Here is a 144179-nt window from a genome sequence, read left to right as displayed (position 1 = left end):
AGAGCTTGTTGTGGTTCTTTGGCTTGCTTCAAGTGAATTGCTAATCAGTAGGCTAGCTTCGGCCTCACACACCCATTTTATGTCAAAAGCATCACTGTGCCGTATACAAATATTGTGTAACACAAGGCACACTGCCACCAAATTAGGCACATGATGTAGATCCAAGTCACATCTCCTTAACAAGATGCAAAACCTTGCCTTTAGCATGCCGAATCCTCGCTCCACTAGCATTGTTGTGCTAGACTGCATGGAATTCATTGAAACTTCTTGCACGACAAGCTTTCACCCTTTGAAGGACACCAACATAAATGGTCGAGCTAAATAAGAATAATGACCCATCAAACAATTGTTTCCAAGCTCACCTCTAGCACATTTCTGACCCAACTCACTTTGATTGACCCTACCCATCCAACGTCATAGTTCCATGAGAAACAATATGATGCCGATTTTAACTGCAACAAGATTGGATAAAATCCTTTTCGGTTGAGGTAATCCACATGGTTCTCCTTTGGGGATATGATTGGAATATGTGAACAATCACTAGCACCAACAACAGAGGGTATTCCTCAGAGAGCTTCAAATTCACTAGCCAACTTTTCTATGCAAGATGGAGAAGGCCAATGAATGTAGACATCTCTTAGACCTGATCTCATGATAGCGTTGCAAAAATCAAGGACTATTCCACATGTTGTGCTCTTTGCTCACCCATTCAAGTCACCCAAGACTTCCAAGTGTGTGCAAGAAGCTAATCTCAGCCTAGCAAGCTTTACACATGTAGGAAGATCGATGGTTTTGTGCATGTTGGTGATGCACTTTGACATGAAAGGGGCCACCTTTCCACAAATGTAATGGAAGGTGTCCTTGCTGACTCAAAGGTGTTTCTTAAAAATGCTATCCGAGGAAGGCTTTAGAAGAAAGTCGTCAAGGAAATTTTGGGACCGGGCATAATCCCAATCTTTCCTATGCTCATGCCTCTACTTCTGTGAATGTTGATATTGATCGATGGGCCCATACATTGACCTAAATGCAACCATGTTTGCAAGAAGGCCACATCATCTTGGTTGGGGCTATCCTTTAGCAATCCTACAATTCCTAAAGAGCATAGCCAAGCACAATGGCGTGCCATCTCTCTAGACATTTACCTGCAAGTTGACAGAAGCAATATGACTTGTCAACAAAAAGAAAAAACACATGTACACAATCTACTCACTTTAAAAGAAATAAAATATCCATAGTCACGACAAATTTGAAAATAAGAAGACAGAAAAAAGAAATGAAAAAGTCTTTGACGACCATAGGCTTCACTAGCTAGTAGCTCGTCAATTATTGTTGTTATTAGCATGCTTTAAGAAGCCATCTATGCCGATGACTCCTCAACCTTTGGAGTAGACCACTTGCCATTGGTGGTCTTTGTGACTTGGCTTTTGATTTGGGAGGCTTTGGAGTCTTCTTCTCGTGGTAACTCACTCTTGTTAGTTTTTTTTTGGGTGGTAGAGGAGGCATGGCTAACATAATTCACAGATGCTCTATCATGGTAGTATTCATCTACCACATCATACCATTTACACATGTATTTTCTATCATTTCCAGATGTAGCATTGTGTGCTTTATCGAGCCTATATTGGCCAAGTATAAAGCCCCACTTTTTGTGGCATGCCTCGCTATCTTTATCAAAGTCATGGTATGTGGAGGCCAACCTTGCAACCGCTTTATACTGGTAGATTGACCCCCTGCTTTTGAGGATTGTTCTATTCCTTGTGCCTACCCCCCCTCACATGGGTAAGTTGGTCAACCGAGAAGTCCTTCCATTCGCCCTTTTATTTTTGCATGTTGTCCTCATCATCTTCCAGCTCCACAATGCCCTTCTTCTTGGGCATCCTCGCCTTCTTCGATGGAGTCATTGGTGCAATCTCTTGCACATCCTTGCCACCCAAGTGTAAGGTTTTCTTCATGGATGGTTTTGTACACTCTTAGTAGACTAATGAGAGGAGGGGTTTGGGCTTGGGCCACTTTCTACATATGTAGGCTTATGGCACAAAGGTGAAGCACATGGTGGGGGGGTGTTGGGGGGGGGGGGGGGGGGGGGGGGGGGCCTTGAATAAGAAAGGACATGAGGGCGATGGAGAAGTTATCATGGTCGAGAAGGCATGCGCGGGGGATGCATTGTCATCCATGTCCTTTTGGCTTTGCAAATGTTAAGATGGGTCCATGATTCCTACATACACAAACATTTCAAAAGCATAGTTAGTTTGGAGAGAGAGAAAGAGAGAGGGGGGGGGGGGGGGAGGGGGGGAGGAGAGGTAGAGGGATCAAATTTGGGATGGCCAAGAACAAGGAGTTGCTGCCTTCAATGGCCTACAAAAGAGAGAGAGAGAGAGAGAGAGAGAGAGAGAGAGAGAGAAAGAGAACATCACATATTACATCGATGTTTAATGGGAAACAAGTTTAATGGGAGATTGGACACAAAAGTGCAACTCACCTTCTTGCTCTGTCAATGTAGATCAAAAAAGGCAACCCAATGTGAGTCCACCCAATGCACAAAGTGCATCAAGAAAAGCAGGGAGGATTGTGGGGTGGGGGAGGGGGGGGGTTGTTTGTGTTATAGTTTGAGAATGGGAACATTCGATTATATTAATGTTGCCAATTTGGAGTGTTTAGGAGCATTTTTTAACGTTACCAACAAATTGGAAGGTAGGTAGGAGCACTTTTTATTATCGTTGCCGAAATGGAAGATGGGGGGGGTGGGCTCATCCCACATGGACCTGCGCGACTCACAGACTTTGCAAGATGGGCCACAGCTTGGGGGGGGGGGAGAGAAATTTCGCTACTTTATGTTGTGTGTTGGCACATCACGCTGGCAATGCCTCCACACCTTGTGAATGCTGCTCTCCACCTGCACAATTTTTATTGGACTGCTCGAGAAGATTTCCCTTGCCGCGGGTTTAGGGTCTATGCCTTAGAATCCAATCCTTTGTTTAAGCCTTTCAACAAGGGACGGTGCAACTAGTATTGCACGAGAAACCGTTCTCGAGTTAGGCGCGCGTGCGAGAGAGAGAGAGAGAGAGAGAGAGAGAGAGAGAGAGAGAGAGAGAGAGAGAGAGAGAGAAATGGATAACGTAAAGGTTATGAGAATCTTCATTGTGAAGATGTCTAGAGAGATAAGAAGCTCAAGAACCCTAGAACAATAACATTTGTTTTAAGTAAAAGTGTCTATTTAGTCATTTATTTTAAAAGATACATTAGTCAAAATTTGCAAGCCATATCTTGGTTGTTACCGGGTCCTGCTTAGAGAAAAGGAGAAAGTGCCAGCATATCCTTCCATTAGCAAAATCCACAGAGAGAGCACCCTTACCTGCATCCACAGTAAGAAACAAATCACTATATTAGTTTTCAAACAGCATAACAAGTAACTTGGGTGACTCTAGTTGTTATTCATGTCACCCTAACTTAAACTAAGAGAGGAAAATGTTGAAAAAGAAAAAATATATGTCAAGGATGAGCTAGTAAGTACTCCTAAAGATAGGTTGGTCACATATGATTATACCATTCTAGCAAGCCATGCACCCCACATGGTACCTTTGTACAAATGCTAATTTAATCACCATTCCTTAACTTAGTGAAGAAGTTAAACTTAATTTAAATGTTCAGGTACCTCAAATGGTCATGTTGCCATGTTAGACGCCATGTCAGCTTGGATTCGAATCATTAAGCTTAATCCCTCTGACTAAGAGAAGAAGGAGATCCCTAGCTATGCTCTTATAATGAGCGGTTGGTATTCTAAAAAGGAAACCTAAGTGAGCTCAAGGTAGTGGATTCCCCTTTAAATAGTGTACTCTTCTTTGTAGACAAGACATCGTGGCCAGGTTTGTGCATCAAGCCATGAAGGTGGACAGCCTCATACATTTCGAGGAATTAATTGCAGTAAAGGTGTTCTTACATCGCATTCAAGCTCCGCTTTTGACAACAAGATATTTATCCCTACAGAAGGGATCGTATCTTTAAATAGGCCCGTGGTTTATTGCACACCAAGTCCCTGAGACAAAAGAGGTGTTAAGGCCTAGTTTAGTCAAACCTAAGGGTACAGTCGTATCCTAACCTAGTTAGAGTTCTTTTTTTGATCTAGTTAGGCTAGTAAGTCACTCATCTAGTAGAACCTGTCTAAGCTCACAGTTAGTTTTAACTCCAAATATGGAATCATGTATCCAATCCATATTACATTTCTTTAGGCGACACTAGATTGGGCTGTATTGTCAATCTTAGTGAAAGTGTATAGAGACAGGGGGGGACAAAGACAGAGAGAGAGAGAGAGAGAGAGAGAGAGAGACAGAGAGACTACTCTTGTGTAGGCAGTTCTTGATGCTTTGCCATATTTTATCAGACTTTTGCCTTTGCTTTTATGGTTTTGACAAACAATTAAGATGATGTGAAGTTTCTATATTGATGCAAGAGGCCCAATCCATAAAAATAGAGCTGAGTAGTGTATTTTTGAACATGCATTTGTGGCTGCACAATATAAGGAGATTGTACATGTTGCCATTTCCAAGGCTTCTACGCGTAGGAAGCCTATCCTCATAGTTATTGCTTCTTCAAACAAGAATAGATCTGAGAATTCTAGTGAGAAAGGCAAGAGGAAGATGAAATTTCATTTTTTTAGGGCAAATGATTATATCATCAAGCAATGCCCTAAGCTTAAGGCTAAAGAGGCTCGGAAGAAAGAGGAAAATGCAACCATCATAGATGCTTCTTCCAATGCAAATTTAGCAAGTGTTGTGCAAGATCCAAAAAGGGCTTTTAGTGTGCAATGCAAAATGACCCTAGATCAAGAAGAATATTTTGTTTGTGTCCGCATTGGAAAAACCTGGTCTTGTAGATAAACTTATGAATAACAGATGTAATGTGCATGATCTCTATTTTGATGATATTATTAAGGCATCTAGTACCTTTGTTTCATAGATGTATAAGCTCAATGCATAAAAAATAATGTGTTGAAGATTTAGCATGTGCAATTTGTAATTCAAAGTCTATACCATATGCAAAACTTTGGCATACTCAATTTGGTCATTTGAATTTTGCAATTTCTTGTGCTTGCATTTTTGTGCTTGCAAAAATCTAATACGTTTGCTTCGTTGGCCCCTCTTGAGGCAACATTGAAACATGTATGTGAAGGTTGTATTTTGGGTAAAAAGCAACATTCTAAGTTTCCAAAGGATGGTTCTATGTGTGCTTGTACATAGTGATGTTTGTGGTCCAATGCACACCCCTTATGTTGGAAATCATTTGTACTTTGTGACTTTCATTGATGTTATGCATTTAAGGCAAAGTCCAAAGTATTTATGTGCTTCAAGAAATTTTTGCTAATGGCTGGAAGCGTATTTAGTTGCAGTGTGGGCACCCTACGTTCTTATTGAGGGAGGAAGTATATGTTTGAAAAGTTCATTGCGATATACGGCACATCGTGAAATAAAACATCAATGTGCAATGCCATATAACTCCTCAACAAAATGGCATTGCAAAGAGGAAAAATAGGTCACTTATGGAGATAGTACTATGTATGGTAAAAAGCCAAGCTTTGCCACATGCATTTTGGATTGAGGTATTCATGCATATTGTGTATGCACTAAACATGTGACCCATTAAAGCATTACAGTCTATCACTCTTTACAAGGCTTGGCATGGCAAGAAGCCATATTGGTTGCCTGAGTAACGAAACAAAAAATTGAATGATAAGGCTTTTTGTTGGTTATAGTTTAAATAGCCATGGTTACAGGCTGTATCATCCACAAACAAAGCATATTCTCATTAGTCAATATGTTTTTTCTTCTGTAGGATGCAGTCTAGCCCTTTTTAGCATGTACCAAGTAGACATATATGAGTTGTTGCCTCTACTCAATGGTGTCAGTACAAATGTAAGTCCTAATGAGGCACATGTACAACCTATGCAATTAGATGGCATTACGGATTAACCATTTTCTAATGTAGATTTGCAAGATGCAATTGATGAGAATAAAACTTAGAATGATCAAGCTAGAGGTATGCCAAGACGGCTGGAGACTTTACATGATAGTAAATTAGGTGCACCTTTGTCTAGTCATACTCATACAGGTTTTCACCATGCCTTTTATGTATCAAATTGTAATGATTTTCAAGATGCAATTGATGCAAATAAAACTTCAAATGACCAAGTTAGAGCTATGCCATGATGGATGGTGACTTTAAGTGACAATAAATTAGGTGCACCTTTGTCTAGTATGTATGATGACTAAGAGCCTTTGTCAATCAATGAAGTGAAACTTTCAAAAATTTGGCTGACTGGAATGCAATTTGAGTATGACGCTATTGTGAAGAATGGCACATGGCCTTGAAGATTGTAAACCTATTGTTGCTTCTATGGAGATAAATTTGAAGCTTAGGGTTCATGATGTTGGAGATTGCTTCGATGTCACAATTTATCAGCAAGTTGTTGGTTGCCTTATAATGTTTGCATTATGAGGTCAAATGTTCAGTATGCAATCTCACACGTGAGAAAATTGAAGCATAGCATGGAGTCTATGCATTGAAAGGCAGTAAAGAAAATATTTTTCTACTTGAGTGGCACACTATTTATTGGGTTGTTTCCTCCCAAGGGGGGATCATTGTGGCTAGATTTACATGCCTTTTGACACTAGAATTGGGCTGATGGCTATGACACACAATGCCCACTAGTGGTTTATGTTTCATGCTTGACAACGCATGCATGCGTTGGTTGATCAAGAAGCAGCCTACTACAGTGGGCACTTCTAGCTGTGAGGGTGCGTACACAGCAACTTTCACAGTTTGCTATCGAGTGTGTTTCGCTTAGATGCCTTTTGATTGGATTGAGTGCGGTTGCCACCACCATCTTTATTAATAGAGTGCTTTGGTAATTGTGAGAAACCTAGTGTTGTGTGCTTACATAAACCACATAGATGGACATTATCATTATGGTAGGGAGAGACTATCTACAAGAGAGGTCAGCATGGCTTATGCGCAAATGCAGGACAACCCTACTGATCTTTCACAAAGGCTTTGCCTCATGAGAAGTTTGAAGCTTTACACAAGGCTTTGGGCATATTCCCCTTTGTGGGTTGATCACATAAAGGTTGGCTACACATGAGTGCCAGCTCATGCTCACTGCATCACTCCCAGGGGGATTTGTTACCATATTATGGTAGCCACGTGGTGTCTAAAAATGGAATCAAAATGGATAAAGACAAGATCCAAAGCGTCCTGTAGGCTAGAGCACTGACAAATGTGATTGAATTAAGCTCTTTTGGGGGAGATATTAGCCTTTATCAAAGATTTTATCATGTGTTTGTAGAAAAGGCTCTCCCACTATACAAATTGACCTAGAAAGGTGTTAAGTTTATGCGGTTCCTCAAATATGAAACAACCTTTCAATCTCTAAAAGCAACTATTAGCACAAAACCTATACTTCGCCAACCAAAGTGGGATGTAATTTTCCGTGTGCATGTTGATGCCTCTAGGATGGAGATGGGTGATATTTTAGCTCAACCAAATGGGAATATTGATTATCTAGTGTACTTTGCTAGTTTTACATTCAACAAGGTAGAGCAAGCATATCCAAATATAGAGAGGGAAGCACTATGAATGGTCTTCAATGCTACTAATTTTAGAGACATAAAAGAGGAAAGTTATTCCGCTTTTATGTAGATCATATAGCTCTTTTGTATTTGATCAATAAAGTACCAATGAAGGTTGATAAGATGGACGATATTTTTTCTAGAGTTTAAGAATTTACAAAATGACCTAGGTACCTTATATACTAAGGCTACCTTAGGTTTAACCAAAAATGGGGTTGAAAGGGTCAAATGGCTTTGTATTTACAATCTGGAAGTGCCATTGCACCCCAGCTTCTAAAACTAGAATAACTACTCATTACAAATGACGTTTATAGCCATAATCCGCAGCATTTCATAACTCGCAAAAGATAAGACTTTGGTACGAAACTTGAGATATGTTATGTTGTTGACCCAGCGGTCAACATTCCCCCCTTCCGCGTTCATGTCGTCCCCGACATGACCTGATTGTCGATGGCGATGTGGTCTTTGTTGTCGTTTTGTTGTTGTAAAGAAAGTATAGACTATAGCCTTTGCAGTAGCTTGTCTTGTTCGTCCAATCCGATGTACATAGTCTTCACATGATTGTGGAAAATCATAATTGATGACGAACTTTATGTCTTTCACATCCACGCTCCGAGCTTCAACCTCTGTTTCTGTCATTAAAGGTCTACTGCCAGATCTAAATTCAAAAAGAACCCAATGTTGTTTAACTTGACTCTTATCATCATGGATAGAGAAAGCTCCATCCATCACTTGCTCCAGCAAATCTGTCAATTCGGAGTATTTGTGATTCTCAGAAACAACTTCTACAATCTGTAGAATTCAGTGATTGGCTTTCTGATTTTGTGATCGAGCCAATCACAACTTTGTAACGATTTTGTCGAAATTGTATGGCTAAACCCATAACTTCTTTAGGCCAAGTTGCACTCCAATGCAAAGTCTGTCTGTCAGGCCGAATCCAGGACTTAATTATTCTAATTTGAGGTTCAAAACCCTGCCGAGCATTCGATACGCATTATCAAGGACAAGCTTTTGAGATCCTCTAATTACCCTTATGTCTGCTCTTTATCATTGAGGACTTCTTTGTTCTTGAGTTATCATGTTGTTAGTGTTGTCTGCAGCTTTGTCATTGTAGGTCATTCTTCAACTTGCCATTGAGGAGAAGTATGCTATGATCTGAAATTGATGCTCCAATTCATTTGTCAATTGATTTGAGTAGCATTTCCTTTATTGTTGATGTAGAAGGAATATGTACAAGAGGATGGTGATAGGTGTCTTTAGATTAGGGTCTAAAACCTAGATGACCAAAGGGAAAAAACCCGGTGGGAAAAAAAATGCCTTTGGTATACGCTCTTATTGGAGTTGATCAGTTGAACCTGAAGTACAGGTTCATGAAAGGTGAGTGTTTGGGTGAAACACGGAAAGAGTGCCTGATGCAAGTGCCAATTATGGGACACTCTATATGCATATGAGAAATTTGTCAACAAAAGCATGCAATGTGAAAGAAGGATATGATGGGTGTTTCGAGGAATAAATGTAGCACATGTGACATCAAAAGATGTCTCAATAGCTTCCACCTTTCCAAGAAGGGTTTTCGATGTAGAAGTTTCTCCACTCGTATCTCACTGTGCTCAGTACGTGAGTGTCTTTTGGACCTTCTCCTTCACTTCACCAGACTTAAGTAAGTAGACTTCGACTCTTTTGCTCACTTATACCAGCATGAGCGACACAATGTAAATATGCTCAACTCTTCCAGCTTGAGCAGTACCTAGAATAGCTAAAACGCTTAGACCACATAGAATATTACTTGAAGCTTTGGGACTAACACCTCACTCATTTTGTGGCTTAGCTACTCGACTCTGACTTGTATGACTTGTCGGTTGCCTGTTTTGACACTGCTTTGTGACAAGTTCTTCGGCTGTTGTAGTGGCTACTGAGACATACTTCGTGAAGTTTCATCGTTTTCCTGTACCTTCTTCTCTTTGTAGTGCTCATGCCTCTCGTCAGTCTTTTCTTCATGTGGATTATGGATTTTTTTATTTTTTCTTAATAATAAACAAGGAAAATATTTTTTTTAAAAAAAACTTAACAAAAGAAAAATCATTTAAATAGAAATCTAAATGCTATGTACACTATACACATGTCCCTAGGGGCTCATATTTGGATTTTGTCCCTATACTCCTCTGTAACACTACTATGAGGGCATATACTCTAAATTTCGTCAAAAAATTATCACAATAAAACGCAAAAATTCAATGCATCTCACAAAACATTGCCCTCTAATAGTCATAATGTTAGGTCTGCATTCAGAATGCCTCCCCCCTTCCTATTTGGAGTCATCCTTTACGACAGGGTATCGCAAAGGGTATGTGTTGTGCTTGGGCAATTCAAAGTTGTGCCTATGCAGGCCTTGTAATGTAGCCCTATTATGCATACACAGTCAATGCATGGAAAAGATTTATGTTGTGCAAGATGTGGGTATAAGCAATTTGCTTATTGGCATTTGTTGGCGAGGCTTCCTATTCTAAGCAATGTAATGGTCTTTGAAGCTCCTGTATCGTTGCTTGATTGAAGCGACTTGCTCTTTTCTAACTGTACTGTAATCGTAGGAAAAATTGTAAGAATTGAAGCAGCGATGCACTAACAACAGTTTTGTTGTTCTTCTTTGGAACCCATTTCTTTGCAATTATTGGATGTTTTGTTGTTGACGCTCATTTGGGAACCCATACTTGCCCGTGCTTCGTTTGTGTTTGAAGAGACTTCTTTAGGATCCACCTTTTTGTTGTGTGAGTCAACAGTGGTCTTTGCTTCAGCCCTTGTACGCTTGGTTGGGGACAGGATTTAGACTTTGAAAGTTGATTCTGTGGTTGTTTTGGAATCCAAATGAATTCCTGACTTTTTTGTGCTTGAATCAACTTTTTTGGAGCCCAAACATGAGTTGTGAAAGCTTGCGACTTTGTGATATTCTTACCCGTTCCTGCACGCTTTTCTTGTTTTTGTTTTGATGTTGGATCTTGTGATTTGTCATTAGAGATCTTTGTCTTCTTGATCCATATCTGTTTTTTGCCGATGTGGCTTTTTGGTATCTAGATTTGTCGAGCTTTTTGGATTTGACTTGTTGTCCTGTTATTTTGACCTGTCATGGTTGTTGCTGAAGGGGTTGGTGATAGTGATGGCCTGAGTTGATGATAGGGGATGTCGTAACATTCATCACTATCGCTATTATCATCAACAAGGTTGACTTCTTGTACTTTCCCTTGATTTTTTGGCTGGTAGTGGAAAGTTACTTTCTGTTTGCTCGTGGGTGGTAGTTTCTTGGAGGACTTTTCTAGACCATTGATTAGAGCATTGTTAGCTCGTTGCTCTGGTCGTATTCCACCTAGCTGAGTCTTTGCATCCTTATTAGGAGCCATGTATGAGGATGCTTGTGGTGACTGTGTCTTCACGGAGGACTTTGGAATCTACTTTTGATGCACTTTATTCGTGTAGCGATGACATTGATTCTTGGGTCGTTGATCTTCTTGAAGCTCGAAGTGTTCTACAAAGTCATAGAACTCGTCGTCTTCTTCATCTTTTGATTCTCCACATTTCTTTGTTTGCTCCTTATGTCGAGAGCTTGTTGATGTCTAGTTCTCTTCGTTTTCCTCGATTACACTCACTGCAAAATAAGGAACGACATCATAGCCATTTTCATCACAAAACTTTGTTGTGGGAGCATCCTCCACGGCGCACACGTCCAGAGTAGCCAAGATGTATTCCCATCCAAAAGGATCTAACTCTTCTTCAGAAAATGGTTCTGGGATATAGTCCCTATCCTCTATAACCCGCTCTAGGATACATTCCTCACGTTTCAAGCTACCACATTGTGAAGCTCCACACATCCACAATTCTTTAGGCTTACCTAACCAAGCTGGAAGTTCTGTTCCTGCTACTGTGACGGAATCAAACTCCTCAACCGGTGTTCTCGTCACATCCCTATAGCTATGGTCCCTCAAGTTTACCTTTGTTATGGTTTCCATATGTCTGAGGTATATATAGTCATAACCCCAATCTTGGACCATTTTCAATTGTCGCATGAATGGTCTTCCCAAAATGATGTCATAGTTGTTCTTCTTGCCAAAGTCAACAACAACAAAAGTGTGTTCATATTCAATGCCACAAGAAGTAACAAGTACTTTTTCTAGCAGTCCTAGGGGCTTTTCCTTGTGTCCGTCTGCAAGCTGCAGGGTCATTCATGTGGATATCAAGGCAGGTTTTTTCCATTTTTTCCAAACCTCTTTGGTTGCAATGGCCACACCAGCTCCACTGTCAAGGATTGCCATGGTTTTTACATTATTGAATTCCACAGGAAGGGTGGTGTTTCCCTCTTCTCCCTCGTAATACTCGCCTACCTTGTTTAATGGCACTGGCCTAGTATTTAGTTGAGGCATTTCAAGCTCTTTGATGCCTTCCTCGATTTGAGTCATTGGGGTTTTTACACCAAATTTCTCTAGACATTTACCCACATTAGCCCACATGTTTGGTCTTATTCTGAGCAACTCGGCTAACATTATTGTACAGGTGACTGGAGTAGATAGAATATCTACTAGCCCCTTTGAATCGATGGCCTTGTTGAGAGACAGTCTCTGTGATGGGACTGCAACCACATCTGACTAGGCCTCGTACTCTCCCATGTAGCACGGTAGTGTTCTTAGCGAATGGGGTTGACTATCCATAGATTGTAGAGATCCTTTGACTCCCCAATAGGATCGCACCTCTAGATTCATTTGAGATTTAGTCTCAAATTCCTCTATTGGTGGTAGAAACACTCCTCGGTCATCACCAGTCTTGTCTACTCGTCTTCTTAGGTCATCGGCTTCATTGGCCTCTCTGACTTGTTTCCACAATTCGTCAAAACCATCTATCTCTTTACAATCCTCAGGTATCGCTTGGTGAAATCCCTCGGAAGAGTTATCCGTGGTATTCAGTATTATCCTTGGTTCTAATGCTGGGTCTTTGAGGTTTGGTCTGTGCTCATGACTAGAGTCTGGCTCTTTTAGTTCCTGGTTTGGTGCGATTACTTGTGTAGGCATGACACGGATCACATCCTCAGGTTTTGCAACTATTGGTTCTAGTAAAGCTTGGGCTGTTTGAATCATTTTTTGGCACATTCCAAATTTTTGCTTTTCTAGTTCCGCATAGGGATATGTCATCCACCTGTGTTCTTGGGTTTGGTTGTTTTTGAGCCTCACATCATAGACCTTCAAGAGGGCATCAAATGTGTCATTAACCTTCTCTGCCAACACAGATCCTCCTGAACTAGCACTTCTCGGTTTCTCATCCGTGGATGGTTCTTCGAGAGGTTTAACCATCTGTGTAAGAGAAGGTTCCTCCTTTTCCTCATGTTGTTTTATCTTCTCCTAAGCTTCGGTAAGCTTCTCAACTAGGGATTTTTGTTCTCGTTCCCTGCGTGCTTTCATCCTAGTCTTTCTAGCTTTCCAACTATTTCGTTTGCTCTTGTTTTTCGGACTAGGTGCGTCTATCTTTGGTCCATCATTTGTCTTTGGACTCGTGTCACTTTCCGTGTTCTTTGTCTCTGGATTCTCATCAGCTTTCTTTTGAGCTTGTGCTCTCGTAACCACTTGAACTGGTACGACATTTTCATTTTCTGACCTACTAGGGAGCTGAACAATCCCTAATACATTTGTCGTGATTTTCTTGATTTGGTTTGGGTTTTTCGGGCAATCGGGGATCAAGTGAGTGATGCCACACTCAAGACAATAGGCATTTACTTCAGTGATCTCCATATGAGGACATTGTTTGACCAAGTGGTTGTCACGACTTTTGTGACAATCTGTCTCTGGTTGAGGAGATTCTTTTAGCATTTCCTCTTGGCTATAAGCAAGCTTTGACCTAGATAAGCCGCTATTTGCAATGAATCGCAATGTCCTTTCGTCCATTTCATACCTTCTTTCTTTTGACTGAAACCCAGGAGGTGGAGGTTGTACCGGCCTCACCACTCCATGTGTTTCTCTCACATTTTTTTGCTCCGAAGGGTAGTACCCACTTTGGTTGCTATACCACATTGTAGTTGGTAATGGCGTTGGTTTATTTGATGCTTCCATCATTGGCATGTATCTCATGTCTACCTACATTCTAGCGCCTGGCAGCGGAGGTTGTTTGCCCAACATGATGGCATTGGTTCAGGGATGTCTACAGGAAGCAAAATCCATGCAGATACAAAAGCAGACTGATGATGCTATAGAGCTAGCACTTGATGCTGTTCAAGAGCAAGATTATAATTTTCAGGGATATGATCCAAAAGGTTTTATTGCATGTTACGAAGCTACGATGAAGAGCCGAAATGTTCGAGAAGATCGGATGATTGCAGCTTTTGAGGAGGTTGTAAACTCAGATTTTAAAAAGCAGGTTCAAGAACTGGCAGAAGAATATCCCACACGGTGGGAGTATTTTGCAGAGGAATTTATTTATGAAAGCTCAAAGATTCTAGATCAGGAAATAAAGGAGATTACTGAGCGAAATAAGGTTGTCTTCAGTAAAGGTGAAGGGGATCAGATGCAGATCCTCAACTATGATGAATTCCGGGAGCATATTTCTGCAAGAAGTAAAGCCAAAGAAAATGTTGAGCTGGAAGTAGCAGATTCAGTTCGAGAGGAGCTTAATTTGAGCAAAGAAGAAAAGGTAAACAATGAATTTAAAGCTGGAACAGATTTATATGATTTTTTTTCAAAGACTGCTTGCATGGACGCTACCTCTAATAATGGTTCCAGTGAAGACATAGACTGTACAGCAAGTGGTTCACAAGCTGTTGACCTTGACATGGGTTATTCTGAAGGAGCTCGTCAAGCAGATGAGCCTCTACAGGATATTTCAAAAACTATCAGCACTATAAGCAAGCAGGGCAACATGTTTGCTACAGATGATTGCATAAACAAAGCTATTATATACAAAGTAGTAGCTGATGAAGTGACCAAGATTGTGGACCCAGCACAGGATGAGCCTGAGGATGTCAATGAACCTATGATTGCTACTAACAATATGTTTGCAGATGATGCTATCACAGAAGAGGATGCTATAATCGGTGAATTTCTGTCTAGATCTGAAGGAGTTGTTTATGGCAGTATAGAGGAGCTTTCTGATGCGTATACCTCTTCAGAGGGGGTGCCAGATGAGCTTTTACAACTCTATAATGTATTGCTAAGTAACATGGATGCAGATCAGGAAGCAGAGGATGATATCGAGGAGTATGAAGATTGCTTGGATCATTTTGATTGTGAACAGGTTATCGATAGGGATTTTACATCTATGCTTGTAGATGGTCTACATGAGGAGATAACTCCTACAGTCTTGATTAATGTTGAGACTTCCAAGGGTGATTTTCCCGAGGATGTTATGGATGAAGATCTACAGGATAAAGCTGTTTTTCATGATCAAGATGAAATCCCAACAAGTGAAAATTCGTCTAATGATACAGGTCGAGAGACTCCCAAGGTTTTTCGTGATGACTATGAAGCTAGAGGGGGTGATGATGCTAAATCATCCTTGATACTGCATAAAGTACACAAGGTTTTTCATTTTCTTGGACAATGTGCCAGATGTGGCTGGATTTGGCTGCTATGCCTATTGATGCTTATGTCAGTGATGTATTGGCTGCCAGTAAAAGGGAGTCAGATATCTTTAATGCTTTCTGGTAACGAGCTTGTATATTGCGGAGCCCATCAATGCTATGTGATCTCAATGGTGATTGATCCAGGAGATTCTAAGGATGTTCATAAGCAGATTCAATATGGATGGATACTGATCAGTATGCATAATAATTGCGTGCTATTAGCACCAAGGGTAGCATATTTGAACCAGAAATGCTTGATGTTGATTGATACAGGAAATGTAGGCTCATGTGGAAATTATGATGCTCCAGTGTGTGGACAATTCCTTATTATCCCATTTGATCCAGGGGGCTACTAAAGTGCAAGTTGCAGATGCAGAGAATAACAGATGCAAGTTGCAGATGCAGAGAATACCAGATGCCTGATGTAGCAGGCTGCATGATGCAAGATCTTGTTTTCTAGATTATGCTAAGTCAGAAGAGTGTTTGGTTATGCATTCAATAAGATTATATGATTGGCTTCCAACTGACTTCTTTGGACAATTAATGAAGTATCTTCACATCTTTTGAGTTGGTTCTGCTAACAGAACTTGAGGTAAAGGACTTGACGGCCATTCCATGTGCAGACAGAGTAAGGCATACTTGAGCTTGACATGGTTCCTTAAGAGAGAGCTTAATGGTCAAGCCGTGTGCATCATTAACTGGAGCACTTGAGTCTGGCGGGGTTCACTAAACAAGCTATCCATGATTGAATGCTTTGAAGATACGGCAGATACAGTTCAAATCTGTACCGGATTGGGCAACTGCAGATAAGGTGACAGAAATGAAATGAATGCACGGGCCTGAAGTGCTCACTTTGTGAAGCACGTCAGTCTTTCCATATCAGCAATCGGAGTTACGGTTGCCAAGATATGGGCAGTTAAAGATTCACCGGGGGCCGGTTCCGTTCTAGTCCGGTCCGCTCGGTCGGAGTTCCATCTGAGAATTTTGGCTACCTCAGTAGGGTTTGTATGCATTTTATGCAATTTGAGAAGTCTAATGGGATTTACGGCTTGGCATGCAGAGTCCGGCTTGATCAGATAATACGGCTTGAGGCCGGTGACAGTTGCCGACACTCTGAGCTGGGTAATTTTGGCATTATTCGAGATGCTGATATGGGTAGTAAAATTCACGATGATATTGTTAGTCAAGGCTTACTGAAGAAAAATGTCGTGCTTGACATTGCTTGGCCGACATGTTACCATATATGATGCCTTCTATTGCTTAACATTGCCTGGCCGAATTGCATGTTAAATGAAGTGCTCTTTGAGAATTGCCCGTAGACGTTGTGCTTGGCGATGCTTTAGTCGAATATGTATGCCAAATGGGATGCTCTTTAAGGGCCGTCCACAACAACCGCCCAAAGGCTAAGGGCCCACAAATATTATCAAGGGCCGCCCAAAAGCATACGCCAGTGGCCGTCCGCCTGCATAATAAGGCCGCCCAAAGGGGTTAATTAAAGTGAGAAGGTGGGAAAACAAAAGGGGAATGGAGGAGATGGCGTGCAGGCAGAAACGCGCGCAGGGGAGAAGGAGAAATCCGCTCGCGCAGGCTTGTTGACTGCTCGGATGAGCTCGGCGAAGAGACGAATTCTCTTCAGCAGGCCTAGGCGCCCCCTTTTGGTCTATCTTCCGGCTGCCACGTCAGCAGGGGAAGGTTTTTACGCCTCCCTAGCAACGACGGCGCCGTCGTTGCTAAGGGAGGGGTAACCTATTAATAGAGAGCACGTCTTTTGCATGGGGAAAGGCATAACGAAACCAAGAAAAGCAAAGAGTAGGTCATTGCAAACCAACGAAAGAGGAGGGCACAAAGCCAAGGAGGAAAGAAGCCATCGAGAGCCAAGGCGAGGATTTTCTATCTCTCTCTCTCTCGAGCTAGTTCTTGGCAAGCAAGAAGCATTGAAGGAGAAGGATAATGAACAAAAAGGCAAGCTTGGCAAAGGGATTCGAAAGCAAAGCTCTTTCTCTCTCCGTCTCAAGCTTGAATAAGAGAGTATCCTCTCTTTCTCTCACATCCTTGGTAAGCAAGAAAGCAGCAGGAAGTGTTTCTCTCTCGACGAGCATAAATCAAGAGAAACTCTCTCACTTGAGAGGTAGGGCAGATCTCGGCAAGATGCTTGGTAAGAGCAGATAAGCAGATCTCGGCAAGGGAAAGAATGAAGCTTGGCAAGAGCAGATAGGCAGATCTCGGCAAGGGAAAGAATGAAGCTTGGCAAGAGCAGATAGGAAGATTTTGGCAAGGGAAAGATAAGGCGAGTGAAGTTTACCGGATATGTACGTCCTAATCAGCTTCAAATGGCTCTAATGACAGACATAAGTGAGAAATTTATAGTCATGATCTAATTGGAGAGCATTAAACTCTCCTATCACCATCAGTGCCGTTAACGGCAAACATTTGTAATCAAATTTCACTTCGGCTAATCATTAGCAGCTTAAGACACTCCGGTTGTCAAATTTTTAGCAGTTAATGTGTTTTCAGAGTCTTTTGCTTTGTGTTTGGCATCTAGTCTCTCACACCTCCCACAGCTAGAGGCCCGGCGCCTGCCCGGCTCACGTAGCGAACACATATCCCCCGACAATGGTTCGTCCATTTTCTCTAAATTTCACACACTTCGGCTCTCCCGAATCATACCTTACAAGAGGAATCAACCTCTTCACCAAGTCGTCGATAAGCTTTTCTTGATCAATAGGTGCCGTTGGCTTGACAATGGACTCACTTATCTGTGAAACACTGTGCTGAGAGGATGTGTCATCTCCTTGACTCTTTAAGTCCTTTTCTTTGTATGCCTCATAGTTATCCACTAGATAAAGAGCTTCTTTGATCAACTCGTTGGACGGGAGTTATGTTGGACGGGAGCGACTCACACACCCATGAAGTGCATGCAAACACTACCTAGATCAACATAATGTCAATCGAGGACACAGATGACACGATAGGCACACGGAGGAAATCTCACATATGGAAGGTAACTCACCTAATCATGCTAGATTCATGCGAAACTTAAGGAACACCATCCCCTCACTAGGATACACCTGTCCCTAAGCTTCTACACTCAAAACTCTCACTCTAAACCCATCTGTAGAAAATGCGTAGGATGACAGAGCAGAATTTTGAAAGTGCCCGAAACTGAAATTTATGAGTACCTATGCGTAGCTTATGTCGCCACGATTCTATAGACTACTAGCACGCAGAAAACAGACATCGTTTGATACACTTACGGCCACAAATAGCTCGTAGATGCGTTAACGTGTGCGCTTCGTCTCGCGTGGAATGCTTGGCGTTGTCACGTAGCTCTCCTCGTACCTACAGCAATGGTGCAGTCGGATCTCCAATGTGTTGAGCGAGCCGGTCGTAGCGAGAGGATAAAGCTCGCGCTCACTCTCTTTCTCTATCACACACAGTAGACGGCAGCGCTAAGTTTTGATTATGAAAAAGTCTCTTTACAAAATGACCTAGGTACCTTATATACTAAGGATACCTTAGGTTTAACCAAAAATGGGGTTGAAAGGGTCAAATGGCTTTGTATTTACAATCTGGAAGTGCCATTGCACCCCGGCTTCTAAAACTAGAATAACTACTCATTACAAATGATGTTTATAGCCATAATCCGCAGCATTTCATAACTCGCAAAAGATAAGACTTTGGTACGAAACTTGAGTTATGTTGTGTTGTTGACCCAGCGGTCAACATTCCCCCCTTCCGCGTTCATGTCGTCCCCGACATGACGTGATTGTCGATGGCGATGTGGTCTTTGCTGTCGTTTTGGCTTCATCTGTTGCACTGCTTGTAACTTTGTCGAACCAGAACAAGAACTATGATCCATCAGAGCAGACATCTATCATCATAACCATTCATCTTTTGAGATCTTTGCATTACTTTTATGTCTGCTCTTCTTCATTGGGGACTTCTTTGTTTCTTTGCAATCATGTTGTTAGTGTTGTCTGCAGCTTTGTCATTGTAGGCCATTCTTCGACTCGCCATTGAGGAGAAGTATGCTATGATTTGAAATTGGTACTCCAATTCATTTGGTAATTGATTTGAGTAGCATTTTCTTATTGTTGATGTAGAAGGAATATGTACAAGAGGATGGTGATAGGTGTCTCTAGGTTAGGGTCTAAAACCAGGATGACCAAAGGGAAAAAACCCGGTGGGAAAAAAAATGCCTTTGGTATACGCTCTTATTGGAGTTGAGCAATTGAACGTGAAGTACATGTTCATGAAAGGTGAGTGCTTGGGTGAAACACCGAAAGAGTGCGTGATGCAAGTGCCAATTATGGGACACTCTATATGCATATGAGAAATTTGTCAACAAAAGCATGCAATGTGAAAGAAGGATATGATGGGTGTTTCGAGGAATAAATGTAGCACATGTGACATCAAAAGATGTCTCAATAGCTTCCACCTTTCCAAGAAGGGTTTTCGATATAGAAGTTTCTCCACTCGTATCTCACTGTGCTCAGTACGTGAGTGTCTTTTGGACCTTCTCCTTCACTTCACCAGACTTAAATAAGTAGACTTCGACTCTTTTGCTCACCTATACCAGCATGAGCGACACAACGTAAATATGCTCAACTCTTCCAACTTGAGCAGTACCTAGAATAGCTAAGACGCTTAGACCACAGAGAATATTACTTGAAGCTTTGGGACTAACACCTCACTCATTTTGTGGCTTAGCTACTCGACTCTGACTTGTATGACTTGTCGGTTGCATGTTGACACTGCTTTGTGACAAGCTCTTCGGTTGCTGTAGTGGTTGTTGAGACATACTTCGTGAAGTTTCATCGTTTCCTTGTATCTTCTTCTCTTTGTAGTGCTCAGGCCTCTCGTCAGTCTTTTCTTCATGTGGATTATGGATTTTTATTTTTTTTTCTTAATAATAAACAAAGAAAATCTTTTTAAAAACTTAATAAAAGAAAAATCATTCAAATAGAAATCTAAATGCTATGTACACTATACACATGTCCCTAGGGGCTCATATTTGGATTTTGTCCTCATACTCCTCTGTAACACTACTATGAGGGCATATACTCTAAATTTTGTCAAAAAATTATCACAATAAAATGCAAAAAATCAATGCATCTCACAAAACATTGCCCTCTAATAGTCATAATGTTAGGTCCGCATTCAAAATGCCTCCCCCCTTCCTATTTGAAGTCATCCTTTACGACAGGGTATCGCAAAGAGTATGTGTTGTGCTTGGGCAATTAAAAGTTGTGCATATGCAGGCCTTGTAATGTAGCCCTATTATGCATACACAGTCAATGCATGGAAAAGATTTATGTTGTGCAAGATGTGGGTATAAGAAATTTGCTTATTGGCATTTGTTGGCGAGGCTTCCTATTCTAAGCAATCTAATGGTCTTTGAAGCTCCTGTATCGTTGCTTGATTGAAGTGACTTTCTCTCTTCTAACTGTACTGTAATCGTAGGAAGAATTGTAATAATTCAAGCGACGATGCACTGACAGCAGTTTTGTTGTTCTTCTTAGGGACCCATTTCTTTGCAATTATTGGTTGTTTTGTTGTTGGCTCTCGTTTGGGAACCCATACTTGCCCGTGCTTCGTTTGTGTTTGAAGAGACTTCTTTGGGATCCACCTTTTTGTTGTGTGAGTCAACAGTGGTCTTTGCTTGAGCCCTTCTATGCTTGGTTGGGGACGGGATTTAGGCTTTGAAAGTTGATACTATGGTTGTTTTGGAATCCAAATGAATTCCTGATTTTTTTGTGCTTGAATCAACTTCTTTGGAACCAAACCTGAGTTGTGAAAGCTTGCAATTTTGTGATATTCTTACCCGTTCGTGCACGCTTTCCTTGTTTTTGTTTTGGTGTTGGATCTTGTGATTTGTCATTAGAGATCTTTGTCTTCTTGATCCATATCTGTTTTTGGCCGATCTGGCTTTTTGGTATCCAGATTTGTCGAGCTTTTTGGCTTTGACTTGTTGTCCTGTTGTTTTGACCTGTCATGGTTGTTGGTGAAGGGATTGGTGATAGTGATGGCCTGAGTTGATGATAGGGGATGTCGTAAGATTCATCACTATCGCTACTATCCTCAACAAGGTTGACTTCTTGTACTTTCCCTTTATTTTTTGGCTGGTAGTGGAAAGTTGTTGTCCGTTTGCTCATGGGTGGTAGTTTCTAGGAGGACTTTTCTAGTCCATTGATTAGAGCATTGTTAGCTCATTGCTCTGGTCGTATTCCTCCTAGCTGAGTCTTTGCATCCTTAATAGGATCCATGTATGAGGATGCTTGTGGTGGCTGTGTCTTCAAAGAGGACTTCGGAATCCACTTTTGATGCACTTTATTCGTGTAGCGATGACATTGATTCTTGGGTCGTTGATCTTCTTGAAGCTCGAAGTGTTCTACAGAGTCATAGAACTCGTCGTCTTCTTCATCTTTTGATTCTCCACATTTCTTTGTTTGCTCCTTATGTCGAGATCTTGTTGATGTCTGGTTCTCTTCATTTTCCTGGATTACACTCACTGCAAAATAAGGAACGACATCATAGCCATTTTCATCACAAAACTTTGTTGTGGGAGCATCCTCCACGGCGCACACGTACAAAGTAGCCAAGATGTGTTTGTTAGAAAATAAGACGTAGCTTAATAGATAATTGAGTAGATTACTTAATGGAGAGAGACAAATTTATATACACGAGATTATAGAGTAGAGAGAGAGAGAGAGAGAGAGTACACACGATATACGTGGTTCACCCAATGTGGGCTACGTCCACGGGAAAGCAGCCACTCAATGGCTTTAGTACTTCAAAACAAGAAGTAGTTTACAAAGGGATTATACCCTTAATGGAGCTCTCGCCTTGCTTCACTCTCACCACCTCACACTCACCTTGTTGCATCAACTTCACACTATGAAATGTGTGTAGAAATGGCCTCCTTTTATAGGCCAAAAGGGCTGCCCTCTCTTATGAGAGACAGCCATGTGTAGCCGCCCTTGTGCGAATAAGTCCAAATCGGACCCTCCAATCCGCCCATGTGTGGCCGCCCTTGAGAAGACAAGTCCGCTTTTGAATTCGGCCACCGGCCACCGGCCATTGACTTCCGACCACCGGCCACCGGCCATTGACTTCCGATCACCGGCCATCAGCCATTGACTACCGGCCACCGGCCAACCGACCGGTTGTTTTCCGACCACTTTCCGGCCGCCGTCCGGGCATAATATTCCGACGAAAAAAAGTCTCGGGGACCTCCGTCCCTGAGGCCTTTAAAGTTGCCCCTGATTCTTGTCCGTGAAAATTTTCGTTTCCGGTGAGTGATTTTCCTTCACGCACGATGGCTTCTCCTCATAATGGGGGCCTTACAAATGTGCACTTTTACCACAGAAAATTACAAGGGTAAATCAGGCTCCATACTTAACAATTTCCCACTTGGAGACTAATCTCCAAACCAAACCTATGACTACTTTCCATTCTGGCTTCTTATCCTTGAATGCCGATTGAAGATGAGCAAAAGCTCAACTTCTCCTTGTTGACCACCTTTGTAAACATGTCTGCAGGATTTTCACTTTTATGCACCTTTCCAAGCTTTAGCTGTCCCTCTTCCAAAAGAGTGCGTATGAAGTGATATCTCACTTCAATGTGCTTTGTCCTTGAATGAAAGGTTGAGTTCTTCGCAAGATGGATAGCGCTTTGGCTATCACTATACAAGACACAATTGTCTTGTTTGAATCCAAGCTCTTCTAAGAATCTGTGAAGCCACAGAATTTCTTTGCTTGCCTCCGTCATTGCTACATACTCTGCTTCCGTGGTAGAAAGTGAAACCACTTTCTGCAGCTTTGAAGCCCAGCTTACTGCTGTGCCTCCAACCATGAACACATAGCCAGTAGTGCTCCTTCGAGTATCTTTGTCACCTGCCATATCTGCATCAGTATACCCTTCTAGAAAAATATCAATTCCTCCAAAATACAAAGCATTTGTTGTTGTCCCTTTTAGATACCTAAGTATCCACTTCACAGCTTGCCAATGCTCTTTACCTGGGTTGTCCATGAACCTACTCACAACTCCCACTGCATGTGCAATGTCTGGCCTTGTCCAGACCATAGCATACATTAGAGAACCTACCGCTGCAGCATATGGAACTTTAGACATATAGGCTATCTCCTCTTGTGTCTTTGGACACATATCCTTCGTTAGTTTAAAATGACCAGCCAAAGGTGTAGAAACTGGTTTTGCATTTTGCATAGCAAACCTTTCTAGTACCTTCTTGATGTAATCTTCTTGAGATAGCTTTATTGTCTTCTTCGTCCTGTCCCTTGATATTTTCATACCAAGTATCCTCTTTGCAGCACCTAAATCTTTCATTGAAAAAGATTTGGACAGCTCCTCTTTTAGGTCTTTGATGTCCTGCATGTTAGCACTTGCTGTCAACAGGTCATCAACATACAACATTAGGATGATGAATTTCCCATCTCCCAAATTCTTCGTGTAGACGCAGTGATCCGAGTTGCATCTTGTGAATCCATGATCCAACATCCATCGATCAAACTTCAAGTACCATTGTCTTGATGCTTGCTTTAAACCATACAAGCTCTTCTTTAATCTGCAAACCATTTTCTCCTTACCTTTTACTTCATACCCCTTTGGTTGAAGCATGTAGATTTCCTCCTCTAAGTCACCGTGAGGGAATGCCGTATTTACATCCATTTGCTCGAGATTTAAATCATGAGCAGCCACAAGGCTTAAGACAAGCCTAATTGAGTTCATTTTCACAACAGGAGAAAATATTTCATTGAAGTCAATACCTTTCTTTTGAAAAAACCCTTTTACCACAAGCCTAAACTTGTACCTTTTCTTCCCACCTTCTTCTTCCTTCAGCTTGTACACCCATTTGTTTTGAAGTGCCCGCTTACCTTTAGGCAACTCAACCAACTCCCATGTTTGGTTGCGATGTAGTGAGTCCATCTCCACTTGCATGCTCTTCGTCCATTGTTCTTTGGATTCATGTTGCATAGCTTCTTCGTATGATTCCGGCTCTCCAGAATCTGAGATCAAGAGATGGTTGAAGGAAGGAACAAACCTTTCTGGAGGTCTACTTGCTCTTGTAGATCTTCGGGGAATAGGTTGAGGCTCCTCATTTGGTTGACGTTGTTGCACATTGTCACCGTTTGCAGTCCTTGAGTCTTCACCGTCCTCAAGCTCCATGTACTCATCACCTGTTTCTTTTGTTTGTTTTCTTTCCAAGTAATCTTTGTACATATTTTGTTCGTTAAAAATTACATCCCTACTCCTTAAGATTTTACCATCTTCAGGATTCCATAGGCGATACCAACAGTCTCCTTCTGCATAGCCAATGAAGAAACACTTTTTGGACTTTGCATCTAGCTTTGATCTTAGGCTTCTATCTATGTGCATGAAAGCCTCACACCCAAACACTTTGAGAAATGCATAATTCACCGGTTTACCTGTCCATGCCTCTTATGGAACTCCCCCATCCAATGCCGTTGAGGGTGACCGATTGATTAAGTACACAGACGTACTTACAGCTTTCGCCCAAAGCTCAAGCGGTAGGCCTGCATGTAGCCGCATGCTTCGTGCTCGTTCCATGATTGTCCTGTTCATCCTTTCCGAAATCCCATTTTGTTGAGGTGTCCTTGGGGTTGTCCTTTGCCTCCAAATGCCATTGCTAGCACAAAAGCTTTCAAAAACTTGGCTGCAATATTCGCCTCCATTGTCGGATCTGAGGCATTTAACCTTGGTACCTGTTTCATTTTCCACAAAGGCTTTCCACCTTTGAAATATGAAAAATACATCGGATTTATTCTTCATGACATAAACCCATGTTTTTCTACTCGCATCGTCTATGAATGTTACATAGTACAATGAGCCACCAAGTGATGGTGTACTTGCAGGACCCCAAACATCAGAATGAACCAACTCAAGTTTTTTATTTTCTTTCATTTCCTGATTTTTGAAATTTTACCCTCTTTTGTTTACCATAAACACAATCTTCACAGAACTCTAAATCCACTTCTTTCAAACCTGGTAGAAGCTTCTTTGTTTGAAGGATTTGCATTCCTTTGGCACTCATATGCCCAAGTCGGTAGTGCCACACCGCACTGTCAACTTCTGTAGTTGCTGCATAAGCTGAAGGTTGCGTGCTAACAGTACACAAGTAAAGTGTACCGACTTTTTCTCCCTTGGCAACCACCAAAGATCCCTTTGAGATCTTCCACCGTTTGTTTCCGAATGAAATGTTATGACCTTCATCGTCCAATTGTCCTGTAGAGATCAAATTTTTGCGAAGAGAAGGAACATGCCTAACATCTTTAAGCTTCCATTCATTTCCGTTAGCAGTTTTGACAGAAATTGTACCTTTGCCGACAATCTCACAAGCTTCATCATCTCCCAAGTATACATACCCAAAATTACCTTTGGTGTAGTCTTGGAAATGTTGCTTGTGTGGTGTCGCATGGAATGAAGCCCTGGAATCTACTATCCAAGAATTAGACACATTGTCTAATGAGAGAATTAGAGCATCTTGCTCTACTTTACCTGCCACATTGGCCTCCGATGTTGGCTTGTTGTTTTGAGACTCTGTCTCCTTCTTCTTCTTGGACCAGCAATCCTTCTTGATGTGGCCCTTCTTGCCGCAGTTCCAACATTCAAGAACTGACTTTGTGCGTGACTTGCTCCGCCTTGAGCGATCACGACCCTTTTGGTTTTTGAACCTCTCCTTAGGCCTTCCTCTTGTTTCCACTGATAGTGCAGCACTTGATGATTCTCCTGTGCTTCTCCTTCACATTTCCTCGCTTAGGAGAACACCCACAACATCATCAAACTTAAGAGTATTTGTGCCAGAGATAGAATTACTTACAGCCATCACAAGGCTGTCCCAACTATCCGGTAGAGATGATAGTATAAGGAGAGCTCGCACTTCGTCATCGAAATTGATTTTCACTGATCGAAGTTGACTTATGTTTGTGTTAAAGTCATTTAGGTGTTCTGCAACTGAACCATTCTCTGCCATCTTTAGATTGAACAAGCGCTTCATAAGAAATACCTTATTGGATGCCGATGGTTTCTCATAGAAGTCGTCAAGTGACTTCATCAAGTCCTCCGTGGTCTTCATCTCCGAAACATTGAAGGCCACTATTGACGCCAAGCTTAACCGGATTGTTCCCAGTGCCTTTCGATCAAGGACAATCCATGCTTCATCTGCCATTGTTGCGGGCTTCTTCGCAAGACCGCCTAGTGGCAAATAGAGGTCCTTCTGGTAGAGATAGTCTTCAATCTGCATCTTCCAATGTTGGTAGTTTTTTCCGTTGAACTTCTCAATCTTGAGCTTCCCTTCCCCCGCCATAACTCCCACTCAATTCAAGGATTCCTTTCCTTGAGATAATTTAGCTACGAGAAAACCTTGCTCTGATACCAGTTGTTAGGAAATAAGACGTAGCTAAATAGATAATTGAGTAGATTACTTAATGGAGAGAGACAGATTTATATACACGAGATTATAGAGTAGAGAGAGAGAGAGAGAGAGTACACACAATATACGTGGTTCACCCAATGTGGGCTACGTCCACGGGAAAGCAGCCACTCAATGGCTTTAGTACTTCAAAACAAGAAGTAGTTTACAAAGGGATTATACCCTTAATGGAGCTCCCGCCTTGCTTCACTCTCACCACCTCACACTCACCTTGTTGCATCAACTTCACACTATGAAATGTGTGTAGAAATGGCCTCCTTTTATAGGCCAAAAGGGCTGCCCTCTCTTATGAGAGACAGCCATGTGTAGCCGCCCTTGTGCGAAAAAGTCCAAATCGGACCCTCCAATCCGCCCATGTGTGACCGCCCTTGAGAAGACAAGTCCGCTTTTGAATTCGGCCACCGGCCACAGGCCATTGACTTCCGACCACCGGCCACTGGCCATCGACTTCCGACCACTGGCCATCGGCCATTGACTACCGGCCACCGGCCAACCGACCGGTTGTTTTCCGACCACTTTCCGGCCGCCGTCCGGCCATAATATTCCGGCGAAAAAGAATATTCCGGCGAGTTGCCCCTGATTCTTGTCCGTGAAAATTTTGGTTTCCGGTGAGTGATTTTCCTTCACGCACGATGGCTTCTCCTCATAATGGGGGCCTTACAAATGTGCGCTTTTACCACAGAAAATTACAAGGGTAAATCAGGCTCCATACTTAACAGTGTTCCCATCCAAAAGGCTCTAACTCTTCTTCAGGAAATGGTTCTGGGATATAGTCCATATCCTCTATAACCCACTCTAGAATACATTCCGCACGTTTCAAGCTACCACATTGTGAAGCTCCACACATCCACAGTTCTTTAGGCTTACCTAACCAAGCTGGAAGTTCTGATCCTGCTACTGTGGCGGAATCAAACTCCTCTCACATCCCTATAACTATGGTCCCTTAAGTTTACCTTTGTTATGGTTTCCATATGTCTGAGGTATATATGGTCATAACCCCAATCTTGGACCATTTTCAATTGTCGTAGGAATGGTCTTCCCAGAATGATGTCATAGTTGTTCTTCTTGCCAAAGTCAACAACAGCAAAAGTGTGTTCATATTCAATGCCACAAGAAGTAACAAGTACTTTTTCTAGCAGTCCTAGGGGCTTTTCCTTGTGTCCGTCTGCAAGCTGCAGGGTCATTCGTGTGGATATCAAGGCAGGTTTTTCCCATTTTTTCCAAACCTCTTTGATTGCAATGGCCACACCAGCTCCACTGTCAAGGATTTCCATGGTTTTTAAATTATTGAATTCCACAAGAAGGGTGGTGTTTCCCTCTTCTCCCTCGTAATACTCGCCTACCTTGTTTAATGGAACTGGCCTAGTATTTAGTTGAGGCATTTCAAGCTCTTTGATGCCTTCCTCGATTTGAGTCATTGGGGTTTTTACACCAAATTTCTCTAGACATTTACCCACATTAGCCCACATGTTTGGTCGTATTCTGAGCAACTCGACTAACATTATTGTACAGGTGACTGGAGTAGATAGAATATCTACTAGCCCCTTTGAATCGATGGCCTTGTTGGGAGACAGTCTCTGTGATGGGACTGCAACCACATCTGACTTGGTCTCGTACTCTCCCATGTAGGACGGTAGTGTTCTTAGCGAATGGGGTTGACTATCCATAGATTGTACAGATCCTTTGTCGCCCCAATACGATTGCACGTCTAGATTCATTTGAGATCCAGTCTCAAATTCCTCTATTGGTGGTAGAAACACTCCTCGGTCATCACCAGTCTTGTCTACTCGTCTTCTTAGCTCATCGGCTTCATTGGCCTCTCTGACTTGTTTCCACAATTCGTCAAGACCATCTATCTCTTTACAATCCTCAGGTATAGCTTGGTGAAATCCCTCAGAAGAGTTATCAGTGGTATTCAGTACTATCCTTGGTTCTAATGCTGGGTCTTTGAGGTTTGGTCTGTGCTCATGACTAGAGTCTGGCTCTTTTAGTTCCTGGTTTGGTGGGATTACTTGTGTACGCATGACACGGATCACATCCTCAGGTTTTGCAATTGGTGGTTCTAATAAAGCTTGGGTTGTTTGAATCATTTTCTGGCACATTTCAAATTTTTGCTTTTCTAGTTCCGCATAGGGATATGTCATCCACCTGTGTTCTTGGGTTTGGTTGTTTTTGAGCCTCACATCATAGGCTTTCAAGAGGGCATCTAATGTCTCATTAACCTTCTCTGCCAACACAGATCCTCCTGAACTAGCACTTCTCGGTTTCTCATCCGTGGATGGTTCTTCCAGAGGTTTAACCATCTGTGTAAGAGAAGGTGCCTCCTTTTCCTCATGTTGTTTTATCATCTCCTGAGCTTCGGTAAGCTTTTCAACTAGGTATTTTTACTCTCGTTTCCTGCGTGCTTTCCTCCTATGCTTTCTAGCTTTCTAACTATTTCGTTTGCTCTTGGTTTTCTAACTAGGTGCGTTTGTCTTTAGTCCATCATCTGTCTTTGGACTCGTGTCACTTTCCGTGTTCTTTGTCTCTGGATTCTCATCAGCTTTCTTTTGAGCTTGTGCTCTTGTAACCACTTGAACTGGTATGACATTTTCATTTTCTGAGCTACTAGGGAGATGAACAATCCCTGATACATTTGTTGTGATTTTCCTGATTTGGTTTGGGTTTTTCGGGCAATCGGGGTTCAAGTGAGAGATGCCACACTCAAGACAATAGGCATTTACTTCAGTGATCTCCGTATGAGGACATTGTTTGACCAAGTGGTTGTCACGACTTTTGTGACAATCTGTCTCTGGTTGAGGAGATTCTTTGAGCATTTCCTCTTGGCTATAAGCAAGCTTTGACCTAGATAAGCCGCTATTTGCAATGAATCGCAATGCCATTTCATCCATTTCATACCTTCTTTCTTTCGACTAAAACCCAGGAGGTGGAGGTTGTACAGGCCTCACCACTCCATGTGTTTCTCTCACATTTTGTTGCTCCGAAGGGTAGTACTCACTTTGGTTGCTATACCACATTGTAGCTAGTACTGGCGTTGGTTTATTTGATGCTTCCATCATTGGCATGTATCTCATGTCTACCTACATTCTAGCACCTGGCAGCGGAGGTTGTTGTCCTAAGACAAGCTATGGCCTTAAAACTCCTACTGGTCCTGGCGCATTCCCCGTAATGTATCTAGGTGGAGTAGGTGCTTCTGGAACAGGGTTTACATACCTCTCCCTAGCATTTTCCATGCTATAATAGCACTCTTCACCCGTATAGTTTGTCCATTTTCTCTCAATTTCACACCACTTCGGCTCTCCCGAATCAGACCTTACAAGAGGAATCAACCTCTTGACCAAGTCGTCGATAAGCTTTTTTTTATCAATAGGTGCCGTTGGCTTGGCAATGGACTCACTTATCTGTGAAACACTGTGCTGAGAGGATGTGTCATCTCCTTGACTTTGTAAGGCCTTTTCTTTGTATGCCTCACAGTTATCCACTAGATAAAGAGCTTCTTTGATCAACTCATTTAGCGTCATCCTCCTTATCATATGCAGATCCTTTTGAAGGCCCACATGTCTCATTCCCTGGATAAAGATCAGCATCAGTCGTGCTTGCGTAGGTAATTGCGCTCTCGGATAGAGCTTAACATATCTCTTGAGCCATAATGATGCTTTGCGTACTGATTCATTCTCTTTCTGTTTGAATCTATGGATTTGCGTGACCGTGTTGTGAGCAATGCCTTTTGGCGAGAATTCTTCAATAAACTCCTCAAACAGCTCATCTAGGGTCTCAAAATCCCATTTTTCCACCGAGTCGAACCATGTAGCTGCATCATCTTCTAGAGTCAATCCAAATCCTGCAAACTGTGTCTCAAAATCTAAAACTTCCTCTGCTCTAATCACTCTTCTAAAAGCCGCTACGTGATCTCTCGGATCTTTATCTCCAGAGTATTTTCTTTTTACCCATTTCTGGACTTGGGATGGTCTAACTCGTCGATTGTCTACAAGTCTAACCGGAGACTCTCCCAATCCTTCTCTCGTTATCGCTCTTGAAGGGAATCGTGGTGGCTCTCTTCTTGGAATTCCTATAGGAATTCTCGTGTTTGGTGGAGGCATTTGTGGTCCTTCATTGACCAAATATTCACCTCTTTCTAGTACAGTCTGTGGATTTGTGCTTTCTACAACTCTGTATTCTCGTCCATACTTGTCGACAACTATAGATCTCCATTGACAGTCGACTCCGTATGTGTAGACATATAAGAGCTTGTAATCCGTTATCTCTTCTAGGTATGGATCTGAGCACCTATAAAGATTGACCTCATTGTCGTCAATGTATCTATATAGTCCTTCACTCTCATGACCAATCCTCCAAACTCTCTCAACAAGATGGATCTTTATCAATTGCAAGTTTGGAAGATCCATTGTGGGAGGATATTCCTCTATCGTCGGGATCTCCAAGCTTGTGTAAGCTGCGTTTGAATCTAGGGTAGACATGATTTCTGGGCTTAAGAGCTTTTTCTTGGTTCAAGTAGACTTAGTCCACTGTGTTCAAGTGCTTTGGTTAGGGAAAAGTCGAAACTATGTCCAAAACCACAACCGTTTCGTCACAATTCTCGCAAATTGTCGCTTTCAGACGCCCCTAACTTGCGAATGTATTTTGAGGCCTCAAACGACGTTTTTTTCAAAATAGAACTAAATGGTTGCCATAGGCATACATTTAGTTCAGGTTTTGCTCTAAGATCTGTAGAGCCGCTCTCAGGCTACGTCTTGATATAAAAACTTTTCCGATCCGATACCGTTTGTGAAAGTTATGACCAAAACAGTGAAATGCAGTTTAGACTGGTCAAAATGAGTCCAAATTCAATTTTAAAAGAAGATTTGGGATCTCTATGACACTGTGAACACTTCTGTATGGTCAAAATTACAGTTGGACCCTAAAAAATGGCCTTGAGACATCCTACGCGTAGGATGTCTATATGCTCAGAATTTAACAAAATTTGGTCTAGAGACTCCCCTTAAGTCCAGCAACACAATGGTATGCTCAGAATTTCATTTGGACCTTAAAATGGCCTTGAGACATCCCAGCTTCTCCTTGATGTGCTGATCACAGTGGTGTGCTCATAAGTTGGTTTGGAGTCCTAAATCAAGCTGGAGACATCCTACGCGTAGGATGTCTAACTACTCAGATTTTGTCCAAACTTGATCCCAAGATTCTCCTAGTGCTCAGCAACCCAATGGTATGCTCAAAATTGAATTTGGATGCCAATAGGTCAAGATTTAGGTTGCAAGAGCTTCTAGTGCACTCCAAGAGTAGGTGTCTGACAATTCTTGTCTTTGCTTGGTAAATAGGCCAAACAAGGTCCAAATTCACTTTTGAAAAAATTTCTGGAATCCTTGAGACACTTAGAACCTCCCTATATGGCCAAAGTAGAATTTTGACCACTTTATGACCTTGGAGACATCCTACGCGTAGGATGTCTTTTTGCTTTGTTTCAGCTCAAACTTGCACTGTAGCTTCCCCTTGATGTGCTAAACTCACAGATCTTTTTACTTTTTGATTCTGACACCTATAGGTTGGTCAAATGATCAAGAATCTGTTCCAAAAGCCTGATGTCTGTTTTGATGAATTCCCAAGTCAAATCAACTCCAAATTGGACCAAATATGCCTAGGAGGCTTGCCTAAGGCTATATGATAGCATGGTATGGTCACAGTAGAATTTTGGTTTCAGAATTATGCAATAGACATCCTACGCGTAGGATGTCTTACTGCTCATAATTGCCCCAAATTTGAACCGCAGAGTCTCCTTAAGGTGTTGATCACTGTGGTATGCTCAGAATTTTGTTTAGAGTCCAAAATCACACAGAAGACATCCTACGCGTTACGCGTAGGATGTCTTTTTGGCATGTTTGACCCCAGACTTGTCCCACAGCTTCCCCTTGATGTCAGTAACCCAGTGGTATGCTTAGATTTTAATTTGGATGTCAAAAGACCCCAAAACTAGCTATCCTTGCCTTTTTCAGTCAAAAACTCTAAGGTCTGTTCAATCTTCCTTTCACTGACCCAAATGAGATGAAATTTATCACATGCACTCAATACAACATTTCGAACATGCCTTTAGAGTCATCCTATGGTTTGGTCTCAAAATTATTCCTTGGGCACAATTTGGGTAGGATGTCTGGCAATTCTCATCTTTTGGCTTTGATCTGTCAAAATTTGGTCAAATTTCCACTTTCCAGGTGAAAATAGGGTAAAACCTACCTTCTGAACACATTGATCAACTTAGAATTTCAAAATTTCCACCGGATCACCCTGTAGACATCCTACGCGTAGGATGTCTACTGCTGATTTTTTGAGACGGAAGTGTCCCTGATGCTTCCTTATGCTCTCAGCAAGTGCAAGTATGCTTCACAATTGCAAAAACATGCAAAAATCACTCAATTAAGCCTTTGCTGAAATTTTACGTTTTTTGACTCTGCCTTTTGGCTTTTGGTCAACAAAAATAGGGAATAACACCCAAGTCAATATGTTACTAGGGTAAAACCTACCCTCTGAACCCACTGGTGCCGTCAGAATTTTCAAATTTGGTCTCCATAACCCCCTTGAGACATCCTACGCGTAGGATGTCTATGTTTACAGAATTGCAGGTTTTCTTCACAGAATCCTTGCAAATGCTCTTTTAGATGCACAGCATCGGTCAGTCATACCAAAATTTCCACAAAAGCTTGTTTAATGCATTTTTACCCTCAAAAGCACACTTTTCTGTGATTTCAAATGCAATCAAGCACTTTAGCAAATAATTCAATGTTGAATAGCTCCTGATCAGAATCGGATCACTTACCTAAAGCTACTCCTACAAATCATATGGGGTTTTGCATCTATGAGTAGAAAAACGCTTCACTGCCACACACGGACTAGTAAACGCTTTTATCACCTCACAAATCACTCGACCACCAACAACTACTCTAATCCACAGATCCTAACTAAGCCTATCTAGTCGCAGACCCTCGGCAAGACACACGCTTCCTGGCTATCCACTTGATCGCGGAATATCCTCTTCAGATCCACTTAAGAAAAACGCTTTCTTTAGCCGAAACTAAATCAAGCAACCATCACACGAGTGTTAGTAGGAAACCTACTTATGTCCTTGTGTCCCCGGCAGCGGCGCCAATGTTGGACGGGAGCAACTCACACACCCATGAAGTGCATGCAAACACTACCTAGATCAACATAATGTCAATCGAGGACATAGATGACACGATAGGCACACAGAGGAAATCTCTTTAGCTTGTCAGGCTGAGACCATCCTACACATACAAAACTCTGGAAGACCAACTAAACCACAATCAAGAACCTCACTGCTCTCAACTACACCACCTAGCCACATACACACATACGGAAGGTAACTCACCTAATCATGCCAGATTCATACGAAACTTAAGGAACACCATCCCCTCACTAGGATACACCTGTCCCTAAGCTTCTACACTCAAAACCCTCACTCTAAACCCATCTGCAGAAAACGCGTAGGATGACAAAGCAGAATTTTGAAAGTGCTCGAAACTGAAATTTATGAGTACCTATGCGTAGCTTATGTCTCCACGATTCTATAGACTACTAGCACGCAGAAAACAGACATCGTTTGATACACTTACGGCCACAAATAGCTCGTAGATGCGTCGGCGTGTGCGCTTCGTCTCGCGTGGAATGCTTGGCGTTGTCACGTAGCTCTCCTCGAGCCTACAGCAATGGTGCAGTCGGATCTCCAATGTGTTGAGCGAGCTGGGCGTAGCGAGAGGATAAAGCTCACGCTCACTCTCTTTCTGTCTCATACACAGTAGACGGCAGCGCTAAGTTTTGATTATGAAAAAGTCTCTTTACAAAATGACCTAGGTACCTTATATACTAAGGCTACCTTAGGTTTAACCAAAAATGGGGTTGAAAGGGTCAAATGGCTTTGTATTTACAATCTGGAAGTGCCATTGCACCCCGGCTTCTGAAACTAGAATAACTACTCATTACAATGACATTTATAGCCATAATCCGCAGAATTTCATAACTCGCAAAAGATAAGACTTTGGTACAAAACTTGAGTTATGTTGTGTTGTTGACCCAGCGACTCACACACCCATGAAGTGCATGCAAACACTACCTAGATCAACATAATGTCAATCGAGGACATAGATGACACGATAGGCACACGGAGGAAATCTCTTTAGCTTGTCAGGCTGAGACCATCCTACACATACAACACTCTGGAAGGCCAACTAAACCACAATCAAGAACCTCACTGCTCTCAACTACACCACCTAGCCACATACACACATACGGAAGGTAACTCACCTAATCATGCCAAATTCGTACGAAACTTAAGGAACACCATCCCCTCACTAGGATACACCTGTCCCTAAGCTTCTACACTCAAAAACCTCACTCTAAACCCATCTGCAGAAAATGCGTAGGATGACCTAGCAAAATTTTGAAAGTGCTCGAAACTGAAATTTATGAGTACCTATGCGTAGCTTATGTCGCCACGATTCTATAGACTACTAGCACATAGAAAACAGACATCGTTTGATACACTTACGGCCACAAATAGCTCGTGATGCGTCGGCGTATGCGCTTCGTCTCGCGTGGAATGCTTGGCGTTGTCGCGTAGCTCTCCTCGAGCCTATAGTAATGGTGCAGTCGGATCTCCAATGTGTTGAGCGAGCCGGGCGTAGCGAGAGGATAAAGATCATGCTCACTCTCTTTCTCTCTCACACACAGTAGACGGCAGCGCTAAAGTTTTGATTATGATAAAAGTCTTTTTACAAAATGACCTAGGTACCTTATATACTAAGGCTACCTTAGGTTTAACCAAAAATGGGGTTGAAAGGGTCAAATGGCTTTGTATTTACAATCTAGAAGTGCCATTGCACCCCGGCTTCTCAAAACTAGAATAACTACTCATTACAAATGACGTTTATAGCCATAATCCGCAGCATTTCATAACTCGCAAAAGATAAGACTTTGGTACGAAACTTGAGTTATGTTGTGTTGTTGACCCAACGGTCAACATGAACGTATCTCAACAATGTCATTAAGGGATGAGCCAGTAGATGTTGATTTGTTGCATAATCCAACTGTTGAAGAACCATATTCAAAATGGCAGGAATTTTATGATGTCTTGTTGTATGGGGTTTACCAAAGACTTGGTCACAATCTAGAAAGAAGCCGCTCATCCTAAGAAGATTGAAATTCACTATAATTTCTATATCTCTGTAAGCAAGAATGAAGGTTATGACTGAGGCTCGGGAGCTTGGGAGGGAATTTCTCCACTGATATCACTCAAAGATTCTACATGCTAGTTTATGGTGGCAAAGTATGATGCGAGATGTTTGAGCCTTCTATAAAACATGTGATATTTTCTTCAAAATGGGTAGACCCACTGCAATAGATATGACACCATTGATCACCATTCAATTTGTAGAGATATTCATGAAGTGGGAATAATATTTTATGGGGGCTTTCAATAAGGAAGAACAAGTTGATAGTCAAGGCAACATGCTATGTGAGTAAATGGGTCGAAGCCTACGCACTCCCAAACAACATAGCCAAGTCCAGGCTTGGCTCATATATGAATTCTACACTTCCGCATTGTCGACTTTGACATGGTATCAAATCCTTGTTGTGCTTGAAGAGCCTTGGTGTGGAGGAGCAAAGTGGAGGAGAAGAACCTCATTGACAGCATTGCTTTCCCACTCCCTAGTCGCTTCCTCTTCCTTTTTAAAACGTTGTTGTGAAGTGGCGCCTAAAGCACTCCTCGCTAGCATTTTTGAAACGATGCCCCCCAAGCCCCTTGTTATCACCCGTCTCTACCTTGTGAGCAGATGAAAACATTGTTTGGCATCCACGGTGATGCAGCGACAAACCTGCTCTTCCTCGCCTGTTGGCGTCCACGGCTGCTCGAGATCCCCTAGCCACCGACAACGTTGTAAAAGGCGTCCAACAACGTCAACTCCCACCCCTTTGACGTCGACTTTTTCCCTCTGCGACTTAGTGTTTTGAAACACTATATTTGCGGGTGTGTTGTAAGTGATTTTTGGGAATCACCTCCTTGGGAAAAGTTTCAAGAAGTACTTGGGACTTGTGTGGGCACTCTTTGAGAGATGTGCAAGAGGTTCAACCTGCAGCGAAGCTTTGTGAAGCGGCTTGGGAGACGAACAAGAAATAGAGGAAGTTTCCCGTAGTGACTTGGGAGATAGAAAGGCGAACAGACTTTGGAGCTTAAGAGAGGGACAACTTATAGATCTTGTGGCCTGTCATAATAATCAATATCTAATTCTCCTAAATGATTTTCTCATATTAAACTGATCATTTAATGTGGGGAAGTGCCAGGGGAGAAAAAGCTAGAATATTGTTTAAGCTAGCAGACCGGCCACAGTAGGGATCCATAGGAGGGAAAATAGGGATCCAAAGGGGGGGCCATCTGCAAAAGAGCCATGTGCAACAATGGGCTAAAAAGACCCTAAGCTTCAGCCCATTAAGACTTCCAAAATGCTAAGGTTCCAAAATTCAAAGGTTGGGTCCAAAGGTCAACCCTAGGGGAAATTGGATGCTTTGTGTGTGACCAAAAAGTCTTTTAAAATCCCTACATAGGAGGGGGCGAGCCTTGGGAGTAGGGGATGAGAGAGAAAGTCACACACACACACACACACACACACACACACACACACACACACACACACACACACACACACACACACACACACACACACAAGCTCCCTTTACACAAAGGGAATTAGGGACACATGTCAGCTCCCTAGCCCAGATGAAATAACCAATGAGAATTAAGTCTCCTAGAAGACTATTGGGCAGTCTCCCAAGGGGTCCAATGAGCATTCAGGAGCCCAATGGCTTGCCTGATTCCTATTGGCCAGGAGGCAAAGGGGTCCAATGAGAGTTTAGTTTAATCATTAAATTACCTAAAGCTCTCACAAAAGAGGAAAGGGGGACACATGTCAAAAGGCTATCACTTATGCTGCTTAATGGTCATTGGCTTGACTTGGGGAGGGCCAATGAGGCTGGAGCAAGAGCAAATAGCAAGAGGGCTCGCCCAAGAGACAGAGGGGGTTGATTTTTGCAAGGCATTATCACACACACACTCACACAATCTAGTGTGTGAAGAAAGAGAAGACTATCTCTTCCCAAGCTTTAATGGAGAGCTCATCACCTACTCCAAGCTTGTGAGATAGAAGCCTACATCGACACACTCTTGGCTTGTGGATGCAAATCCAACCAAGAGCCAAGCTTCAATGCATGCTCATCTCCTCTACCAAGCTAATTACTAAGCTAAAGCTATGCTAATATGAGTGATTATAAGAGGAGATGTACATATTTCTCGTAAGATACTTCTTTTTCCTCTCAATCTACTCTCATACCCTGCTAGCTCTCACCATCTTCGAAGGTGTGTGAGGTCTTGGGTCTGAGAACGGGGATAATTCAAGTTGTGTTTGCTTAGTGCATGAAGCTTTCATCTTCATTGCACTATCTAGTCTTGAAGGAACACAAAGAATTGTATTGTACAATGTCTCTCTTGATGGGACAAACCATAATACAAAGCCTTTTGGAGGGGGGACCGGCTCCATGCAAATCTGGTCCTCAACTGTTGTCAATAGCTTAATTTCTCTCTCTTTTGAAAGTATTGTCGATGCTATCTAATTAGGTGTTATGCTTTTTGTTGCTCTCTCCACCCAAGCACTCTTGTAATTCTCATTAGGAATCTATTCTAATGAAATGCCCACTATGTTCATGCTCATTTCCGCTACCCACAAGTTATTAGGCCATTAAATGTTACATGGCCACCCTTGAAGTGCGAGAAGGACTTCCAGGAGTTCCAGATCTTGCAATTTCAACATGCACCCCCCTTGCTCGAGCGCTCGCGATGACAACGACCAAAATCAATAAGTGGCTATGGATAGCCAATCGACCATCTAGGTAGCGGCCTATGCACCGGCACAGTTCTCAAGGAACCGGACAAATTGTTTGGCTTGAGACTTTGAAGCCAACAACAAATGCCCGAGTTTGCTACAGGACAAAGGCAAAGGTCAGCCTGTCAAGGATCACAGTACCAATACTCAGTTAATTGCCTTGGTACCCAATGAGATACGATATAATGGAAATGGCCTATGAACTTTGAGAGTAGCAGAATTAGGAAATTAGGTGAAGCACTTTTGTGAGATTACTTTGTGAGCATAGTGGGTGAACTTAATCGATGGTAGCAACATAAACATGGTACTTAGTTAACTTGGCATGAACAATACTTTTGCAAGGAGAGAGAGTTTAGAGAACATGACAATAGTTGAGGATCGGATTCATATGGAGCTAGTCCCCCCTCCAATAGGCATTTGTATTATAATTTCTCCCATAAAGAGAGACTTGGTACAATACAATCTTTGTGTTCCTTGTCACTTAGGTGATGCAATGAAGATGGAAAGCTTCATGCATCACAAGCATAACATAAACTTTGTAGAAAGCATTAACTATCCCAAGCCTCAGTTCCAAGCCCTCAAACACCTTCGAAGGTGGAGAGAGCTAGCGGGGAATGAGGATAGGGAAGAGGAAGAAGAAACATTCCATAGGAGAAAGAAATAGTTCCTCACTTATCATCACTCTTCTTGCTAGAATACATAATAGCATAGTAATGAAGACGGAGAAGATGGCAAGCTTAAGCATTGAAGCATGGCTCTTGGTTGGATTTGCATTCCATAGCCAAGAGTGTTGGTGTAGGCTCTCACTTCTCACAAGCTTGGAGAAGGAGGTGGATTTCCTCAACTTTCACCAAGTGAGAATGAATCCACAAAATGAGTGTGTGTGTGTGTGTGTGTGTGTGTGTGTGTGTGGTGTATATCCCCCCAGCACCCCCCTTGTTTGCTTGGGATGAGTTGTAGCTTTTACACATGTTTCAAGCTCATTGGACCCCTCCCCCCCTAGCCAATCACATGCAGCATGCATTCAAGTACATGGATAGTCTTTGGACAAGTGTCCCCCTTACCTCTTAGAGAGAGAGAGCTTGAAAATATCTAGATATTTGTTGGATGGAACTAGAAGCTCATTGGACCCCTCTTTAGCCCAACCAATAGCATTCAAGCACACCATGTGGTTAAGCATAGGGAGAGTCTGACATGTGTCCCATGTGCCCTTTGAGAAAAGGGGTGCCCTTTGGGTGAGTAGAAGGTTAAGTCAAAGATTTCCCTAACTTTGGGACTTTCATGCATAGGAAGCTTCTCAAGCACCTTCTTCATTAAGTTTGTAGGGTCTCTCTTTTTTACTCAAGCACCTTACCCCCCCATGCATGGGAAGCTTCTCAAGAACCTTCCTCATTAATTTTGTAGGGTCTCTTTTGACTCAAGCACCTTACCCCCCCATGCATGGGAAGCTTCTCAAGCACCTTCCTCATTAAGTTTCTCATAAATGCCTAAGACCCATTCATCCCTTTTGAGCCTTCGGCTCTCATATTCACTTTCATGGTAGGCCAATTAAAGTACGTCTCTACTCCTCAAAGAGTAGGTTGAATGCCTATATGCCCCGCATAGGGAGGAGCATGGGAATCATACATGACTTTGTCACGAAGGGAGTGGGTAACGCATAGCCTATTGCCATGGAGAAGATAACCATACTGCAAGGTGAATGGTTCCTCTTTCTTCCCCAAAGCAAAGGCTGACATTATGTCAAAGTTAGGGTCAGTAGCATACTCATCTATCATAGAAGATAGATCATTGTGAGTTGCTATTGACACAGCATTAACTTTTGGTCGTTGTAAAAGTGCATCAGCCACTTGATTGTGCTTACCAGCAACGTGAGCAATGTGGAAATTAAATTGCAAAAGAAAATTTGCCCACCTCGTTTGCTTGTCGGAAAGCTTTGTTTGCATCATAAAGTACTTGAGACTTTGATGGTTTGTTCGTAAAATGAATGGAGTCCCCAATAGATAGTGCTTCCATGTGTCTAGGGCATGTAGAATAGCTAACAACTCTTTCTCATAAATGCCTAAGACCCATTCATCCGTGTTGAGCCTTCGGCTCTCATATGCTATGGCATGCCCTTCTGAAGCAAGACTGCTCCAAGGCAATCACCACAAGCATCACATTGGACCTCAAATGGCTTTGAGAGATCCGGAAGCATAAGGACTGGTTGGGAGGTAAGCTTCTCTTTGAGCTTGTCAAAGAGAAGCAAAGTGCTTGTCAAGGCACTTTGGTCCTTAGCAGTCCATGAATACTTAACGTTTTTCTTTGTTAAGTCATGTAATGGTCCTGCTATTTGAGAGACTTTTTCTATGAAGCGTCTATAGTATGCACATATATCAATAAAGCTTCTTAGCTCATGTAGATTCCTTGGATTAGGCCATGCTTTTACTACCTCCAACTTTGATGGATCCATACAGATACCATCTCGAGAGATAATATGACCTAAGTATTGAATCTCTTGAAGAAAAAATTCGCTTTTCTTTTGATTGAGAAAAAGCTTATTCTCCCTTAATGCTTGAAAAATCACTTGGAGATGTTTCTTGTGTTCCTCCAAGGAATTGGAGTAGATGATGATATTGTTAAGTATGGAGCCTGATTTACCCTTGTAATTTTCTGTGGTAAAAGCGCACATTTGTAAGGCCCCCATTATGAGGAGAAGCCATCGTGCGTCAAGGAAAATCACTCACCGGAAACCAAAATTTTCACGGACAAGAATCAGGGGCAATATTCCTTTTTGCCGGAATATTCCTTTTCGTCGGAATATTATCGCCGGCCGGCGGCCGGAAAGTGGTCGGAAAACAACCGGTCGGTTGGCCGGTGGCCGGTAGTCAATGGCCGATGGCCGATGGTCGGAAGTCAATGGCCGGTGGCCTGTGGTCGGAAGTCAATGGTTGGTGGCCGGTGGCCGAATTCAAAAGCGGACTTGTCTTCTCAAGGGCGGCCACACATGGGCGGATTGGAGGGTCCGATTTGGACTTATTCGCACAAGGGAGGCTACACATGGCTATCTCTCATTAGAGAGGGCAGCCCTTTTGGCCTATAAAAGGAGGCCATTTCTACACACATTTTATAGTGTGAAGTTGATGCAACAAGGTGAGTGTGAGGTGGTGAGAGTGAAGCAAGGCGGGAGCTCTATCAAGGGTTTAATCCCTTTGTAAACTACTTCTTCTTTTGAAGTGCTAAAGCCATTGAGTGGCTGCTTTCCCGTGGACGTAGCCCACATTGGGTGAACCACGTATATCGTGTGTACTCTCTCTCTCTCTCTCTACTCTATAATCTCTTGTGTGTGAAATCTATCTCTCTCCATTAAGTAATCTACTCAAAAATCTATTTAGCTACGTCTTATTTTCTTACAACTGGTATCAGAGCAAGGTTTTCTCGTAGCTAAATTATGTCAAGGAAAGGATTCCTTGAATTGAGTGGGAGTTATGGCGGAGGAAGGAAAGCTCAAGATTGAGAAGTTCAACGGCAAAAACTACCAACATTGGAAGATGCAGATTGAAGACTATCTCTACCAGAAGGACCTCTATTTGCCACTATGCGGTCTTGCGAAGAAGCCCGCAACAATGGCAGATGAAGCATGGATTGTCCTTGATCGAAAGGCACTAGGAACAATCCGGTTAAGCTTGGCGTCAACTGTGACCTTCAATGTTTCGGAGATGAAGACCACGGAGGACTTGATGAAGTCACTTGACGACTTCTACGAGAAACCATCGGCATCAAATAAGGTATTTCTTATGAAGCGCTTGTTCAACCTAAAGATGGCAGAGAATGGTTCAGTTGCAAAACACCTAAATGACTTTAACACAAAAATAAGTCAACTTCGATCAGTGAAAATCAATTTCGATGACGAAGTGCGAGCTCTCCTTATACTATCATCTCTACCGGATAGTTGAGATAGCCTTGTGATGGCTGTAAGTAATTCTATCTCTGGCACAAATACTCTTAAGTTTGATGATGTTGTGGTTGTTCTCCTAAGCGAGGAAATGCGAAGGAGAAACACAGGAGAATCATCAAGTGTTGCACTATCAGTGGAAACAAGAGGAAGGCCTAAGGAGAGGTTCAAAAACCAAAAGGGTCATGATCGCTCAAGACGGAGCAAGTCACGCACAAAGTCAGTTCTTGAATGTTGGAACTGCGGCAAGAAGGGCCACGTCAAGAAGGATTGCTGGTCCAAGAAGAAGAAGGAGACAGAGTCTCAAGACAACAAGCCAACATCAGAGGCCAATGTGGCAGGTAAAGTAGAGCAAGATGCTCTAATTCTCTCATTAGACAGTGTGTCTAATTCCTGGATAGTAGATTCCGGGGCTTCATTCCATGCGACACCACACAAGCAACATTTCCAAGACTACACCAAAGGTAATTTTAGGTATGTATACTTGGGAGATGATGAAGCTTGTGAGATTGTCGGCAAAGGTACAGTTTCTGTCAAAACTGCTAACGAAAATGAATGGAAGCTTAAAGATGTTAGGCATGTTCCTTCTCTTCGCAGAAATTTGATCTCTACAGGACAATTGGACGATGAAGGTCACAACATTGCATTTGGACACAAACGGTGGAAGATCTCAAAGGGATCTTTGGTGGTTGCCAAGGGAGAAAAAGTCGGTACACTTTACTTGTGTACTGTTAGCATGCAACCTTCAGGTTGTGCAACAACTAAAGAAGTTGACAGTGCGGTGTGGCACTACCGACTTGGGCATATGAGTGCCAAAGGAATGCAAATCCTTCAAACAAAGAAGCTTCTACCAGGTTTGAAAGAAGTGGACTTAGAGTTCTGTGAAGATTGTGTTTATGGTAAACAAAAGAGGGTAAAATTTCAAAAATTAGGAAATGAAAGAAAAACTAAAAAACTTCAGTTGGTTCATTCTGATGTTTGGGGTCCTGCAAGTACACCATCACTTGGTGGCTCATTGTACTATGTAACATTCATAGACGATGCGAGTAGAAAAACATGGGTTTATGTCATGAAGAATAAATCCAATGTATTTTCCATATTTCAAAGGTGGAAAGCCTTTGTGGAAAATGAAACAGGTACCAAGGTTAAATGCCTCAGATCCGACAATGGAGGCGAATATTGCAGCCAAGCTTTTGAAAGCTTTTGTGCTAGCAATGGCATTCGGAGGCAAAGGACAACCCCAAGGACACCTCAACAAAATGGGATTTCAGAAAGGATGAACAGCACAATCATGGAACGAGCACGAAGCATGCGGCTACATGCAGGCCTACCGCTTGAGCTTTGGGCGGAAGCTGTAAGTACGTCTGTGTACTTAATCAATCGGTCACCCTCAACGGCATTGGATGGGGGAGTTCCAGAAGAGGCATGGACAGGTAAACCGGTGAATTATGCATTTCTCAAAGTGTTTGGGTGTGAGGCTTTCATGCACATAGATAGAAGCCTAAGATCAAAGCTAGATGCAAAGTCCAAAAAGTGTTTCTTCATTGGCTATGGAGAAGGAGACTTTGGGTATCGCCTATGGAATCCTGAAGATGGTAAAATCTTAAGGAGTAGGGATGTAATTTTTAACGAACAAAATATGTACAAAGATTGCTTCGAAAGAAAACAAACAAAAGAAACAGGTGATGAGTACATGGAGCTTGAGGACGGTGAAGACTCAAGGACTGCAAACGGTGACAATGTGCAACAACGTCAACCAAATGAGGAGCCTCAACCTATTCCCCGAAGATCTACAAGAGCAAGTAGACCTCCAGAAAGGTTTGTTCCTTCCTTCAACCATCTCTTGATCTCAGATTCTGGAGAGCCGGAATCATACGAAGAAGCTATGTAACATGAATCCAAAGAACAATGGACGAAGAGCATGCAAGTGGAGATGGACTCACTACATCGCAACCAAACATGGGAGTTGGTTGAGTTTCCTAAAGGTAAGCGGGCACTTCAAAACAAATGGGTGTACAAGCTGAAGGAAGAAGAAGGTGGGAAGAAAAGGTACAAGTCTAGGCTTGTGGTAAAAGGTTTTTCTCAAAAGAAAGGTATTGACTTCAATGAAATATTTTCTCCTGTTGTAAAAATGAACTCAATTAGGCTTGTCTTAAGCCTTGTGGCTGCTCATGATCTAAATCTTGAGCAAATGGATGTAAATACGGCATTCCCTCACGGTGACTTAGAGGAGGAAATCTACATGCTTCATCCAAAGGGGTATGAAGTAAAAGGTAAGGAGAAAATGGTTTGCAGATTAAAGAAGAGCTTGTATGGTTTAAAGCAAGCATCAAGACAATGGTACTTAAAGTTTGATCGATGGATGTTGGATCATGGATTCACACGATGCAACTCGGATCACTGCGTCTACACGAAGAATTTGGGAGATGGAAAATTCATTATCCTAATGTTGTATGTTGATGACATGTTGATTGCAAGTGCTAACATGCAGGACATCAAAGACCTAAAAGAGGAGCTGTCCAAATCTTTTTCAATGAAAGATTTAGGTGCTGCAAAGAGGATACTTGGTATGAAAATATCAAGGGACAGGACGAAGAAGACAATAAAGCTATCTCAAGAATATTACATCAAGAAGGTACTAGAAAGGTTTGCAATACAAAATGCAAAACCAGTTTCTACACCTTTGGCTGGTCATTTTAAACTAACGAAGGATATGTGTCCGAAGACACAAGAGGAGATAGCCTATATGGCTAAAGTTCCATATGCTACAGCGGTAGGTTCTCTAATGTATGTTATGGTCTGGACAAGGCCAGACATTGCACATGCAGTGAGAGTTGTGAGTAGGTTCATGGAAAACCCAGGTAAAGAGCATTGGCAAGCTGTGAAGTGGATACTTAGGTATCTAAAAGGGACAACAACAAATGCTTTGTATTTTGGAGGAACTGATATTTTTCTAGAAGGGTATGCTGATGCAGATATGGCAGGTGACAAAGATACTCGAAGGAGCACTACTGGCTATGTGTTCACGGTTGGAGGCACAGCAGTAAGCTGGGCTTCAAAGCTGCAGAAAGTGGTTTCACTTTCTACCACGGAAGCAGAGTATGTAGCAATGACGGAGGCAAGCAAAGAAATTATGTGGCTTCACAGATTCTTAGAAGAGCTTGGATTCAAACAAGACAATTGTGTCTTGTACAATGATAGACAAAGCACTATCCATCTTGCGAAGAACTCAGCCTTTTATTCAAGGACAAAGCACATTGAGGTGAGGTATCACTTCATACGCACTCTTTTGGAAGAGGGACAGCTCAAGCTAGGAAAGGTGCATACAAGTGAAAATCCTGCAGACATGTTTACAAAGGTGGTCAACAAGGAGAAGTTGAGCTTTTGCTCATCTTCAATCGGCATTCAAGGATAAGAAGCCAGAATGGAAAGCAGTCACAGGTTTGGTTTGGAGATCAGTCTCCAAGTGGGAGATTGTTAAGTATGGAGCTTGATTTACCCTTGTAATTTTCTGTGGTAAAAGCGCACATTTGTAAGGCCCCCATTATGAGGAGAAGCCATCGTGCGTGAAGGAAAATCACTCACCGGAAACCAAAATTTTCACGGACAAGAATCAGGGGCAATATTCCTTTCCGCCGCTCCTTTTCGCCGGAATATTATGGCCGGCCGGCGGCCGAAAAGTGGTCGGAAAACAACCGGTCGGTTGACCGGTGGTCGGTAGTCAATGGCCGATGGCCGGTGGTCGGAAGTCAATGGCCGGTGGCCTGTGGTCGGAAGTCAATGGCCGGTGGCCGGTGGCCGAATTGAAAAGCGGACTTGTCTTCTCAAGGGCGGCCACACATGGGCGGATTGGAGGGTCTGATTTGAACTTATTCGCACAAGGGCGGCTACACATGGCTATCTCTCATTAGAGAGGGCAGCCCTTTTGGCCTATAAAAGGAGGCCATTTCTACACACATTTTATAGTGTGAAGTTGATGCAACAAGGTGAGTGTGAGGTGGTGAGAGTGAAGCAAGGCGGGAGCTCTATCAAGGGTTTAATCCCTTTGTAAACTACTTCTTCTTTTGAAGTGCTAAAGCCATTGAGTGGCTGCTTTCCCGTGGACGTAGCCCACATTGGGTGAACCACGTATATCGTGTGTACTCTCTCTCTCTCTCTCTACTCTATAATCTCTTGTGTGTGAAATCTATCTCTCTCCATTAAGTAATCTACTCAAAAATCTATTTAGCTACGTCTTATTTTCTTACAGATATCATCAAAGAACACTCCAGTGAATTTGTGGTAGGGGCTAAAAAATTTCTCCATTAACCGATTGAATGTAGTTGGTGCATTAGTCAAGCCAAAAGGCATGACTAGATATTCATAAAGGCCAAACATTGTACGAAACACGGTCTTTAGGATATCTTCATTCACTATCCTTATTTGATGGTAGCCACTTTTAAGGTCAATCCTACTGAAGTAGGTAGAGCCTTGTAGCTTATCAAACAGATCTTCTACCCGAGATATGGGAAATCTATTTTTGATAGTGATATGGTTTAGTGCGATAGTCCACACACATGCGGTATGTACCATCTTTCTTTTGTACTAAAAGGATTGGAGAACAAAAGAGAGAGGTTCTATGCCTCACCATCCCTTTGTCTACCAATTCTTGTACTTGCCTCATGATCTCGTCTTATAGAGCTTGTGAAACTCGATAAGGAGGTTTGTTAGGCAGTGAGCTTCCTGATAGGAGCTCAATGCGATGGTCATCATCCCCTCGTTTTGGAGGTAAGTCCATAGGGATATCATCGATGAACACATCTTGGAATCCTTTTAGAAAGTTAGACAAGTCTAACTCTTCTTGATTCCTACCATTCACCTTCGATGAAACATTTGGGCCTTTTCGGGACTCTTTGACAAAAATCATGTACGTAGAAACTGAGCTCTTCATTGATTTATTAAGGGCAAGCGGATTTACAAGTGGTATAGTACGACCAGACTCATTAGCATCTATATACATATTCTTTCCCCTATAGGTGAAGTAGATTCTCCTTTCAGGTAACTTCATGTTGGCAGCCACGATTGAACCATGGTACCCCTAGGACAACATCCTCATGTTGGAGAGGAGAGATAAAGAAGTCTTCTTTGTCGACATAGCTTTGGACATGAAGCCTCAACTTCCCAATCAAGGGAGTAACGGAGGCTTGTTGTCCCTTGAAATAGCATCAACAGTTACAGCATCTCCCATCTCAAAAGCTTGAATGCCCAACTTGGTGGCCATCCATTGATATGAAGTTGTGAGCAGAACTAGGGTCAAACAAGATGAAGGCATCATGCTCCTTTACCATTCCCCAAGCATAGGAGAGAGGTGATCCTTTGCAATGAGCATCCTCTTTGGGAGCTTCAATAGTGGAAGCTCTAGGAGTCTCATTGCAAGCATTTCTTTTGGGGCAAGAACGATAACCATGTCCTTGCTCCCCACACTTAAAACATTTGTGATCCCTGCAAAAAGTTTCAAGCTCTTCAGGAGAGAGTTTATTTTTACCTTTGTAAACCCCTTTCTCCTTGGACCGATTGTTGTTGTTATTGTTGGAATGGCCTTGGGAAGAGTTTTGGGCATTAACTTTTCCCTTTGCATCACTTTTGTCTTTATTTTCCATGGGCTTGACATCCGTCTAACCCCTTGTTGGAAATTGATGTGTGAAGCAACCATGGCATGGTGGATTACTTCGCTGATAGAACCAAGCCGTTGAGAGTGGACATACTCAGCCATCTCTTCAGGTAATCCCGCACAGAAATCTTGCTTTTGCTCAGCAAAGTCTATCTTTTGAAAGACAGTAGCCTTGAAATGTAAATCCCAAAACTTGTCCACATATTTGTGGATAGACTCATGAGAGAGAAACCTCAAAATCCACCATTCGGTTATGTTACCATATACATGTGGTAGTGATGTGTGTGAACACCCTAGGACCGTCGGGGCATTTTTTCCCTCTTTAGGAGGTTTTTTCCCCCGAGCATTGTATATATATGCCCATCACTCTAGGGCTATCCATCTTTCCACTACACACTAAGTAACACACTCTCTATTGTGTGCCTTGAGCATCCTTCGTCTTCTCCAAGCTGTGTGCGTTTCTCTGCAACCCTAATTCCAACAATTGGTATCAGAGCAGGTTGTGTCCTCCCTCCTAGGCTTAGTCGCCAGCTGCTCTACACGCCTGCTCACTTTCTCCGATTTCAGTGAGCTTTGGCGAGCGTTCGCAGGTCGACAAAATTTTTGGGCAGCCTCGTAGAGCTCAGTCTGCTCAGATTTTTTATTCGGGCTCATTTTGGCCTCCGTTTCCACTATAGGTAGGTCTGCACATGCAATTTCGTCATTTTGCAGAAATTCTGTCAATGTCGTTTTCTGCATAACAGGTGCCTTACAGTCTTCTACGGTTTGTGCTATATAGCACGTGTTGTTCCCGCTCTGTTTCTCCTATTTTCAGCAGTTTTCACATCAGGTGTAGCATTTACCATGGCCGACAACAACACATATGTGTTCAAGATGTTTGTTGTTGGGGACATTATGGATGGCGACAACTACCCTATGTGGGCTTATATGATGCAACACGTTCTTGTGTCAAAGGGCCTCTGGAATATTGTGCACGGCATTGATGTACGTCCTGGTTCTGAGGATGTAGGCGATGTTGAGGATGTTGCAGGTCTTGCTGTAAGGATTGCTGCTATTAGAGTTGTTTTGCCTACGGCAGAACAAGCTCGTTGGGATGTAAAGGATGCGCAGGCTCATGCATTGATTGTGCTGTCTGTGAAGCGCACCATTGTTCCTCACATTCGTTCAGCAAAATCTGCAAAACAGGCTTGGGATATTCTAGCAAGTCTTTATGCAAGTCATAATGAGGCAAAAATTGCTTTGCTGCGTAAAGAGCTGGAGTCGAAGATTATGCATGAGGAAGATGATATGAACACTTTCCTTGCTAGTGTCAAGGATATCAATGAGCAACTTATTTCTGCAGATGAAGTCATTTCAGACAGTTCCCTTGTGCACACTGTTCTTGACGCCTTACCAGATTCTTACCAAAATTTTGCTAGTACTTGGAGACTTATGACCCAAGGAAATCCTGAAGTTGTCAAGTTTGATGCATTATGCACATTGCTATTGCAAGAATCACTTTCCAGAAAAAACAGGACTAGGCAGCGTGCAGTTGAACAGGCTTTTATTGCTTCTCAAAGAAAGGGTGGTAACAGCAATGCAGCCACTTCTTATGGTTCTACTGTGAGTGGAAAAACTTATGTTCGTAATGCTTCTGATGGGAACAATTTGTCTGGAAATTCTGGTGATAAGGGCAAAAAGAAGATGCGTTGCCATTATTGTAAAGCTAATGATCACTTGATCAAGTCATGTCCTAAGTTGAAGGCCAAAGAGGCTAAGAAGAAAGAGGGTGGTTCCACTGCAATTGCTGGTTCCACTACAAATGCAGCCATTGTTGATCTTTAGTGAAAGGAGACTGTGATGCTAGTGTCGATGCAGATCGTGCTTTTAGTTGAGAGTGTACTTACAATCCAACTGTCCATGATGCATGCATGTCAGTTGCTGCAGATTCACATGTGTGGTATTTCGATAGTGGTGCTACAAAGCACATTACCGCACATCGTGAATTGTTCACCCCTCTCGAGTCTGTCCCTCATGGGAATTCAGTCACTTGTGCCAACAATGCCTCTTATCCGGTTTAGGGAGTTGGAAAGATTGTGCTTACTGCTGCAAAATGGCAGTTCTTTCACACTTGTTGATGCACTTTATGTACCTGGGATCAAGAAGAATCTTTTGTCTATATCTGCACTTGCTAGACTTGGACTTGTAGTCAAATTTGTGGATGACAGATGTACAGTTCATGATCACAGTTTTGGTGATGAAATTGTTGCATCTGGCCTTTTGTGTCGTGGGCTATATATGCTACTTTGTATGACAAGTCTGGACAAAAGTTTGCAAAAGCAGTTGTAGATTCAAGGGCTATTTCAGATGCAAAACTTTGGCAAGCACGTTTTGGTCATGTGAATTTTGCCAGTTTGCTACGTTTGCAGAAATCTGATATGGTTGCTTCTTTGCTGCCTCTTGAAGCAATTGTCAAACATGTTTGTGAAGGCTGTATTTTGGGTAAGATGTAGCGTTCTAAGTTTCCAAAGGATGGTTCAATTCGGGCCACATGGAGGTTGCAGCTTGTGCATAGTGATGTTTGTGGGCCCATGCAAACTCCATCCTTGGGCAATTACCTTTACTTCGTGACTTTCATTGATGATTACTCCAAGCATGCATGGGTATTTCCCCTTAAAGCGAAGTCCAAAGTTTTTATGTGCTGCAAACAATTTCTGGCTATGGCTGAAAATGTCTCAAAATGTACTATGGGCAGCCTTCATTCGGATCGAGGGGGGGAGTATATGTCTCATGAATTTAATGCATTTCTGGCTAGTCGTGGGATAAAACACCAATGTACAGTGCCTTATACACCTCGGCAAAATGGTGTTGCTGAGAGGAAAAATAGGTCACTGACGAAAATGGAATGATGTATGGTCAAAAGTCAAGCTTTGCCGCATTCTTTTTGGCTTGAGGCCATCATGTGTGCCACTTATGTACTAAACAGGTGTCCTATGAAAACTTTGCAGTCTATTACTCCATATGAAGCATGGCATGATAGAAAGCCTTCTATTGAGCACAAGCGTGTTTTTGGCTATTTGGCATATGCTTTGGTGCCACAAACACAGCGCAGAAAATTGGATGATAAGGCTGTCAAATGTATTTTTGTTGGTTATAGTGCTGAAAGCAAAGGTTATAGGTTATATCATCCGCAAACAAAGTGTATTCTGGTTTCACGGGATGTAGTGTTTGTGGAAGATTCTGTTCAGTCCTTGCTGTCATGTACTAGAGACATTAATGTAAGCTCACAGGACATTTATGACACTTTGTTGCCTCTTTTCAGTGGTGGTAATACAAATGTAAGTTCCAATGAGGCAACTGTACAACCTATAGGGGTTTCTAAAAATGTTACAGATCAGGCTATTACTGATGCAGATGTACATGATGTACTTGATGAGGAAAGGGCTGAAAATGAGCAGGCTAGAGGTATGCCAAAATGGCTGGTGCACACTTTGCGTGACAGTAATTTGGATGCACCTCTCTCTGTCTAGTCATACTCGTTCAGGCTCTCGCCATGCATCTTATGCATCAGATTGTTATGCTTTGGCTGTGTCTAGCTTACATGATGTTGAGGAGCCTCTATCTTTTGATGAAGCACAAAATTCAAAAAATTGGATGGTTGCCATGCAATCAGAATATGATGCACTTATAGAGAATGACACATGGACTTTATGTGATTTTCCTCCTAGCAAACAGGCCATTGGTACGAAGTGGGTTTACAAGTTGAAACGCAACCCGGATGGTGAGATCGATCGCCATAAGGCTCGACTTGTTGCAAAGGGTTATGCACAGCAAAAAGGCATAGATTATGAAGAGACTTTTTCTCCCACTTGTCGTATGACTATTATGCGTTTTCTATGTGCATTGGCAGCTCATTTTGGTTGGGATGTACATCAATCAAACATTGTTACTGCTTTCTTGAATGGTGACATATTTGAGGAAGTTCATGTAACGCAGGCTCGCGGTTTTGTCATAAAAGGACAAGAGGACAAAGTGTGCAAATGTAAGAAGGCTTTGTATGGGTTGAAGCAATCTCCTCGTGCTTGGTATGAGAAAGCTGACACTCATTTGGTGAAACGAGGCTTTTGTAATAGTCCAACAGAAAGCACATTGTATGTAAAGCATGAGGGTGATGTACTTCTCATTGTGGTTCTTTATGTCGATGATTTGCTGATCACTGGACCAAATGAGAGACATATTGCTGAATTTAAGGCTGATTTGAATGCTACTTTCAAGATGAAAGATTTGGGGTTGTTGCATCATTATTTGGGTATACAGTTTAAGCAGTGTGATGGTGGTATTGCCTTGTGTCAGAAAAGTTACATAGAGACATTGCTATGTAAGTTTGGACTTGAGGATTGCAAACCTATTGCCACTCCCATGGAAACAGGTTTGAAGTTGAGTCTACATGATGCTGGCGATCCTGCTGATGTCACTCTTTACCAAACTGTTGTTGGTTGCCTCATTTATGTATGCAACACGAGGCGGATATTCAATTTGCAATCTCACAGGTCAGAAGATTTATGCATAGCCCAGGGTCTAAGAATTGGCAGGCTGTCAAGAGGATTTTCCGCTACCTTGATGGCACTTTACATCTTGGCTTGTTTTATCCCAAGGGGGATCATTGCCGCCAGGCTTACAAGCTTTTTCGAACTCAGATTGGGTTGGTTGTTTTGACACACGAGTGTCCACAAGTGGTTTTTGTTTCATGCTTGGCAGTTCATGTATATCATGGTTGAGCAAGAAGCAACCTACTGTGGCCACTTTGATTTGTGAGGTTGAGTACAGGGCAATCTTCACAGCTACGGTTGAGTGTGTATGGCTCAGACGCCTTATGGCTGATTTGGGTGTTGGATAGGACACTGCCAACACTATCTACACTCACAGTCGGAGTGCATTAGCAGTTGCGAGGAACCCAATTCTTCATGCTCGCACAAAGCACATTGAGGTGCATTACCACTATGTCAGGGAGAGGCTCTCAGCAGGAGAGATCAGCTTGGCTTATGTGCCAACACAGGACAACCTTGCAGATCTTTTCACAAAGGCATTGTCTCGTGAGAAGCTTGAAGCTTTCCGCAAAGCTTTGGGCTTACTCCCCTTTGTGGACTAATCATGTCCTCAGGGCATGGCACTTCCCTTTACTCATGTGCCAGTTCTCGTTCACCGCATCACTCCAAGGGGGATTTGTTACCATATACATGTGGTAGTGATGTGTGTGAACACACTAGGACCGCCGGGGCATTTTTTTCCCTCTTTAGGAGATTTTTTCCCCTGAGCATTGTATATACGCCCATCACTCTAGGGCTATCCATCTTTCCACTATGCACTAAGTAACACACTCTCTATTGTGTGCCATGAGCTTCCTTCGTCTTCTCCAAGCTGTGTGCGTTTCTCTGCAACCCTAATTCCAACAGGTCAGCACTTTGTCCTTTGCATCCCTTGCAAGAAATTTCTTCATGATGGAAACTCATAGAGTTTTCCATGTCTTTGGGGCTTCGCCATTGCCACAAAGGCTAGCCCACCATTGACGAGACAATTTTTGGAAGTGCATAGCTACATGGCATAGCTTGGAGGACTCCTGAATCCCTCGCCTCCAAAGGCCACATCAAATTGTTGGATGAAAGCCAATACTTTGTCGGTAGCACCAAAGGAGCCATCATAGGTGAGAAAAGAGATACCCTTTCCTCCCTCTTTGAACTTCTTGAGCTTTTGTTACCTTTGCCATGCAGGGTAAGATTTGCGATGTCCTCCCCTCTTATATTCTCTAGGAGAATAGCCATAGATTTCATCGGTAGAGGAGGAAGGTGAAGAAGAAGGAGAAGAGGGTGACCTCTTTCTTGCCCTTTTCTTCCTTGGTTTCCTCTCTTCCCTTTTGGAGTGACGAGGAGCAGGACTATGGGTTAACCGTTTCCTCGTGGGAGGAGTTGGCGATCGTTTAGTCCGCCTTCTTCGTGGAGTCACATCTTTGGAGGAATTTAGGGATTTATTGCTTTCTTGAACTTTTGGATTCCTCCTCTCGTATGGGAGAGACTCTTCTTTTGGGGGCCTCATCAAGAGGCCTCCTAAGATCTCTCTCCTCTTGGAGAGGAAAGGAAATCCCATAAGCACGAAGTTGTTAACTTCGGCTTTCAAAGTGGGGTTGCCCATAGCTTGTTACAACCTAGTGACAAGATAATTAACAAACATGGGGGCATCATCATTAGCACCTTCATGTGCAAAATCAAAGTTATCAATGTTCATTCTACTCTCTTGGTTATTGTCAGCCGTGTTAATTAAACTTACTTGTTTACTTAGTGTATGCTTTGGCAATTCAAAACCTTAGTTGCTACTCCTCTTAGCCTTTGAAAATAGGCACTTAAGTATCTACACCCATGGCTCGAATTGGTTGATTATAGAGAGTAGTGGAGTGAGTCTAACATAGCGAAGTTGCCGAGGGATAGCTCCTTTCGGACTTCTTATGGCTCAATAATGGTAAAGCCATAGGCAAGTCTAAAAAGACTCCCTTATTAAGACCAAAGCTCCCGAGGTGTGCACCATATCCCACATAGTGGCCGCAACAAAACCGATGATAGATCCCAGTCCCACTTACCCTAATATAATTAACAAAAACAACCATTATTAGGCTACTTAAGGACCTCTCTTCTCAAGCAAGAAAAGAGAAACCAAATGCTCTGATACCAATGTAATGGAAATGGCCTATAAACTTTGAGAGTAGTAGAATTAGGAAATTAGGTGAAGCACTTTTGTGAGATTACTTTGTGAGCATGGCGGGTGAACTTAATTGATGGTAGCAACATAAACATGGGGCTTAGTTAACTTGGCATTAACAATACTTTTGCGAGAGAGAGAGAGAGAGAGAGAGAGAGAGAGAGAGAGAGAGTCTAGAGAACATGACAATAGCTGAGGACCGGATTCATATGGAGCAGGTCCCCCCTCCAATAGGCATTTGTATTATAGTTTCTCCCATCAAGAGAGACTTGGTACAATACAATCTTTGTGTTCCTTGTGACTTAGGTGATGCAGTGAAGATGGAAAGCTTCATGCATCACAAGTATACATAAACTTTTGTAGAAAGCATTAACTATCCCAAGCCTCAGTTCCAAGCCCTCAAACACCTTCGAAGGTGGTGAGAGCTAGCGGGGAATGAGGATAGGGAAGAGGAAGAAGAAACATTCCATAGGAGAAAGAAATAGTTCCTCACTTATCATCACTCTTCTTGCTAGCATACATAATAGCACAGTAATGAAGACGGAGAAGATGGCAAGCTTAAGCATTGAAGCATGGCCCTTGGTTGGATTTTCATTCCATAGCCAAGAGTGTTGGTGTAGGCTCTCACTTCTCACAAGCTTGGAGAAGGAGGTGGAGTTCCTCAACTTTCACCAAGTGAGAATGAATCCACAAAATGAGTGTATGTGTGTGTGATTTATATCCCCCAACACCCCCCTTGCTTGCTTGGGGTGAATTTTAGATTTTACACATGTTTCAAGCTCATTGGACCCCTCTCTCTCCTAGCCAATCACATGCAGCATGCATTCAAGTACATGGGTAGTCTTTGGACAAGTGTCCTCCTTACCCCTTAGAGAGAGAGAGCTTGAAAATATCTAGATATTTGTTGGATGGAACTAGAAGCTCATTGGACCCCTCTTTAGCCCAACCAATAGCATTCAAGCACACCATGTGGTTAAGCATAGGGAGAGTCTGACATGTGTCCCATGTGCCCTTTGAGAAAAGGGGTGCCCTTTGGGTGAGTGGAAGGTTAAGTCAAAGATTCCCCTAGCTTTGGGACTTTCATGCATAGGAAGCTTCTCAAGCACCTTCCCCATTAAGTTTGTAGGGTCTCTTTTTGACTCAAGCACCTTACCTCCCCATGCTCAAGCACCTTCCTCATTGAGTTTGTAGGGTCCCTTTTTGACTCAAGCACCTTACACCCCCATGCATGGGAAGCTTCTCAAGAACCTTCCTCATTAAGTTTGTAGGGTCTCTTTTTGACTCAAGCACCTTACCCCCATGCATGGGAAGCTTCTCAAGCACCTTCCTCATTAAGTATGACAAGCACCTCAAGTACCTTAGTCATCAAGCATGATAAGCACCTTAGTCATCAGCCACGACAAGCACCTTAGTCATCAAGCACGACAAGCACCTCAAGCTTAGGTTGGGTTCCCACCTCAAGCTCAGCCCTAGCTTGCCTAAGGTCAAAGGACTTTTAACACTAACCATTGGAGGTCTTTAATGAAGCTAACCCTAAGGTCTTTTAAGATCCATTAGTTAACCTTGCTCTTTGACAGACCATCTCTCATTTGGACCCCTTTACCATTGGCCCCGTGTTGAGATAGATCCGTAAGCACATGTCTATATTATAACCCTTGTTCCCATTTATTATCCCACGTTAAATGATCAGTTTAATATGAGAAAATCATTTGGGTTGGTTAGATATTAGATTTAATGACATACGACCACAGTTGTTATGAATGTGCGCTTTGTTTGGCTCGGGAGCTTGAAACGAAAGGCAAAAGCAGGAACTTACATATAGAAAAGGATAAATGCAAGCTGGATAGATATTGGTGATTTGACAGAGGAGATTGGCATGGCACATGTGGCAGTGGCCAGAATGGCATCGACGTCAGATTTCTAGTGAAATGACAATTGTCACCACTAGCTTCAACCAGAAAGAGGCTTGTGAGTGACAGAGAGGGGCAAGTAGTGCTCTATGTAATTAATTTGGACCCTTGTGTTGGAGCTCAAGTTATCAGTATTTTGGACCCGTAGGTTGGAGTTCAATGCACATGCATTTGGTAGGGAACCAATCAGACGTCTTAAACACTATGGATGACTGCACCAATCCATTGTTGTTGGTTGAATTATGGATAGGATGTGTTCCATAGTTCATTATCTTGGAGTTTTATATTTTGGACGTGATGTGTTCATAGTTCACGAATGGGGATTATTGGAGGTAGTGTGCTCTATAGTTCAAAGTTTCTACAAAGGCAATCGATGCTCAAGATGGCATTATTCTCAGGTACAAAGTTGAGGGAGAGGTGTTGCTCTAGTTGGTGGACTTGGTCTCTATGCTTTTGCGTCCTCGACTTTGACAACATTAGCACTATGGCAGATTGAAAGTGCACCAGTTTAAGTCTAAGTTAGGGCCCAAGAAACCCAATCTAAACATTGCATGGTTTGGACCTTATGAGGTTGATTGGGTATTTTTGAATGGTACAGTTAGACTAAAGATTTGCTTGGATCGATGTTACTTGGTGTTTATAATGGCTCTAAGGTAAAGCTATATTATTCACTACTAAAGGAACCCCTAGATTAGGCCCATTAGAGTTTTCACCTTTATATGGTATGGCACGCAGTAGACATATGTTTCATCCATCAAACAATCAGAAGATAGAATTTGAATGTTGTATCTTTTTCAGAAAAAAATTGATAATCATTACAAAGATTGACCAATGCATGTTTTCCATGTCAATGCAAATTCTTTCCCCGAGGCACAAAAGGAGTGGGTCATTCATGGCTCGTATTAGAAAAATAATGAGATGCATTTGTGACCCTAAGTCATTTTTTTTGCGAAAATTATCTTCACACACAATGTTATCTTCACAAGAGCTCTTACCTGCAACCACTACATAAGAGATTGATTTTGTCCTTGCCTTATTACCCTCTCCAAGCAGTTCCAATGGGTTCTCCTTCTCCATACAAGGTACATCTTCCACTACAAAGCCATGGGTAAGACGAAATCATCCAAAGCCATGAAGCAAATTTTAGTAGCAAAACAGGTTGCAAAAGAAGAAGAGCAACTTGCCATCTCATACCGATCAATTGGCAAATATGTTTTAAAGAATGCATAGAGGGAATTTCTAACCAATTGGGGTATGACGATATTGGTGGAAGTGGTTGGACACCTTAGATGTAGACACATGCATGGTATCATCAATAAATAACAAATACAATTCACAATAGCACTTATTGCACATGTGTTCTTACTCCCCTATCACCAAAAACCCAAGGTGTACACAATTGATGAATCGATACTTTTTTGAAGAAAACACCTAAAATGAAGCCACAGAGGAAATCTAGAGGGCAAGGCATTTGAGTGCCAGTCCTCGTTCAACACAAATTAGCTTATAAGTTTGCAAAAAAAGCCTTAAGTATGAAGAACAATCTGGCATACATCTCTGAGAAGGTATTCATCATGTTACTTTCCAAAGCTTAATTCAAGAAGTGCCCCAATAATGTAAGCACCATTTTGTACAACATTGTGGTGGCTCAGATTGATAAGGTAAAACCCATCACTTGTTCAAAGCATGGTACGTCTAGAAAGTTGCCTACTGGACCACAAGTGTACCTACCCATCCTAGAGTCATAGCCTTGGCAACAAAGAAGTAAAATCTAGAAATTGACCAAGCATGCACATCTGAATCAACCACCAAGAAACAAAAGGTTTTGATTGATCAAATGCTTGGAAGATCTGCAATTTGATTAAATCCAAGTAAAATATTCCATTTGGGCAATATGAAGATAAGCAAGTCAAAGGGTCAGTTGATGTGGCAGGTAAAGGTTTAGACAATAATACTATAACACCCCTGTCAGATAGCACTTTGAAAATAGCTATTTAGCTATATCAAGACCTAGATAATGTTTCCCATACTAAGACTACCAAAGTAACAGAAGCAATTCACAGCTTCACCAGCACTGCAAGAGCAGGCACATTGTCACATGCACATCGTGCTCTTAGATGCCTCTCTGATAGGCTATAGGCTTTACAAAAAAGTTCTCCTATGGGTAAATCACAACTTGATATATCTCAACAATTGGATATACCCTATGGTGCCCTAGTTATGAGGTTTCATAGTGAGAAAATGGATATAGACTCCTTGATAGCTGGATACATTGCTACAATACAAACCGGCTAGAATACCAATGTCAATGTTGTCACCCAAATGACTAAGATCCAAGTCCAGCATTGAATTAGTCTAGGTGAAGCAACAGGTGGCACAGGAGATCAATAATATAGCTCAATGGACACATGAAGTACTGAAGCTCTATAGTTTACTACAAGAAGAACGGGAGAATGGAGAGCAGTACAAGAAGTCAATCAAGGAAATGAAAGAAGAATATGATGACTTGGAAGCAACGATCTCCAACTTGTTTGCTCCGAACAAAAATCTAGTGAAAGAACTATAGAAGACAACCTTTGAGTGTGAATCGATTGCTAGCTAGAAGCATGCTAGCATTAACACCCTGAAAGCAACCAATGCTATCATAAAACAAGCTTCCTAGACAAGTATATCTACCAATATCTAGGAGATATCACTGATTTTGAAGGAAACATCACTTTGAATTAGGAGGACTTCATGGGTTTGTTGGTGCAAAACATAAATAATGATTTGGAGGAATCTGCTACATGCTACACACGAATGCTTAAACACCTGCAAATAGGCCAAGATATGGACAATGTATATGATGAGTATGAAGAGGAACGCCAATGAAGATGATAAAGATGATGATATTGTACAACTTGACCCAGATTCTTTTTCAAGATCAAACGGTGATGATGATATGGATGCTCCATACCAAAGATAATTGATTGGTATGGCTAAGCAAACACAAGATCAATCCAAGGAGAAGCATGATCAAACCCTAGACAATCTGTTACCATATACATGTGGTAGTGATGTGTGTGAACACACTAGGACCGCCGGGGCATTTTTTCCCTCTTTAGGAGGTTTTTCCCCCTGTGCATTGTATATACGCCCATCACTCTAGGGCTATCTATCTTTCCATTGCACACTAAGAAATACATTCTCTATTGTGTGCCTTGAGCTTCCTTCATCTTCTCCAAGCTGTGTGCGTTTCTCTACAATCTTAATTCCAACAATTGGTATCAGAGCAGGTCGCATCCTCCCAGGCTCAGTCGCCAGCAGCTCCAGCACACACTTGCTCATTTTCTCCAATTTTAGTGAGCTTTGGCGAGCGTTCGCAGATCGACAAAAATTTCAGGAGACCTCGTAGAGCTCAGTCTGCTTAGATTTCTAATTTGGGCTCAATTCGGCCTCCGTTTCCACTACAGGCAGTACTGCACAGGCTACTTCGTCAATTTGTGCAGAATTTTTGTCAGTGTCATTTTCTGCATAACAGGTGCCTTACAGTCTTCTAGGGTTTTTGCTATATAGCACGTGTTGTTCGCACTTCGTTTCTCCACTTTTTGGGCAGTTTTCACATTAGGTGCAGCATTTGCCATGGCTGACAACAACACAGATGTGTTCAAGATGTTTGCTATTGAGGACAGATTGGATGGGGACAATTACCTTATGTGGGCTTACGTGATGCAACATATTATTGTGTCAAAGGGTGTCTGGAATATTGTGCAGGGCATTGATGTACGTCCTGGTTCTGAGGATGCAGGCGATGTTGAGGATGTGGCAGGTCTTGTTGCAAGGATTGCTGCTATTAGAGTTGTTTTGCCTACGGTAGAACAATCTCGTTGGGATGTAAAGGATGCGTAGGCTCATGCATTGATTGTGTTGTCTGTGAAGCGCACCATTGTTCCTCACATTATTTCAACAAAATCTGCAAAACAGGCTTGGGATATTTTGGCTAGTCTTTATGCAAGTCGCAATGAACCTAAAATTGCTTTGCTGCGTAAAGGGCTCGAGTCGAAGATTATGCATGAGGAAGATGATATGGACACTTTCCTTGATCGTAATAAGGATATCAATGAGCAACTTATTCCTACAGATGAAGTCATTTATGACAGTTCCCTTGTGCAGACCGTTCTTGATGCCTTACCAGATTCTTACCAGACTTTTGCTAGTACTTGGAGACTTATGACCCAAGGAAATCCTGAAGTTGTTAAGTTTGATGCATTATGCACATTGCTGTTGCAAGAGTCACTTTCCAGAAAAAACAGGACTAGACAGCATGCAGTTGAACAGGCTTTTATTGCTTCTCAAAGAAAGGGTGGTAACAGCAATGCTACCACTTCTTATGGTTCTGCTGCGCGTGGCAAAACTTCTGTTCCCAATGCTTCTGCAGGCATCACTTCATCTGGAAATTCTGGTGATAAGGGCAAAAAGAAGATGCGTTGCCATTGTTGTAAAGCTAATGATCACTTGATCACGGTGTGTCCTAAGTTGAAGGCCAAAGAGGCTAAGAAGAAAGAGGGTGGTTCCACTGCAATTGCTGGTTCCACTACAAATGCAACCATTGTTGATCTTTAGTGAAAGGAGACTGTGATGCTAATGTTGATGCAGATTGTGCTTTTAGTTGAGAGTGTACTTACAATCCAACTGTCCATGATGCATGCATGTCAGTTGCTGCAGATTCACATGTGTGGTATTTCGATAGTGGTGCTACAAAGCACATTATCGCACATCATGAATTGTTCACCTCTCTCGAGTCTGTCCCTCATGGGAATTCAGTCACTTGTGCCAACAATGCCTCTTATCCGGTTTAGGGAGTTGGAAAGATCGTGCTTACTACTGCAAAATGGCAGTTCTTTCACACTTGTTGATGCACTTTATGTACCTGGGATCAAGAAGAATCTTTTGTCTGTATCTGCACTTGCTAGACTTAGACTTGTAGTCAAATTTGTGGATGACAGATGTACAGTTCATGATCTCAGTTTTGGTGATGAAATTGTTGCATCTGGCCTTTTGTGTCGTGGGCTATATATGCTACTTTGTATGACAAGTCTGGACAAAAGTTTGCAAAAGTAGTTGCAGATTCAAGGGCTATTTCAGATGCAAAACTTTGGCAAGCACGTTTTGGTCATCTGAATTTTGTTAGTTTGCTGCGTTTGCAGAAATCTGCTATGGTTGCTTCTTTGCCTCCTCTTGAAGCACTTGTAAGACATGTTTGTGAAGGATGTATTTTGGGTAAAATGCAGCATGCGAAGTTTCCAAAGGATGGTTCAGTTAGGGCTACATGCAGGTTGTAGCTTGTGCATAGTGATGTTTGTGGGCCCATGCAAACTCCATCCTTGGGCAATTACCTTTACTTCGTGACTTTCATTGATGATTACTCCAGGCATGCATGGGTATTTCCGCTTAAAGCGAAGTCTGAAGTTTTTATGTGCTACAAACAATTTTTGGCTATGACTGAAAATGTCTCGAAATGTATTATGGGCACCCTCCATTCCGATCGAGGGGGGGGAGTATATGTCTCATGAATTTAATGTATTTCTGGCTAGCCGTGGGATAAAACACCAATGTAAGTGCCTTATACACCTCAGCAAAATGGTGTTACTGAGAGGAAAAACAGGTCACTTATGGAAATGGCACGATGTATGGTCAAAAGTCAAGTTTTGCTACATTCTTTTTGGCTTGAGGCCATCGTGTGTGCCACTTATGTACTAAACAGGTGTCCTACAAAAGCTTTGCAGTCTATTGCTCCATATGAAGCATGGCATGATAGAAAGCCTTCTATTGAGCACATGCATGTTTTTGGCTGTTTGGCATATGCTTTGGTGCCACAAACACAACCCAAAAAATTGGATGATAAGGCTGTCAAATGTATTTTTGTTGGTTATAGTGCTGAAAGCAAAGGTTACAGGTTGTATCATCCGCAAACAAAGCGTATTTTGGTTTCACGAGATGTAGTGTTTGTGGAAGATTCTCTTCGGCCCTTGCTGTTATGTACTAGGGACAGTAATGTAAGCTCACATGACATTTATGACACTTTGTTGCCTCTTTCAATGGTGGAAATACGAATGTAAATTCCAATGAGGCAAATGTACAGTCTATGGGGGTTTTGAATACAGCCTATTACAGATGCAGATGTACATGATGTACTTGATGAGGAAATGGCTAAAAATGAGCAGGCTAGAGGTATGCCAAAATGACTGGTGCATACATTGCGTGACAGTAAATTGGATGCACCTTTGTCTAGTCGTACTCTTCAGGCTCTCGCCATGCATCTTATGCATCAGATTGTTATGCTTTGGTTGTGTCTAGCTTACATGATGTTGAGGAACCTCTGTCTTTTGATGAAGCACAGAATTCAAAAAACTGGATGGTTGCCATGCAATCAGAATATGATGCACTTATAGAAAATGACACATGGACTTTATGTGATTTGCCTCCTGGCAAAAAGGCCATTGGTACAAACTGGGTTTACAAGTTGAAACGCAAGCCAGATGGTGAGATAGATTGCCATAAGGCTCGACTTGTTGCAAAGGGTTATGCACAACAAAAAGGCATAGATTATGAAGAGACTTTTGCTTTGACTACTGTGCATTTTCTATGTGCATTGGCATCTCATTTTGATTGGGATGTACATCAATCAAACATTGTTACTGCTTTCTTAAATGGTGACATATTTGAGGAAGTTTATGTAACCCAACCTTGCGGTTTTGTCAAGAAAGGACAAGAGGACAAAGTGTGCAGATGTAAGAAGGCTTTGTATGGGTTGAAGCAATCTCCTCGTGCTTGGTATGAGAAAGTTGACACTCATTTGGTCAAACAAGGCTTTTGTAATAGTCCAACGGAAAGCACATTGTATGTAAAGCGTGAGGGTGATGTACTTCTGATTGTGGTTCTTTATGTAGATAATTTGCTGATCACTGAACCAAATGAGAGACATATTGCTGAATTTAAGGCTGATTTGAATGCTACTTTCAAGATGAAAGATTTGGGGCTGTTGCATCATTATTTGGGTATACAGTTTAAGCAATGTGATGGTGGTATTGCCTTGTGTCAAAAAATTTACAGAGAGACATTGCTATGTAAGTTTGGACTTGAGGATTGCAAACCTATTGCCACTCCCATGGAACAGGTTTGAAATTGAGTCTTCATGATGCTGGTGATCCTATAGAGCGCTTTACATCTTGGCTTGTTTTATCCCAAGGGGGGATCATTGCCACCAGACTTACATACTTTTTCAGACTTAGATTGGGGTCGTTGTTTTGACGCTAGAGTGTCCAGAAGTGGTTTTTGTTTCATGCTTGGCAGTTCATGTATATCATGGTTGAGAAAGAAGCAACCTACTATGGCCACTTTTAGTTGTGAGGCTGAGTACAAGGCAGTCTTCACAGCTACGGTTGAGTGTGTATGGCTTAGACGCCTTATGGTTGATTTGGGTGTTGGACAGGACATTGCCAATATTATCTAGACTGACAGTGAGAGCGCATTGGCAATTGCGAGGAACACAGTTTTTCATGCTCACACAAAGCACATTGAAGTGCATTACCACTATGTCAGGGAGAGGCTCTCAGCAGGAGAGATCACCTTGGCTTATGTGCCTACCCAAGACAACATTGTAGATCTTTTCACAAAGGCATTGTCTCGTGAGAAGCTCGAAGCTTTCCGCAAAGCTTTGTGCTTACTTCCCTTTGTGGACTGATCTTGTCCTCAGGGCATGTCACTTCCCTTTACTCATGTGTCAGCTCTCACTCATTGCATCACTCCATGGGGGATTTGTTACCATATACATGTGGTAGTGATGTGTGTGAACACACTAGGACCACCGGGGCATTTTTTCCCTCTTTAGGAGGTTTTTCCCCCGTGCATTGTATATACGCCCATCACTCTAGGGCTATCTATCTTCCATTGCACACTAAGTAATACATTCTCTATCGTGTGCCTTGAGCTTCCTTCGTCTTCTCCAAGCTGTGTGTGTTTCTTTGCAACCCTAGTTCCAACACAATCAACTTGATTAGACTCTGGACAACGAGTCTAAGCAAACCCCAAACAATCAATAGATTGATTAGACACGTAGGGATAAAGAAAAACTATTCAAATAGAGAGAGATTTAGACTCTTAGCCCAACTCCCCTTTCTCAACACAAGTTTTGAGTGTGAACAAGAAGCTAAGGCAAGAGAAGTGGCTCCAGATCCAAACCTATTTATATGACGATGATGGTTACTTGGATCTAGAGAGATTGGAAATGATTTATGTTGGAGTTAGGAGAATGGTCCCTAAGTGGAAAGGGCATAAGTATCATGATTAAGAGGAATGCTAGCTACCTTCTCACCCCAACTTCATTCAAGTTCTCGACATAATTCCAGAATTTATGATTCCCAAGGTAGACACACAAGGGAGTCCCTAGATCAGATGCCTTACTACGATGAATACACAAAGTTTGAGGATCTAGTTATTATGAGTGTATGAAGGTAATCAAGGATAAAATGAGGGTAGCACTTCACAAGTTGTCAATTTTCCATAAGATACTTAATCATAGGGTGACAATACTATTAGAAAACAATGCATCAAGCAGAAGAGCTAGGGTGACAAAATAATACTGTAGAAGTAAAAACATGCTCTAAAATGGATGTTCCATCTAGTCAGGGTCACCAAGAAAATGCTAATGATATGGTAATATATTATGTCAAAATTGTGCCAAATGCCCCTTTTTTAATGTATGCATTGCCTATGAAAAAAAACTGAACGCCTGAGTTTTTACCAAGTAGTCTACACAATGTACAATGAATGTACGGGTCAGATGGATATGTTTCGATTTTTTACTAGCTTTGAGACTAAAATGAGCATACTAATTCTCTATGGGTAGCTTGGAAGACGGTAGTCGACAACATTGATAAGAAAGGCATGATTGCTAAGCTAACAGAAAACATGGCCAACTTCAAAGAGATGATGAGCTAGTGGAAAGACCAATTGGGGCACCTGGTAAAGCATAAAATTGACCTTCTACAATTGTTTATCCAAGAATCGAAGATTCCAAAAAAGGATCTATGTGTGTGGAGTGGCAGAACCTGTCCTTGCAATACCACCCCTTTGAAGTCACTATTGCGTGCTCTTGGCAATGTGTTAGTGGTAAGGCCACACCAAGTATTTCACCTAAGATAGTCATCTACAAGTTCTCATGGAGCTTGACTTGTCCATACTCATCCAAAAAGATGATGATATTACTAAGATACAAACTAGTGCCAAATGCATGCTTCTGTTGTAGATGTCAAGCCCACATTGCCAAGGACCACCCTAGTTAAAGGGCTTCCAAAGTGTCACCCCCTCCCGAGTCTACCCATGTTTCTCAAGAAAAAGCAAAGAGCACAACTCAAAAGAAGGACAACCACACTCCCTCTTTCTTGGCCAAACCAAAGAAGAAGGAAAACATGTCCATGCTTCTTGCAACATTACTAGGTGTGGATGGTGGAATGAAACACAATGCTTTGCTTGAAGTCCAAGGCCGATATGAAGTGGCTAATCTGGTTTGAAGAAACTCTCAATAAGAAGTTTGGAAATCAACTTGGACTACTCCAAGGGAGGCACAAGCAGGGAACAAGGATTCTCATTGTACCTATTCCCCCAGAGAGGAGGAGATGGTGGCCAAAAAAAGGCTCTAGACATAGAAAACCTTCCTTTGTATCAAGGATTCAGCCATCGTTTTGCTAGAGGCTTTCTAATTCTTTCTTTCTAATGGATTAACTTGCCTTGCTGTTAATGCCATTGAAGTTAGTTATAAGTGCACATGTTTGTAGGCAAACATGATAAGGTCTTAGAATCTTTTATCCGTGAGGTGTGGATGGATTGTGGAGGGAAAAAGTTATGCTAGCAAATGTTGCTCATCAAATTAATTCAAAAAATTCAATTTTGCTTGGGAGTGTTCAAAATAATAGAGATGATTTCTAGGTTAAAAGTAGTATATATGATTGTGAAGATGTCGAACCTAGCTAGAGTAGAGGACCTTGGGATTCTTAATGTGGGAGGTATTGTCAAAAATTGTACGGAGTTTTTCACATTATCTATATATCTATGCATTACATAAAAAAGAGAGGAATTCCAATGAAAAACTTTTGTAGAAAAAAATGCCAAGTCTGGCATCATCCACCCAAAATCCATCCCTATGTTGACTCTCAAGTATGAAATTTTATAGAGAGGTGGTGCGTGGAATTTGAATCCTACAATCAAGGTATTGCCTTGCACGAATCCATACTTGTATAAAATTTTATAGAGAGGTGGTGCGTGGAATTTGAATCCTACGAATCCCACTATCTCTCTCTCTCTCTCTCTCTCTCTCTCTCTCTCTCTCATTCAATAAAACTTCAGTCTGCATGCAAAACAAATTTATGAGGAACTCTCTCTCTCTCTCTCTCTCTCTCTCTCTCTCTCTCTCTCTCTCTCTCTCTCTCTTTGCGAGGCCCATTTTATTGCCGTTTCCCTGCGACGAAAGCAAGAGGCCTTGCCTGCCATTTTCTTGTGATCAACCTGAAGAGACAATGCACAAGAGGACTGAGGCAGCATGGGGGAGGAGGTGTGCGGGAAGTGTGGGGAGGAGACAATGTGCGAGCGTAGACGAGGCAGGTGGAGGGAGAGGAGAGCAGACAAGAAAGGAAGGGGGTGGGAGGATGGCCTCCTCACTAACTCATGTTTGGAGGTGAAGGGGAATATTCCTAGTAATGAAAACAAGACAAAGAATTGTATTGATTACTTTCATATATTCAATTGCTTGGTTTCCCTCTTAACATATGTGGGGTTTTTCTCGGGTCTGTGATGTATTTTTTGTGGTTTTAATATAATACACTCACATATTGTGAGTTTTGCAAAAAAGAAAGAAAGTTTTTTAGTATGTTTTGAAAGATTTTCTAGTGAGATAACAATACGCTCCAATTTTGACATGGCATCGCTTCCCTGATTTTGAAGGCTCTTCATCTGGCCTCCAAAAATTTTCACTTGTTTTTCTCACAAGAAAGTATGAATTCTCTTATTCTCTTCTAGATAAATAGATAAATGTTTACTTGGTGAGCCAAAGGTCCTTTTCCTCTTCTTTGAACCCAAATGCCTCCACATGGCACTTGAAAATTAAAAAAAAAGCATTGTCTTTTACATTTATACATCTTTTCATGCGTTAAAAAAAAGCACCCTGCGTTGCTGTATAAAATTTTGAATTGCGGGCAGTGCAGAGTAAATTATTCTTCAGGTTTGTTTTTGTCCACTGTTTGAGAGAGAGAGAGAGAGAGAGAGAGAGAGAGAGAGAGAGAGAGATTCCATCCATGAGTGCATTAGCAGTAGTCAAGAACGGAGTGAATATGGTGTTGGTGCTATGAGAGAGAGAGAGAGAGAGAGAGAGAGAGAGAGAGAGAGAGAGAGAGAGAGAGAAGCTAATATTGATCAAAGGACATAGAACATAAAGTTACATCTGCTTCTCTTTAAGCTTAATCAATATCCTACATCTTCTGTATTTGTCTTAATGTGTGTTTTGTATATGGCAGGGAGGACATATATTCACAACACTGGACGTTGTGATTGCAAGCGTGTTTCCAACTCGACAACACTACAAGGTCCGTTATCTGCATCCAATTTCCCATGTGCATGCGTTTGATTGGCGCAACACATAAACGCTACGAGGCAAGGCACGACTTTTGTTTCTTAAATTTTTTTCGAGAGACCATAGTGCCAGCTCTCCACCATACTTTTGTATGGAACTTCTGTATGAGTGCACTATATATTTTACACTTTCAATTTGTGAGATTTCATTATAAGACAATATGTTTAACTATTGACATTGATTTTTTGTAGCTTGACTCTAATATCGGCCTATAGATTGGACAATTGAAAAGCACAAGTACATCATCTCGCTTCTTGTTGCAGTTCATTGATGCACTTAACTTTGTATCCTTCCATGAACACAATAACAATTTCAAAATGTACGTGCTTCTCTTTAAAACTCAACTAACTCTCTTAAAAATCACCCCTATAATCTCTATTGATTGATGCCACTTAACTTTGTCTCTGACCAAAAATATAATAACATTTTCTAAATGTATTTCCCTCTCAGGCAGTGTCGCCAAGTTAGTCACAATCTTATTTCCTTTAGTGCTAGATGCTAAATGTCAAATTTGCATATGTCCGGTTATATTCTATATCTATAGTTGTTATATATCAACGCCCACCAACCAAGACTAGTTGTAAAGGAGAAGGATTTAGAAAGCATACGTTTTTGCATTGTCAAGAGGAAGGCTCTGATAATAACTGAATATTCGAGGTAAATTGCGAGGTACTCAAAGCTGAGTTATGGATGCAGAACAGGATGGAGAGCAGAGCGAAGCCGCGCTTGAGCAGCAAATTCAAGAGCACCTGATCGAGCACAGGGACTCTCTCACTGCTCTCAATGAAGCTCTGGTCTGCGACCCTCACAACCAAGAGCTTCTCGAGGTACAGGGATAATGAGAGAATCAGAGCTCTATCTGGGCACCCGCAAGATTTTGCAGTATGCGTTTTGGTGTTTGAGGGTGTTGTGTGTGATGGCATCTAGTTGTCTTGTTACATCTGCATAAAGATGCGAATGCAAAGTAATGTGCGCAAGATCCCAAGAAAGATTTTGCGTAGTGTTGTCTTCTTCAATCAAAATTGTGCTTAGATTTCTGATGCATGGGTCAAAATTTTCTTTTTCAGGTGCATGAAGAGCTTTCTGCTGCATTGAAAAGTGCAGAAGAAAGCCTCTTGCAGTTAAAACGAAGCCGTCTCTTACGTGAGATTGACCTGGTATTGGATGTGAAGGCTACTAATTCCACTATAGTACAATCAGCGCCCAGAGCAGTGTCTAATGATCACGGTGTAGTGGTTGATTCTTCCTTCTCAGTTGGCTCTAAGTGTCGATTTCGTCATGCAAATGGTCGTTGGTACTATGGACAGATTTTAGAGGCTGATTGTCAAGGATTTGCAAGAGTATCATTTCTTACTCCGACAACGGAGAAGATGCAGGTACAAACTATGGATTTCCCTGCTTTAGTTTTGAGCAGCAGTGCAGTCTTGTGACTTTTTATTTAAAAAGTAAGACCTTTTGCATGTGGATGCATTCTAGCAAGTGAGTGGATGTATAAGGAACTAGAAAATGATCGTTAGCTTGGAAAATTTGGCTTGAAGTTTTTGTGGGCTTCTACATTCCTTTATGTCGAAACTTTTGTGTGTTGAAAAGATGGATGATGTGCACTCACAATAGTTCTATGCTACACTCAAGTGCATAAGATCACCATGTTGCTATCAAATTTCAAGGGTGGCATGCAGTTCATAGCTAGAATGCTGCAGTTTTTGTTTGCTTGGTAAAAGTGCTAGAGTCAAAGTTAGTGAAAAGAATTTGCCTATTGTGGTGATCAATCAAAGAGATGGACTGATATAAGGATGCAAAATGAACACTGAATCTAGTTTTCAGAAATAAGTATGGAGGATACATTATCCTTTTGCATCAAGGGAGGGTAGTTATTCTTGTGGCAATTTTATTGATGGTTGGTATGTATAGCAGATTCTTTTGGTGGTAGACTTTGTCTAGATTTGTGATAATTTTTTTTCAGTTTTTTGTGCATGAAAAAGAGAACCTATTTTTTATAGCTACAAAGAATCAAATCTTGGTATTAGCTTTTTTTTGCTTGCTTGATTTTGCATGGACAATTTTGAAGCTTGAAATGATTTTTCTCAAGGTATTTTCAATGGACTAGACTCATGAAGGCATCCTTAGGCCTCCCTATTAACATCATTCTAAGGTAGCTTTCTATGTAAAGTGTATATTATTCTTATGGTGTAATAATTGTTTGAGATGAATCAAGACTAAGGGCGAGGATAGCAGGAGAACGTCGTGAGGCGGGGACGACATTAGAGATGAGAGAGAAAGGTACCATATTACCAATCAAAATCTTATACGTAGAACCAAAAAAGGGAGAGGCTCGAGTTACGGATAGAAATTCAAGACAGCCAGATTGAAAAGGAAAAATTCCCCTTGGATCTGCAAAAAGATAGTGCTTGAGGATTGCCAAAAACGGATTTGTGTATATTTTGGGTAAATGGTTTTCCGGAGTTTGGCTTTGGACACCAATATGGGCACCCAACATTGAGCATTTCAACTCTATGGACATCTAAATGGGTGCCCAACTTTGGGCCGTTGGACAATTTGGGCATTGTTTTACTCTATTGGGCCATGCAATGGCCTCCCAGTATATTGGGCTTACTTGGCTTTGGACTTCGGCACCAAACTATGTCCCCCCATCGAGTAAAAAGGCATAATATTGTGGGAATCTGTCACAAACTGCTGACATGTCAAAGCCTAAAGAATGGAGCCAACTTACAGATGCCAGCCGAGGGGCTTAAACCCTAAGAAGAACAAGTAACAGAAGAAGTCCTCCCAACTTATGGGGACCCAGTCCGATGGGGCCCCAAGTGACATAAAGGATTAAAATAAAGCAGGACCCGCACACACACAAAAATTGATGACGTGGCAGATTTTCGAAAATTGCGCTTGCATGATGATGTGGCAAGCTGTATGATTTTCCGCGTTTTGTGCTGGCTAATGACGGGGCAGGCTGTACAGATTTTCGTGATTTACGCTGGCAGCTTTTTGGCTTTGCTTTTGGACCAGATGCTTTTAAGTTTGAAGGCTTTTTACTGTAAACTGCTTTTTAGGCCAAGGGCCTTTAAATATGAGGTTAGGACTCATTCTCTGGCATGCTTCCTGGAGAAGGTGTAGAGTCTGGAGTTCCAGCTTGTACTGCGTTGATGCAATATAAAGAAATACTGAAAGGGGCGCCAAGGTTTGGGCCCTATACTCTACGGGGTGGAATTCCGCCACTCCGTGTCGCGTGTTGTCTCTCTCTTTCAGTTCAGTTGTTATTGAAGTGCTATAAGTCTGTTCAGTCTGCTCCTTTCTATTGGCACGTGGTGCCCGTCTTCTGACTGTGGTATCAGAGCATCAGGCGTGTGCTTTCCTGAAAGCATACCGGTCCTACAAAAGAGCAGATAGAGCTATTGGAATTTTATGACTTTTATTTGAGGTATCTTCGCCCTCCAGCCCGGACTTATTAGCCACTCCCACCCTTACTTCATCGTGCATCGGGTGCGCTCCCGTCTTCACCGCTCATGTCTTACAGGCCATAAGCCATTAAGATCACTTGCAAGAGAAGGATCCAAGATTTGTTTCCAGCTGTTGTTTTTCTCAGAGATAGTACCATGCAGATGTTGAGCTACCAAGCAGATACTCCAAGTACTTGGCAAGCTTTCAAGATTTTTTTTTTGGCCCGAAGTTGTATGGTTTCTGACATCTTCCTTCGGAGTGCAACTTCTGGCAGAGGGGGTATCTTGAAATACTTGCCATGGAAACCCTAACAGATTATAACGTGAAATTTCTCGACATCTCTCCGTAGATGTCTCTTCACGAGCAGATGACCATGGAGGTCCAATGCGATTGCTATCTTAGGACTACCATCGCCGCCAAAGAAACACTGTTTGTCCAAGAGTTGATGGACCATGTTGTGCTTGGCTACGACCTTACGGAATGAACCTAACCCTAATTTTTGGTGCAGGTTCTAGGATGGAAAGTCGGTCGACTTTTCGAGCTTGATTGATGTCGAGATTGCTTTTTTAAGTTTGAAATAGAACTTATTTGGTGATCCTGTTTGGAATTTGTTTGAAATGGATGGTATCTGTTTTGAACCTGTCGTGGTGCCGATTTGAAATGTTTTACTATGGTTTTAATATTGGTTTCAATGATTGGTGATTTTACTCCCGGGGGGAGTATTGTTGTTGCGACTCCCGGCCCGGACGTGGATGGTTATGCGGGAGGAGTATTAAGAAGTCTGAGCAGTGGTTACTCTCAGCACCTCCAAACGACGCAGGCAGCGGTCTAGGGGGCGTTTGGTTGTAAAAGGCTTCTATATCTCCCGGCCCGGACCTTTTCAGGTTATGCGGGAGGAGTGATGAGAGAGTCGTTGAATATCTCCCGGCCCGGACCTTATTAGGTTATGCGGGAGGAGTGTTCATCGGCAACTTTATGTTTCTATATCTTGTAACATGCATATGTGAGCATTTATGTTGCATTGTGATGTGCCAACTACTGAATATTCCTGATTGGATGAGATTGCCTGGGTATGTAATTTTAGTGCATCAAGACACTCGTGGAAGATCAGTACGGTCTGGGTGTGATGGCTAATTTTACTACGCCGGAATATCAAGAGTTTCGATCTAGACAAAAGGAGAAGCTAACTCCTTGATCAAAAGAGCAGAAAGGAGAAGCTAACTCCTTGATCAAAACAGCCAAAAGGAGAAGCTAACTCCTTGATCAAAAGAGCAGAAAGGAGAAGCTAACTCCTTAATAAAAAAAAAGCAAACTGATTGTCCCTCGGAAATTTTTGAGCTAACTTGAGTTGTTTTGCAGATATGCTGTAATCGTGGACGATTACTCTCTTTCAAGAAGGGGAGATGTAACAAATTGCTGACGCGTCAAAGCCTAAAGAATGGAGCCAACTTACAGATGCTGGCCGAAGGGCCTAAACACTAAGAAGAACAAGTAACACAAGAAGTCCTCCCAACTTATGGGGACCCCGTCCGATGGGGCCCCAAATGACATAAAGGATCAAAATAAAGCAAGACCTGCACACACGCAAAAATTGATGACGTGGCAGATTTCCGAAAATTGCGCTGGCATGATGACGTGGCAGGCTGTACGGATTTCCGCGTTTTGTGTTGGCTGATGACGTGGCAGGCTGTACGGATTTCTCTGATTTACGCTGACAGCTTTTTGGCTTCGCTTTTGGACCAGATGCTTTTAAGTTTGAAGGCTTATTACTGTAAACTGCTTTTTAGGCCAAGGGCCTTTAAATATGAGGTTAGGATGTCACAAAGTGATGACGTGGCTATTGACAACAGAAACCCTAATTTTTGGAAACCCTAACCCTATTACTGGCTGAAACCCGAATGTGGCTGGAAACCCTAACTTTGGCGCTGAAATGCCACGTGGCAGCTTTTTCCGGATTTTGCGGCGTGGAAAAAGGGGCCAGCAAGCGACGCAAGTTTTTGGGGCTTTTTGGCTACGCAATTGAAAAGAGAGAGAGATGATTTTCTTTATTTTTGCTCTCTTGAGAGAGAGAAAGAATTTTGCTTTTGAACTGGAAGCTTTTGGGGCTCTGCTTTTGGGCATCCCTTGTAACCTTTAAGTAAACGGTTTAGGTCTCACTTTGCAGAGCATCTGGACGCAGAGTCTGAGAGTGAAACCCTAACCGCTCTTTGTACTTTGACATTGATTTAATACATAAAGAAATACCGAAAGGGGCACCAGTCTTTGGGGACAATATCTCTAGGCACGGAACTCCGCCGGGCCAGTGCAAATCTATTGTGATTTGTGAATTGTTTTGAAGTGGTTATTGGGTGCTGTCGCGATTGATTCGTGACTTGGAGTGTCCAAGTCTACAACAGTGGTATTAGAGCACGGCCGATTTCTCTTCGACGGGAAATCCGATCCCCAAATTTTTTTCCGCGGCACCTATGGCTTCACGCAAGGATCAGTTGACTCCCTCTGCATCTGGAGATGCGGGCAGGGATCACAACGAAGATTCCGGCAGAGAGTATGGCCCGCCTCGGCCTACTCAGGTGGAGCGACGAGAGATGGAGCGTTGTCAATTGATTGGCGATGCAACAAAGATGATGCTCAATTTTGCGAAGGACCCAAAATTTGTGAAGTATATGAGCGAGACTTCTTTTCACGAAGTGCACGAGAAGTGGCAAAAAACCACTACACCACCCCCGAAACCCGCTCTCAAGAAACCTTCTGCTCACAAGAAATATTTAGAGAAGGAATTAGAAGAGGTGGCTGATGCACGGATTGCTCAGCTTTTTGACGTGCAAAGGAAAGCCAAAATGCACGGAAAAAAGCAGAAGAAAGGCACTGACTTCCCGGGAAGCAAAGAAACAGAAGAAGCGTGTTCACTTTGAAGGAGTACCTAGTTCTTCTTCTTCTTCTTCTTCTGACAGTTCTTCTAGCTCTTCAGATTCAAGCGAAGAAGACAGAAAAGGTAAAAAGCGAAGCAAGAAACAATGCTTCGGAAAGGGCAAGAAAAAGGCAAAGAAGGCTAAATTTCGCCCAGAGACTGTGAGGACTCCTCTACAGACGGCTCAGATTCCGATGACGGAAACTTTTATGTGAAGAAGAAGAATTTTTATAAAGCCAACCAGTATGACTTTCTGGAAGATAAAAGCAAGAAACTCCAAGAGTTTAAGGAAGGTGGACACTCGATCAAATTTGATACTTTTTCAAGATACTCAGATGCTTCGAAGGCTTTGTCTTTTATACAGTAGTTTGACATCGCTTTCGCGGGAGGACACTACTCAGTGCACTAAGATTCGGAGAGCTATCTCTCACTTTAAGGGGAATGCTCGCACTTGGTGGTCCACGCTTCTGCTAAACAAGACTGCGCCAGTTAAATGGCTGAAATTTAAGAAGCTTTTTATTTCTTCTTGGTTGACACAAGCGTATGAACGAGATATACGAGCTGCTTGGAACCATCTTCGGATGACCAAGAAAGATATAATCAATGCTTACTGTGAGAGATTCTGGAGCTCTTTTCTACCCGCCTCTTCATTCAAGAAGATCTCGTTCAGAGAACAGATTGAGCGGTTTACCTTGGGTCTACCTACAGAGATCCGAGATCACTACTTGGAACAGAAGTCAGCTTCTATTCAGGAGTTGATGAGTCATGCGAAGCGGGGCTTTGCCATTCACTTTGGCAATCTGACCTACCCCACAGATGAGGCCATGACACAACGAGCCAAACAAACTTATGGGAATGAAAGTAGAAGGAAAAGAGCAACCCAGAGAAAAAGGATGCATGACCCAAGCTTACTCAAGAGCGAGCTCGATTCATCAAGGAGGGGAAGTGTTTTGGATGCGGAGAACATGGACATATCTCCGCGAAGTGCCCTAAAAAGGCACAGAAAGAACAGAATGATAAGGACGACGACAGGCTTGAGAGTTCTAGAGCAGTTGAGGAACGTGGACGAAAAGGCAAGATGAAAAAAGGACTGGTTTCAGATTGTGTGGGTACCGATCCCGACACCATGGATGAGAGTACAGAACTTTGCCGAGCTTGGGGCAAAGTGAAAGATCAAGAGGCCGTGATCTTCTTTGATGGAGGAGCCAAGGCCAACTTAGTTTCACCGGAATTGGCGGCGCGGCTCGAGATCATTCCCGATCGAATGGGACCACTTGCGGAGGCAGTTCTAGCGGCACCCGACAGGGACATAGCCATTACACATCTCATTGGCAAACTTCGGTTGCATTGTCAGGGGTATTTGGGGCATGAGGACTTCTTCATAATGCCTTTGGAGGGTTGTGATGTTCTCTTAGGGATTCCCTGGTACCACAAGAACAACGCCGTGGTCGATTATCGGGCGACTTTGACTACAGAGAAGGGCAGAACCATTGTACTTGATATTAAATTGAAGGGCTAGTCTGTCCCTATTGTATCGGCTTCGGCCATTTCAAAATTAATGAAATCCAGTCTGTTTGTTTACTCGATCTTTATGAAAGAATTGAGCGATAAGGATAGGACAAATATGTCTAAACTTGATAAAGAATGCCAAGATTTTCTCCATTCTCACGCCGATTGCTTCTTCGAAGGCCTACCAGGCGAGTTACCACCTGCTCGTCCTAAAGATCATACCATTGATTTGATACCTGGAAGCACACCACCGAACCGGCCACCTTACCGTGTGAGCCGAGCACAGAATGAAGAGATTATGAACCAAGTGAAAGACCTCTTGGAAAAGGGTCTTGTCCAGCCTAGTACTTCACCGTATTTCTCTCCAGTGTTGTTGGTTTTGAAGAAAGATGGATCTTGGAGAATGTGCATCGATTATAGAGCTCTCAACAAAATCACCATCAAGAACAGATTTTCGATTCCTAGGATCGATGATATACTCGACAGGTTACAGGGATCCTCATGCTTTAGTAGGATTGATATGAAGAGTGGTTATCATCAGATCCGAATCGTACCGGGAGAGTTCTACAAGACAGCCTTTCAGACTACTTTTGGGTTATTTGAGTTTTTCGTGATGCCTTTTGGCTTAACCAATGCTCCTGCGACATTTAACCGGATGATGGACATGATTTTTCGAGAGTATAGGCTATTTGTTGGCACTTTCTTTAACGAATTCATTGTTTTCTCCAAGAATGAGGCAGAACACAGAGATCATTTGCTTCAGGTCTTTCAGGCATTATGAGATCACAAGTTAGTGATTAATGCAAAGAAAAGTGAATTTTTCCTACCAGAGATACACTTTTTGGGACACATTGTCTCAGCAGCAGGAATGCAAATGGATCTGGCCAAGATAGAGACTATACGTGATTGGCCCGATTTGAAGAATGTCCATGAAGTTAGAAGCTTCTTGGGACTGTGTTCGTACTACAGGCGGTTCATACGAAAGTTTGCAGAGGTTGCTTCCCCTTTGCATATCTTGACACAGAAAGGAGTCCCTTTCTCGTGGGGATCCACAGAGGTGACTGCCTTTCAGACATTGAAAGAGAAATTGACTACGGGACCAGTTTTGACTTTGCCGGACTTGCAGAAGTCATTTGAGCTCAGTATTCTGCTGTATGACTTTATGAAATGGAGTTTCGGAAAAATATGAAACTGATTTGTTCTTGACTTGTTTTTAAGTGTAGGAACTCTTAGACGAAATGCCTGTAGCATTTTGGTATGAATGATCTCGAATAGACATGGTTGCAATAGGGGTTAGTCAATCGGGCATCTATGAGGTCCTGAGTGGATCTAGATGGGATTGCTAATTGCATTGCCGATAAATCATGGTCTAAGATCCGAATGAATGTTGAATGTGATTTGTCATGTGATGTCCTGTAATGTCAAGTGATGTCCTATGATGTCGTGTGATGTGACTGTCGATTGGTACATGTGCTAGATGTGTGTTCCTAGTGCGTCGGTACTAACAGTCAGTGTCTGCTAAGACAGTTTATGGCTTTTCTCTGTTTTGCAGGCGTAATCGAGGGCAATTACAATGCTTTCAAGAGGGGGGTATGTCACAACTCGGTGACGTGGCTGCCCATACACACACCCTCTGGCAAGAAATGGTGACGTGGCTGGCTGGCTGCAGAAAACCCGGAAATCATGCTGAAAGGCTGACGTGGCAAGGCAGTACGGTGATGACACGTGGCACTGCTGTACGGACTTTCGCAGATTGCAGTGATTTTTGCGGCAGGGCTTTTCGGCCAGCTTTTGGCGTGGCTGCTTTTCCTATGCAAGAGGAGAGAGAACCTTTTTGCTTTATTTTGATGCAAGAGATTCAGAGAGAGAGAAGCCTCTTTTGCTTTCTTTTTCAAGCTTTTGATTTTCAGCTTTTGGGATAGCCTTTGAAGCTTTTGGGGCTCTGCTTTTAGCATCCCTTTGTAATCTTTAGATATGCGGGCAGGGCCTCATAACGCAGAGCATTTGGACGTAGAGTCTGAGTGTGAGTGCCTGCCTGCACTCTTGTACTTTGAACACATATTAATATTAAAAGACATACCGAAAGGGACGCCAGTGTTTGGGGCCAATATCTCTAGGCACGGAACTCCGCCGGGCCAGTGTCGAATCAATTGTGAACTGTGAACTGTTTTGATTATTTGTGGTGTCGCGGTAGATTCTCGACTTGGAGTGTCCAAGTCTGTTACAAAAGATTAGGAAGCCCTTATCTTTTTTGATGGAGGAGCCAAAGCCAACTTCATTTCACTTGAGTTGGCGGCGCGGCTCGAGATTACGCCCGATAGGATTGGGCCACCGACGGAGGCAGTTCTTGTAACAGACTTGCAACACGACAGGAATTCACTTCAAAACAGTTCATAGTTCACAATTGATTCGTCACGGCCCGACGGAGTTCGGTGCCTAGAGATATTAGCCCCAAAGACTGGCGTCCCTTTCGGTATTTCTTTTTGTATTAATCTGTTGCACAAAGTACACGGGAGTGGTTGGGTCACACTCTCAGACTCTGCGTCCAGATGCTTTGAGAAGTGGGAGCCCAAGCCACTAATTTATAAGTTTTACAAGGGATGCCAAAAGCAGAGCCCCAAAAGCTTCAAAATCAAAAGCTTTCACTCTCAAGCGTTATTGAACTCTCAAGCCGTATTGAGTAAAAATAAAGCAATTTAATAGAGTTCTCTCTCTCTCTTGCTAAATTGCGTAGATAAAAGCAGGTCCAAAAGCTGCGTACAATTGCCGCAAAACGCGCCACAAAACGCGGATCCCTACGGGCCATGCCACGCTAGCAAATCTGCCGCAAATCAAGGATCCGTACAATGCTGCCACGTCATCATTTCAGCGGGCGGGTATGTGTGTACAGCCATCCACGCCAACAGTTTGTGACATACCCCCCTCTTGAAAGCATTGTAATCACCCTCGATTATGCCTGCAAAACAGACAGAAGACATAAACTGTCTTAGCAGACACTGTTAGTACCAACGCACTAAGAACACACATCTAGCACATGTACCAATCGACATTTACATCACACATCACAGGACATCACTTGACATCACAGGACATCACGTGACAAATCACATTCAAAATTCATTCGGATCTCAGACCATGATTTATCAGCAACGTATTTAGCAATCGCATCTAGATCCACTCGGGACCTCATAGATGCCCGATTGACTAATCCTTATTGCAACCATGTCTATCGAGATCTTTCAAGCCGAAATGCTGCAGTCATTTCGTCTATCAGTTCCTTCACTTAAACAAGTCAAGAACAAGTCAGTATCATGTTCGGGAATTCCAGTTCATAAAGTCATACGAGAATATTGTCAGCTCACAGTATCCCTTAAACTCAAAGAGACATCAGTGACTTTAGTATCAAAAATCAAGGCAATCTGTTGACAAAGGAGCGGAGCGACTCCCCTCTCGTGCATACCCGCTGCACCAGATTTCGCCCAAGCTGAGTTCGGGGTTCCATTTAGAATAGACTATGCTAAACCAAATGCTTCAAGGTAAAGATTCACAATCTGAGGAGTATCTGCCAGGTCCTCCTCCATTCACTTCGCATCCAATGCGGAGTAGGTCTTGAATTGAACCAAGAACCGTCTTATTGCTTTACCTTTATCTTTCTATCTTTCTGTGCCAATATCTGTTCTGGAACGAGTATCTGCTCGTTCTTCTCCAATTCGTGTTGCTCATCTGGCTCCCCATCATCGGGCACATCGCCTTTAAAAGGCTTCAAGAGACTCACATGAAAACATTTTGAAGTCTCCAAGTGTCGGGTAGCTTCAGTCTAAAGGAGACACCATTTATCTTTTCGAAAATTTGGAAAGGTCCATAGTATCTCATGCTAAGCTTTCGAGAAAGCCACTCCTTTCCATTTTTCTTTCTTGGGCGTGCTTTCTAAACAAGTAAGAGCACCCAATCGTTCTCCTTCAGTCTCAAATCGCGATGATGTCGATCTGCTGCCTTTTTCTGAGGTTTCTTCAAAGCCTTATGGACCAAGTCCAAGTCCCTCATGAACTGGTTGGCTTCAAAGAAATATCTTATCTTTCGTGCTAAGGAAGGGTGGAACATTCGTAGCAAAATCAATAATCTCAAATGGCACCTTCCCCATCAAAGAGTTAATCGTGTTTCTGTAGGCATATTCCACCAAAGGTAAAAACCCTTTTCCCATGATGTCTTCAGATTTAAAAGAGAAGACCTCAACAAATCCAATACCATTGAATTAGCAATCTTTGATTGCCCGTTAGTCTACGGGTAAAACGATGACGAGAACTGTAACCGTGTGCCAATGTTTTCCCACATAGCCTTCCAAAACAAACTCGTGAATATGGGGTCTCTGTCGGAGACAATCGTCTCATGCATGCCATGGAAATTGAAGATCTGGGCCATAAACAATCGTGCCCACGCTGTGTTTTCGGGAGATAAAAATTGAAATCCATTGCAATACTTTTTCAGGGGCAGGTGGGTAGGGTAAAGGCTGTAACAACCCCTGTGCTTTATGCCTGTCAAAATTTGACCTTCTGGCATACCAAGCAATTGCGTACAAAATCGTCCACATCCTTGAGTCTAGGCCAAACAAAAGTATCTTTCCACACCTTTCAAGGTGGTAATAATGCCGCGGTGACCCGTAAAAGGTGGACAGTAGCATTCAGTTAGAACCTTTTCCCTCAACGGCTGTGTCATGCACAACATCGTTTTCTTCTTCAAGTAGCCATCCCGAATGGAATATTCTACTACTACCTCTCCATTCTGTATTCAACTGAATACATTTGCAAAAATCTGTATCTGTGGCGTACTGACCGACCATATCCTCGAAGCTCCTATGATGTATCGCGGAAATAGCCAAAACCAACAGCCTCCGAGACAAAGCATCTGCCACCAAGTTCTTCTGTTTCTGCACATGGACAATCCGGAAGTAAAAGTGTGACCAGATGTTTGTCCACCGCATCTGCTTTTCCAATAGCTGCTTCTTTGACAAGAAGTAGCGTAAACTCCAACCATCTGTGAAAACCGTAAAATCGACTCCGAGTAGGTAATGTCGCCACTGAGTAAGAGCATGGATAACCGCCAAAATCTCTTTCTCATATATCTGTACTCTCAATTTTGGCCTTGAAAACAATCGGCTCTCATAGGCAATGACATGGCCTTCTTGCATTCAGACCACATTCGGACTACGACCACAAGTATCACAATATAGTTCAAACGACTTCTGCAAATCCGGCAAAGTCAAAACTGATCTTGTAGTCAAATTCTGTTTCAATTTCTGAAAGGCAGTCACCTCTATGGGTCCCAACGAGAAAGGGACTCCTTTCTATGTCAACAAATGCAAAGGGGTAAGCAACCTCTAGACTCTTTTTGATGAACCGCCGGTAGTAAGAACAGAAGCCCAAGAAGCTTCTAACTTCATAGACATTCTTCAAATCGGGCCAATCATGGATAATCTCTATCTTGGCCGGGTCCATTTGCACTCCTGCTACCGAGAAAAAAAGTGTATCTCTGGGCTCGGCTCACACGGTAAGGTGGCCGGTTCAGTGGTGTGGTTCTAGGTATCAGATCAATGGTATGATTCTCAGGACGAGCTGGTGACAACTTGCCTGGCAGGCCGTCTGAAAAGCAATCAGCATGAGTGTGGAGAAAATCTTGGCGTTCTTTTTCGAGGTCAAAACATATTCGACCTTCCATCATCATTCAGTCCTTTCCAGAAAGTAAAGAAATTGAACTTCATCCAGTATAATGTCTGTGCCCTTCATTTGTCAAAGTCGCTTTCTCGGCTTGGTAGTCAACCACGGCGTTGTCCTTGTGGTACCAAGGGATTTCGAGTAGGACGTCACAACCTCCCAAGGGAATTACGTAAAAATCCTCGTGCCCTAAACACCCTTGACATTGCAAACGAAGTTTGCCAATGATCGGTGTAATGGTAACATCCCGTCCGGGTGCCGCTAGAACTACCTCCGCCTGTGTCGGGCGTAATTCCAAAATCGAGCCGCCAATTCAAGTGAAAAGAAGTTGGCCTTGGCTCCCTTATCCAAGAAAAAGTGGGCTTCCTGATCTTTCACTTTGCCCTAAAAGTGGCAAAGTTTTGTACTTTCCTTCACTTGATTTGGTTCTGCGTTCATCTGCCTTTTCTGCCACGTTCCTCAGCTGCTTTTGAACTCTCTGACCTTTCTTCATCCCGTTCATTCGGTGCCTTTTAAGGGCACTTTGCGGAGATGTGCCCAGTTTCCCCGCATCCAAAGCACTCTCTCTTTGATATAGCTGACCCTCTCTCGAAGAGTGAGCTGGGGTCGTGCATCCTTTTCTTTCTTTTCTGGGTTACTCTTCTTCTTTCTACTTTCATTGCTAGAAGTCTGTTTGGTTCTCTGCGTCATGATCTCATCTGCGGGGTAAGTCAAATTGCCTGAATGAATGGCAAAACCTTGTTTCGCATGACTCATCAGTTCCTGAATGGAATCTGACTTTTGCTCCAGGCAGTGATCTCGGATCTCTGTAGGAAGTCCCATGGTAAACCGCTCAATTTGTTCTTAGAAAAGAGCTCCAGAATCTCTCGCAATATGTGCCCAATGTATCCTTCTTGGTCATCCGAAGATGGTTCCAAGCAGTTCGTATGTCGCGCTCGTTCTCCCGAGTCAACCAAGAAGAAATAAAAAGCCTTTAATTTCAGCCATTTAATTGGCGCTTTCTTGTTCAATAGAAGCGTGGACCACCAAGTTCGAGCATTTCCCTTGAAGTAAGAGGTAGCCCTCCGAATCTTGGAGTGCTCTGAGTAACGCCCTCTAGAGAAAGCTATGTCAAACTGATGTATGAAGGCCAAAGCCTTCGAAGCATCTCGATATCCAGAAAACGTGTCAAATTTAAGTGACTGTCCACCTTCTTTAAACTGTCAGACTTTCTTGCTTTTATCTTCCAGAAAGTCATACTGGTTGGCTTTATAGAAATTCTTCTTCTTTGCATAAAAGCTGTTGTCGTCTGAGTCCGAACTATCCGAAGACGAGTCCTCTGTAGAACTGCCAACAACTGGGCGAGATTTAGACTTCTTTGTCTTTTTTCTTGCTCATTCCGAAGCTTTGCTTTTTGCTTCGCTTTTTCTCTTTTCTGTCTTCTTCGCTTGAGTCAGAGGAGCTAGAAGAACTGTCAGAAGAAGAAGAAGAAGAACTAGGTACTCCTTCAAATCGCACATGCTTCTTCTGCTTTCTTGCCGAGGCAAATGTAGACTGGCGACCCAAATAACCTGGGAAGTTAGTGCCTTTCTTCTGCTTTTTGTCGTGCTTTTCGGCTTTGTTCTATGTGTCAAAAAGCTGAGAAATCCGTGTATCAACCACCTCTTCTAATTCTTGCTCTGTAAACATCCTTGGAGTAGGAGGTTTCTTGAGTGCCGGTTTGAGGGGTGGTTCTGTGGTTTGCGGCCAATGTGAGTGCACCTCGTCGAAGGAGGTCTAGATCATACATTTTGCAAATTTCGGGTCCTTCGCAAAATTTAGCATCATCTTTGTTGCATCGTTAATCAATCGTCGACGCTCCATCTCTTCAATCTCCGTCCAAGTAGGCCGAGGCAGGCCGTACTCCTCGTGTGAATCTTCTTCATGATCTCTTCCCGCATCTCTGGATGCAGAGGAAGTCGAATGATCTTTGTTTGAATCCATAAGTGCCATGTAAAAAGGATCGGATTTCCCGGTAGAAGAGAAATCGGTCGTGCTCTGATACCACTGTAACAGACTTGGACACTCCAAGTCAAGATTCTACCGCGACACGACATGATTCACTTCAAAACAGTTCACAGTTCACAATTGATTCAACACGGCCCGGCGGAGTTCCGTGCCTAGAGATATTGGCCCCAAAGACTGGCGCCCCTATCGGTATTTCTTTTTGTAGTATCTGTTGCACAAAGTACACGGGAGTGGTTGGGTCACACTCTCAGACTCTGCGTCCAGATGCTCTGAGAAGTGGGAGCCCAAGCCACTAATTTATAAGTTTTACAAGGGATGCCAAAAGCAGAGCCCCAAAAGCTTCAAATTCAAAAGCTTTCTCAAGCCATATTGAGTAAAAATAAAGCAATTTAATAGAGTTCTCTCTCTCTCTCTCTCTCTCTCTCTCTCTCTCTTTCTCGCTAAATTGCGTAGATAAAAGCAGGCCAAAAGTTTCGTACTACTGTCGCAAAACATGCTGCAAAACGTGGATCCGTACTGGCCATGCCACGTCAGCAAATCTGCCGCAAATCACGGATCTGTACAGTGCTACCACATCATCATTTCAGCGGGCGGGTGTGTGTGTACAACCATCCACGTCACCAATTTGTGACAGTTCTAGCGGCGCCTGGACGGGATGTAGCCATTACGCCTTTCATTGGCAAACTTCGTTTGCATTGTCAAGGGTATTTAGGGCACGAGGACTTTTACATCATGCCTTTGGAAGGGTGTGACGTCCTCCTAGGAATCCCTTGGTACCATAAGAATAACGCCGTATCGACTATCGGGCCAAGAAAGCGACTTGACAAATGAGAAGGGCAGAAAAATTGTACTAGATGTAAAATTGAAGGGCGAGTCCGTCCCCATTGTATCGGCTTCAGCCATTTCAAAATTAATGAAATCCAGTCTTTTTGTTTACTCCATCTATTTGAAAGAATTGAACGATGAACATCGAACAAACATGTCTGAACTAGACAAAGAACGCCAATATTTTCTGCACACACATGCTGATTGTTTCTCTGAAGGCTTGCCAGGCGAGTTACCCCCATCTCGTCCTGAGGACCATACTATTGATCTGATTCCTGGAAGCACACCATCGAACCAACCACCTAACCGTGTTAGCAAATCCTAGAATGAAGAAATCATGAACCAAGTGAAAGACTACCTTGAAAAGGGTCTGTAACAAACTTGGACACCCCAAGTCAAGATTCTACTGCGACACGATAGAGATTCATTTCAAAACAGTTCACAAAGACGACACGGCCCGGCGTAGTTCCGTGCCAAGAGGTATTGGCCCCAAAGACTGGTGCCCCTTTCGGTATTTGTTTTTATATTAATCTGTGTGCAAAGTACAAGAGAGTCCGCAGGTACTCACTCTCAGACTCTGCGTCCAGATGCTCTGGGGAGTGAGTCCCAAAGGATTTATTTATTCTTACAAGGGATGCCCAAAAGCAGAGCCCCAAGAGTTAAACTCAAAAGCTTCTCAAACTCAAAAGCATGTGTAACCAAAAGCTACTAAAATAGCCAACGTAATTTTCGGAAATTCCGTACGGCCTGTCAGCGCAAAAAGTAGTGCGTCCGCACGCTGCTCCCACGTCAACATGTCAGCGCGTTTTGCGGAGGTCTGCCACGTCAACCTGTCAGCTCGTTTTATGGGAATCTGCCACATCAACAAGCAGGGTGTGTGTGTCTGGGGACCTGCTACGTCACCAGTTTGTGACATACCCCCTCTTGAAAGAATTGTAATTGCCCTCGATTACGCCTACAAAATAGACAGAGACCATAAACTGTCTTAGTAGACATTGTTAGTACCGACGCACTAGACACGACACATCTAGCACTTGTACAAGACGACAGTCACATCACCGAGCATCACATAACATCACTTGACATCACAAAACATCACACGATAAATCACAGACAATTCATTCCAAATCTCAAACGATGACCAATCGTCAACGTATTTAGTAATCGCATCTAGATCCATTCCGGACTTGACGGATGCTCGATTAACTAATCCTTATTGCAATCATGTCTATAGAGATTTATGAGACCGAAATGCTGCAGTCATTTCGTCTTTCAGTTCCTGCACTCAAACAAGTCGAGTACAAATCAATCATTTTCATTTTCGGGAATTCCAGTTATAAAGTCATACAACAAAATACTACTCAGCCCTTTAGTATCCCTGAAACCCAAAGGGAACATCAGTGACTCTATTCAAAATCGGGGTAATCCGTTGACAAAGGAGCGGAGTGACTCCCCTCTTGTGCAAACCCGCTGCACTAGATTCACCCTCGCTGATGTCAGGGTTCTATCGGAGTAGACTATGCTAAACCGAATGCTTCAAGGTAAAGTTTCAAAATATGAGTATCATCTGCTAGGTCCTCCTCCTCCATCCACTCGCATCCAATGCAAGATAGTTCTTGAATTTAACCAAGAACCGCCTAATCGCTTTACCTTTTATCTTTCTGTCTTTGTGTGCCAATATCTATTCTGAAACGAGTATCTCCTTGCTTTCCTCCACTTCGGGTTTCTCATCAGGCTGCCCGTCATTGGGCACATTCGGTTGAAAGTCGTTGGAGCATTGGTTAGGCCATAAGGCATCAGCAAAAATTCATACAAACTGAAGCTCGTCCGCAAGATTGTCTTGTAGACATCTTGCGGTGCGATTCGGATCTGATGATATCTGCATTTTAAATCAATCCTGCTAAAACAAGAGGATCCCTGAAGTCTGTCAAGAATATCATCGATCCTTGGAAGCGGAAATGTCACATGACACATCTAACCCTATGTGTACGTGGACAAGCTACTTCATGACAAGGGTTCAGTTCAGTTCAGTCAGTCTAGCCTAGGAAGTGTTCTGACACTTTTGTGAGTCTGTTCACAGATCGTGCATGCCTAGGCACTTAGATTAGATGCATATCCTCTGGTTGCACACAGTATGACCATTGGATTTCCATCGGAACCCATTAGGAGCATTTTTACAATGCATAGACCTATTTTCCCTATTTTAGCCAATTTTCACTTATTATTTTTGAGTGACTTTTGTTGGGAACTAGGTAGGGCAAATTCAGTAGCCAAGTATATAAGCAAACCTTGCGCTAGCACTTTCTGGCAGAAGAGGTAGCAGGAACCCTGTGTTCATCAGGCAACTTCTCAGCAAGAACCCCCCACTGAAGACCTAGCGTTTTTGCAGATGCAAGCCTAGCGTTTTCACCCAGAACTAGTCCTGGCGTTTTTGCATGGCAGATCAGCCTCGGCGACAACAAGACACATCAGATCAGCCCTAGCGTTAGCAGATTCCACAGCAACCCAGCAGATCAGCCCTAGCGTTAGTAGATGTCCCACAACAGACAATTTTCAGCCCTAGCGTTTTTGGATCAGCATAGCGTTTTGCAGATTCCCGCGACAAGATCCACAGTAGCACCAGTGTTTTCAGTTTTCAGCAGTCAGACATCGTAGTAGAAGTCCCAAACCTCGCAGATCTCACCTTCCTGCAGCAGATCCTTGCCGCACGGTAAGATCCAGCGTAGTTTGCAGTTTCAGCCCGGAAAACACAGATTTCAGCATCTGCGTTTTCAGCGCATCGTCGTCGCATCGTCGCCATCGACATCGTCACCGACATAGAGTCAGAATTCAGCAGATAAAGATTTGCAGATTTCAGCCCTTAGCGTTTTCAGATTTTAGCCTGTCTCGTCGTCGTCCTCATCGTCGTCGACATCATCGGCAAGTCCAAGCATTGTAGAGATTTGTGCAATCAATAGTAGACCGCTCTCGCCATAGGGAGTGGGGCCTTCGGAGGAGGGTTTGACAACATTCTGCTGTCGTATTCTTCTCTCTCTCTCTCTCTCTCTCTCTGTCTCAGCACCTTCATTCACAGTGTCATTCACTTTGTTTGTGATCATTTGCACTCTCTCACTAAAGGAACAAAAGGCTCTCCCTTCCGTAAGTAAAAGGAACCTTGAGCACAGTTCGGAGCACTCATCTTGAGCAAAGTTCAACATTCACTTCCGCTGCACCTTACAGGAAATTTGTTCTTGATGGTGATTTTATTGAGAGCTCTGTAATCAATGCACATTCTCCAAGATCCGTCTTTTTTTAATACCAACAACACCGGAGAGTAGTAGAGTGAAGTACTCGGGTGGATAAGACCCTTTTCCAAAAGGTCTTTCACTTGGTTCATGATCTCTTTATTCTGGGTTCGTCTAACACGGTAAGGTGTCCGGTTCGGTGTGTGCTTCCAGGAATCGGATCAATAGTGTGATCCTTAGGTCGAGATGGGGGCAACTCGCCTGGGATGCCCTCAGAGAAGCAATCGGCATGAGTGTGGAGAAAATCTTGGCGTTCTCTGTCAAGTTCGGACATGTTCGTTCTATGTTCATCATTTAACTCTTTCAAGTAGATCGAGTAAACAAACTTCAAAGAGATTGGATTTCATTGCTTTGGAAATGGCCGAAGCCGATACAATAGGGACGGACTCGCCCTTCAGTTTTACATCAAGTACAATTTTTTGGCCCTTTTCATTCGTCAAAATTGCTCTCTTTGCCACCATGGCGTTGTTCTTATGGTACCAAGGGACTCCTAGGAGGATGTCTGTAAGGTGCAGTGGAATGAATGTTGTATTTTCTCAAGATTAGTGATCTATATTTGCTCAAGGTTCCTTTTAGTTCTTAGGGAAGGAGAGAGCCTTCCGTCTTTATGGAGAGTGCTATGATCACGAACAAAGTGAGTGCGTGCAAGTGTATGAGACTGAGAGAAGGAGAGAGAAGAGATACGACACCCGAGAGGTTGTAAAACCCTCCTCCGAAGGCCCCACTCTCGTCGGCGAGAGTGGTCTACTTTTGATTGCACAAAGGTGTACAATGCGTATGCAATGGACTGATGCAATTGGACTATGCCGATGACGACGACCGTGATGATGACGACGACTTGATGGCTGAAATCTGTGATCTTCTATTGACTGAATTTCGTGGCTGTTTTGGGGCTGAAAATGACTGTTGTACTGCTGTCCTTATGACTGAAAATGACTCGATTGCCGAGGCTTGTGTGAGGATAAAAAACGCTGACTTTCTTCCCCTTATCTGGCTGCGTTTTTAGGTCATTATCGTAGGCTGAAAACGCTGGTCTTGCAGGTATTTACCATGCTGAAAAACGCTGGAAAGACAGGTTCTCCAATGCTGAAATTGGCTGATGTTGCTAGCGTTAGTGATTGGCTGATGTTGCTGAGTCAAAACGCTGCATGGGCTGATGGTGGTAGGGGGGGAAAACGCCAGGCAAGGAGGTTTGATGGCGATGCTCTGCTGTGGGAGAAAACGCCAAAGATGGGGAGAGGATGGCGATGGTATCTGCTGGGGGTGGCTCACCAAGGGGGTGACTTGGGGAGGTCTTGTTGAGAGAGGGAGGGAGTACCTGTTGCTTGGGGAAGCCTGTTGTGCTCTTTGCTCATCTGCCAAATTGTGCTAACTTGGGTTTGCTTATATATTAACTTACCCAATTTGCGCTACTGAGTACCCAACAAAAGTCACTTAATAAATAAGTGAAAAATGTCAAAAATAGGAAAAAATGGGATAAAGTCACTTGAAAAATCCCCAAACTGACTCTGATGGAATCTGATGGAAATGCTTATGCTTATGCTGTGTGCAACGAGAGGATATGCATCTACACTAAGTGACTGGGCATGCGATGGTATTTGCTGGGGGTGGCTCACCAAGGGGGTGACTTGGGGAGGTCTTGTTGAGAGAGGGAGGGAGTACCTGTTGCTTGGGGAAGCCTGTTGTGCTCTTTGCTCATCTGCCAAATTGTGCTAACTTGGGTTTGCTTATATATTAACTTACCCAATTTGCCCTACTGAGTACCCAACAAAAGTCACTTAATAAATAAGTGAAAAATGTCAAAAATAGGAAAAAATGGGATTAAGTCACTTGAAAAATCTCCAAACTGACTCTGATGGAATCTGATGGAAATGCTTATGCTTATGCGGTGTGCAACCAGAGGATATGCATCTACACTAAGTGACTGGGCATGCACGATCTACGAATAGACTCACAAAAGTGCCAGATCACTGCTAATCTAAACTAACTGAACCCTGCTGTGGTGTAGCTTGTCCACGGACACATAGGGCTGGATGTGTCACGTGACAATGTCACAACCTTCCAAGGGCATTATGTAGAAGTCCTCGTGTCCTAAATACCCCTGACAATGCAACCGAAGTTTGCCAATGACAAGTGTAATGGCTATGTCCTGTCCGGGTGCTGCTAGAACTGCCTGTGCTGGCGGTCCCATCCTCTCGGGTGTAATCTCGAGCCGTGCTGCCAATTCAGGTGAAATGAAGTTGGCCTTGGCTTTTCCATCGAAGAAAATCAGGGCTTACTTGATCTTTCACTTTGTCCCAAGCTTGGCAAAGTTCTGTACTTTCATCAATCAGGCTTGGGTCAGTACCCATGCAATTTGGTACCAACCCTGCTTTTATCTTGCCTTTTCCGCCACGTTCCTCTGCTGCTCTAGAACTCTTTGGCTTGTCTTTAGTTTGTTCTTGCTGTGCCTTTTTGGGGCACTTTGAGGAGGTGTGGCTATGTTCCCCGCAATCAAAACACTTCCCCTCTCTCATATAGTTGGCCCTCTCTCGAAGAGTGAGCCGGGGTCGTGTATCCTTATCCTTCTTATCTTGGGAACTCTTTCTCTTTCTTCTTTCATTATGGAGGTATGTCGGGTTCTCTGAGTCAAGATCTCATCAGTGGGGTAAGTCAAATTTCCCAAATGTATCGAGAAACCTCGTTTCGCATGACCCATTAATTCCAGGCAGTAGTCTCGGATCTCTGCATGGAGTCCATAGCAAAACCGCTCAATCTGTTCCTTATAAGAGACCTTCTTAAATGAAGAGGTTGGTAGAAAAGAGTCCCAAAATCTCTCCAGTAAGCGTCCAAAGAATCTCCCTTGGTCATCCAAAGATGGTTCCAGGCTGTTCGTATATCTCGTTCGTACTCCCGAGTCAGCCAAGAAGATATAAAGAGCCTTTTGAATTTCAACCACTTGACTGGAGCTTCTTTCCTCAGAAGAAGAATGGACCACCATGTTTGAGCATTGCCTTTAAGAAAAGATGCAGCCCTCCTAATCTTGGAGTGCTTGGAGTAATACCCTCCATGAAGGCTATGTCAAACTGCTGGATGAAGGCCAAAGTCCTCGGAGCATCTTGGAACCCAGAAAAGGATTCAAATTTAATCAATTGTCCGCCTTCTTTGAATTCTTTTGCTTTCTTGCTTTTGTCTTCGAGGAAGTCATATTGGTTCGCTCTGTAAAAATGCTTCTTCTTTGCATAAAACATATGGTCATCGGAGTCCGAACTGTCAGAGGATGACTCCTTTGTAGAACTGTCGAAAACTGGGCGAAATATGGGTTTCTTTGCCATTTTCTTTCCCTTTCCGAAGCTTTGCTTTTTGCCTTTTCTGTCCTCCTTGCTGGAGTCAGAAGAGCTAGAAAAACTGTCAAAAGAAGAGGAAGAAGAAGAACTGGGTAGTTCTTCAAAGCGTCATGCTTCTTTTGCTTTCTTGCAGATGCAAAAGAAGATCGACGGTCCGAATAACCAAGGTAGTAAGTCCCCTTCTTGCACTTTTTTACTTGCTTTTTGGATTGATTGTTCGCTTCCAAAAGCCGATTCATTTGAGTTTGAACCACCTCCTGTATTCTTGTTTTGTAAACATCCTCGGAGAAGTAGGCTTCTTGATTGCCATTTGAGGGTGGTTTGGTGGCTTTCTGTCGTTGAGTGTGCACTTCAGCGATGGATTGCTGAGACAAAAATTTTGCAAACTGAGGATCCTTCGCAAATTTAATCATCTGCTTTGTGCACTTGTCAACCTGTTGTCGACGTTCCATCTCTTGAAGTTCGTACTGAGTAGGCCGAGGTGGCTATTTGGTTGAATCTTATTTTTGATCTCTTCCCACATCAGTAGATGCAGAAGAAGTCGATTGATTCTTTTGGATTTTCTTTTCGAAATCCATAAGTGTCACGAGAAAAGGATCGGATTTCCCGGTAAAAGAGAAATCGGCCGTGCTTTTATACCATTGTAACAAACTTGGACACCCCAAGTCAAGATTCTACCGCGACACAACAGAGATTCACTTCAAAACAGTTCACAAAGACGACACGGCTCGGCTCCGTGCCAAGAGGTATTGGCCCCAAAGACTGACGCCCCTTTCGGTGTTTGTTTTTATCTTAATCTTTTTGCAAAGTACAAGAGAGTCCGTGGGTACTCACTCTCAGACTCTGTGTCCAAATGCTCTGAGGAGTGAGTCCCAAAGGACTTATTTATTTTTACAAGGGATGCCCAAAAGCAGAGCCCCAAAAGTTAAATGCAAAAGCTTCTCAAACGCAAAAGCGTCTGTAATCAAAAGCTGCTAAAACAGCCAACGTAATTTCCAAAAATTCCATACGGCGTGTTAGTGCAAAAAGCGGAGCGTCCGTATGTTGCTGCCACGTACGTTTTGTGGAGGTCTGCCACGTCAACCTGCCGGCGCGTTTTACGGGAATTTGCTATGTCAGCAGGGTGTGTGTGTGTCGGGGGGCATGGCATGTCACCAGTTTGTGACATTGTCTCATCCAGCCGAGTACTTCACCCTACTGCTCTCCGGTTTTACTCTTACTAAAGAAAGACGGATCTTGGAGGATATGCTTTGACCATAGAGCTTTCAATAAAATCACTATCAAGAACAGATTTCCGATTCCAATTCTTGACCGACTTCAGGGATTCTCTTGTTTCAACAGGATTGATTTGAAAAGTGGATATTATCAGATCAGAATCGCTCCGGGAGATGTCTACAAGACAACCTTTTGGACAAGCTTTGGCTTATACGAATTTTTGGAAATGCCTTTTGGCTTATCAATGCTCCAGTGACTTTCAACCGAATGATGGATATGATTTTCCAAGAGCATCGATCTTTTGTGGGCACTTTCTTTGATGATATTATAGTTTTCTCCAAGGATGAAGCAGAACATTGACACCATCTGCTACAGGTCTTTCAGGCATTGCGTGATCATAGATTAGTTATCAATGGCAGAAAGAGCGAGTTTTTCTTGCCGGAGATAGGACACATCATCTCAGCAGCAGGGGTATAGATGGACCCGGCCAAGATTGAGACTATCCGCGATTGGCCAGACTTGAAGAATGTTTATGAAGTTAGAAGCTTCTTGGGCTTGTGTTCTTACTACCGACGGTTCATTCGGAAGTTTGCAGAGTTAGCTTCCCCTTTGCACATATTGACTCAGAAAGGAGTCCCTTTCTTGTGGGGACCAACAAAGGTGACTGCCTTTCAGACACTTACGGAAAAACTTACTACTGGACTAGTGTTGGCTTTGCCAGACTTGCAAAATCCAATCGAAGTTTATTGTGATGCTTGTGGTGGTAGTCTGGGAGGGGTCGTAACGCAAGAAGGCCATGTGATTGCTTATGAAGGCAGATTGTTTTCAAGGCCAGAATTGATAGCACAGATTTATGAGAAAGAGCTATTGGCAGTGATCCATGCTTTTACTCATTGGCGACATTACCTACTCGGAGTTGATTTCACGGTCTTTACCGATCATCAGAGTTTACGCTACTTCTTGTCACAGAAGCAGCTTTCGGAAAAGCAGATGCGGTGGGCTAACATCCTGTCACAGTTTTACTTCCAGATTGTCCATGTTTAGGGTATAGTTACATGGGACGGCGGGTCGGGGTCGGGAACGGGGTCGGGACGGCAAAAGTCAGGAAACGGGGACGGGGTTCGGAACGGCAAAAAGAAAAGTGAGTTTTTTTGGCATTTTTTGACCTACACACATGCCACACACATAGAGCATCACTTTGACCATAAATTTACACTAAATAGACCAAAGAACACAAGTCATATAGGCTGAAATGTGCTAATAAAACATCGATGATCGATGGATACAAAATGAGAAGTGCATGCCACAAGGGCTCAAGAGTCAAAAAGCCTAAAGGACTTAGGACAAGCTTGAGGCCTCAAGGATAATAAAAAGTACAAAGGGCTATGTAGTAGGTAGAGTCGTAGACTCAAGAGTCTAGACTCGAGAGTCGAGTGATCAATGATCATCAAACTCAAGAAGTGCTCGCCTGCTGAATCTCCACATCGTCGTCGTAGTCGAGGTCGTCAGCGATGTATGAGGGCTCGGGAGGCTCGCATTGAGGCTCGAAATCCTCCTCTAGCTCCTCCAAAAGAGTATCGGCCATAGATGGATTCTCTTGTGCGATCTCCTACTCAGTGAAAGGATCTGCCTTGTGTGTGACGCTCTTGGCAAGCATGCGCAAGTTAGCGCTCACAAACACCAAATCATTGGCCCTCTGAACCCCAAGGCGATTTGTCACAAACGGGAGCGCATAACAGTATAAAATACATTCGGATAAATAGGATTTATCACTTATTACTGAAGCCAGAGGATATAGAGAGAAATAAATAGAGAGAGAGATAGAGAGTGAGAAGATCGACACAGTACTGGGGACCAGAAGATGGGCTGGTCCCCCCTCATAATAGTATCTTTATTACTGATGAGAAGTCTATACAAGCACTTGAACCGAACGTATTACCACGTTCGTTCTAGAATAAGACTTGATGGTTCCTGGAAGCCTCAGCTTCCGATTCCTAGGGCAAAACCCTATTCCAAGGAACTTCCGTTCCTTATTCCAATTCCTCGAGAATCAAGGTTCTCGCCTCTGGATCTCACCTTCCAGACTCAGGGAATGACATCCCTGCAACTCTCTTTTCCAACTCTGTTTCCAGAGTCCTCTTCCCGCAGAACAACTCTGGTTTCCCGGACACGAAGTCCTTACTTGGGAATCCCAACTTCCGGATCACAACTTGAGAGACTACCTCTCTCCGATCCGTGGATCTACTTCCCAAACTCGGGTACGAAACCCCTGGGCTGATCTGGCTCTAGTTCCTCAGAGCGCTTTTCTCCTGCAGAGGCTCATGCCTTCCTCTGCTCCTACTCCCTCACGAAGAGGAAGTACACCTGCAATCAAATACTCAAAGATCAGAACATGAAAATCGTTACCTTCAAAGTCTCGACGCTCGAAACGCAACTCGATTCTCGAAATGCAATTCCTCGGAAGAGATCTCTCCATAGGAAATCCTCTCTTCCAATCCTACACACAAAAGAGGTGTGTTCTCGGGTTCCTTCTCGTAAATCAGCCCCGTCTACGACGTTTATGGGCTGAAAACAGAGAAAAACAGCAACTTGTCGCGATGGAAACACGCTTCGTAGGCACTTCTTCGCGAGGGAACTCGCGCACTGGGTCTTGGCGACATCTGGTACACTTGGGGCAGCCATGGGCATCACCAGCAACGTCTTCTTTACGGCTGAAATTTGCAGCAGCATCTCCTCCTTGCAAAGATTGGTCCTCCCCTCTGAGTGAGGGCATGTGATGCTTTTATAGCTCCTAGCCACGGGCACAAATAGCTGCTCGCGTATAGATCGCGGCCCTTTTTTTTTTTTTTTTTTTTTTTCAAAATTTTTTTCCATTTTTTTTTCCTGTTTTGCCAGAAAAAAAGAGAGAAAACACTGGCTGATCTGTCGCCTTATTTATCAGATGGCTGCCCACTTATTAAGTGGGCGGCCGGCATATTTTAAAAATATGCAAACATAGACTTCCTCGCGGCAAAGCATCTGCTTTCCAAAAAAGCAATCCCGCTTTCTCAGAAAGCATCTGTTTTTCCTCAAAGTTTCCTCTGAACCCATCTTCATTCAAGTGCTTGCTTTTCCTTGTGCACAATTCTAACACAGTTCGGAATTTCCTCCCGACTATGGATATTCCCTTTCCGATGCACCCGTCACCCACCTTGTGACGCATCAGGAATACCCATCACCTAGTCCTTTCCTACCGAACTTACGGTACAATCTCCTTCACGATGCTCTATGTCACCCATCCTATGACGCATCAGAGATGTCCGTTCCTGGATGGTCGGATACTTCTTTCCGATGCTCCCTGTCACCCATCCGATGTGACGCATCAGAAGTACCCGTTCCTGGTGGCCTTACAGATATTCCCGTTCTCAGTGCTTCCGTCATTACTTTGAACGACGCACTAGGAATACTCTGTACTCGGATGTCTCCAGTGAGAAAAACCCTCTCACTTAAAATTCCAATAATTCATTTAGAATTATTTTTCCTGTTGTTCCAAGCGAGAAAACCCTCTCACTTATAAATCCAATAATTCATTTAGAATTATTTTCTTGTCAAATAAAGCCAGTTTAGCAACACGATTCCTCTTCTTAGAGGCAATGTGGCTGTACACACTCTATAGTTGCTCCAAGCAACTAGTGGTACATGCTTGGCTAAGGACACGAACAGCCAAGCGCTGCAAATGTGGGCCATCTCCTCCATAGTCCTCCCACCACAAAACCGAGCCAATCTTGTTGCGATCAAGCTGTGCATCTACACATCCATAGGAGCCCTTCTTTTGCCTGTAGTTGAGTAGCTCGTCTCTAATCTTGCGCCTAATGTCACTGCTAGGCTCAAGGCGCTCCAATACAAGCCGCCATCCTTTGCTCACCTCCTTGTCGGTCTCTTGATGCCTTCCTTGAAACTCAGGGTCAAGCACATAAGCTGCCGCATGAAGTGGAGAGTAGTATCCTTTCCACCTCGACTCACACAAGCCATGAATCTCCGCATACTGAACAGGGTCAGGCACAAGCTTCTCAAGTGCCTCTATCATCCGATCCATGGCTTCGTAGACTTTGCCAATGCATGGCTGCAAGCCATCCACCACTCGAAGTAGGTGTAGAATAGGCTTGACCATGGCGTCAAGAGTCTTCACCTCCTCCCACCAAGCGGCGTCGTCGGCCCATTCTCGGCATTTCAATCCTACTGCTGATGTAGACTCCGGCATGGCCTGGAACTCATCACTGAGAAAGAGGCCCCTTAAGGCCCGGCCACATGTAGACAAGCGGCCTAGCATAAGCCAATTAAATGCAAATCTTGTCTCTGAATATTTGAGCAAGGACAAGTGGCTCCTCTTTGAGAATTCATGGCGCAGTTTTTGATGGTTGAGCACAAAGGAGACAATTCGAGAGGCGTCACCAATGGTGGGTGAAACCCATGACAAGTTCCCTATGTCCTTGAGGAGGTTATTGAGGCAATGCGTACACGAGCACTTAGAAATCTTAAAAAAAAAAATATACTTTGCAAAAGGGAGAGAAGGGAGAAGATCGACACAATATTGGGGACCAGAAGATGGGCTGGTCCCCCCCCGTTAAGAGTATTCTTTTATTTAGGGAGAATTCTTATACAAGCACGAGAACCCGAGGAAACTTCTCAGTTCTGCAATCTTAGACCCGAGGGTCGTGCTTTCCCGTAAAGGGCTTGGGCACAAGGCCGTCCTTCCCGTAAGGGACTTAGGCGTGAAGCTGTACTTTCCCGTAAGGGACTTAGGCGTGAAGCTGTACTTCTCGTGAAGGGCCTTCTCGTAAGACGGGAGATTTCTGCAAAACAAACCACACAAACACGCGACAACAATTCGTATGGCGAATCCACAATAGACCACTGTCGCTGTTGCGCGGGAAAAGCGACTTCCGTGCTTCGTAGTCTCGCGATCTCTTGCGGCAGAGTCTTCTCTTGCTGATGTTGATACCTCCCGTGAGTGAGGGCATGTGGTGCTTTTATAGCTCCCTGGCCACGGCACGAATAACTGCTCGCGTAGAGATCGCGGCCGTTTTTTTTAAATTTTTTTTATAACGCTATTCTACCCGAAATAGGGAGAGAGAATTCGCTAGCTGGTTTTGTTGCTTTATCTACTAAGTGGCTGCCCACTTATTAAGTGGGCGGCCGGCATATTTTAAAATTGGTCTGAACCTGCCCAAAAACTCAATAAAACCTTATAAGTTAAAACCAATGCATTTACACAACACTTCCCAGGCGTCCCTGGATGCAACCACATGCACGAATGCAATGCAAACATAGATTCCTCGTGGGAAAGCGTCTGCCTTCTCGTGATTGTTCCTGCTTTTCGTAAAAAGCTTCATTGAACCCATCTTTATTCTTGTGCTTGCGTTCTTACGCGTATTTTCTTACTCAGTTCGGATTTCCTCCTTAGCCTACGGAATGCCCCCTTACTGATGCACCCGTCACCCATCATGTGACGCATCAGGGACACTCGTAACCCGGCCCTTTCCACCGAACTTACGGAAACTCCTTCGCGTTGTTTACCGTCACCCATCAAATGACACATCAGAGTTGTCCGTTCCTGATGGCAGTTCTTGTAGCTACAATCTTTTAACAGTTCTTAGTGCGCATAATAAAATATCATAAAAAGAAAAGATTAATCATAAGAAAATAGTCCAATTAGCAACATCCCTCTGGCTTCTAAACAGTTGACCTCAACTGTAGTGCTTGGACATATACCTCCAGTATCTCGGGATAAGCTGCTAATTCCTCCTGCGTCATCCACTGAGCATCTAGATTCGAATAATTCTTAAACTTAACCAAATACTTCCGTGTTATCTTTCCGGATTTGAGAGGCCGCTCCTGATGACTTACTATCTGCTCCGGTTGGAGTATTTCTTCTGTTTCCTCAACCTCAGGAGGTTCCTCAGCACTATGCTGGCTTGGAGGCGGTCCCACATACGGCCGGAGTAAACTGACATGGAAAGCATTATGGATCTTCCAATTAAGCGGTAGCTCTAATCCTTTCCTACCGAACTTACGGTACAATCTCCTTCACGATGCTCTATGTCACCCATCCTATGACGCATCAGAGATGTCCGTTCCCAGATGGAATAGGGAAACTCATTCTCTCCACGATGTAGCTTTCCCCAAACGGTGGAGAAGTCTGGATCATTCGGATACAAATCCGGTAGTGCTTCTAATTCTTGATGATACATCGAAGTGATAGCGTTCACCCTTGGCCGCCTAACAATGCGTCCGCGACCACATTCTTACTCCCAGCCGTGTGAAGGATCTGGAAGTGAAACATAGACAAAAAGTTTGCCCATCTCATCTGCTTCTCAGATAGTTTCCGTTGCGTAAGAAAATACCGCAAACTCTGGTGATCAGTCTTGATCACAAAATCCGCTCCTAGAAGATAGTGCTTCCAGTTGGATAAGGCGTGAATCACAACCGAGAGTTCCTTTTCGTAGATTGATGCATGCAACTCTGCATCCTTAAGCCGTCTGCTTTCATAAGCTATTGCATGGCCTTCTTGGTTTAACACTGCTCCGATGCAATCGCCTGAAGCATCGCAGTGAACCTCAAATGGTTTCCTTAAGTCAGGCACTATCAAAATAGGTCCATGGCTTAGCAAGTACTTGAGCCGATCAAAAGCTCCTTGTTGTCTCGATTTGAAGACTCTCATGCGATGTTGAGACTTGCGACCATGCTTCTTGAATCGAGGCTTATCTTTAGGTTGATGTAGGGTAGTGGCAGTAGTAGCGACTTTCTTCTTCTGTCGAGATGATCGAGAAGTAGAAGTATAATCAGGAGAGTAGGATGGAGATGAGATAGAGATGTCCTTGCTCTCGTTTAGCAAAGAGAGCGCTTTTTTCTTGGCCTTTCCTTGGAGTAGGCCGTTCATTCTGATCCGAAAATCCTTTGTGCACCTCGGCACGTTCTTCTTCTCTTGCCTCCTGTGGTCTGCTGCATCAGTTCCATTCGTTTTCTTCATTCCGCCCAAAAGCTTTTGGATGTCCGGCAACAGTAAAATTTGTTGCAACTCCGCAAGCTGAGCTTGCACTTGTTGAAGTTCCTCTTCAACGCTTCTCCCTTGGCTCGACATGATTCTTCCCGTTCTTCCCGGAATTGTCCTTCTTTGCAGAGAAAGAGAGGAGTCCGAGCTCTGATACCACTGTCGCTCTTGCGCGGGAAAAGCGACTTCGGTGCTTCGTAGTCTTGCGATCTCTTGCGGCAGAGTCTTCTCTTGCTGATGTTGGTACCTCCCGTGAGTGAGGGCATGTGGTGCTTTTATAGCTCCTTGGCCACGGCACGAATAACTGCTCGCGTAGAGATCGTGACCGTTTTTTTTTTTTTTTTTGCGCTATTTTACCTGAAATAGGGAGAGAGAATTCGTTGGCTGGTTTTGTTGCTTTATCTACTAAGTGGCTGCCCACTTATTAAGTGGGCGGCCGGCATATTTTAAAATTGGTCTGAACCTGCCCAAAAACTCAATAAAACCTTATAAGTTAAAACCAATGCATTTAACAACACTTCCCAGGCGTCCCTGGATGCAACCACATGCACGAATGCAATGCAAACATAGATTCCTCGCGGGAAAGCGTTTGCCTTCCCGTGATTGTTCCTGCTTTTCGTAAAAAGCTTCATTGAACCCATCTTTATTCTTGTGCTTGCGTTCTTACGCGTATTTTCTTACTCAGTTCGGATTTCCTCCTTAGCCTACGGAATACCCCCTTACTGATGCACCCGTCACCCATCATGTGACGCATCAGGGACACTCGTAACCCGGCCCTTTCCACCGAACTTACGGAAACTCCTTCGCGATGTTTACCGTCACCCATCAAATGACACATCAGAGTTGTCCGTTCCTGATGGTAGTTTCTGTAGCTACAATCTTTTAACAGTTCTTAGTGCACATAATAAAATATCATAAAAAGAAAAGATTAATCATAAGAAAATAGTCCAATTAGCAACACTCCACAGCAAGCATCTCGGCGGCCTTGCCACTATTGGATGCATCATGTGACTCCACAAAGTACATCTCCCCCCGAGAGTTGGCCACCACCCCGTGGATGGACCGCTTGCGGGTGTCGCTCCATCCATCTACAAGAAGAGAGACGCCATTGGTCTCCCACAAATCCTTTGTTGCTTTGGCCGCTTGCTCCACGGCAAGCTTCTCTTTGTCAAGGAGGGTGGTGCGAAGCCTCTCCGATGAAGGTGGCACATAAGAGGAGCCATATTCCCCTATTTTCGTAACCATGGTTCGAAAGTATGGAGACCTATCCACACAAAATAGAGCATGTTGTGTTAGTATGGAGAGTCGAGAGTCGAGAAGTTATAACCCATTATGAATACGAAATGGAAGATTGCAATGTGCATATGCCAAGGGAAACTCACCGCGAAGCATGGAAGGCAATGTGGTCGTGGAAGAAGAATCGGGTAACCGACCTATCCACCTCTTCCTTCAATTTAGGATTCCAATTTTCGTTGAGAGTGGTTTGGCGATGTGGAACGGAAGAGGACGGTGTAGATGCATGGCTCTTGAAGGTTCGAGAGATGTCGTCAAGGTTGGCTTCCCTTTGCTCTCGCGGTGTCGCCGTGGCGGAGGGATCAACGGCAACAAAACGTCCCCTCTTGGCTGCTTCCGCAACCTCATACACCGTGAGCTTCTCAAGAAGATCCAACCTCTTCTCGGGAGCTACATGAGGGCAAAACTTCACCTCGTGACCGGGTTCATGAAGAAGATGGGCTCGCACTTTGTTTGAACCACCCGTTCTCTTGTATGGACATAGCTTGCACGTCCATGGTCTTGCACCGCCACCTTTGCCACGCAAGCTAAAGTCGACTTCATCCCACCACGACCACGTTTGCACGGCGGGCCTCCTTCGAGAAGAAGCTTCTTGAGAAGTGGAGTTGGCTTGAGATGACATGATGGTGGAGAGACTCGAGAGAGTAGAGCTTAGAAGTTAGAGGAGAGCTTGTGTGGAGAGAGAGTAGAGGAGAGCTTCAAAGTGGGTAGAAGAGGGAGAGACTTGAGAGTGGAGACTAGAGTTTAGAGTAGTCAATGGTCATGCTTCAAGCTTGAGCAATGAGCATTGAGTAGAGAGGATGGCATTGATGATTGAGTAGCTTGAGCCTTGAGCTTGAGGGAAATTGCAAATTGGAATGAGCATTGAGACTATGAGTATTAAGAGGCCCAAGGGAGCCTTTTATAGCCTCCAAAGGGCCAAGGCTCCCAAAATGTGGCAGTTGGGGCTGCACAGATCTGTTAAAAATGGTAAAAAACGGTCACATTTTTTGAATGGACTGCAGCCGTTCCCGGCCGACCCGGTCCGACCCCTGCCGTTCCGTCCGTCCCCGGCCGTCCCCCCTGCGACCCGCCCGATTTCCGTCCGTCCCTCAGCGTTCCCTTCTGTTCCCGGCCCGGTTACGGCCGTCCCCCGGCCCTAGGCCCCGTTCCCCCCGTCCCCTATAACTATGGTTTAGGGACATAAAAACTTAGTGGCAGATGCATTGTCTCGGAAGTCCCTAGTCTTGGCTATTTCCGCGATTCATCTTAGAAGCTTTGAGGATATGGTTGATCAGTACGCCACTTGTCCAAATTTTTCTGATCTGTTTACCAGAATACAGAATGGGGAGATAGTGCCATGGTATTCCATACGGGATAGCTAGTCGATGAAGAAAATGATGTTATGTGTTGCACAACCATTGAGGGAAAAGGTTTTGACTGAGTGCCATTGTCCACCTTTTACGGGTCACTGCGGCATTGACACCACCTTGAAAGGTGTGGAGCGTTATTTCTTTTGGCCGAGACTCAAGAAGGATGTGGACAACTTTGTTCGTAGTTGTTTAGTATGCTAGAAGGTCAAGTTTGGTAGTCATAAGGCACATGGATTACTACAGCCTTTACCTATTCCCACCCGCCCTTGGGAAAGTATTGCAATGGATTTCATCTTTGATCTCCCGAAGACACAGAGTGGGCACGATGGCATTTGGACTGCCATTGACAGATTCAGCAAGCAACCTCACTTCATTCCAATGAAAAAACAGTCAAGCCGGACCATTTAGCAAGATTGGGGTGCTGCTACTTGATCCACCCTCACGGGCCCAACACACTTTTTTCAGCTGTCCTCAGCTAGCAGGATGATTGTGATATAGGAGGACCGACCCACACTCCAGCCTGCCACAAAATCTTACGTCCCAAGAGTGGAGCAGTGATAGAGAGCTTTGCTGGGAGCTTATTTGCAGCCTGACCCTCTGGTTCATATGGAGAGCCCAGTGCTTCCGCATCATCCAGCCCACCCCATCTCACGAGTGGACTGTATGAGATATATGGCTGGAGCTGATCCACACACTTCGAGGTCAGTTCAAGAGGCTGCAAGGCAGCTTCGACTGTATGTGGGAGTGCCGCGAGGCATTTCTACGACATGGGCGTTCGGGGCCTTTCTACACCATGGTCCATATGGCTCTTGTCACAAACTATTGACGTGTCAAAGCCCTAAAGAATGGAGCCAACTTGCAGATGCTGGCCGAGGGGCCTAAACTCTAAGAAGAACAAGTAATAAAAGAAGAAGTCCTACCAACTTATGGGGACCCCGTCCGATGGGGCCCCAAGTGACATAAAGGATTAAAATAAAGCAGGACCCACACACACACACAGGAAAAGCTGGCGGAGATGTTGATGACATGGCAGATTTTTGAAAATTACACTGGTTGATGACGTGGCAGACTGTACGGATTTCCGCGTTTTGTGTTGATTGATGACGTGGCAGGTTGTGCGGATTTCCGTAAATTACGTTGGCAGCTTTTTGGCTTTGCTTTTGGACCAGATGCTTTTGAGTTTGAAGGCTTTTTACTGTAAACTGCTTTTGGGGCCTAGGGCCTTTAAATATGAGGTTAGGGCTCATTCTTTGGCATGCTTCCTGGAGAAGGTGCAGAGTTTGGAGTACCCGCTTGTACTGTGTTGATGCAATATAAAGAAACACCGAAAGGGGCGCCAAGGTTTGGGGCTAATACTCTCTGGGGTGGAATTCCGCCACTCCGTGTCGCGAGTCGTCTCTCTCTCTCTCTCTCTCTCTCTCTCTCTCTCTCTCTCTCAGCTCAACTGTTAATGAAGTGCTAAAAGTCTTATCAGTCTGTTCTTTTCTATTGGCACGTGGTGTCCGTCTTGTGACAGTGGTATCAAAGCATTAGGCGTGTGCTTTTCTGAAAGCATACCGGTCCTACCAAAGAGCAGACAGAGCAAGATTGCACTTCCAAAGTTCATTGAAATGTTTAGTTGCGTGCTCCGACCCTGGACTTACTAGCCACTCCCACCCTTACTTCATCGTGCATCGGGCGCGCTCCCGTCTTCACCGCTCATGTCTTATAGGGCATAAGCCATAAAGATCACTTGTAAGAGAAGGATCCAAGATTTGTTTCGAGCTACTGTTTTTCTCAGAGGCAGTGCCATGCAGTGGTGGAAGTCTATAGCTACCAAGCCGCACACTCCAAGGACTTGCAAGATTTCAAGAAAATATTTGCCCGAAGCTATACGGTTTTTGACATCTTCCTTCGGAGTGCAACTTCTGGCAGAGTAGGGTATCTTGAAATGCTTGCTATGGAAAACCCTAACAGATTATAACTTGAAATTTCTCGACATCTCTCAGTAGATGTCTCTTTCGAGCAGATGACCTTGGAGGTCCAGTGCGATTGCTATCTTAGGACTACCATCACCGCCAGAGGAACATTGTCTGTCCAAGAGCTGATGGACCATGCTGTCGTCAACTACGGCCTTATGGATGGAGCCTAACCCTAATATTTTTGGTGCAGGTTTTAGGATGGAAAGTCAGTCGACTTTTTGAGCTGGGCTGATGTCGAGATTGCTTTTTAAGTTTGAGTTCTGTTTGAGAACTTGTTTGGTGATCTTGTTTGGAATTTGTTTGAAATGGATGGTATCTGTTTTGAACCTATCTTGGTGCCGATTTGAATTGTTTGACTTTGGTTTGATATTGGTTTCAATGATTGGTGATTTAACTCCCGGGTGGAGAAGTGAAAAATACTGTTTTGGTATCGTTTGAACCTCGGAATGACGCAACCGATGTCTAGGGAGCATTTCGTTGTATGTTTGAAAACCTCCGAACGACGCAGGCCGATGCCTGGGGAGCGTTTGGTTGCATGCTTGTAAAATAATTGTGGTCGTGACTCCCGGTCTGGACCTGGATGGTTATGCGGGAGGAGTATTAAGAAAGTATGAGTAGTGGTTACTCTCAGCACTTCCAAACGACGTAGACTGCGGTCTGGGGGGCGTTTGGTTGTAAAAGGCCTCTTTATCTCCCGGCCTGGACCTTTTTAGGTTATGCGGGAGGAGTGATGAGGGAGTCGTTGAATATCTCTCGACCCGGACCTTGTTAGGTTATGCGGGAGGAGTGTTCATCGATGGCTTCATGTTTCTATGTCTTGTAACATGCATATGTGAGCATTTGTGTTACATTGTGATGTGCTAACTATTGAATATTCCTAATTGGATGAGATTGCTTGGGTATGTAATTTTAGTGCATCAAGACACCTGTGGCAGATCAGTACGACCTGGGTGTGATGGCTAATTTTACTACGCCGGAATATCAAGAGTTCCAATCTGGACGAAAGGAGAAGCTGACTCCTTGATCAAAAGAGCCGAGAGGAGAAGCTAACTCCTTGATCAAAAGAGCCGAAAGGAGAAGCTAACTCCTTAACAAAAAGAGCAAACTGATTGTCCCTCGGAATGTCCCTTGGAATGACCCTCTGAAATTTTTGAGCTAACTTGAGTTGTTTTGCAGATATGCTGTAATGGCGGACGATTACTCTCTTTCAAGAATGGGAGATGTCACAAACTGCTGACGTGTCAAAGCCCTAAAGAATTAGCCAACTTGCTGATGCTGGCCGAGGGGCCTAAACCCTAAGAAGAACAAGTAACAGAAGAAGAAGTCCTACCAACTTATGGGGACCCCGTCTGATGGGGCCCCAAGTGACATAAAGGATTAAAATAAAGCAGGTTCCACACACACACAAGAAAAGTTGGCGGAGCTGCTGATGACGTGGCTGATTGTACGGATTTTTGCCTTTTTGCATTGGCTGATGACGTGGCAGGCTGTACGGATTTTCGTAAATTACGATGGCAGCTTTTTGGCTTTGCTTTTGGACCAAATGCTTTTGAGTTTGAAGGCTTTTTACTGTAAACTGCTTTTGGGGCCTAGGGCCTTTAAATATGAGGTTAGGGCTCATTCTCTGGCATGTTTCTTGGAGAAGGTGCAGAGTCTGGAGTACCGACTTGTACTGTGTTGATGCAATATAAAGAAATACCAAAAGGGGCGCCAAGGTTTGGGGCCAATACTCTTTGGGGTGGAATTCCGCCACTCCATGTCGCGTGTCGTCTCTCTCTCTCTCTCTCTCTCTCTCTCTCTCTCTCTCTCTCTCTCAGTTCAACTGTTAATGGAGTGCTATTGGCACGTGGTGCCCGTCTTGTGACAGCTCCTAGATGGCATTACCGGCCACCTGTGTGGTTTCCCCCTCCCATATCTTGATTTAGTCGTCATTGTACATCTCTTTTTTTCATTGGGAGTCTCCCCTCATGCTCATGTAGCCCCCCCTCTTGTTGGGGTAGTTTGTAGCCCAATGGGCAGTTTGATTAACTATTAGAAGGATCTTTTTCTTGTGGAAAAAAAAGATAAAAGAGTTTAAGGATGGGGTCTAGTAGTTAGCTTTGACACTTTTCTGGTTTACGAGGATTCCCATCGAGTCCTCTGTTACATATAGGAGTTTGACACCACTTTCTCTTGGGGAAACTTCTCTTTGCTTTCTCTTTAAGGTACGAAAGACTGCATCTTTTCTAAAGGGAAATGCTTAGACATGGTGGTCGACCCTGATTCTCTATAGGAAAGCTCCGAAAATGTGGGTAACATTCAAGAAAGTGTTCACTTCAGTATGGTTGACTTAGTTGTACAAATAAGATGTGGTTACATCTTGGAACCATTTGAAGATGATACTTTGGCTATGTATTGTCAACGATTTTGGGATACCTTTTTGCCCATTGCTTCTTTTCGGAAGGTTTCCCTTTCTGAAGAAGATGGAGTGGTTTGTCATAGATTATCTAGAGAGATCCGACACAACTGCTTGAAGCAAAAGTCCAAGAGCATTGAGAAGCTCATGGAACGTAGTTTCTTGCATTTGGTTGCATTTGGGCTCCTTGACTTATGCAACAGACAAACTAGTGTCCAAGTAAACCGGGAAGGAGTCTACCAAGGAGAAGAAGAAGGCACGAAGCAGAAGAAGAAACCCACAGGGCCTAAATTGACAATAGAGCAACATGCAAAGTATTTCAAGGAAGGCAAGTGTTATGGCCGTGGGGAACCATAGCAAATTTTGTCAAAGTGTCCTAAGAAAGAATCAAAGGAGAAAGCTAAAGACAAGCTAGAGAGTTACAAACTTGTAGTGGAGCAAACAAAGAAAGGAAAGACAAAGGCAGGAATGGGCTCAGATTTTGTGGGGCGACCTTAGATTAGAGGGACGAGAGCAACGAGCTCGGCAGGGCGTGGGGCAAAGTACGAGATCAGGCGGTCTTGATATGTAAGGATTCTAGGTACTAATCCTTAATTAAGTACTTAAACTCATGAGTAAGACTTAAGAAACTTGAACTGAACTCAGAAACAAGACTTAGAAGACTCTGTGTTGATTGATTGAATGTGTGATACAAGGGCTCCTTACATGGGAGACGAAGAGACATAAATGAAAAGACACGTCTCATGGTGAAGAGACGCGACTTTAGACGTAAAGACATCCTTTCGGCGAAGAGCTGCAACCATTGGGCGAAGAGTCGCACCCGTAGAGCGAAGGGGTGTGACCAGTCGTCGAAGGAGTGTGGCTTTTGGCGAAGAGAGACGTCCTTTGGGCGAAGGGGTGTGACCATCCAAGCGCAGGGGTCCTCCTTGGCATGGCACTTCGCGTACTGCAACTAGGAGTAGATGTATTGTTGTTAACATAGTCACAATCGTGACATTCCCTCCCTCTTTAAATAAACCCAGGGTAGTTGAAGAAACTCCGGGAGAAGGAAATGTAATGTTGTAGTGCTTCTGCATCCAAAGCTCTTCCTGTTAAGTCCCATGTCATGGCACTGTTATTGACCATGACTATTTTGCCAAACTGAAAACTGATCATATCTGCAACTTGATAAGTGTCTTTGTCAAAGTCATTTGTAATTTCGAGCTTTGTCCAAGAAAAAATTGAATCTGTATCTGCTTCGAGTGAAATTATTGGTAAACTGACTTGGGTTTTTTGTTGAGTGATGACCACTGGTTGGAAATTTGTAAGGTATTCCATTGGTTTGTTTGTAATAGTAAGATCCTCCTGAAGGGATGTCATAGACTGAGACAGAGTAGTGTTTGGAGGTATTTCCATCTGTAAAGGTTTATCTGTGAAACAAATTGTGTCCAACGACTCAGTTGGAGCGACTAAAGTCGTGCTGCAAGATTCTGTATTTGTTTTGTCCTTTGCACCACTGAAGGTAAGGACTGGTATCTTGAAGTTTGAAGAATTATCATTCACCATAGCGTCTGGTATCTGTGTAGAGAGAAAGATCCTCCTGAAGGGATGTCATAGACTGAGACAGAGTAGTGTTTGGAGGTATTTCTATATGTAAAGGTTTATCTGTGAAACAAATTGTGTCCAACGACTCAGTTGCAGCGACTAAAGTCGTGCTGCAAGATTCTGTATTTGTTTTGTCCTTTGCACCACTGAAGGTAAGGACTGGTATCTTGAAGTTTGAAGAATTATCATTCACCATAGCGTCTGGTATCTGTTTAGAGAGAAAGATCCTCCTAAAGGGATGTCATAGACTGAGACAGAGTAGTGTTTGGAGGTATTTCCATCTGTAAAGGTTTATCTGTGAAACAAATTGTGTCCAACGACTCAGTTGAAGCGACTAAAGTCGTGCTGCAAGATTCTGTATTTGTTTTGTCCTTTGCACCATTGAAGGTAAGGACTGGTATCTTGAAGTTTGAAGAATTATCATTCACCATAGCGTCTGGTATCTGTTTAGAGAGAAAGATCCTCCTGAAGGGATGTCATAGACTGAGACAGAGTAGTGTTTGGAGGTATTTCCATCTGTAAAGGTTTATCTGTGAAACAAATTGTGTCCAACGACTCAGTTGAAGCGACTAAAGTCGTGCTGCAAGATTCTGTATTTGTTTTGTCCTTTGCACCATTGAAGGTAAGGACTGGTATCTTGAAGTTTGAAGAATTATCATTCACCATAGCGTCTGGTATCTTATGAAGGTATATATAAAGATTTTATTCTGCAAGGGCGGTGACGAGGCGAATTTTCCTGCCTGGATCATGGCCAAAGAAGGGGTTATGTGCTTGTTGGTTGTCACATAAGAACTGGAATCTTCTGAATCTTCAGCTTTCTCAGCGGGTATTAAGGCTTCCAATTGACAAGGGGGAGGTTGAGGAAGTTGTTGCCTCTTAGACCTCTAAAGGATCCTCTTGCACAAGGAAAGGATCAATAAATCTGTAACTGTACCACCATCAGACAAGAAAGACTTAAATGTAGGGCATGGCTCGCAAGGGGGAACTTGTCCAACGTCGCGGCATTCATGACCGAGTAGTCAACTAAGGTCGGATATATGTGCCACTAAGTAAGCCCATCTTGATATTGTTGATGATCCTTTGGAAGCTTCATATTGCTGCTTTTGTTTTGCTGATGATTCGAACAAGAAGTTGATTCCTTAGAACTGTAGCATTTCCAAGAATATTCATGCTGAGACTTTTTTTGCTCGCACGAAGGTACTTTGTGTCTAGTTGTCTCTGATAAACCATGCTCTGGGTGAGAAATTTTGAGTTGCGAAGGCTTTGATTTGGGTGGTTCTTCCTGGTCGACCATTGAAGCGTCGGAAGAAGATGCCTGTATTGTCTGAGAAGCTGTTGAGTGACTCTGAGGAGAGGTTTGCGTTTGCATCTAATCCAAGCGAGTATGAATCGATACGAGGCTTGTTGAAATTGCTTCCATCTGCTTTGTGAGAACCGCTATGGGATCCTCGGGTAATATATTGTCGTCGCCATCTTGTGATCCAGTCATGCTGACTGCTTATAGAAAATAAATGATAACGTGAAATAAGTTCATGAACTGATACTTCGAGAGTAGTAACTCTTTTTGGAGTGGATTCTGGCTCTTGCCGAGGCTCAGGAACAGGAACGGGAACTGAAACCGGTTCAGGCAATGGAAGTGGTTCCGGAGCCGACAGAGGCAGAAGAGGATTTCATGGGAGAATCTCCATGGGTATCTCGTCTATGTATGAAAGAAACAAAACGGGCACATCAAAGGCTTCTGCATCCACGAGGAGTGTGAGGCCGGCACGCAATTACTGCAGCCAGGGTGCATATGAGAGGTAGCGCACCATCTGTGAATTCCAGCGTCACTTGCTGATTGACCCCTTGTTTTTTTTTTCCCGTTAAAAGAACGCTGCTGGTTGGAGAAAAAATGTGTGTAAATTTGGGGCAGGCCAAAAAACTTGGCTGGCCACTTTGGGGCTTAAATTGTTAGGTATTTTTTTTAATGACTTGAATAAGTTGCGCTGCTGTCTTGATGCGCAAAAGAGCGAAGCAGCGTAAAAAAAACACTCAACGAAGAGTTGCCAGCACAAAGGTCAAATTCAGCCAAGCGTCAAAAGCAGCCAGCGTTTCAGCATGCGTAGCAAACCAGCGCTGAATTCAGCCATAGACAGCGCTTGGAAAAAGGCACAATTATCTGGAGTCTCTCGGCGCGAGGAGTACCGCCAAGGTGAAGGGTTGCCTGGGAAGGGTGCTCACAGACGAAGAGGCATGCTAGCGAAAAGTCACAAGGGGCAGCCAGCGAAAGGCAAAGGGCAGCCAGCATGCAATTCAGCCCAGCAAAGCATGCGCCAAGGGTGCGAGCACGAAGGGGTACGCCATCGGGAAGGGGCGCGAACATGAAAGGTTCAATTCAGCCCTTTGGGTTGTGTGGGGAAGGGTGCCGCGAAGGGGCACATTGCCTTGGGAAAAGGTGCGAGCAAGGGAGAGTTGGGTGGCCTTTTGCCGGGTCAATGCCCTTTCGTATGAAAGGGTGCACGAAGTTCTCCGAGTATGCCGCGCACACACATCTTTGTTCTGTCTTTACTTATAGAATTGGAACAGAAAAAATTTCAAGTTACCTCATGCTCGTATGCACATGTGTACCACCTTTCTTCTGCTTCCATGCAACTCTTGGAAAGGGGGGAGAGGGTAGCGGCGAGGGTGAGAGGCTCACAACCTTCAGGTCCCGGGAAAATTTTTGCTCTTATACCACTGTAAGGATTCTAGGTACTAATCCTTAATTAAGTACTTAAACTCATGATTAAGACTTACGAAACTTGAACGAACTCAGAAACAAGACTTAGAAGACTCTGTGTTGATTGATTGAATGTGTGATACAAGGGCTCCTTATAAAGGAGACGAAGAGACATAAATGAAAAGACACGTCTCATGGTGAAGAGACGGGACTTTAGACGTAAAGACACATCCTTTCGGCGAAGAGTTGCAACCATTGGGCGAAGAGTCGCACCCATAGAGTGAAGGGGTGTGACCAATTGTCGAAGGAGTGTGGCTTTTGGCGAAGAGACACGTCCTTTGGGCGAAGGGGTTTGACCATCCAAGCGCAGGGGTCCTCCTTGGCATGGCACTTCGCGTACTGCAACTAGGAGTAGATGTATTGTTGTTAACATAGTCACAATCGTGACATGATATCCTTTGAAGGAGGAGCGAAAGCCAACTTCATTTCAGCGGAATTGGCGGATCGACTTCGAATAGCGCCCAAAGAGATGGGGCCATAGATGGCTGCGGTGTTAGTGGCACTTGGGCGTGATGTTGCCATCACATTTGCCATAGGCAAACTACGGTTGCATTGTGAGGTGTATCCAGGGAACAAAGACTTCTATATCATGCCACTTGAGAGGTGCGAAGTACTTTTAGGGATACCTTGGTACCACAAGAACCGTGTCATGGTCGATATTGGGGTAGAAAAGCAACATTGAAGAATGAGAAAGGCAAAGAAATCATCCTAGATGTAAAATTAAAGGGCAAGTTCGTCTCACTTGTATCAGCTTTAGCCCTTTCTAAAATAATGAAATCCAGTCTTTTTGTTTACTCCATTCTTTTTTTTTCCCGACACACCAGAGGGCCTACAGGGGGAGGTGCTTACCCCTTCCAAATATTATCCATGATACAGGGTCGGGCAAGGGCCGCGTACCATCGGGCAAGAGCCACGTGTAGGCATCACCATGACCACCTAATTGATGCACAATGTGTTGGGAACGACGAAGAGAACTCGTAGCTAGGAACCTCCTCCTCGGGTGACCTACCCCAGGAGGAGGATGCACTCGAGTGTCCAAGGGCAAGAGCCCTAGCAACGTGAACACCACGTGAGCACAAGGTGTCCCTCTAGAGTGTGACCAACAGGGGATTTGAACCCACAACCCGTAGGTTGAGTGGTCAAAGCCTTACCGTTAGACCAACTCTTTGGGGACTTGTTTACTCCATTCTTTGAGAGACGGAGGAACATAAATATTCAAATTTGTTAAGAGTTTGAAACAGAACTTCAAGAAATTTTGCTAGCTCAAGCCGATTGTTTCTTTGAGGGTTTGCCTTGGGAACTACCTCGTGAGAGAGACCTAAAGATCATGCGATTGATTTGATTCCCAGGCTACATGCTGGTGATACCGGATTGGGTAACAACACTTTTCAAACACGTGTATAGGCCATTTAAGGTTCTGATTGAGAAAAACCTAATCTAATGGACGTGTCCAGATATGCAAGTTTTGTGAACAGGCTCACACTGTTTGGTTGTTGAAGTAGGTAAATAGCATGTCCACGTGGCGCACAGAGCGAGTGTGCTTGTGACACTGTAATTCTAATGTATTTAGCATTTATGGATGTAGTTTTTGTACATATTTTGTGGGTAAAATCCTTTTCAAGGGGATAGCAAAAGCAATTTTCTGGTTACATGGGCTTCTAATTTTATTCAACGTTTACACACCTGGAATTCATGCATTGTAGTTAATCTGTTTTCATAGGCAAGTTTCTGAAATTGCTTCGTCAAACAAAAGGCATTGCTTAGTGTCTCTTCCATATGACATGAACCTCAAAATACGAAGTGACAGTGAAAGTTTATCACGTTTTGTGTCAAAAGGGCCTAGCTGCATTAATATACTGCCACCTCTCTTCATGGGTTTTTAACTGGACAAAACGCTTTATAGCTGAGTCTTGGGGTAGTTTATAAACAACGGCAAAGCCGTTGCTTGAAAGTTTGAATGATCGCTTTCCAGAAAAAATTGTCTAATGGCAAGAAGGCCAACTGCATGAAGAATTTTGCAGGGTTGAGATGGGAATAAATGGGCTTATGTATGTGGCAGGTACTAAACCTTCATTCTGGACTAACTTGAAGCTATAAAAGTGCAGATGTGTAAATTCTACATGCAGCAGCGATGTCGCTTTGGAGAAAGCTGCCGCATGTCACATGGTACGGTTCTTTCTGGTTGCTCATGGCAATAATTTTGATAATTGAGTGTTTATGATAGCTGAGCTGTTCTTTTGACCTGCAACAGGTATTCTGGTGCGGCTCGATGCTTTGAAAAAGTTTGATTTGTTGAAGTGGCTGCAGCCATGTGCGGGATCTGCAGTACTGGCTTGCGCTGCTGTAAATGGTGAAGGCTTATGGAGGCAAGCAGAACTGGAATCATGGAATGAGTCCCTCCAGTGTGGAACTGCAGTTTTTATACATGATGGAAGCCGTTTGGATGTTGGGATAGACAACCTATCGCTTTCAGAGTGTGCGCAAGATAGTGACGAAGGAAATACTAGCTCTGAAGAGGATGATGAGGAATTCGAAGATGAGACCGACTACAGTTTCTTGGGCTTGGGAGTGTTGGGCACGGCAGAAACTGGCCCTCAGCTGGATACCCGGATCTTTGCGAATTGGGAGAAGCATACTCGTGGCGTGGCCTCCAAAATGATGGCCAACATGGGGTATAGAGAAGGGATGGGGCTTGGTAAAACAGGACAAGGAATAGTTCTTCCCCTTCAGGTTAGGGTTTTACCTAAGTATCAATCACTTGACTTCATTAGCAAGGGAGATAATGTTGACCAAGAGAAGGGCAAGAAGAAGAAGAAGAAGAGCCGCGGAGGGAAGAGGAAGCGTGATAAGAAACTAGCTGATGCTGCCCGTGCTGCAAAATCTGAAGAAAGTAAGCGTCCAGATGTGTTTGGTTTCATCAATAACCAGCTGGCTGGGCAGGTAGGCCTCGAGGGCGAGGAAAGGGAATCTACTACAAGCGTTGAAAGCGATAAAATGAAAAGCGGGAGGCAGGTGAAAGCCAGAACACACAGAGAGGACAGAAAATCACTGATGGTACAAGCAGATGAGATCGCAGAGCTTCAAAGTAAAGTAGAAAAGCTTGAAGAGATGGCATTGCGTAATCGCAAAGATAAAGCTTTTCATGAAGCCATATCTCGAAAGCTGCAGGAGGCTCGGAAGGATCTGCTTACGGCCGAGAGGACTCATGCATCCACGAGTCTAGCAGTGCAGAGTAAAGAGAAAGAGAAGAGGTGGCTGAAATTTTGACCTGAGCTAACGTTTTACTCAGCAACAGGAGCTCTAGCTTTTTGTATAACACCAAAATTTTCTGTATTGCCACATTTTTTGGAGGTATCTCTCTGTTCAAAGATGGCTCCTTTATGAAAAACATTATTGTATGAAAATCTGATTGCAGGTATAATTTGTCAATGTTCACGGAATAGGTAAATTTTGACAGTGCTGCAAGTTTGGGTGTCCACGTATATTGTGCACATGGGTATAAAGGCAACCTTTTGTAAACGAGTCTATATTTGTCAGTGTGTGGTGTTCCTAACACAGTTTAGCTCCTTTCATGCTCTGCCAAAGGTGCCCCCCACACCACTTTGTTTCTTTGTTTTTTTTTCCCTTCTGGGGTTTGGTCGGAGTAGACTTGAGCTCATCTCCGTGGTGCTCGAGTTGAAGAGGAGAAAGTTAGCAAGCGATGACTAGCATGCATGTGGCTTGCAAGAAATACCCTTGGACATTGAATCATTAGTAATCTAGAACAAGGTGACAAAAGGCCTACTTCCATTCAGGCACTGAGCCTATTGTTCCACTAGAATTCATGATTCCCAATTTGAGAATGGTTGTAGAGTATGATGTGGATGTCTCTCAATTTGAAAGAGAGACTTGGACAAACAGAGAGCTATCTCTAGGAGCAAGAACTTGTCCAGTTCAGCAGCATTGCCACTCATGTTGGGTGAGAGGATCATAAGAGTTGGAAGTCTTAGTCTAATATAAGATTTAGAGAGAGGAGATAATGCAGCTAGTCCATATAAGCAAGATTGGTGAAATCTCTTTGACAAAAACCTTCGGCTCGAATGAGTCCTTTTGCTGCTTTTACAAGTGATGAAATTGATACATTTAGTCTTCAACACCTCAACCTGATCTTTACATAACGGACTTTGGGTTTTCTTGGTTCATTTTGTGTATGCTTGTAGTAGGTATGGTCACATGCATTAGGTACTCACACACTGCTTACTATACACATGCATATAAACTTATGGGCTCAACTATTAAGCTTGTTTCCCCTTTTAGGCCTTTTGCCGTTATCAACCTTTTTCCGAAAGAAAATGGAGTGTAGCACTAAGAAACATTTAGGAGAGTCTTAGCATTTTTTTAACTTTTTGGGTGAGGGGGGGGGGGGGGGGGGGGATTCTCTGCCAATGTCTCTCAATTTTGATTCACATACAAAACAAAGTTGAAATGGAAGTCATGAGGTCCTTAAATGAAAGGACCCATACAAACTAAACAAAGGCAATCAAGAATTTGTACAAGTTTCTCCCTCTCCTCTATGGCTTGGTTCAACATGCCAAATAAGGTATCAATCTCTTCTTAAAAGGCCAAATCCTACATTAAAGAGAGAACATAAAGGCAGTCATAAACCTTGGATTGACACAAGTATGAGAATAATAGAAGGTTCTATTTCAATTTAAGTTCACAATCAAATTCACAAGTAGTTCACTAATGGATTGAATGTCTTACTAAGTTATGGTTGCTATGGCTTTTCATAAGAATATGAGCTGCATCAAATCTACATGCACTAAGGAATGAAAAAAAGACATTTTGCTAACAAAAAGGTCAAACTTTATGTTCTCCAAAACCTAATATCTTCAAACATAATAATGTATGTTGCCAAACAAAAGCTCTCATATTAACTTTTCTCAATTCAAAGATACATTGTTGAGCAGTTAAATTGTTTTTAATTCTCTTTTACAACTATCTAATGACTTGATAGTCAATACCTTCCAACTCACTTATCATGTGTCGACAATCTAGTGGTGAACAAAGATTAGATGAGCTTTCTTATGCACTAGATTACATGGTACATGTAAAGGAGTAGTATGTGGAGTTTGTCATGTGTGTCCTACAAATACTTGGAACACATATGAAGAGTCCATTTATATTGATATGTGATGTTGCAATAAAGGGATTATCGTTAAAAGTCCCAAATGTGAAGCACATTACCTTGCCTATACTATAACCGATGCTTAATTGAGTCCGAAGTTGTATCCAATTTAGCCAAATTGTTATGATTAGTTACCTTTGGTCAACCATAGTTGTGTTATAAGATAGAGGCAATGTAAGGTGTGAGCTTTGTCCTAGAGACACTAGAGTGTGAGTCAAGGAGAGAAAAGGTGGAATTATCCCACATGTATTGGTGCAAGGATGTAGAGCTACTTAAATCTCATTTCATGAATGAATAAACCAAGTCTATTTTGCATTACATCTCTCTTGTTTATGGTGAGCTTATGATGGCTTAGCAACAACTCAAGATTGTGTTTATGAGTCCAAGTTGATTGATTTTGGAACCTAATTCGCTTGAGTGATAATCTAGCAACACACACTCGAAGAACATTATTTCTACATTGCATTTGTTTTTCCAATAAAGCCTGATTGCACAACAAAAAGGGGAAAGAAGCACTTGTTCGAGGGGAAGATACGAAGACAAAGACCATGAAGCAGTTAAGAAAAAGCAAAATTGCTCTTGGATTAGAGCAAAGCAGACATTTTTTAGGATTTTTCTCTTGGATTAGAGCGTTGTTTTTTGCTCCTAATTGTTGTGTGGCTCCTGGATTGGAGTGTTATGCTGTTTGTCTCCTGGATTGGGGATATATGTTGTCTGTGCTCCTGGATTGGAGTGTTGTCTTTCTACGCCAAGTTGTAACCGAAAGTTCAAGGGTCATCCTGTGTGGATACTATGTGTCATCCTTAGTGGATAAAGAATCTTCCATGTATTCTTCATAGTTCAAACATCAAGGGGAGGATTGTAAGGTGTGAGCTTTGTCCTACAGTCACTAGAGTGTGAGTCAAAGAGAGAAAATGTGGAACTACACATGTATTGGTGCAAGGCTGTAGAGTTACTTAAAGCTCATTTCATGAACGAATAAACCAAATCTATTTTGCATTACATCTCTCTTGTTTATGGTGAGCTTGTGATGACTTAGCAACAACTCAAGATTGTGTTTATGAGTCCGAGTTAATTGATCTTGGAACCTAATTCTCTTGAGTGGTGATAATCTAGCTAACACACACTCACTTGTGTCCACGATGTTTCTCTTTCATCCACCCTAGCTAGCACGATCCCATTCTTATCAGGCAATGGAGGTCTATGGAAAAAATAATGCTATGGTGGACTACATGTGTGTCAATCTGCATATTTGAACATCAGAGCTTCCATTCACTTGCTGGGGAGGAGTTTCATGGATTGATGGGTTTATTGTTAGGTGTGTGCCACCCCCCCTGCACGCGTGCGCGCGCACGCACACACACACACACACACACACATGTGAAATTACATTGGTGAACTTCTTTTAGATCTTCTCTTAATGCTATTATTGATGTGTAAGATAATTTAGAAAAGATTTGCATGCCTTAAGCAAAATTGCTTTGTCATTGCCAGCTATGCTTTACCAAATACCTTTGAAAGCTTTCTCAACAACTCAATGACTCTTACAAGGTTTCTTAGAAACAAAAGAATGTTTTTTCATGTTCGGAACTTTCCCAAATATAGAAGGGTTTTAGAGCAAGCAAAAGATTATATGCTAAGCCACTTACCTTTGGATTCACATTTTTCACTTAAGACTATAGCAACTGAGCATGTGTCATTGGTATTTGAAAATATACATATAATTCCACAATTTTATCATTTTTAAGGTAAGTATGGCCAACATATTACAAACCAGGTTTATTGTAGTCCAACATATGAAATTTGAAACTTTAAAGTTTGAATTTGTAGGTGAGGAAACCTACAAAATTTAGAAAAACTTAGTGTAAAAACCTTTAAATAGTCAATTTACCTTTAAATACCACGTGTAGGTTTTGCAAGTTTTTAGAAAAAAGTTTATTTCAAGCAGTGAGATTCCCCCTATATGTTACAACATGCTTGTGCGGATGAAGTGGTGAAGGCACATGGCTTGTTTTGGGGAGCGGGTGTATTCATGACCCAATAAAGACACTCAATTCTTGGTTTTTCCGTGTCAAATGAGGGCCGTAGATCCCCTTGTTTCCCCATCATAAATGAGAGGTGTCACCTAATAGCGTGCCACTCTTGGAAGGTAGTACACTTAATAGCGTGCACCCTTGCAAGCCCTAACTACGTGCATTCCTTGTTTTAGATGTAAGACCATGGGGTCATGAAGCCAAAAATGCTAATTTTGGAATAAGACTAATCTCGGATCCTGAGATTGTTGGGGTATAAAGCCCAATGTGATCGCCCAGGTAAGTGGGCGGGCCGCCAGGTATGTACACATATTCTTTTGTAAAAACCTAATAAGAACTCACTATGCTCTACACATTACAGTAGAGCGAGTTCACCATATCGTCGTGCTCTTCTTCTCGCACTCTCTCTCGTGTCGCACTTCCGCTCGTACTCCTTCAACTGGTATCAGAGCTCAGATCGAGGCTCGGGGCAGCACTGCAGGAGGCTAGAGTCACCAACTTCAGATTGGAGTGAAATTCGACAGGCGAAGACATGGCCCCAAATCTCGTGGGTAAGCCCAAAGGGCTTGGTGTTGTCAGAATTCCATTCTGAGGTCATCTCGGCCACCGTTCGGCTTCGACAAAGGTCTGCGCAGGCCATTTTCGACTACGTGGTCTCAGCGGGTGCAGATCTGACTCTGCAAATTTAGGGTTTTCGGCCTACGACTGCAAGTGCTGAGGATATCGACACTCCCAGAGTGTTGATTTGTGGCTGTCTACACATCGAAGGACGGCTCACAGTTCTTGGAGGCGTGTCACATACGACACGAGCGTATCTACACACAGACTGTAGGCGACATCCACTAGTTCATCAGGTAGCTTGTGTTTGCTGCTTGATATTCCAGATTTCATCCTGACATTGCAGGTACTTCCACATGGGATGTATTGTCAGAGATGATGTATGTCTGTTGAGGGTTTGCTGGCTGTGAGTCACGCAGCAAACAACCGCCACAACGGTTACAACATACAGTGGGAAATTTGTGGATGTATGACTTTGTGGGAAGTCTATGTACTGTCAGATTTACTGCAGCCTTTGTTGAGGGTCGAGTGAGGTTTTATTGAGCTGGGGGATTCTCGAATGTTGAGATCCTTTCGGTGATACAAGTCTTGGAGCGATCCCTCGAGCACCCTTAGATAGGCAGCTAGGATGTATTGACTGTGAGTTAGACAGTTGGGATTGAATCTTTGCTTTACTGCCGTTGAGGCATTGTCGCAGTCTATGCTTACAGGACAGTGACAGGACAGGACAGTCAGAGACAGTACATGTGTAGGACAGGTTTACCCACAGCTTAGATTGGAGTGAGATTTGACAGGCGAAGACACGGCCCCAATTCTTGTGGGCGAGCCCCAAGGGCTCGGAGTTCTCATAATTTCATTCTCAGGTCATCTCGGCCACTGTTCGGCTTCGACAAAGATCTGCGCAGGCCATTTTCGACTACGTGGTCTTGGCCGGTGCAGATCCGACTCTGCAAATTTAGGGTTCGGCCTACGACTGTAAGTGATGAGGATATCTGCACTTCCAGAGTGCTGATTTGTGGCTATCTACACAACGAAGGACAGCTTACAGTTCTTGGAGGCGTGTCACATACGACACGGGCGCACCTACACACAGACTGTAGGCGACATCCACCAGTTCATCAGGTAGCTTATGTTTGCTGCTTGATATTCCAGATTTCATCCTGACATTGCATGTATTTCCACATGGGATGTATTGTCAGAGATGATGTATGTCTGTTGAGCGTTTGCTGGCTGTGAGTCACGCAACAAACAACCGCCGCAACGGTTACAACATACAGTGAGAAATTTGTGGATGTATGACTTTGTGGGAAGTCTATGTACTGTCAGATTTACTGCAGCCTTTGTTGAGGGTCGAGTGAGGTTTTATTGAGCTGGGGTATTCTCGAATGTTGAGATACAAGTCTTGGAGCGATCCCTCGAGCACCCTTAGATAGGCAGCTAGGATGTATTGACTGTGAGTTAGCCAGTTGGGATTGCATCTTTGCTTTACTGCCGTTGAGGCATTGTCGTAGTCTATGCTTACAGGACAGTGACAGGACAGTCAGAGACAGTACATCTGCAGGACAGGTTTACCCACAGCTTACAGTGTCAGAGAGACAGTGGTTTTTTGAGCTGTTTTTTGGTCTGTTTTTAGTACACCAGAGCCATTTTACAAAGGAGACTCTGCCAAAATTTCTGCAGAATGTGAAGCTTTCTTGGTTCAGAGGACATTTGACAGGTTGATATTGGTTCAGAGGACAGTTTACAGGGGAAACTGTGTCGAATTTTTCCCAAGAAAGTAAACTACTGTGAAGCGTAGTTATGGCTGGATCACAGGACACTGCTCTTTACAATATCAAGAAGCTGGATGGAACTAATTTCCCATTGTGGAAGAAGCAGATTTGGCACGTGTTGGTACAAAAGAAGCAGATAAAACCTATAAAGCTCAAGGGGATAAAGCCAAAAGATATGGACGAAGATGAATGGAGCGAAATGGATGAATTGGCACTTTCTACCATTATGCTGACTTTGGAAGAAAGCGTTTACTTCAATGTAGCAGACGAGATGTCGGCTTATCAAGCATGGACAAAGCTGAGTGATCTTTATGAGAAGCAGAGTGCAGCTTCACAGGTATACTGGCTTAAGAAGCTTGTTGACTTGAAGATGAAAGAAAGGACCCCTATGTCTAATCATTTGAATGAATTCAACACCATCTACAGTCAGTTGTCAGCTCAAGGTGTCAAGTTTGATGAACCTGTTAGAGCTATGTTCCTGTTGATTACATTGCCGGAAAGTTGGGACACTTTTCGTACAGCTTTGAGTAATTCTGCACCTCCAGATGGTTTGACCATAGCAGGTGTAGAAGGCAGTCTGCTTACTGAAGAAACCAACAGAAAGACAATGGACATAGGCAAAGGAACAACCTTAGTTGTCAGGGGAAGGACCAAAGACAAGTACAAAGGTGGAAAGAGGGACCAGTCTCGTAGCAAGTCCCCAGTGCTAAAGGCAAGAGTGACATAGAATGCTACCATTGTGGCAAAAAGGGTCACATGAAAAGAGATTGCAGAGAATGGAAAGCAGAAAAAGGCAAAGAGAAAGCAGAAGACCATGGTGAGAAGAACAAGTCCTCAGTGAAGATTCAAGAAATAAATGTGACAAACACTGTTGCAGAGGATGACAATCTAGTGTCAAGAGATATCTACTTCTTGAAAAATACAATGGACTCAGCTCTTCTTACAGCATCTGATGGAAATGCACTGAGTGACTGGATTATAGACTCAGGGGCATCACTTCATGTGTCTCCAAACAAGGAGTGGTTTACCTCTTATGTGACCACTAAAGATCATGTTCGGCTACGCAATGGGCAGACATGTGAGATCTTAGGTGTTGGAGATGTTCAATTGAAGTTTCAGAATGGCTCTTGTTTCACGCTGAAGAATGTGAGACATGTTCCCGCAATTACAAAGAGCTTGATCAGCACAGGTTTACTTGATGATGCTGGCTACGTCACCACTTTTGGACAGAACATGTGGAAGATATCCAAGGGTTCTATGACAATAGCACATGGAGTAAAGTCTGGAGGACTTTACATGATTTATGTATCAAATGTCTCTAAAAATGTAATCAATGTAATCGAGCAGCCGAACGTTTCTTTGTGGCATAGCCGGTTAGGACATATGTCCAAGAAGGGAATGGAAATCTTGTCTCGTTCTGGTTATTTGCCTGGCTTGTCATTTAATGATTTTGAATTCTGTGAACATTGTCTGTATGGTAAGCAAACACAGCAGCCACATAAGCATAGAAGAAGTAGAAGAGATACACAGTTGGCACTTGTTCATAGTGATTTGTGTAGACCTATGCCTAACCTATCTCTAGGGGGAGCTTCTTACTTTATGAAATTTATAGATGATTACTCGAGAAAAGTATGGGTTTAATTTCTCAAGCACAAGGATGAAGCGTTTAGTGTTTTCAAAACGTTTGTGACACTTGTGGAGAATCAGAGTGGCAAGAAGCTTAAATGCTTACGCACTGACAATGGTGGAGAGTATGTTTCAAAGGCCTTTCAGGACTTTTGTGAGTCAAAAGGTATAAAACGTGAACTTACTGCTCCTTACAATCCTCCTCAAAATGGTGTTGCTGAGAGGATGAATAGGACCATACAAGAGAAGGTCAGAAGTATGTTGTCTAATGCACAACTGCCAAATGGGTTTTGGGCTGAAGCTGTATCAACAGCTGTTCATCTTATAAATAGATCTCCTAGCAAGGTTTTGCAGAAGGATTCAGTGGCAGAGATGGTATGGTCAGGAAAAATGCCCTCATACAAGCATCTCAGAGTCTTTGGCTGTGAGGCATATACTCATGTTCCAAAGGAATTTAGGAACAAACTTGAGCCAAAGAGTAGAAAGTGCATCTTTCTAGGCTATGGTAATTCTGGTGAGATGGGGTACAGACTTTGGGATCCCGAATCCAGAAAGGTTATCCGCAGCAATGCTGTTCACTTTAATGAAGCCAAATATCATTCTAAACCAGAGAGGGTTGAGGAGATTACAAGAGTTGTCTTCCAAGAAGATGGACCTGCACGTGCAAGACAAAATGTCAGGGCTCAAGAGGAGCAAGGACAGGATAGAGTGGAACCATAGGTTGTGGCTGAGCCTGAGCCACCTATTGTGCGTAGATCTGGACGTATCACGCGACCTCCTGATAGGTTTGTTCCATCTATGAACTATGTCATGTTGACTGATTGCAATGAGTCTTCATGTTATAAGGAAGCAGTGCAAATGAAGGACTCCGGGAATTGGCAATTGGCCATGCAGTCAGAGATGATAGCTCTGCATAAAAACCAGACATGGAAGCTAGTTAAATTACCACAGGGCAAAAAGGCTCTACCTTGTAAATGGGTTTACAGGTATAAGATCACCGTTCATGATAGTCAGCCAAAGTACAAAGCAAGGCTTGTTGCCAAGGGCTTTAAGCAAGAACAAGGCATTGACTTTGATGAAGTCTTCTCTCCGGTGGTCAAGATGACTACATTGAGATGCTTTCTTGCATTGGTTGCCATATTAGATTTGGTGTTGCACCAAATGGATGTCAAGACAACGTTCTTGCATGGTGATTTAGATGTGGAAATTTACATGCAGCAGCCAGAAGGGTTTGTTGAGAAAGGCAAGGAAGATTTGGTATGCTAGTTGTTAAAGAGTCTTTATGGCTTAAAACAATCACCGAGGGCATGGTACCATAAGTTCCACAAGTTTATGCTTTCTCAAGGCTACAAACGTAGTGAGTTCGATCACTGTCTATATACAAAGAAGGCTAAGGATGGCAGTTGGCTGATCCTTATTTTGTATGTGGATGACATGTTGATTGCTGGCAAGCACTTGGAAGAAATTTCAGCTTTGAAGTCAAAGATGGCAAAATCATTTGACATGAAAGACATGGGTGAGGCAAGTCATATACTTGGTATGCGCATTGAGAGAGATAGATCAAAGAAGTTGATTTGGTTATCTCTAACAGAGTATATTGACAAGGTTTTGCAACGTTTCAATATGGAGAAGGGAAAGGCATTGAGTGTTCCATTGCCATCATATGTGAAACTTAGCAAACAAGATTGTCCTGTGTCTGAGGAAGAACATGCTGAAATGGATAAGATTCCATATGCGTCTGCAGTGGGTAGTTTGATGTATGCAATGATTGCTACTCGCCCAGACATTGCATTTGCAGTGGGAGTAGTAAGTCGATACATGTCAAACCCAGGCAAGAAACATTGGGAGGCAGTGAAAAGGAATATTGAGATACCTGAAAGCTACAAAGAGTATGCGTATATGCTATGGGAGTCAGGAGCGAAGTGTAAAGGGTTTTACAGACTCAGATTATGCAGGTGACTTAGACAACAAAAGGTCTACGACAGGGTATGTCTTTACATTGGCTGGTGGAGCAGTATCATGGCGTTCTAGATTACAAGATTGTGTTACTCAGTCTACTACAGAGGCTGAATATGTTGCAGCATCAGAGGCATGCAAAGAATCAATTTGGCTTAATCGACTAGTAACAGATTTGGGAATCAAAGAAGAGATGCCTGTGTTATATTGTGATAGTCAAAGTGCTATACAATTGGCTCGCAATCCAGTTTATCACTCAAAGACAAAGCATGTGGATGTGAAGTATCATTTCATCAGGGAAATGCTCGAGGATAAGCAACTTCAGCTTGTCAAAGTTCACACCACAGAAAATCCTGCTGATCTACTTACAAAAGGACTTCCCTCAGAGAGCTTTGCGCATTTTCGCAAGCAGTTAGGTGTAGGGTAGTACATCACTTCTCTACATCTCTTGTATATTAGCTTGTATAGTAGCTTCTCTCACACTTAAAGTACCACATTGGACTTTAAGTGGGAGGTTGTTGGGGTATAAAGCCCAATGTGGTCGCCCAGGTAAGTGGGCGGGCCGCCAGGTATGTACACATATTCTTTTGTAAAAACCTAATAAAAACTCACTATGCTCTACACATTACAGTAGAGCGAGTTCACCATATCGTCATGCTCTTCTTCTCACACTCTCTCTCGCGTCGCACTTCCGCTCGTACTCCTTCACTTTATGTCCAAAAATTGTAGAGTTGATTCACAGTATAGCAGTATAATGGTACTTCTATACTAGTACTAGTACTGGTATTGGTACTGTACTTAGAGTTTCTTTTTTACTGTACTAGTACTAGTACTGTACGGGTTTTGGTATTGTAATGGTACTGGTGTTGTATTGTATTTGTACTAGTACTGGTATTGTAGTGCTACGAAACATAATGTCATTGTATGCACCATATACACTCTCTTGTGACGTAAAAACCTACTATTAGCATAATCCAAACCTTTGGAAACCACTATGCCAAATGTCAAAAGGGAAGCCTTGCTTCACATAAGTACTCATGGAGTGATGCACATAGCTAACAGATTCTCTCATTGGCACACATGTGTCCAAGTAGAAAAGAATGGACCTTGTCAAAATTTCATAAATAATAAAAGCAACATTGTAACATGTATATGATATCTTCACTAAATATGCTATAATGAGCAAGCTATTCTATCTTATACAAATAATTGAAACAGTTATCTGAAAGGGTAGATAACCACTAGAAAGCATGCAAATTTTTTTTTGACTACTTAGTATCAGAATCCATAAAAAGCCATATGAATCCAATACCTGGGGACAATGTTTCGGTTGATGCTGTCCCATACAATTGAAACATAACTTTTGCAATTTGGATTTCTTAAAGTCTATTGTTGAAAGTATCCTCTTTGACACATTGGCTGAAACTGGTTCAACGACTTCCACATGTGTAGACACTGTAGCCCCTGTGGGATGCATGAGATGATCAACTCCATGAGGTGATCTACCTGTGTAGCAAGCAATTGTACATGAACCATCAATTTTCAAAACCGTTCTTCAAACTTTTTAAAGTCATGTCTTGTGACATATTCCTTTTCGTGGTGTAAATTGCTAGTATCCTCCAAAATTTCAAGCACACTCAGAGGAGGAGGAGTAGATTCTCTTGAAGGAAGTTCAAACTCAAAAAAAAAAGATTCTCAAGAATTTCCTTATGCAAAGAATTGAATGAGGAATCCATGACAATTTTGTGTGGTGCTAGTAGAAGAAAGGGAAATACCTGGTTGGTTGCAGAAAGAAGTGATGCAACCTTGTCGTAACCGTTGTCGTTTACCAAAAATCACCGCTAATTAGACGTGCTAATTACGCGATTTTTAGGTAAGCCGTTTACGTTTTTTGATACGGCCGATAGGGTTCTTTGATTGTAAGTATTATTTTCAAAACATAGCTGAAAAACTCCAACTCCAACAACGCGACTTTGTCACTTCGTGAGTGTGATGCTTGCCCTTGAAAGCACTACTGGGCACAAATGTAAAACCCCTGGAGGGACTAGCTTGGAATGGTCCTCCCAACCTCCCTTTATATAGCCCCCTCGGCCTCATTCCCCATCCACACTAGCATTTGGCCCCTTGGGCCTGGTACTTGACCACCGGGGTTTATGCCCTTGGCATGACAGTGCTGATGTGAAGAGGGGGATGGCATACACATTAACTCCAAGGCCTCATGTTGTGGACACTAAAAACACAATTCATGTGTTTGGTACTTGTGTTCCTTGTGGGGAGGCTTTGGAGGCTTCTTACGTGGTTGGTATATTCATGCTTCCTTGTCGGCATCAATATCATCCACTATGTTTTGCAGTTGCGTTGAGAACAAAAGACATTTGTGTGAAGGCATGTTGCAACATCACAATCCCTTTGGAGGAAAAGGCTTGGGTGTGAGGGAGGTCATTATTGAAGAGTAAGTGGGGTGTTGTGCTGGACATTATGCTTATATAATTTGAATTGATGATCTAACTTTATCTTTCATCTTCGTGTATATTTAGGTAGAGGATATTTTGGTGTAGACACCCATGAAAAACACCCCAATGTATTGGAAGGATCTTCGTGATCATAGCAAGTTAGATGTGACTCACATGCTCTTGGAAGATCCTCACAAGTCAGTGCAGGAAATACTACAAGACCTTGATGCCAACACAATGGAAGGGAAAGGCGCTGAGCTTGTTATAGACTCATCAAGCTTGGGAGAAGATCAATTGATAGATGAAGTGCAGAAAATACCGCAAGACCTTGATGCCAGTACATCGAAAAACCCACCAAGCCTAGGTGCTGTCAAGGACAACAAATTTTGTACCACCATCCCTTTCTTTCAGCCCCCTACTGCTGCAGTACATGATATGACACATGAAGAAAAGTTCAGTGGTGGTGAAAAATTGGATGTATCAAATTTTAAAGTGCTCCGATGTATTGCTTATGTGAATGTACCGGATGAGCTAAGAAGTAAGCTTGATTTGAAAGCAAAAAATGCATGTTCATTGACTATTCCCTTGAGTAGAAAGGGGACAAGTGCTACAAACCTATCAAAGGTAAAGTGAGGCGAGCAAGCATGTTGTTTTTGATGAAATGGCAAGTTGGTATGCTGATGTAAAATATGATTTTGGGGTTGATGTAAGAGAGAATGTGGATGTAGAAAATATAGGTGTGCAGTCACAAGTTTTGAGTAGGCCACAAGGGTTCTCTAGTGCATGTCATGGTGAGAATCAATGGAGTGGCAAGTTACGTGAAAGAGTGAGTCCTGCTAACTCTTCAAATGTATCAAGGGAAGGAAAGGAAAAAGTTAATGATGCCCCTAAGTTGCCAAATGTGAGTGCTAGTGACGATGATGACGATAGAAGTGGTTCTGAGCAAAGTTTGGATGAGGAGTTTGACATACACTCTATGAAAACTCTGGGGGTGCAAGCAGGGAACAAGGTACCCTAAAGTGATCCTAGACTACAAAGGTTAGAAAGAGCAAGAAATCGTGTGCAAGATTCACTTATGACAATTATGTGGCTCGTCATTGTGTATTTATTGCAAAGATTGCAGAGGAAGTAGAACCCAAATGTTTGAGGACTCTATCAAGGATGAAAAATGGCGGCGAGCTATGGATCAAGAGATGGCTACGCTTGATTGCAAATGGAACATGGGAATTGGTGCCATTACCAAAGGAAAAGAAGGCAATTGGGTGTAAGTGGGTTTACAAAATAAAGCATAATGCTGACAGTAGTGTGACGAGCTACAAGGCTAGACTTGTGGCCAAAGGTTATGCACAAAATTATGGGATTGATTATGAGGAGACGTAGTCTCCTAGCTAAGATGGCTATTGTTCGCGTGTTTATTACAGTGGCTGCTACGTTAAAATGGGTGTTGAAGAAAATGGATGTAAAGAATGCATTTGTGAATGGAGACTTGGAGGAAACTATGTATATGGAGCAGCCACAAGGTTGTGCAAATGTGAAGCTACGTGACCTTGTATGCAAGTTAAAGAAAGCATTGTATGGGCTGAAGCAAGCACCTAGAGCTTGGTATGAGAGAATTGTGGCATTTCTCATTTCATTGGGCTTTGAGATGTCTAATGTAGACCATTCATTGTATGTGCAGAAGAATGAGGCAAGAATTGTGGCAATATGCAACTATGTGGATGATTTGATTGTTGGAGGTAATAATGTGGTTGAAGTAGAAGGCATGTAGGCTCTACTTATGTAGGATTTTGATTTGAAAGACTTGGGAGACTTGCGGTATTTCTTAGGCATTGAAATTATTCGCACAGAAGAGGGTGTATGCCTATCACAAAGGAAATATGCTTTGGATATGTTGAAAAAGTATGGTATGGCTGATTGTAAGCCAATTAGAATGCCCTTAGATCAAAATTTGAAGTTGGGAATGATGCAGGTCAATTGCTACCATGTACAAGAGAATTGTGAGTATCTTGATCTACTTGACTATCTCACGTCCTCCAAGACTTGAGCTACACACTTGGAATGGTGAATCAATTTATGTTGTCTCCCAGGAAACCACACTTGGATGCAGTGAGACACACTTTGCGCTATGTGAGTGATACCTTGGATTATGCACTCTTTTATAGGGCTGTTGTGGACTTGCAGCTCTATGGCTACACATATGCGGATTAGGTTGGTAGTACATATGATTTGTAGGTCTACCAACAAATTCATGTTTTCACTTGGGAGTGCTTCTATCACATGGAGTAGCAAGAAGCAGCCTACAGTTGCTCTTTTGAGTACAAAGGTAGAGTACAAGGGTGTTGCAGTGGCGCATGTGAGGTATTATGGTTGGGATTGCTACTTCACGACTTTGAAGTACAAGTACAGAGGCCATTTTCATATATTGTGACAACCTCAACATCATATAGTTGGCACAAAACCCAATGTTTCATACCAGGACAAAGCACATTGAGGTGCACTACCACTTCATCAAAGAGAGGGTCTTAGCTGGCGACATTAACCTTGAGTATGTGTCAATGGATGAACAGGTTGAAGATATCTTCACAAAAGCCCTTGGAGAAAAGAAGCTACGACGGTCTTGAGTGATGCTTGGCATACAAGAGATGGAGTTGAGCTTGAGGGGCAGTGTTGAGAGGTCAAGATCAACATATACAACTCTTGGATGACTACCACACCGACAATCACCATCGCTGGCACACCTTGGTGGATACACATATCTTTGCTAGTGATACTACAACTGTACTACACCGAGCTGGTCTACCTACTAGAGTGATGGCACACTTATCTACTCACCTCAATCAGTAGCAGTTCATACTAGACCGTTGTACTAGTTCCCCTTTTATGTTGTATTTTTCCTCATGTTTTGTAGACCTCTTATCTTGAGTTAGTGAAGAAGAAGAAGTCCAATCTTTTGCCTCCACTTTGTGTGTGTGTGCACTTGCAAGAACTCACACTACAAGAGATTATGTGCACTTGTGGTGCTTTTGAAAGGCATACAATGCTGCCTTCCGGTCCACCAAGATACACTTGTGAGCATTAAGGCTAAGGGAATCTTCAACAAGGATGGCACTTAATGCTTTGCACTTGAGCAGCTCCACAAAACCATACTTGGAGAACTCTGTGTGAGAAACTCAAAGAATGGATGGCCCAGATGGACAAGGTAGTTCCACAAGGAGCTGTCTCTACCCATAGGAACATTGCGCGTACCTCTAGTACGCATTGCAAACTTATCAACATGGTATGCGGTCTGCAAAATGTTTTAAAAAACTTCAATAATTGCTATAGGGTACAATAAACTATTGATAAGGTTAAAAAGTGGTTACCTTAGTTTCTTCATCCGTCTCTTCAAGAGTTTTCCTTGTAAGGTCAATGCTAGAGCGATCTTCTCCACCCATAATGATCAGCGGTTCGTGTGGATGAAAAGAGCTTTTCGGGATTTAATTTCTATAAGTGTATTTGCCATGGTTTATACCAAATTCTGTTCATTTTCACTAGGGAGGAAAGAGAGGCTTGGTGGGAAACCTTGGTCTTCAAAGTCAATTTGAAAGTTGTCCTTATCTTGCTTTCCACTGGGATCTTTCATGCCCGCAAAGATAGCGAGCACTGAGAGTGACTCATTTTGTCTGAGTCCTAGTCTTTGCAATGTCATCAAGGAACAAAAAGTGACAACCATCCACCACCACTGCATGCAAAGTGAGAATTTGGAGGTTAGGAAATTCCTCCAACACCTCGTCTCCCTCTATTATCCTATCTTCCTCCCTAGTCGAGTTGGGATCTTGCAGGAGGACGAGTGCCATAGATGCTTCAGCCTGCTTATCAACCTCTTCAATAAATTCATTTGATTCCTCCATCATGGTCACATGAGGTTTTTGGTTGGCCTTTTCCTTTGATTTTCCCTTCTCCATGCCCTCAAGCACAAGCAAGACCAGAACCATGTCCCAAGAGATAAATTGGGTGCCTATGCACCCCATGCCCAAGTCTATGAGGTCATCCTCATCCTCTGTCCTACAGTCCCACTCAATAAGCCCTTTTATAAACCTCAACAAGTGATAGCAAAAGTTTTAGTCGGCCGCATAGAGGTGTTTGAGAAAATCCACCAGCAACCACGCCATGTCGGATCCGTCAAAGACTATTTCATATTCTCCCATGTGCTCCATCTTGTAGTCAAGAAAGATTTGGAAAACCTCTACATGGAGGTTAGTAGTGTCATGCATGTCAATCGTCCCCTCAAACACACTGACTAGTTCATGTGCACGATGTGCAGTCCTATCTTCTGTAGTTGTGTGAAAAGTGCATCAGAAGATGTTTCCATAGGTCTGTTCCCGAAGAAGATGGGAAGAGAGTTGAAAGCTAGTGTTTTGTGAATGTGAGAAATGAAGTTTAAAACCTAGAAAGTCACTTTTATAGTCAATGTCACTTTTTAAAAGCACTTAAAATTAATGTCAAATTAACTTAAAACTATAATTATAAACAAAATCACGCGACAAGCCATTGAAAGACACCAACATTGAAAGTATTCACTCTACAAATGACTTGCACATTTTAATCAAAATCTTGAACAATTTAAAAATGAAAAAGAGATTCAAAACACCATATGTATTAATGGGAGCGAAATCGCTTCAGTTACAAGCTTCTACATTTATACATCGCGGAAAATCAATGTTTTCACACAAAAAGCTCTTCTCTTTTCTGGAACGAACAACCATTTCATTGATTACAAAAACATATTGATTGGGCAAGGTACATCTAAGATTAAGATACTCACAAAGGTGAGTGAGATTCCAATCGTTATTCACAGAGATGTTGTGCACTACATTGTCATGGAGGCATATTTGCAGATCAATTGATTCTCTAGGAGCAACATCAAAGTCTAGTGCCTCCCATTCTCCCTTTGTCAGCTTCCATCTTCTGTAGGGAAAGAAAATTGACAAGATTTGCTTCACAATATGGTATCTGCACACCACATTCTCAGCAACTACAGAGCACTTGATTGTATCTCCCTAGTGGTTGACCACCTTAGTCCCCCATCCAACTGCAAGGAAGCCGTTGATCGCACTTTCCCCTTTGCAAGTCCACATTGCTGGTCTCCTGTGAACACTCTGCAGTCGAAAGACAAACACAAACACATGAAGGGACATAAACCAAGTAAGGGAATCTTTGTGGGAACCATAGGTGCACTTCATTGTGCCGAATGCACATCCGCCTTGATTCTCTTTTTGGCTCTTGTGATCAAGGCACTATCTGGCTTAGGCCATTCCATACTCTGCAAGGTTGGTGGATGAACTGGAGAAAGATTACCATACCCAGTTGCCTACGCGTTACATAAGTATGGTTATTAAAGAAAAAGTCCCGTGAGATAAGCTCCGTGGATGGACAACCAGCATAGAGCAGCTTGCCATAGAGCAACATTTTTGGAGTCCTGTGAACACTCTGTAATCAAAAGATAAACACAGACACATGAAGGGACATAAACCAAGTAAGGGAAGCTTTGTGGAAACCATAGGTGCACTTCATTGCTGAATGCACATCCACCTCACTTCTCTTTTTGGTTGTTGTGATCAAGGCACTATCTGGCTTAGGCCATTCCATACTCTGCAATATTGGTGGATAAACCAAAGAAATATTACCATACCCAGTTTGCCTAGGCGTTTCATAAGTATGGTTATAAAGAAAAATGTCTCGTGAGACAAGCTCCACGGATGGACAACCAGCATAGAGCAGCTTGCCAAGGTCAACGTGGATGGTGTAAAAAGTTTCTGTGAAGGACTCTATTGGCTCCCACTCTACAAAATCGGATGGAAATATATCTGCAAACATGAACAAGCAATGAAAACCTTATAGACATCAAAGCAATATATGGGAAGAAATACAAAATATACAATCTAAAAACTTGACAGAGGAGTGAAATTACAGTTTGCAGGAAACCTCGATGGAGCCACTACTGTCTCTAGCTTCAGTTGTGAAGGAGCATACACATGTTGCACCTTTGCAAGTCGCTTGCTGTCATGGGTTTGCTTGAACTCTATGATCCTTCCCTGCCAATGGTGTGCTCGAGAAGACATGTGTCTCCTTGAGATCATGTGTGCACCTCTTGAGCTAGGTGGGTTGCATTGTCACCCCCATCAATCATTTAAACTCCATCGTCACCCAACATCCAATGTCATCTTGTACATTGATGCATGAAATGGAGTTAACGACACTCCTAGGTTGTCAAGTACCTGATGATTCCATGGGGAATAGTGGCACAACCTGCAGACAATCACTTATGATTAGACATTGCACATCCATGTTCTCAACTGTTTAAAGAGCAAGATTCTTGATGGTACACAAAGATGAAGGATGCCACTTACTGCTCTACTGGTCCACATGCTTGTTGGCTTAATGGGGAAGATAATGTTGCATAGCTTGAGAGGGAAGTAGATCCCTTCTAGAGAACACAATGGAGAAGGAGCAGGAAACTTGTTGAGGAAAGAGAGAGGGATGATCTAGCAGAAGGATATGCTGTAGATCTTCAACTTTAGGTAGAGGTGTTTAGTGAGGCTCATACAGAAATGGAGAACTTCAGCTTGAGGAGAATGCAGTAAGCTTGAGGAGGGAAAGGAGGTTCAAACTTTTGCTGCAAACCTTTTGAGAGGGAAAACTGAAAGGAAGAAAAGATAAGCGAACCTTGCAAGGTGAAGTGAAGAGAAGTGAGAGATGGTACAGTAGAGAGAGAGAGAGAGAGGGAGGGAATGATCATCACGTTTTTGGAGGGACCCCCTTTTAGGAGAGAGGGGGGAGAAACTGACAGCCACTAGAGAGAGAAAGGATTGGTTTTTACTCAACTATTTAGAGAAAAGTTCAAATTTTTGAATTTATAAGAGATTTTCTCTTTATATTTTATAAAAGAGTACAAGTTTGACCACTTACTTTTAGGCCCTTCCATACCCACCATATTAGTCCACATAGCATCTACCCATTTACCCCTTTCATAATCTCCTTTTTAATCCCATGGAAAATAAAGAGGCCCCCTTAGACCCCATTCCCTTCCTAATGGTTATCTTCTCCATGGAAATAGGCTATGTGTTACCCACTCCCTTCGTGATAAAGTTATGATGAATCCCATGCTCCTCCCGATGCGGGGCATAGAGGCATTCAACCTACTCTTTGAGGAGTAGAGACGTACTTCTATTGGCCTACCATGAAAGTGTTAGAAAATAAGACGTAGCTAAATAGATTTTTGAGTAGATTACTCAATGGAGAGAGATAGATTTCACACACAAGATATTATAGAGTAGAGAGAGAGAGAGAGAGAGTAGACACGATATACGTAGTTCACCCAATGTGGGCTACGTCCACGGGAAAGCAGCCACTCAATGGCTTTAGCACTTCAAAAGAAGAATTAGTTTACAAAGGGATTAAACCCTTGATAGAGCTCCCGCCTTGCTTCACTCTCACCACCTCACACTCACCTTGTTGCATCAACTTCACACTATGAAATGTGTGTAGAAATGGCCTCCTTTTATAGGCCAAAAGGGCTGCCCTCTCTTATGAGAGACAGCCATGTGTAGCCGCCCTTGTGCGAATAAGTCCAAATCAGACCCTCCAATCCGCCCATGTGTGGCCGCCCTTGAGAAGACAAGTCCGCTTTTGAATTCGGCCACCGGCCACCGGCCATTGACTTCCGGCCACCGGCCACCGGCCAACCGACCGGTTGTTTTCCGATCACTTTCCGGACGCCGTCCGGCCATAATATTCCGGCGAAAAAAATAGTCTCGGGGGCCTCCGCCCCCGAGGCCTCTAAAGTTGCCCCTGATTCTTGTCCGTGAAAATTTTGGTTTCCGGTGAGTGATTTTCCTTCACGCACGATGGCTTCTCCTCATAATGGGGGCCTTACAAATGTGCGCTTTTACCACAGAAAATTACAAGGGTAAATCAGGCTCCATACTTAACAATCTCCCACTTGGAGACTGATCTCCAAACCAAACCTGTGACTGCTTTCCATCCTGGCTTCTTATCCTTGAATGCCGATTGAAGATGAGCAAAAGCTCAACTTCTCCTTGTTGACCACCTTTGTAAACATGTCTGCAGGATTTTCACTTGTATGCACCTTTCCTAGCTTTAGTTGTCCCTCTTCCAAAAGAGTGCGTATGAAGTGATATCTCACCTCAATGTGCTTTGTCCTTGAATGAAAGGCTGAGTTCTTCGCAAGATGGATAGCGCTTTGGCTATCACTGTACAAGACACAATTGTCTTGTTTGAATCCAAGCTCTTCTAAGAATCTGTGAAGCCACATAATTTCTTTGCTTGCCTCCGTCATTGCTACATACTCTGCTTCCGTGGTAGAAAGTGAAACCACTTTTTGCAGCTTTGAAGCCCAGCTTACTGCTGTGCCTCCAACCGTGAACACATAGCCAGTAGTGCTCCTTCGAGTATCTTTGTCACCTGCCATATCTGCACCCTTCTAGAAAAATACCAGTTCCTCCAAAATACAAAGCATTTGTTGTTGTCCCTTTTAGATACCTAAGTATCCACTTCACAGCTTGCCAATGCTCTTTACCTGGGTTTTCCATGAACCTACTCACAACTCCCACTGCATGTGCAATGTCTGGCCTTGTCCAGACCATAGCATACATTAGAGAACCTACCGCTGCAGCATATGGAACTTTAGACCTATAGGCTATCTCCTCTTGTGTCTTTGGACACATATCCTTCGTTAGTTTAAAATGACCAGCCAAAGGTGTAGAAACTGGTTTTGCATTTTGCATTGCAAACCTTTCTAGTACCTTCTTGATGTAATCTTCTTGAGATAGCTTTATTGTCTTCTTCGTCCTGTCCCTCGATATTTTCATACCAAGTATCCTCTTTGCAGCACCTAAATCTTTCATTGAAAAAGATTTAGACAGTTCCTCTTTTAGGTCTTTGATGTCCTGCATGTTAGAACTTGCAATCAACATGTCATCAACATACAACATTAGGATGATAAATTTCCCATCTCCCAAATTCTTCGTGTAGACGCAGTGATCCGAGTTGCATCTTTTGAATCCATGATCCAACATCCATCGATCAAACTTCAAGTACCATTGTCTTGATGCTTGCTTTAAACCATACAAGCTCTTCTTTAATCTGCAAACCATTTTCTCCTTACCTTTTACTTCATACCCCTTTGGTTGAAGCATGTAGATTTCCTCCTCTAAGTCACCGTGAGGGAATGCCGTATTTACATCCATTTGCTCGAGATTTAGATCATGAACAGCCACAAGGCTTAAGACAAGCCTAATTGAGTTCATTTTTACAACAGGAGAAAATATTTCATTGAAGTCAATACCTTTCTTTTGAGAAAAACCTTTTACCACAAGCCTAGACTTGTACCTTTTCTTCCCACCTTCTTCTTCCTTCAGCTTGTACACCCATTTGTTTTGAAGTGCCCGCTTACCTTTAGGCAACTCAACCAACTCCCATGTTTGGTTGCGATGTAGTGAGTCCATCTCCACTTGCATGCTCTTCGTCCATTCTTATTTGGATTCATGTTGCATAGCTTCTTCGTATGATTCCCGCTCTCCAGAATCTGAGATCAAGAGATGGTTGAAGGAAGGAACAAACCTTTCTGGAGGTCTACTTGCTCTTGTAGATCTTTGGGGAATAGGTTGAGGCTCCTCATTTGGTTGACGTTGTTGCACATTGTTACCGTTTGCAGTCCTTGAGTCTTCACCGTCCTCAAGCTCCATGTACTCATCACCTGTTTCTTTTGTTTGTTTTCTTTCCAAGTAATCTTTGTACATATTTTGTTCATTAAAAATTACATCCCTACTCCTTAAGATTTTACCATCTTCAGGATTCCATAGGCGATACCCAAAGTCTCCTTCTCCATAGCCAATGAAGAAACACTTTTTGGACTTTGCATCTAGCTTTGATCTTAGTCTTCTATTTATGTGCATGAAAGCCTCACACCCAAACACTTTGAGAAATGCATAATTCACCGGTTTACCTATCCATGCCTCTTTTGGAACTCCCCCATCCAATGCCGTTGAGGGTGACCGATTGATTAAGTACAAAGACGTACTTACAGCTTCCGCCCAAAGCTCAAGCGGTAGGCTTGCATGTAGCCGCATGCTTCGTGCTCGTTCCATGATTGTCCTGTTCATCCTTTCCGAAATCCCATTTTGTTGAGGTGTCCTTGGGGTTGTCCTTTGCCTCCGAATGCCATTGCTAGCACAAAAGCTTTCAAAAGCTTGGCTGCAATATTCACCTCCATTGTTGGATCTGAGGCATTTAACCTTGCTACCTGTTTCATTCTCCACAAAGGCTTTCCACCTTTGAAATATGGAAAATACATCGGATTTATTCTTCATGACATAAACCCATGTTTTTCTAGTCGCATCGTCTATGAATGTTACATAGTACAATGAGCCACCAAGTGATGGTGTACTAGCAGGACCCCAAACATCAGAATGAACCAACTCAAGTTTTTTATTTTTTCTTTCATTTCCTGATTTTTGAAATTTTACCCTCTTTTGTTTACCATAAACACAATCTTCACAGAACTCTAAGTCCACTTCTTTCAAACCTGGTAGAAGCTTCTTTGTTTGAAGGATTTGCATTCCTTTGGCACTCATATGCCCAAGTCGGTAGTGCCACACCGCACTGTCAACTTCTGTAGTTGCTGCACAAGTTGAAGGTTGTGTGCTAACAGTACACAAGTAAAGTGTACCGACTTTTTCTCCCTTGGCAACCACCAAAGATCCCTTTGAGATCTTCCACCATTTGTTTCCGAATGCAATGTTGTGACCTTCATCGTCCAATTGTCCTGTAGAGATCAAATTTTTGCGAAGAGAAGGAACATGCTTAACATCTTTAAGCTTCCATTCATTTTTGTTAGCAGTTTTGACAGAAACTGTACCTTTGCCGACAATCTCACAAGCTTCATCATCTCCCAAGTATACATACCCAAAATTACCATTGGTGTAGTCTTGGAAATGTTGCTTGTGTGGTGTCGCATGGAATGAAGCCCCGGAATCTACTATCCAGGAATTAAACACATTGTCTAATGAGAGAATTAGAGCATCTTGCTCTACTTTACCTGCCACATTGGCCTCTGATGTTGGCTTGTTGTCTTGAGACTCTGTCTCCTTCTTCTTCTTGGACTAGCAATCCTTCTTGACGTGGCCCTTCTTGCCGCAGTTCCAACATTCAAGAACTGACTTTGTGCGTGACTTGCTCCACCTTGAGCGATCACATTTAGCTACGTCTTATTTTCTAACAACTGGTATCAGAGCAAGGTTTGCTCGTAGGTAAATTATCTCAAGGAAAGGTTTCCTTGAATTGAGTGGGAGTTATGGCGGAGGAAGGGAAGCTCAAGATTGAGAAGTTCAACGGCAAAAACTACCAACATTAGAAGATGCAGATTGAAGACTATCTCTACCAGAAGGACCTCTATTTGCCACTAGGCGGTCTTGCGAAGAAGCCCGCAACAATGGCAGATGAAGCATGGATTGTTCTTGATCGAAAGGCATTGGGAACAATCCGGTTAAGCTTGGAGTCAACGGTGGCCTTCAATGTTTCGGAGATGAAGACCACGGAGGACTTGATGAAGTCACTTGACGACTTCTACGAGAAACCATCGACATCCAATAAGGTATTTCTTATGAAGCGCTTGTTCAATCTAAAGATGGCAAAGAATGGTTTAGTTGCAGAACACCTAAATGACTTTAACACAAACATAAGTCAACTTTGATCAGTGAAAATCAATTTCGATGACGAAGTGCGAGCTCTCCTTATACTATCATCTCTACCGGATAGTTGGGACAGCCTTGTGATGGCTGTAAGTAATTCTATTTCTGGCACAAATACTCTTAAGTTTGATGATTTTGTGGGTGTTCTCCTAAGCGAGGAAATGCGAAGGAGAAGCACAGGAGCATCATCAAGTGCTGCATTGTCACTAGAAACAAGAGGAAGGCCTAAGGAGAGGTTCAAAAACCAAAAGGGTCGTGAGTAGATTACTTAATGGAGAGAGATATATTTCACACACAAGAGATTATAGAGTAGAGAGAGAGAGAGAGTAGACACGATATACGTGGTTCACCCAATGTGGGCTACGTCCACGGGAAAGCAGCCACTCAATGGCTTTAGCACTTCAAAAGAAGAAGTAGTTTACAAAGGGATTAAACCCTTGATAGAGCTCCTGCCTTGCTTCACTCTCACCACCTCACACTCACCTTGTTACATCAACTTCACACTATGAAATGTGTGTAGAAATGGTCTCGTTTTATAGGCCAAAAGGGTTGCCCTCTCTTATGAGAGACAGCCATGTGTAGCCGCCCTTGTGTGAATAAGTCCAAATCGGACCCTCCAATCCGCCCTTGTGTTGCCGCCCTTGAGAAGACAAGTCCGCTTTTGAATTCGGCCACCGGTCACCGGCCATTGACTTCCGACCACCGGCCACCGGCCATTGACTTCCGACCACCGGCCATCGGCCATTGACTACCGGCCACCGGCCAACCTACCGGTTGTTTTCCGATCACTTTTCGGCCGCCGTCCGGCCATAATATTTCGGCGAAAAAAAAAGTCTCAGGGGCCTCCGTCCCCGAGGCCTCCGCCCCTGAGGCCTCTAAAGTTGCCCCTGATTCTTGTCCGTGAAAATTTTGGTTTCCGGTGAGTGATTTTCCTTCACGCATGATGGCTTCTCCTCATAATGGGGGCCTTACAAATGTGCGCTTTTACCATAGAAAATTACAAGGGTAAATAAGGTTCCATACTTAACAGAAAGTAGACATACAAGATTATGTTTCAAAATGTGTGATATGCCAAAAGACTAAGTATGATAGAGGGAAGAAACCTGGATTACTCCAGCCATTGCCTATCCCAAATTCACCATGAGAGAGTATATCCATGGATTTTATCTTTGGATTACCAAAGTCTATCCATGTAAATATGGGAATATGGACAATAGTCGATAGGTTTAGCAAGCAAACACACTTTATTCCTGTCAAAAAGACTATTAAGGCACACCAAATGGAAACTCTCTTCATATCTCAAATTTTCAAACACCATGGATTGCCAACATCCATAATGTCAAATAGAGATCCCAGAATGAACAGTAATTTTTGAAAAGGTCTCTTTGAAAATCTAGGTACAAGATTGAATTTCTCTTTGGCCTATCACCCACAAACGGATGGCCAAAGTGAGATAGCCAATCTTAAGATTCTTGAACTACTAAAGACTTATGTTACAGAAGTAGATCAACGCTCAGAATGGGAAAAGTACTTACCTCTTGTAGAGTATGCGTACAATAATAATGTACATACTTCTATGGAAAAAGCACCTTTTGAAATCATTGAGGGAAGACCTAAAAGTCCCTTGCTACTTAAAGTACATGGGAAGATCTTCGCTCTACCAATGAGTACAACCATGACCTACAAGAATCTTTTCAAGAGATTAAGGAGGCTATATCCATCTCTCAACAAAGGCAAAAATTTGTTGCTAACAAGAACAGAAGGGCCTTAACATTCAAAGAAAATGATTGGGTCTTACTTAAGTTTCCCAAGGCTCGATTGAGGCAAACGATGGGCAAAAATCCTACGGACCATCAAAAGTATTATGCTATATTAGCAAAAAGATACTATGGTCCTTTTCAAATCTTGAAGCCAATAAATGAGATGGCTTATCAACTCAAGTTGCCCAACCATTGGCTCATACACAATGCTTTTCATGTGAGCCTACTTAAGCCCTACAAAGGAGAGCCACTAGGTGAACCAATTATTGAAGACCTTCCCAAAATCAAAGACCAAGAAGAGGTGCTACAACCCAAAGCTATCCTTCGGCATGAAGACAATGTACTAAGACATGGTAAGATTATCCGACTGAAGATGTTAGATGGATGCAAGGAATACAGCTTAAGGATAGTATGAACCTTGTCAATGCTTATAATGCTATATTAGAGTAAGAAAATGTACAAATTTATTTCAAATGACCAATGTTTTTGTCTTATAAGACTAGTTCTCTTTTTATTGTGCACAAATTTAAGTAGTATGCATGCTTAGAATCATGTTTGTGATGATGACATCTCTCAAAAACCAAGTAGAATTTGTCACTCTACTTTAGGAGAATGGAATGGACTAAAAAGCAGACATGCTTGTGGAAGCTATGTCTCCCAAGCACCAAATGGATTATTCATCCATCTTGGAATGATGTCGTAGGGTAAATAGGGATCCTTTACCCACTAAGAAACATTGACTAATGACTTATCTCTTCTACCTCATAGTCGAGGACGACTATGATTTCAAGAGAGAGGCTATGTTATAAAATCTAATATGTAACCAACCCAAATGATTTTCTCATATTAAACTGATCATTTAATGTGGGAGAATAGAAGGGAACAAGGGTTAGAATCTAGACATGTGCTTACGGGTCTATCTCAACATGGGGCAAATGGTAAAGGGGTCCAAATGAGAGATGATCTATCAATGAGAAAGGCTAGCCAATGGAGCTTAAAGACCTTAGGGTTAGCTTCATTGAAGACCTCCAAAGGTTAGTGAAAAAGTCCTTTGAACTTAGGTAATAAGCTAGGGCTGTGCTTGAGGTGGGAACGCGGTCCAAGCTTGAGGTGCTTGTCATGCCTGGTGTTTGAGATGCTTGAGGTGCTTGACATGCTTGAGATGCTAGGGTTGCACTTGAGGTGGGAACCCATTGAGGGGCTTAAGGGCCAAGTTTGTGGTGAGAACTAGGCCCAAGGGTTAGGGGCTTGAGGTGTCACAAAAGTCAACACATGTCCCTACAAGGAGAGGGCTAGCCATGCAGGTAGGGGGGGGGGGGGGGGGGGGGGGGGGGTGGTTCCTTGATCTATCTCTCTCTCCCAAAGGACATCCCTTGCTCAAGAGGCAAGTAGGACACATGTCAATCCCCTAGCTAGGTTACCCTCAAGGAGTGTCCGAAGCCTATTGGTTGATCCCTAGAGAGGTCCAATGATAATTTAGTTGGTTTAATTAATTGTCTTTGCATTTCTAAAGTCCTCTTTGTCAAAGGGGAAAAAGGGACACTTGTCCCAAGACTACCCTTGTTGCTTGATATGCATTGTGCATGTGATTGGCCAAGCTTGCAGGGGTCCAATGAGCTTCCAATCACATGAATTTTGCATCTGATTGGCCAAGCTTGCAGGGGTCCAATGAGATTCCAAGTTGAGCTAGAAGAGGGGGTCAACCAAAGAAAGAAGGGGGGTTGCTTGGGGGGTATACTCTCCCACACACACTCACACACACTCTCATTGTGTGAAGTGCAAAGTACAAGAGCTCCATCTCCTTATCCAAGTTAGTAGAGACGTTGAGAGCCTACACCAACACTCTTGGCTATGGAATGCAAATCCAACCAAGAGCCATGCTTCAATGCTTAAGCTTGCTATCTTCATCTTCATTACTATGCTATTTTGTATGCTAGCAAGAAGAGTGATGATAAGTGAGAAACTACTTCTTTCGCCTATGAGTGTTTCTTCTTCCTCTTCCCTACCCTCATTGCCCGCTAGCTCTCTCCACCTTCGAAGGTGTTTGAGGCCTTGGGACTGAGGCTTGGAATAGTTAATGTTGTTTACAAAGTCTATGTTATGCTCATGATGCATGAAGCTTTACATCTTCATTGCATCACTAGGTCACAAGGAACACAAAGATTGTATTGTACCAAGTCTCTCTTGATGGGAGAACCTATAATAAAAAATCCTATCGGAGGGGTGACCGGGTCGAGATAAATCCGGTCCTCAAATGTTGTCAATGTCTCTAATTACCTCTCTTTTTCGAGTTATTGCTCATGCCATGTTAGCTAGGATATGTGTTTAATGTTGCTCTGTCCATTCAAGCACCCTCTCTACCAACAAGAAGGAATTTCCTTAATGAAATTCTCTCTCTTTCTGCTGCAATCTAAGTTAATAGGCCAATTCCATTACACAAATATATCAATTTGTAATCTACTCACAATAGAGCTTTTTGTAAAGCCTGTAGCCTATCAAGGAGGCATCTAAAATCACGGTCTGCATGTGACTGGGATCCTCCTGATCTTGTAGTACATGTGACTGGGATGCACCTGATCTTGTAGTGCTGGTGAAGCCATGAATTGATTGGTGGTCTTAATCTAGGAAGACTTATCTGGGTCTTGATATTGGTGAATAGTCGTTTCTAGAGTGCTACATGACATGGGTGTTGCAATAGTACTGTCTGCTGAACCTTTACCTACTACCATGTCAACTGACCCTTCAACTTGCTTATCCTCAAATTTCCCAGATGGAATATTTTGTTTGGATTTAATTATATTCCAGATCTTTTGATAAGCTAAATCATTCTATTTCTTGGTGGCTAATTCAGATGTGCATGCTTGATTAATTTCCAAATCGTGTTTATTTGTTGCTTGTGTAGACTCTCGAGACTAGTCTGCTTGTCCTAACAGCTATGCACTAAGGCTAGGACTCTAGGATGAGTAGGCACGCATGTGGTCTACTAGGAGAATTTCTAGATGTACCATGCTTTAAACAAGTGCTCGGTTTGATTTTACCAATATGACCGATCACACTAATTGTACAAAATGGTGCTCAGACTACTGGGGTGCTTCTTGATTAGAGCTCTCGCAAGTAGCACACTGAACCTTCTCAAAGATGTATGTCCGATTGTTCTTCATAGTTAAGACCTTTTCTGCAAACTTATAACCTGCTTTGTGTTCAAGGGCTGACAGTGGAATGCCTTGCCCTCTAGATTTCCTCTTTGCCTTGATTTCACGTGTTTCCTTCAAAAAAGTAATGATTTCATAGGGTGTGCACACTTTGGGTTTTTGGTCATAGGGGAGTCGGAAATTGTGTACAATCACCGTCACCATGATCTTTATCTATTGTTCATTGATAGTCACCATGGCTGTGTATGTGTCAAAGGTGTCCCCCATATACTGGATTATTGACATGTCTTTGGGATTTTTTGCCACTTCCATCAATATCATCATACCCCAATTGGTTAGCAATTCCTTCTCTACATTGTTAAATACATATTTGTCACTCGGTTTGTATGCGATGCCTGTGAGTGCCATGTAGTGCGGAATGTGTGCATGGTGCGGTGCGTGCGAGAAGGGGAAGACATAGAAGGAGTGCAAGGTGTGTGGGTGGAGTCAACCTCAAAATGAGGAGCTCCTTATTCTTGGTATATGTACAAAAATAAGGTCATGGTCAGTGGACGGGCACCCATAGACTGGGCGGTCGGGCAAGGCACAGTGGCCTTTACCCCAACAATCTCTCACTTAAAGGCATGCGCCAATAAGTGGGTGCTACTAGCTAAACTGCTAGTATGTACAAGAAATGGTTGACAGACTCTCTCAACCTATGCCCACTAGCTTGCTCAGTCGATCTACATGCAGCCATATAGGCTCTAGGGATAAGCAAGCGTGTGCACCCACACTAGATCCTGCATGTAAATCATGCAAACAACTGTATGGTTTGCAAAACTCCTCTATGAATCATGCTAGTGTCAGTTTCATCAT

At 43.0% G+C, this 144179-nt stretch overlaps 1 protein-coding gene across 1 annotated transcript; it reads left to right on the top strand.

Moving 5' to 3' along the window:
- Positions 1–69113: 69113 nt before the first annotated feature.
- LOC147421696 (zinc finger (CCCH-type) family protein / D111/G-patch domain-containing protein) lies at positions 69114–114518 on the top strand. The gene is made up of 4 exons (XM_086503477.1): positions 69114–69337; positions 69578–69886; positions 113203–113263; positions 113349–114518. The coding sequence occupies exons 1-4, from the start codon at positions 69197–69199 to the stop codon at positions 114362–114364; spliced, it is 1527 nt and encodes a 508-aa protein (XP_086359603.1). The 5' UTR covers positions 69114–69196; the 3' UTR covers positions 114365–114518.
- The last annotated feature ends 29661 nt before the right edge of the window (positions 114519–144179 follow it).

The sequence above is a fragment of the Adiantum capillus-veneris genome, chromosome 27 (genome assembly GCF_014529385.1).
Source record: "Adiantum capillus-veneris isolate H3 chromosome 27, ASM1452938v2, whole genome shotgun sequence".
NCBI lineage: Eukaryota > Viridiplantae > Streptophyta > Polypodiopsida > Polypodiales > Pteridaceae > Adiantum > Adiantum capillus-veneris.
Note: the sequence above shows the minus strand (reverse complement) of the source record. Positions and strands in the feature narration are given on the sequence as shown.

Excerpts from the sequence above, each read along its gene's own strand:
- LOC147421696 (XM_086503477.1), top strand. The coding sequence starts at position 69,197 with ATGGATGCAGAACAGGATGGAGAGCAGAGCGAAGCCGCGCTTGAGCAG. Across the intron at positions 69,887-113,202 it reads CGACAACGGAGAAGATGCAG|ATGTGTAAATTCTACATGCA; the intron begins GTACAAACTATG and ends ATAAAAGTGCAG. Across the intron at positions 113,264-113,348 it reads AAGCTGCCGCATGTCACATG|GTATTCTGGTGCGGCTCGAT; the intron begins GTACGGTTCTTT and ends GACCTGCAACAG.